Raw genomic sequence first — 112,349 nt, 5'->3', positions numbered from 1 at the left:
TTCTTTAAGGTAGTGGAAGGTCTTCCTTTTCCAACATTTTCAGGTATTAATTCATGGAAGTGCAACCCACGGCTTGCAGGGTGCCCATGGCAGGCTGTGACACCAGGGATGAAGGAGGACAATCTTAGCTTTGTTGCTGCTAAAGAGAGAGATTGTTTTTAATGTAAAAGTTATTGTCTTGGGCAGCCTTCATCTCACCAGTGCACAATTTCAGAATGCTTTAAATTAAGTCTGGAGGCTAGAAGTGTGTTAGTCATTGCCCATACATCTTAGGGGAAGCAGGGCTCTCTAAAGTTATTGTTAGTATCAGGCATCTGGTTTATGTTTATAATGATTTATTCAATGGTGGGAGACAGGTAAGGAACCATCATGGAAGACAAACTAGAAAAGATTGGGGTTTTCAAAGCTCTGAAGCCATTGTTATATCAAAGTTGTCTGACTTCAAAAGGAATATATAACTTGATTAGGTTCTTTAAACAATGTACAATGCACACAAAGTTGGCAGATATTATTAGAGGCAGAGTTGGTAGCACAGCCTGCTCTGGAGGTTGCTTGTCCCTTCTAAGTGCAAGATCCTGTCCTTATGTCATGACTCTGGCGTTTTCTTTCTTTTTGAGAAAATTTCAGCCAAGTACTTCACCTGTCTGGAAGAGCCAGGGCAGAGAAGAATACATTGTTTTTGCAGTGTTAGAATAATTCAGGAAATCCTTTCTTTGGAAAGATCTAATACTTCCATACTTCGAAACAGGGACTTGAAATCCAATGGGGAAGATACACTTTGTGCTAAAGATGGGCTTGTTGCCATTGCCATAAGGATCTGACCACGGTTGTTTCAGTTTTATGAGCCTCTGAAAAAGTCTAGTTTGTGTATGTGCAGCAGGGCTTTGCAAGAGCTTAGCTAAGATTAGGGAAGAGTCTCTGCTCATGTCTCTCATTGCCTGGCCCTCGCCAGCCCACGTGAGTGGTGAAATTGGTCTTTCCTGGTAAGGTCTAGCTCTTGCTAAGAGTGGGAATTTGGGAGGGAGAAGAGAAAGCCCATCTGCTGCAGCTCCCAACGTGCTGGAGCAGGGATGGGACCGTGCCTGGAAGCAGGAGCTGCTGGGATGGGGCAGGTTGGGAAGAGCAGGCTGAAGGGTGATGGGTCTGTGCCCGTTGGATCTCCTGTCCCCAGCCTGATGGGGTATTGCCTTCCTCTCCTGCCAGAAAACATCGGTGACACTCACAATAATCCTTGGTTCCGCTGGGTGCGAATGCAGGCAGAGGGTGACACACCACGTTTGCAGCCACCCCAGGTCCTGGGGTACCCACCTCTGCCTCCTGCTGAACCTGCTTTTGTTCATCCCACTTTTTTGGATAAGAGACATTGTCCTGGGTTGCAGCTGATGTCCTCAGCAGGTTCAATTCTCCACAGTGGCAATCCCAAGCTGTTGGGCAGGGGCTTCTCAATCTTCCTTCTGTAGCAAGGAGCAGATAAATCATTGTTAGTGCTCTGTCCTCTGCCTTGTTGCAGGGCAACCCACCCTCTCGCTGCAGAGACACAGTGAGGGACATGTGGGGCTGGGCAGCCAGAGGTGCCAGCAGCCAGAATGGGATGGAGATTCCAGCACCTACGCTTTTCCTGCAGGGTTAAAAATGAGTCTGCACAGCTGTAACTGCCTACAGCCACCTATTTACTTCTTGTTTGTTTTTTGTTTTGTTTTGCATTTTCCAAAGTACGCCCCAATCCAAGGGATGACCCAGCTGGGATTTACCAGCCTGCTGAGGAAGGAGTTAAAGGAACTGTTCTGGATTTGGGGGGAAAACACTGCTTGTGGAGAACTTTTCGGAGGTCTGCTATAAACTCGGCATGTCTGCGCCGCCAGGCTCAGCCAGCCACGGGTAGTGTCACCTCCTGCCATGCTGCTGAGGAGGCAGCAGCAATGTGCCCTCCTCACCATGGGGACAGATTTTTGGCGGTGACCAACATCTGACAGAGCTGCAGCCACCCCAAAATGAAAATAAATAACCCACATTTTGCATTGATGCCACTCACGTGGGGCAAACCCTATACGCACTGACTGCCCTGTTGCTCTTTGCCTTGGCCAAAGCACAATCTGACAAACGTCCCTGGGTTGAGGAAGGGCACGGAGCTGGGCCATGGCACACCCCAAACGGCTCCAAATGACATGCACACGGTGTCACACGTACGGTGTGAGGACCAAACCGATGCTCAGTGTGGGAAGTTTGTGGAGCTGTGGGAAGGAAGCCAGCAGCTCTTGTCTGCTCAAGTTAGAAAAACGTCCCAGCACTGGATCCACCCAACTCAGCTAGAGCTGGGCTGCTTGGCCAGACGACAGCCCTGGCTCCCTCTCCAAAGTGGACGAGTGCCAAACAGGGATTTTTAATTTCCAGATGCTTTTAAAATAAAAATAACGGCTCTGCTGTAAACTGACTTTGAATGGACGCCTCTCCTTCAGCCAAAGAGTTGACTGATATGGGCTAGATGACTGGGCAATAAAACCTTTCATTGCAATTTGGTGCATCGGGAGCACTGGCGAGCCCCACACTGCCCCAGGCAGCCCGGCCAGGGCTCCCTGCACAGCTTCTCCTCCCCACGGTGAGAGCCCTCTGTCTCCAAATAAAAATCTTTATGCACTTTCTGATTCCCTTTTTGTTCTTTTGGAGGTAGGGGGAAATGCTCTGGGAGAAGGTCGTTGGCAATAGCAGAACGGAAATTAAGAGATTTGGGAGGACTATTGTCCTGAACATGCTGCAAAGTGCTGCTGGGAGCTGGGCAGGGCCGGTGACACGGTGACATTGCAGGACCCCTCGCAGCGCACCTGGCTTTGGATCCAGCCACAGGCAAGTTTCTACGCCAGCCCTGATTGAATCCCTCTGCCAGCAACTTACACCTGGCAGCTGTCCATCAGCGTAACGAGAGTGGTGAATTAATTCCCGGTGTCTGCAGCGTTGTAGCTCCCCAGGGCAGCCACCCAGCTCTGCTCTGGGAGCTAGGGCAATTCCTCCGCAGCCCCACATAACCCACACTTTACCTGCACGCCGGGTGTTCCGGCATCCCAAGCCTGCAGAGGTGGCTGGTGGACAGAACTTCGTGCCTACAGAGCAGCTGCAGGATGCTCTGTGAATGCAAGCTGAGCTGGTTGCCATGGCTGTAGGAACTTCCCAAACCGAAGCTGACCCCCTCCCTTGCTGTCCCTTCCCCAGCAGCGCTGCCAGTTGCTTTATCAGCACAGATCTTGACTAATTCCTTAACCTTGCAGGCACGGTTGTCTTTTCTGGCTGTCTGGGTTTCTCTGCACCGTGTTTTATCCCGTTCCCGGCACCCAGCCGGCACGTGTGGGAGTCAGTGAGATGGGGGTAGCGGAGCCAGCACGGTGGGAGCACAGGGTGACGCAGGGTGACATGGCATCGGCCCCAGGGCTGGAGCCCGCATGCAAGCCCAGGAGCAGCTCCCCAGCAGGTGTTCTTGGAAAAAAAAGCCAGTTTGGGTTGTATCCGAACCTTGTGCCTGGCTGCAGGAGGTGGGGAGCAAGGACTGGCTCTTCATGGGGAACACCAGGGCTGTTTTGGCAGTGCTGGGGCTGACTGGGCTTGCTGGTGGCCATAAGAAAACAGAGCAAGCATGAACCTGCTCTGCTGTACTGGTGCTTGCTGTTACCAGCAGAAATGCTTGTGATGTTCAGCTTCACTAGACCATCTCACTCACCCGGAGGAGGAAACACGGCTATTGCTGGTGGCCTTCAGGGCACAGAGCCAGCTCAGTGACCCAGCAGGACCACTAAGGTCCAATCCCTCCTTCTGTCCCTCCTGTAGCTCTGTCTTTTCTTGCCAAACTACTTGAAGAGGCGGCTTTTGGAACCCGTTCTCTATCAGACTCTTTTTATTCTGTATTTCCTATGGTGATTTTGACCTAGAACTGAGGCAAGCTGCTCTGCCTGATACCTGTGCACACAGGGGTCTGTCCACACCTGGGACATATCATCTTGCCTCTCACCATCGCCATCCATGGGGCAGCCTGGGGTGACATGGCAGCCCCCAGCAGGGACCAGCCACATATTTACCCCCCTGGAGAGCAAGGAGACGTAAGGAGTCATTGCAGATACTTCTTCAGCAGCATTTTGGGCATGTCTGTGGTATCTCTGGTATTATCCTCCTGTGGGCCAAGGTGTTTGCTTGGTTCTGGTGTTACCCAGGACATGTGTCTACAGCCATGCAGCCCTGTGTGGAGCAGACACCAAGCCAGGAGCCACCCCTGAACACCCTCTCGCTTGGCAAAAGGTGATTTGACCCTCTCCCATGGGCTGGGGCTGCCAACTGAGCAAATCCGTGCAGCTTTGCCAGGAAGCCTTGTGTTTCAGAGATATCTTTTCACATGTGGGGAAGGCAGGGGTTGAAGGCAGCACACCTGGGGTGAAACATGCCCATGGAGAAGGTGATGCCGGAGTGTGCGTTGTCTCTGCCTCACAGCATCCTCTGTGGCTCCTCCACCCGGACATTGTGGGGCTGACACGGGGGGGTTTCTAACCCTCACTCATGTTTCGAATGTCATTCGATTCCTCGTAGCATCTCACAAAAGAGTGAATAGGCAGCAAGCATAAAGGCAAAATAATCCTTGCACTGGGAATGCCTTTGAACAGCCCTGACCTGGCTCCACAGGCATCTGCTGGTGCGGGGGATGCCAGGCAGCTCTTCTGGGTTTAATGTTTTGAGGGTGGCAGACAGGATCCTGCCTAAAATATTTGCATCTGGATTAGGCTCTCAAATGCCAGACTGTGCCTCTGTGTTCGTCCATGTTAGTCATTTCTTCCTGACTTGACATGCCTGGTCACTGGCTAAAAACCTCAACAAATTTGCTTCTCCCCTCCCCCTCTTGTTTAGATTATTAATTACACCTCCTGTTACACTACACTGTGGTCTGAATAGATTCAGTTGTGATTCTCCTGAAATATGCATACTGTAGGAACAGATAGCAGCATATAATCATTTAACATATGAATGCTGTCAAACAGTTTAATTAAATCTGAAATTGTTCGCCTTTGTGCCCTGCACTAACTCGTTTTGACTGCAGAAAGTGAGCCCGGCTCCCAGAGACAAAGAGCAATTGCAGCCCGGCTCTTTGTCTACTCTCTTTGCATAATTTCCTGAACCCTGCCCTGTTCCACCTGCTCACTAATGTTAAGCTTATTTATGAATAATTTATATGCAGCCCATTCTGCAAATGCACCCTGGCAAGGATACTTTTGGAGGAACTATGGGAACAAGCCACTCATCATGTATGTTCCCCTCCAGTCTGTAAGACCCAAAGTCCAAATACTTCATCAGGCCTTCCCGACCCTTCTCTGAAACACCAACATGCAAAAGCACAAGTGCCTGGTCCTCGCACCAGCACCCCCACCCTGGGCTGCTAGAAATTCGAGCACTCTTTTGGGGGGATGGCAGGTAAGTAATATTTTTTTTTTTAATTATTTTTGTTAGTGCAGACGCTGGCAGGATGGCTTGGCAGGATGCTCACTGCTCCGGGGTGTTTGCCACTCTGGGGTATTTCTGACGACCTTGGGGCTCTGGGAGGAAGCGCGCGGTTCCTGGAAAACATTGTTCCTGTGCTTGTTTGTTCCGTGGCCTCCCAGCAGCCGCCGAGAAGAAGCAGAATAAAGGGCAGCATATGGGATCCGGCTCCCGCAGAAGAGACCCGGAGCAAACAGGACAGCATGGCCCGGCCGAGCCCCTCCAGACCTTTCCAGCACAGCCTGCACGATCACTCCTATCCATAGAATCATAGAATAGTTTTTGTTGGAAGAGACCCTTAAGATGATAGAGTCCAACCATTGACCTAATACTGACACTAAACCATGTCATTAAGAACCTCATCTCTGAAGGTGACACACACAGACAGCTACACCAGGTGTGGACAGGGTTCCCACATGGAGCACTTCAGGTGCCGTGGGGTTTCCTACAAGGCAGAACACAACACAGGCCCCTCCACCCACTGGTATTTCCCACCAGTTCCCCAGGCTTGCTGTTGAAGAACCATTCGTTGTTTATCAATGATCTCTTCAGCCATTCCCCAAAAAGCTGTCTCAGTAACGTGCTTTGTACGTTGACCACCAATTACTTTTGCTCACAAGGTTTTATAGCCTAGCCAGGAGCCCTGCAAGCAGCAGCGCTGGTCCCTGCCAGCGGATGGACACCCCCCTGTGCCCCCCAGCCCCCCAGGCACCCCTCTTTGCCCAGGGGCTCCAGGGTGACAGCGGGTGGCTGGGACACGACCCTGGCACAGCTGTGCCGGTGCCTGCCTGAGCCAGGGAGTATCAGCACATCTTGGCGCGCGCAGCGATGCATTGTACCAAAAATAGGGCTCCCCCCGCATTGTATTGTTACGCAAACATGTTCTGGGAGTAAATCAAACTCCCTGGGATTTTCCAAGCCAACTGTCTGGGATTTCTCGAGGTCATTTCACCCCAGCTGCTGGCCACACTGAGATCCCAAAGCACAAAGCAGCCCTGGGAAAGGGTGTCCCGGAGGGGTTCTCCCCATTGCTGGCCTGCCCCAGTGGGCAGAGGTGATGCCGTGGGTCTCACTGATCTGCTGTCGAAGAAATTAAAGTTTCTGTTTCTGCCACCAGCAGGAGCAGAGCTGCCAGCCACTCCGAGCACACACACTTCCTCCTGGTCCCCCAGGTATCCCCACAACCACCCCTGGGGTTCCAGACTCTGCCGGTGCTGCAGCTCCTGGGACACTCGCTCCAGGCAGGCAGAGCCAAAAGGAAGAAAAAAAGCCTGTCTGCTGAGCAAAAGGTCCAGGAGGAGGAAAAATAAACACAGGAAAAGCCACAACATTCAAGAGGATTGCTGGATACTTAAATGATGCCAATGTCCTTAAAAGCTGCTTGTGCTTGCAAAAATGCTTCAGAAATGGCATAAATTTTTCATCAGATAAAATATTAGCAAACAAGATAGTGTCACAGACAGTTTCTGTCTCTGGCCCTCTTAACAGCACTGCTGATGTGGTGACCTTCAACCACAAAGCTCCCAGGTTCTCAAATGGCATGGTCATATCCTTTGAGAGATGGGGAAACTGAGGCATGAGTGTGCACCAGTTTTTCCCACTAAACCAGTAGTGGGTGGGAACTGCCCCTGGATGCTGGCCTGGCACCCCATCCTGCCCCTCCCAACCCATCCCCATCCCAACCCACTCCATCCCACCCCAACTCAACCCATTTCATTACAACCCATCCCACCCATCCCACTCAATCCTGTCCCATCTCATCATCTTATTTCATCATCATCTCATCTCATCTATCTCATCTCATCCCATCATCATCTTATCCCACTCCATTCCAACACATTCCAACCCATGCTATGGCTCTCCATCTCCTGGCCACAGTGGATGACAACCCACCGTGATGGAGACACTCAGGGACATCCTGCTCCCACTCCAGATGTTGCGCCAGTGCAAAGGGAGGGACTCACAGCAGCTTTTGTGTACTGGGGAGCTCTGTGAGGAAAGCCTGGGCATGACCCAATGTTGCACAGCTCCTGTTGATTGTGCACCCAAAACTTCTGTTTTCCAGTGCAAAAAGAGCTGTTTCATGTTACTTTTTGTGTGGAGTATGAATGGGAGTACAGAGATATTGGGAAGGACTCTTGTTCCCAGTAATTGCTGGTCTGACATGGACAAGCGACTCCTTAAAATATTGCCAAGGCTATTGGAAGCGTTGCTGATAAAAGGCAAGAAGCTGGGAAAACGGACTAGACCAGGCTATTTTTAGAAGCAGTGGCATCTGGACAGCATGAGAATTGCTTTTACAAACTTAGTACAGCTGATGTTTCAACAAAAAGTTTGCTGGCTAAGCTGAAATCACCCAGCACAGCCACCAGCACAAACCAGTGACACAAACACAGGCGAGAAAAAACCCACGGCCAACTTTTGCTCGGGGTCACCTAAAACAGAGACACAAGGCTCCTCCCCGGCAGCCAGTGCTCAGGGAGATTCAGGCTGAGGTTTTGTTGTGATGCTGCTGACAGTGGTAGGTGGGGACATCTCCTGTGTCCCTTGGCAGATGTGTCACACCACGGTGCCACCGCAGCTCTGCTTCAGGTGGATTGGGAAGGGAAGGCTGTGCGAAGCTTGCGGCCTAACAAGCAAACACCATTAGCATTTCAAGTAGCTAAACTATTTAAAAACCAAGTGCTGATGATTCCTGACCCCAGACATTTTTGCCTGCTGGTATTTCTGCAGCAGCCAAGCCTGGGAGTGAGAAGCCCATCAAGTGCAGTGCTGCACTGCCTGGTACGGGGACATACTGGTCTCCTGTCCAGAGAGCCATTTCAGTTGTCGAAGGAAACCAGACATTGCCCGGGATGTATTTTCTCTCCACCCATGCAAGGAATCTCTTTGCCAATACATCGCTCCTCTTTTTATATAGCAACGATTTGGATTTGAAATCAGCCTCTGACTGACTCCAGAGGTGACTGAAGGGGTGCTGGGCTGAACCAGCGATGTTTGAAGAACAAGTAACACATCTCCCCCATGCAGACTTGTCCTTGGGCAAAGCCCGGGGCAAGAAATGAGGAAGGTGGGGAGTCCCAGCTGGTGGATGGGCAGCTCCAGGGTCTGCAGCCCTCCCCGTCTGCAGGGCAGCAGGACGGCTGGTGCCGTTATCCCTGCAGCGTGTTGGACTGGGTGCTGTGAGTGCTGAGTGAGGCCTCGGACCCTTTAGCTGCCTACCCTAAACCCAGATACCTGCCTGGACGCCTGTGTGCCCTGAGAAGCGGGGTGGTGCCTGCATAATCCGTCAGCGAAGCCTTTCAATAGAGCTGTGTAGTCAGGGCTGATGCCGGGAGTCTAGGGAACAGCAGATTTTCTACCGTGGGTGCTCACGGGTGCTGAGCCCCAGCTTGATGCATACCCACTAGTTCCATTGCCTCCCTGCACCCCTCGGCTGGCCACAGGTCCTTTCAAAGGTTGTTGAAGGCAGCATGAGCTGTCTTGCCATGGCCAATGCTTCCCAAGGCTATGCTTAAGGGAAAAAGCTCTGTTTGATAACTAGACAGGGTGCTTGGACGTGGACAGGCCCCTCAGAGCCAGCACACCTGGTTTGCAGCCTCCCCACAGCAGAAGGAGCAGGCTCAGGGAGAGGGGGTCGGGAAGCGGGGAGGGGTCTGGGCACAAAATGTCCTTTGTGTGACCCAGACACATGGTGGCCACAGCATCCCCAAGAGACCTGATGAGTCTCTGTCCACTTGCTCGGTAAGGGAAAGGGGAGACAGAGCAAAGCTGGCACTCCCCTTCCCCACATTGTGTTTGCTGCGGTTCCTGTTATTCATTGTTTGTATTTGGACAACTGCTGGGTACTGGTGAAAACACTCGGAGCCCAGACTCACAGAGTCTCATATATTTCAACACCAATGACTATTCATCCAAAAAAACTCAGACCAGAATGTGGTATTCATTATTTGCTACTCTTCAGTCTCCTGTTTAAAATGTTCTCAGTCCAGGAGCAGGAACAACTGCCCTGTGCCCAGACGGGCACACAAACACCCGTGGCAGAGCTCACCGGCAGTGCCATGGCAGAAAGCACCCAGCTTTGCTCGGGAACACTTCTCTTCCCCAGAAGAGTCTCCATTTGCTATGGTTGTTACCTCTGTCTCCACTCATTAGAATAGGGGATTTATTCTTTATCTTCTTCTGTTTACGTTGGAGGACATGATTGTTTCCCAGGCTCAGCAGTGCACACGGGGACTTCATGAGCAGGAGTGATGTTGTCCCAAGGAGATGGTTCCAGTTGACGGGGAAAGCCCCTGAGGAGGAGCTGGGATGAGGGATGCTGGCCTGACTGGAAGGCAAACGTGGAGCTGTTTTTGGGGTCAGGGCTGCTCTGTTGACCAGGAGATCGAAGTATTTTCCTGAACTTCCCTGCCCGTACATGGGGGAGGAGCATGAAAAGAGTTGATGCAGAGCAATGATGCATTGCTTCGTAGACCTCTGCTTTTTCCTGTACACCCTTTGCAACGGCAGATCTGCCACAAAATGAGTGTGATATGAACTGACAGCACAAGGAGACGCAGATGAGAGCAGCTATGGCTCAGCTCCATGTTGTTCGTGGGCCTCCAGCATCCCTACACGCATGGCACAAAACTTCAGGAGCTCACTCCAGTCCTGCAGGTCCAGTATAAAGGACCTGCAGTTCCAGAGCTACACACAGCGCTGGTCACTAGACGGAGCCTGAACAGAGGAAGAAGGGCAGGAGATGCCCATCCTGGTGCTATAATTGAATTATCAGCCCAGACCCCACCAGAGGATGTCCTGAAGAGCCCTTTGCCAGTAAGATCTGCTATCAGATCAGTTGCCTGCCCTGATTTTGCATCCTTATTGATGCCCAGTGTGTGGGGAGGAGCTGTGCCACCCGCCCTCCTGGGGCCACTCGTGATGGCCACGCTCACTCAGTTCCTGAGAGCACATTTGGGCTCTGAGTGGAGGGAACAGTAACCCAGCCGAAATACCACACTAAAAACAGCCTGGTGTCTGGATGGAAGCACACTGTGGTTAGCTGGGGGTTTTGCATCCCTGAGAAAGCCTGCACTCCCATTTTTTATCCACTTTCCCCCTTTCCCTCTGGAGACAGCCTGGGGATTAACCAGCAAATAAATGGCTTGACATGGGACAGCGTTGGCTTCTGTGATCAGACTTCATGAAATGTGGTTCGGTAGCTCTTGCAAGAATCAAGCCAGCTGCCAATATGGCCCAGAATAAGAGAGATGCTGCGGCGAGGCTGCTGGGATGGACAGGTGAAATGCCTGGGCCAAAGAGGAGAAATGCCCAGGCCATTGTGGGGGCATCGCCGAAATGGGGGTGCCCAGGAGGGAGCCAGGGATGGGTGGCCCCAGGGAACTGCAGCGCTGCTCAGCTCTGAGGATGCTCCTAAGGAAGGAAAATCAAGAAAAGACAATTTTAGGAAAGTGTTAGTGTGCAGACAAAGAGAAAAGGAGCTCATCTCAGGGTGCTTAATTTTAGCAAAGAGTCAGGCTAGCAAGTTTGTGAGCGCTTGTTCAGGAGCAGCCATAACTTGCCCCAATTTAACTCGACTGATTTGGGTTTTCATGAAACTGCTTCCTGAGCTGGAAAAGCTGAACTCCAGATTAACCAGAGTCTGCTGCTGCAGTTGCTTATGTCAATTTACAGCACTTGAGCTCATGGCTGAAGTCTGTGCAGGACCTCACCCTTGTAGCTTCCCCATATGGAAAGCCCTGGTTTTTCACTGTCCAAAGGGAAAATAAAGATCAAGGTGGATGCAAAGCAGCACAGATTGCCTAATTTGTCATTTGGACAGCCTGAGTCTCTGCCTGTACCTGTCAGCCTCCATCCAGGACCCCTCCTGCCCCAGCGGTGCCCAATGTTGGACCAGTCCCATTGGTTTGTCTCTCCCATCAGCGTCCCTGGAGTTGCCTGCAAAGCCCTCCTCACCAAGCCTCATGCAATTAAAAATGAAGGAGCTGTATTAAGATTTCCCAAGCAGCAATTCAGGTGCTTCCTACCTTTCCAGAACCTGTCCTTGAAATCTTACCTGGTGTAAAGCAGGGGTTTCTGCACCCAACAGCATGCCTGCAGTTTCAGCATCTGTTGGATCAGAGACTACTGTTTCCTAGGGATGGTGCCTTGCTGTCACCAAATATTATTGCTGGTGGAAAAAGAAGTTTGTTGCTCGCTGAAGAAAAATAAATCCTTGACCCTTTACAAGACCTGTGCAGTAGTGGCGCCGTTGACTCCTTGTGAAAGTGTGTGGGTGGGAAAATAGTCTACACTGACTTTTCTGCTGGCTATGCGAGCTGTGCAAGATGTACAGCCTTTCAATAGATGCCTGATAACGCTCAGCTACTCCTCTACTCACAGTCTGCAAGCCCCTGAAGAAACACCAACTGCAGGCATGAAATTAGAGTCTCCCACTCATTATTTGCAAAGGACGTGCCTTTCACAGCCAAGTGGCCTCTATTTGCTTGGGGAGAAACATGTGCTTATCTCTTATTTATGTGATTTATTTCTTGAGATTAATGCATCAAATTGGCTTGCTCCCAAGCTCTCAGTAAAGTCTCAGTTTTCATGGGACTATCCTGAACCACACAAAGTTTCACTGCTTGTTTTCTGAAGCTAAGAGGAGGATTTTTATCTCAATCATAAAGCAGAATTTGGGGGTTTTGCAGATGTAAGGCAGCCAGCATTGTTTTGATCTGCAAGCAAATGATAGCCTTCTCCAAGTTCAAGGAGGGCTATTAAATCAGTCCTGTGGAGATAGAGCAAACAAAAACAGATGGAGCAAAGGAGTAAAAAGGGAATGTTTCTATGCATATAAGAAGGCACGAAAGCAAAGCAGGGGAGGCAAGTTAATGATTGGTTCATCCGAGGTGTTTACTTTTACATGCCACTGGGGTAAATAGAGCCATGTCGTCCCTCCAGTCTGCTCTTATTTATAAATATACAATAACATTTACAGCCGAGCTGGCTGGACTCCCCTGGGTGCAGGCTGGAGAAGCCAGACAGGTCTTGTCTTCCATCCCTGTGTTGGACAAACCCTTCTTCTAGAGCTCTGCTGCTGCAAATCCAAGTTCTAGCTCTGCGTTTGCAACGCCCTGTGCTGGGAAGGCACAAGCCCATCTTCCAGTGCAGCTCCCAGAGATGCCCCACTGGCGATGCCCCAGTGGAAATGCCCCATTGGAGGTGCTCTGGCAACATCCTTCCCAACCAATTCACGTGGATACTTGAAAACAGTCCTTTGCATCACTGGGCTTGGAGCTGCAGCAGGTCCCAGAGCCCTGTTGGTGCTTTACAACAGCCTGAGCACATACAAGGACCAACAGGCTCATCTTCCTGTCAGCCAGCCCACCACCCTGACAGCCAGAGCATGGATTTGAAGTCATTGGTGTTATTGACTGCAGTGTATAGTTATCCTTCAAAGAAATCACATTTCACATAAAAAAATTAAGTTCCTATAAACACTGTGTACATATATAAAATTCCTATAGATGCTATAAAGTTCCTGTGAATGATACTATTCAGTGAGAACCAACGGAAGAAGTAGAACAGCAAAAAAATACCAGGTGATTAATTCACTGCAGCCGACAACTTAGTGAATTATTTTGTCCTGGATTTATTGATCACCACAGCCAAATCGAGACTATCTCCCATTTTTTTCAAGCTTCTGCTCTGGCTCTTGGGGCTCACCTGGTTTGCAGTCAGCACAGCGTGCTGTGGGTTTGAACGTGACCCTCCACAAGGACACACCACGTAGGGTTTGCCTGCACACAAATTTGCACCAGCTTAAATACACAGATGCAACTTCCTGTACAGACACAACCATGGTGGTTTAAAGCAGACTTTTTTTGTGTGGCTTACTTAAAACCCAGGCTCAAACAATTTAAACTGGACATATTCTAGCGTAGAGTAAGACGTACTGATGCTCACATAGGTTTTTTCCCACCTTAAATGTTGTATCTGTACTTTAATCACTACCATTCCATGTGTGTCCTTAGAGTTATATCATGTGCAAAAAGATGCATTGAATCTTAATTACATTTCTATGAATAATCACTGATTTTTACTATTATTTTGTTATATAATTCTGTTGACATATTTTTGCCAGAAATTGCATAGAAGGCAAGAAGTTCTGGTTCTGTAAACGGTCAATGTAAATACCAAGGACTATTCATTCTCATTTTCATTACTAAAACCGTAATCCCATAATGATGGAAAGGAATACTGTGGGAGTAAATTGGTTTACATGGGAATATGTTTGCAGGAAGTTTTTGTTGACAGTGTGCACAGGGCTGACAAACATATCTTCCTATTTGCATCTGTCCCCAAGGGGGACCTGCAGAGCCCTTAGGAAAATTAAAAATAGTCAAATGGGCATGAGTTGCATGTTTCTGAGAGGCAAGCAGCTCTGGGATGCTTGGTGTTTCCTATAGAAAATAAATAATGCTCTGGTTGGCAAGGATGCTGGCTCTTGTCATCACACTGCTGGCATTTCAGGCTCATATCAAGATTAGCACAGGATAAATACTGGAAAAATGTAATCACTAATTATTATGCAATGAAAACCAAAATGCCAGACTCTGCACAGAACCTTATTCACAACAAATTATACAACCAGCTGTAATCAAGGTCATTTCAATCTGAGAGCATTTTCTATTGAAATCCACAACAATATTCAGGCCCCATTCATTGCCCAACACTGAGGAAGCCACAATTGCTCTTGTGTGTCTGGATGCCCTGGGGTGGGGGGGCCGGGCCCCACAAAGATGCACCCACCAAAGCCCCCTAGCCCGCCTGGGAGCCGCTGAGGAAACCAGCACAGCCTGCACATCTCAGCCTTTTTATCTTGAATGTCAGACCCAAGCATGACTCACACATTTCCAGAGCTGCCGTTCCCTCCCGCCGGCGTTAGCTCTGTCCCTTGCCTCTGCCGCAGCTTCGGGCGGACGCGCGCTTTGCTCTGCTGCTGGTGTTTTAAGTACAGGGGGCCTTGGGACCAAGGTCACTCTTACTTCATGGACCTCACATATGGTGTCACCTGTACCCACGCCCCAGGGTCCAACCCCTGGGGTTTGGAGCTGGATATCAGTGCTGGGGCTCAGCTGGTCTTGGGGAAATTCGTCTGGGGCTCAAGCTTTTGCAAGGGTGGTTTATCCTTGGTGTTGCTTAAGCTGCAGAGAGCAGCACGGTTTCTGCAGGGACACCCAGCAGCAAGCAGGGAAGGTTTAGGTTGGACGTTGGGAAGAGGTTCTTCACCCAGAGGGTGGTGGAGCACTGGAACAGGCTCCCCGAGGAGGTGTCACGGCCCCAAGCCTGACAGTGTTCAGGAAGCAGTTGTACAATTTCCTCAGACACATGATGTGAATTGTGGGGTTGTCCTGTGCAGGGACAGGAGTTGGACTCAGCGATCCCTGTGGGTCCCTTCCAACCCAGGATATTCTATGATTCCAAGCGTGGGAAAGCTGCTGGCAAAGAGTCATGAGCTGGGATGGGGATGCTCAGAAACCTGGTGCTCGGCACATGGAGGACTGCAGGAGATGGTTTTGTGTTTAAGGTTTGGGCTGAGGCCCCCAGGGACTTGAGCTCAGCCACCACCAGCCTCCAAGTGGAGCTCTGCACTTGCATTTCCCACCCGCACAGGGGGACAATTGCACTTCCTCGGCATCTGCCACAAGCAAGATGGTCCCCCACAGCAGCTGTGACAAAGACTCACTGCCCCACTATGAAAGGCAGCCAAAAATGTAAAAAATGTTGTCTGTGCTTTCCTAAATAAATGCTGAAGCTTTACTAGACAAGACCTAGCAGTTGTCCCCACAGTAGCACCATAAGTAACTGTGCAAACTCCTCAGTGCGATTTAATTCCTTTTCTGGAGTGCCTAACAACTCTGTTATTCCCATCTGACCACTGCAGACATCCTGCCATGCAATTGTGTTAAACTATGAGGCGTGAAAGATAACCAGGCCTAAACTTAAACCATCCAGCACATTTTTAATACTAGCACAGGAAAGGAGTGAACTCCTCCTGGGTGGAATTCACTCTTCTTGAGCAAGCAAGAAAAACCAGCCCTCAGTACTGTACTGACAGCAGTGATGTGCTGGAAATTGCTTGGTTTTTTACTTTGTGAGCCCCTGCGATAGCCTGTTTTGATTGCCTGGCCCAAGCAGAGCCTGTTGTGTGCAGGGACCTGTCCTGCTGCTGGGCACAGGGTGGTGAAGAGGGTCCTAACATGGGCATCGCATTGCAAATGCAGCTGGAGAGTTATTCAAAGGACAGGCAGGTTGCGGACACTAAATGGGAAGAACAGATAACCCTCTGTGTGAAAAACCTGGTGTAAACTGGAGCCTGGTGGTATCTTTGGCTGTGGGTGAAAAAGCATTGCAGCAAGGAGGGCTGCCCCAAGCCGCAGCAGGGATATCAGCGGGTCCTTTGGCTACAATTGGATGGCTGGTCTGTTTTCATTCAAATATAGCTTTCCATTAAAAAAAAATCATTCCCTGGACTTTGCCACAGTGTCTTTTTCAGAGAATGAACTCCAAAAGCAAGTCAGCCTCAGGCAAGTGGAAGTTTCTTTGCAGAGCCCAGAGGGCAGCTCAGTGTTTTGGGACACAGCACGTACCCGCTGCCTTGACCCCCCCGCCCCACTTGGGGCAAGAGGAGTTTGCTCGCTCTGGCAGCACGCACAGGAGAAGGACTCGGCTTCAAGGAACACAAAATCTGAACTGAAATGCGATCCGACAAGCCTGCAATGTCGCTGCAGAGTTCCAGCTGTGCTGTGCCTTGCAGGGACATGCAGAGTCCCCGCACAGGCTGCGTCCTGAGCATGGGACCCCTTATCTCCGCTGGCTCCCGACGGATATTGGCGCTGGGGGGCTGCTGATGGAGACCCCGAGTGATGGACACTGCCTGCGCTACTCGGTCACTCGGTGCTTTCCATGTAGGTCCCGCTGGCCTCGCTGACCCTGGGGAGCCCCACGGCTCTGGGATGGGTTGACAGGTGTCCCACCCACAGGGCAGAGCAGCCGTGGGGCCCAGAGTGGATCAGTGCACACCAGTGCACACCAGTGCACACCAGTATAGCAGGAGCCCTCGTCCCCCGAGCTCCCAGGTGGGATTTTTGCACTCTTGTGCTCCCTCTGCTGGTCCTCAGCCCAGCACCGCTCCGGCACGGCGCTGGCACTGCTCCGGTGACACCAAACCCTAGGGCCACCCCTGTTCTCCAGGGCCAGCAAAACCCGAAAACATGTCTCAGAGCCAGCCTGCAGTAAAGGGGAGGTCCCTGGTGCCAGCTGGGCAGTGGGGTGCTGAAGGGCAGAGCATCACAGGGTCCAGACAGGATCCACACACCCTGGGAAACGCGTAAAAACCTTCCCTCAAAATAGAAGCTTTAACAAATGCTATTGGGAGTGATACCACGACACATGGTTATGAAGAAGATCACACAAACCGGACTGGTACCGCTTGGATCACTTTATTAAAGTCACACATGGGCATGGAGAGAACATCATGGATTTGTCAACCCATTCTTTACAAACACACCATATGGCTTTTTGCACCAATACCTCCACAGCTTGCACTGTTTGTGTAACCTGTGCAACAGCCACCACCATCAGAGGTGACCTGCCTTGCTCTGGCATCGCAGGGGTACAGCTGGCCACCAACATGCCACCAACAGAGCAGGAGGACACCAGCGCAGAGCAAAGGCTGCAGCTTGGCTCAGCAGCCGCCGACCACTATCCTGCCAAAGGACGCAGGGAAGCACTGAATCAGACTGGGCCATCGCAGTGCAATGTCTGGTTTGCAGGCTGTGCTCAATGATTGCATGCAGTTCTCCTGCATTTTTGGTCTTGGCAAAACTTGCCAGCTTTATTAGAAAGCTGGTTGTTGCTTCAAGGCTGCTTTCTAGCGGTTATTGCCAACTAGGGAGAGAGGTGGGGGAGCTGCACTCTGCACGGCGTAAATGACAACTGCCAAGACACCTTCTCCAAGGCCTCGTAAAAGCCCGGTTATGCCTCAGGCTGCCATATCTCAGCCAGACATCTTGGAGGGTGACCTGGCACCGGAGAATGCTGCACAGACAGCCCTCCTGCTCAAAGCCTCGTGTCCCTGTCCCCATCCCTGTCCACGCAGCGATGTCCAGCTGCCGCACTCACTGCCATGGTTCACTTGTGCTCCTGGTGTTCCTGGGACTTGGAAAGGAACCACTGCTTAGCAAAGGAAGTGAAATATCTGCCTCAAGTGAGCTGAAGCCCTTGCTGTGCCCCAGGAGCAGCCCAGCACAATGAGGAGCTTCAAGGCAAGGGGAGAAGGAAGAGGATGTAAATTAAACAACAACAACAACAAAATAATGCTGTTATCCTTTCCGCACAGCCTCCTCCTTCCCAGCACCCCAGGAAGCCACAGTGACCCACTGTGCATTACCGACCGCAGAGGCTGTGCCGGGTACACGCTGCACCCTGGCCTCTGCCACCACCACCCCAAAACCTGGGCAGCTCCACGCAGGGTCCAAGTCCAGCCTTCGCTGGGGGACACGAGCAGGTCAGCAGCTCCTGACAGTGCACGCTGGTGTTCAGGGTCTGCAGCCTCGGCATTTTAGAGCTGCTTTCCAGAGCAAACAACAATCCTTTAAAACAAGTGTGGGGTTCCCTGAAAGTGGCTGAATTCAATGGCTGAGCCCTGCAACAAAGCCTCTTCCTGAGCGCAGTGGCTCCCTGCCCGTCGTCCTCCTCGGGGACGGCAGAGGCGGCAGAGAGGAGGTGAGCTCTGGCTCGAGTTTGTAAACGGCGGCTGCTGGAGAAAAGAAAACCTGCCCAGAAGTTTCAGTAGGCACCGATGCCTTCTCTGAGGTGGTTGGAGCCCAGAGGTGACCAGCACCATGAGCTGGTGCTTTTCGCCAGCCCCAAGGCACCCATCTCACTACGGGGCACCCCATCAAAGTCCCCTTGGGGGCAGCTGCCAGTGCTTCTGCCAACACCAGCTCCAAGTGCTGGGTGATGCCCCACAGACATTTCTTCTTGTGCAGAGCTCACTGTTGGCTTCTGCACATTGGGGGGCTGCTCCCACAGCCGGTGACCCACACCATGGGGCATTCTCCAAGTGAAGCCTCACCATCGACCCTTTCGATTTGCACAACTCAGTAGGGAAAACATTTTCCGGGGAGAAATCCTTCAGCTTTCAAAACTGATCTCTCTGCTTTCTGTGAGTATTTTTGCGGATGCAGATAAACGGTTAAACACATGTAGTAGTCTCTCGTGTTAACTTTCCTCAGTATCATCGACAGCTGCTTGCCTTTCAGCGCACGAAACCGCAAAGTTGAAGTCAGTGAAACTGTAGAAGATCCAGGGCTCGGATGGTGAAACCTTCCCAACCAGAGGCTGATAAAATGAAACAGTAAAAAGTTTTTCCATGGTTGAGAATAGCCCTGTTATCTCTCAGGGAGGCAGCAAACCTTCCTCTCTGATGAGCAGGTAAGCCAGCAGTGCCAGGCCAGGGAGTCCTGGCACGCATGTACTCAAGGAGAACGCTAAAATATATTGCCATATACCGAGAGACACAAATAAACTCCATTAATGCTGTTAATTCTTCAGTGAAATTAGTGTTCCAACTCTTCTTCAAACCAGATGTGAAAATATTCAGTTAACTCTGCAGTCCTCTAGCCCCAAGCCTGAGCAAAAGTGTTTTGAAGCAGATGAGAGGCAGGGGGAGGTGGAAACGGTGACTGGTTTCAGCGAAACTCATGGATTTCCCAATTCATGGTATCATTTACTGACATCATGAAACTAATTTGGGCTTTTTCTTCTGTCTCTTTACAGTTAGGTATTTTCCCCAAGAGGCTAAAAGTTTCTCTTTCTTTCAAAAAATATTGGATTTCTTTCCTGTAAGGAGTACAGAAATGCAGATCTTGTTCCCGGAGAAAGATTCAGAAATAATTATTTTTTAATAAAAATATTTAATTAGAAGTAGCCAGTGCAAAAGAATAAACTAAAAGGCAGCAGCTCCAATAGACTGTCTCATCGCCACCTCTCCTAAATCACATACCAGACTGGAAAACAAAAAGGAGGTCGCCTTGCTCCCCTCCTCAGCTTCACGCCGTGGGTTTCCATGTCTCCTGTCTCCTCGGCGTGCTCCCGTAAAGCCGCGGTGCTCAGGGCTGTGCCATGCCTCACCACTCTCACAACTGCCTGGAAGGAGGCTGGGGCACAGAGGGTGTTGGTCTCTTCTCCCATGCGACACGCGATAAGAGGAAAAGGCCTCAAGTTGCACCAGGGGAGGTTCAGATTGGACATGAGGAAAAATTTCTTCACAAAAAGGATTGTTGGGTATTGGAACAGACTGCCCAGGGAAGTGGTGGAGTCACCATCCCTGGAGGGGTTTAAAAGACATGTAGATGAGGTTCTCAGAGACATGGTTTAGTGCTAGAATTAGGTTATGGTTGGACCCAACGATCCTAAGGGTCTCTTCCAACGAAAATGATTCTGCAATTCTGTGATTCTGTGCACGTGTCTGCCCAGGGAACAGCCCGGCTGGGAAGGGCTGAGCAGCGCTGAGCCAGCCTGGCGTGAGGAGCTGGCTGCATCCGCACAATTTCCAGAGGGTACGAAGCTGTCCGGGAAGCAAATAGCCAAGCTGGCCATGAGAGGTGGTCACAGGTTGGGTGATGTGATGGAAGGTGAAATTCAGTGTGGGCGAGATGGGAGCTGCACTCACAGAAGGAGCAACCCCAGTGCATCTGCCCCTACCTGGGGCTCGGCATTTGCGCTGCAGGAGGGGGTGACGAGCACCCACCTCCATGACAAAGCAGCACATTTTGGGCTGCTCTGTGCATCCCCCACGGGTAGGGTCCAGCCAGGGCAGGGTGCCAAACTGCACCGTTCCCAACCGCGCAGGCGGAGAAGGTGCGTCAGTAGCCACCTCCCTGGAAGCTGATGCCTGCTGTTCTGCCATGGCTCTCCCACCGCCCTTGTGGGCTGCAACCCATGAGACACCCACCTTTGTGCCTTGCCCAGCACCCACATGGCCAACAGACACGCTTTGGGCTCAGAGACCTCCCTTCTGCAAACGACCGGGACAGCCGTTCTGCCAGCAACTGGGAGCATCGTCTTGCTCTTGGAGCACTTAGTCTTCCTTCCCCAAGCAGAGATCTCCCTGCCCCTCCCTCAAAAACCACTAATTGTTTCTCACATTTTTCAGCATCCATGAAATATGTAATAGTGGGCAAACTCAGACACTGTCTGCGCTTTTTAAATTGTGCAGCCCACATGGTGGATGGGGATCTGCGGTCCGCAGCAGCTTGGACACACGTGTGTGTTTCTGCAGGCAGCTCTGCTCTGTCCCGTCACACCCGGCGGTGTGTCCCCCAAAGGTACCATCTGCAAACAGACCCATTCCCAGCAGGACTGGCTCTGGGGCTGGCATGGGGCCCGATCCCGCACCCCATCCTAAGGGCAGCCCCGGGTTCCTGCCTGAACCTTCTCCTCGCTGCCTGCACACCCGTCTGCCACCCCCTGAGAGCAACGTCTTATTGCACCCATTTCACTTGACATTTCATGGAAGCACGGATGAGCACTGAGAGCAGACAGAAGCACTAATTTAGGAAAAGTACTAATTAAACATATTCTGGGTGGTCTCATTTTGGTGTTCTGCCTTTGGGGTTAGACTGGTTTTGCTGCTGCTTCCTTCTCTCCCACGTTTTCTCCTCTCTTGCCTTTCCCAGCGCATTTCTACCTACAGCCGTCCCCGCAGGGGATTTGCACAGCGGCTGTCCTGGTGTCTGGGGGGTCGCAAAGCCCCACTGGCTGCCCTTTGCAGGAGTTCATCTTCACGTCCCCGGGCTGAGTTGTACCTTTCCCCTGCACGCAGAGCCCTGCTCACCTGCAGCTTCACGCACAAGCCAGGGCTGGTGACAGGTACAGAGACATGGAGGCATCACAAGCTCCAGGAATGACTGCAGCTTTCAGAGACAGACGTCCGGTGATGATGCTAAGCAATTGTTTCCTTATATCACTTCTTTCTCTATGAACAATGCTACAGTTTGCAGTTTCGGTGGAAAGCATAAAGCTTTTATTAGATTTCACTGGAATTGGGCCAGATGTGGCAAGTAAGTGTCTGGTCCTCTGTCCCAAATGGCACTATTTTAAGTGCATTTGCAAGCTATGGGTAGTGCAGTCATTCTCTGCGCTGCATGCAGGTTTTGGCCTCCCACACATCCAACATTTCCTCTTTGCACCTAGGACAACAGGAGAAATATGATTTGAAGCCTGTTTTGCCACTGCTTCTGTGCTGTGCATTGCTGAATTAATTCCTGCTGCAGGCTTGCAGTTTCGCACAGAAAGCCAGCTGAAAATATCAGTTTTCCTGTTATATCAGCATAACAAAGACTTTTGCAAATGTCTGTTGTTAGGACAGGTTTGTATTGCAAATGTCCCTGTCTAATCTACAGCTTTCTATCATGACATTTTGCTTTGCCAGGAGAGCACAATATTTACATGTACATGCCCACAGTACTGCTTTTCTGACAGAATACTGTATTAATGACAAATTGCAAGCTTGGTAACACAAGTCAGAATAAGTTTTAAACGTGCTGGCTCTAGGGAAGTAAGAAGCTTGTTTAGACACAGAAAAACCACAACAGCAGACAAAGTCATTGAATGCCATCTGAATAAGTATTGATCTTCAAAACTGCTAACAGCTTTGCAATCAGAAGCCGGAGAGCTGCTATAATAGATAACTTCTCAGCGCTGTTTCAAACGCATGAAAGTAGCTTTGCTTTCAGGATGTGAGCAGCTCTTCACTTGCGGATCAGCCCATCTTCTGCCGGTGGCACTTGCTTAAGGACGAAGCCAGAAGACATCTCCACGGCCAACACGCTGGCGCTTACCCTATAGACAACCATGTTTCTGCTTCTCACAGCAAGAGGAAACAAAGCAGAAAGTGCTCCAGCCCTTTTTGGGGTGACCTTGATGTGCAATTCTCCTCCTGCACCTCCGAGAGCTGCTTTTTGTATCCTCCGCCTCCTCTCATGTGGCATCAAAACCTTCACAGCAGTTTTGGGTCGTGTCTCGCACAGCAGCATCTTCTGCTCTGCCCTCCTTTCTGTGCTTGCTGTATTTGATGCAACCATGGGGAGAGCTCACGCTCCGGCCAAGCACTCAAACCCAAAAGGGTTGGAAATATCCAGGGAAATGTGTCCAAGCTGACCCGGGGCTCTGCACAAGCCCCAGTCGCAGCAGCGATGCGAAGGGTTTGCCTGAGACAGGCTGGAGTATCTCACTCTTCCCAGTCCTGAATTTAGTTAGAATATTTTACAGGCAATTTTCTATCGAGATGTCAGCTGCACTATCAACCCACCCCCTCCCCTGCACATAATCAAAATATTTTGATAACCGAAAAATGTCAGGCAATAGAGCAAATTTTGCAGTAAATAAATAGAGCAAATAACTGTGAAGACAAGGAGGGGAGGAGTGGGGAGCTGGTGCCTCTGCAGAAGGTTTCCATCCCCGAACAACAAAAAGATCTTTTGAAATTACTGTTTTGACAAAAACAGTTATTTTCTACAAAAATACCCTCCCTCTAGTGGAAAAAGGAGGCGAGTGGTAGGGAAGCTCACGCTGCTGGTTCACACCTCTCTGCTTTGGAGGGCCAGCGCTCCCTCCGCGAGCTCGGCACAGCCCCACCAGACAGACCAAACCACCCTCTGTAGCAGAGAAGTAGTGAATAGATGAATCGCTTGGCAAACGAGCCCTCAGCCAGATACTAAACATATACCAAATATGTGTGACAAATTGCAATGACAAGGTTGCGCTGGCAGGCTGGATGGCGGGTAATGAAATCCCTGTCCAGACAGTGCTACACTCCGGGCACTCTTTGAGCCAAGAGAAGGCAAGAGATGCTGCCAAAAACCCGTTGGAGTGACCACCACACCCATTTTCCACACTGTGGTAAGCGGCCGAAGCTGCTACAAACACTGACAGTGCCCGAAAAGCCAGGGTTGGGACTGTCATGCTATGTGCAAAGCTGGGGAAAATTGCAAACTGCCAGGGCTGGTGCATGAGGTCAGATGAAGGAGATTCATTATTAAAAAAAAACAACCAAACAAAAAAAAAAAAACAAACCCACACAACAAAACAAACAAACAAAATCACAAACAAAACCCTCACAAAAACCCAAAACAAACACAAACCACAAACAAACATACAAACAAAAACAACCCTTGGGTCTGCCTGCAGTGGACTGAAACACCGGAGCAAAGGTCAGTGCAGAAGCTGGAGCTTAAGACGGTAGTTTACTGCACTGCATGGTGCAATGTAATAAATGAAAGTCATGGTTCCCTGTGCTGCACATGGGGGAACCATGAGCTGCTGTGCCCCCCGCCACCGCCCCGAGCTGCTCACCCACCCCACTGTGCCCTGCACAGCCCTGTAGGCACAGGGACCCTCATTCCATGCCAAACCCCAGTGCTGGGATGCAGTTTGGGGCTGGGATGCAGTTTGGGGCTGGGATGCAGTTCGGGGCTGGCCAGATGCTCACCCAGAAGGAGATGCAGTTTGTTAGCCCAGCTGCTGTGGCAGGTTTCCCAGTTGGGCAGTGGGGGGTGGCAGAAATCATAGAATAGAATCATGGAATAGTTTGGGTTGGAAGGGACCTTCGAAGCTCATCTTGCCCAACACCCCTGCCATGAGCAGGGACATCTTCACCAGCTCAGGTTGCTCAGAGCCCCCTCCAGCCTGGCCTGGGATGTCTCCAGGGATGGTTCATCCACCACCTCTCTGGGCAACCTGGGCCAGTGTTTCAGCACCCTCACACAAGGCTCTCACTACAACAGGAAAGCCAGGGCAGCGCAGGCAGCACAGCTCACAAACCCAGGGGTTACTTTTGAAGAGAAGCCCTTTTTCCCCTCTGATGTCCTTTGTCCCACCAAAGGGCACATCACCTCCAAGCTTTTTGCTTTATTCTCCTTCCACTTGCAGACAGCGAAGGTGAGCCTGGCGTTTGGGCTGCACTGGACAAACAGAATTGGGTCTCTTCAGAGGAATTTTCCTGCCTTTGCCGCAAACCTGCCGCACAGAAGTGGTGCCCACGGCTTGTGACTGCACAAGGAGCAGAAGCACTTCAGCGGGCTGTGTTTAATACGTGCGGTGCAGGGGCGTTTATTATTTTAACTGGTTCCATAGCTGCCACCTCTACAAAGGCATCGCTTTTTGACTATCTGACAAGCCCCAACCTGGCCAGGTGTCTGTACCCCGCGGGTGAGGGAAAACCAGCAGGTCTTGGCACCTTTTCCACTTTCTCTGGAGCAAATGGTGGATGCGGGGAGCCCCGAGGGGCAGTGCCCAGGCAGGGGCCCCGGCAGGTGAGCCCGTGGGAGGGCAGCGCGGGGAAAGGCAGCAAACAGCCCCACTGGAGTATTTTGGGCTTTCTGCTTCCAGCCCTAGTGATCTGCAGGGCACATCTCTGCTTGGAGAAGGTGGCCATAAAGCATCCATCTGCAAAAATATCCCAGCAAACACAGTCTCTCGCCCTCCCCCCCAGTTTCTGCGAGCAGCACTCATTCCTTGCTCTCGCTGTAGATCCGGCACGCCGAGTCCTTCCTCCCCAAGAGTATTCTCCCTTTACAAAGCAAGATCATAAAGCAGTGACATAATCCAAGCTTGGCAAACACTTTTGCTGATGTTAAGCCAGTGCCTTTCGTGGTTCTCACTGCTGCTTTTGAGTCCATGATATAGATGGCGCAACCGGCTGATTAAATGTGCAGGAGCCTCCCAAGATACCATTTCATTTGAAACGCTGACATTTATATTTGACATTCCAATAAGTGTGGGGCCTTTTTTTTTTTTTAATTAGTTCTCACAAGGGTGCGGGTCAGACACAGCTACACAATGAAGTTCTCCATAGAATAGGTACGAATCAAACAGACGACTCCCAGCCAGACTTCCCAACCCATCTACCTTGCAGCAGAGACTCGAAGCCAAATTAATTAGAGGCCACCCACAAGTAGACGTGAGAGGTGTAGGTGAATCTCTTCACCCGTTCATTCCCCACCACATCTGCTGAGATTTCGACATACACGCTAAGGGTGAGTGGGATGCCTTTGGTGCTAAATAAATGACTTGATTCCTTTCGTTTTGACACCACTCAGCAAGGCTGAGTAGTAAACAATAGTAGTAATGTGGAAAAAAAGAAAAAAAAGAAACAGACATGATGCCTCAATGAAGAGGTGTGATTGTTGGCAAAACATGTCCTGTTTGAATTTATGGGATGTACAGAGTCTTTTTATTAGGGATACTTTTTGCTATTAGCATAATAAAAAGAAAAAAAAAGACCAATTGTTTCTGCCATCTGCGAAAACTCTCGGTGGAACAGGCAGAAATCCAGGAATAATTAAGAAAATAATAGTGCACACCCAACAAGAAAAACATTATTTGTTTAAAGATGAAGTCCCTCCAGAATACTTGGTAGTGATTGTATTTCTTTCAAAAGGGGGAAAAACCCTTCTAAATGAAAAGCAGCAGCCAGCAGCTAGTTTCTAAGATCTCAAGTGGAAAAAAAGCACAGCGCCGTAATACCTTTCGGTGGTAAAGGCTTTTTCCATTTTCACCGCTCTTATCAGCTTTTGTAAGTTGCAAAACAATAGTGTTTTGCCCTTACATGTTTCCATCAGAGGATCAGCAGCACTCCACAAAGTGTAATTAATTGAGCTTCACTGCTCATCTGTGAGAACCGAGCAATTATATAGCAACAGGGTTTGGGGGTTTTTTTTGTTGTTGTTGTTTGGGGTGGGAGTAAAAGTAAAAACTGCAACGTGAAGATTACGAACCCACCAAGTCAATAGGAGACTTCACAGCTTTGCCCATTCCCAGTGATGGACACCACAAACCTGGAAGTACCCAACTTCCAGACCCGGGTTCTCCCTTGGGAAGGGTCTGCTCTGCCCCAGTGTCGCTTTTCCCCAGGCCTCAGCTTGCACAAATCACCATCCTCCCAAGCTCTGGCTCTTAAGATTCAAAAATCTTCAGAAAACCATGTCTCTAAACCACCTGTTTTCCTCGCAAGTGTCTCGTGGTACCAGTCTGCACCCAGGATGTGGGCCCCAAAATCCTGCTGCCCTCTCTGCTGTGTGGCTCTGGGCAGGTGATGAAGCTGTGCCCACCGTGCACGGGAGCATGGCAGGGAACATCTCCTGAGCCTGCGGGTGGGGGAACAGCTGCAGATCAGTGTTTGTGGAGAACTCAGGTCACAGTAGTGGGGAGGAAAAAGAAATCATAAACCTCAGTCTGGTATCGTGCACAGTGTGTGGACAGAAGCACACGCCAAATAACAAAAAAAAAAAAAAAAAAAAAAAATCATTTTTTTCACCCAAGTAGGACTGAAAAAGCATCATCCCTCCCCTGGACAGTTTACGTGAGGCCATAAACCACAGAGGGGAGAGGCAGTGGAAGGAGGCTGTTTGCACGAAGGGCAAAGCGGAGCTTCCCCATCAATCCTGCGCAGCTCTTGCAAGTTATTTATGTTTTCCCCCGGGGATGGTTTTGTCCTGCACGCAGCTTTGTGCCGCCGCGGAGCCCTGGCTCACCCCGCTCTCACGGTCCTGATGGCACCGCCGTGGCACCGGAGCCAGGGGCAGGTGAATCCACCTCCCCGGGGCCATCACCACCTCCCGCCTCCGCTTCCCCGGCCCCGGCGCGACCCGCGGGGCTGCGCTCCGAAAGGAGGCGGTGTCCGCACCCATCGGGATGCTCAACCCCAACCCAACCGCGGCCGGGACCGGGAGCCGCCCGCCCGGCTCCCCGCGGGAGCATCGCCCGGTCCGTCCCGTCCCGTCCCGCACGGAGCCCGGCGGCCGCCCCGCCCCGCCCCGTGCCCGGCCCCGTCCCGCCCCGGCGGGCGGTGCTGCCACCGCCCCCGCTCCCAGCAGCCTTTGCAACCGCCTACAATGAAATTTGCGAAGTTTTTTCGGTTTCGGCGCCATTTTCGAGTGGACTCGGAGGTGAGGAGGGAGGGCGGGCAGGGCGGCGGGGCCGGGGCGCCGCGGAGGGCCAACCGCCGCCCCCCCCTCTTCTCCTCTCCCCTCTGCGGGCGGGACGGCTCGGCTCGGCCCGGCCCGGCCCGGTCCGGCTCGGCTTGGCTCGACGGGGAGGGGGCGGCGGGACGGGGCGCGCTGCGCTGCCCGCCGGCCGGGACGCAGCGGGGGGAACACGGCGCGGTCCCTCCCGCCGCCTCCCCCGCGCCGCCGTGGGCGGGGTCGCACCGCTCCCCGTGGAGTGGGCACACACACACGGGCCCGGGAGAAACTTGGAGGAAAAAGAGGGGGGGAAAAAGCCGTAAAAAAACTTTTTGCGGCGGGCGCGGGGGGGGTGGGTGGGGAGAGCGGCGGCACCGCCAGCGCCCCCCGCCCGCCCGCGCGGCGACGCACAAAGGCGGCCCGGGGGGGTTTGTGGAGGTCGGCGGCCCCGGGGGGCGGCGGAGCGGCCGGTGACGCAGCGGGCGGTGACAGGGCGGGCGGGGCGGTGGTCCCGCCGCCGGACCGTTAGGGCGGGAGCGGCGCCTTTCCCCGCGCAACGCGCGTCCCGCGGGGGGAGGACGGTTCCCACGTGGGTGCGGGGCGCCGGCCACCCCCCGGACCCCTTTTCCTTATGAGTTTTTTGTTATTAGCAGTTTTTTCTCTCGTTGCGGGAGCCGCTCCCGCAGGTGTGGCTGCGGCTTGGCTTCCCCCCCCCCCCCCTTTTTTAAGTCGTTTTCCTCCTTTATTTTTTAAAGCAATCTGGGGCGGACTGCCGGCCCCACTGCGTCCTGGCGTGGGGCCTGAGCTCCCCCACATCCACCCGTGCTCATCCCCCACTCCTGCTGCCGAACGGACACACGTGAGAAAATAGTTTTATGCATTAAAAAAAACCCCAAACAACCAGTATAACAAAAAAAAAAAAAGCAGCGAAATAATTACTTTTTTTTTTTTTTAATTAAACAACACCTAACTTTTGCTATTTTATATATTTTTTCCCTCTTGCTGATTACTTGCTTTGTACAGGAAATTTGAATATCCTGGCAAAGGCCGACTTCCAAGTGCAGCTTTGCTGCGCTGGGTGAGCTGCGGTAGCGATGCGCCGTGCTGGGGGATTTTCCCTTTTTAATTGATCCTAAATGCAATATTTTTCCCCACACGTGCGTCACGTACATAAAGACAATTACTGTGCTGAGTTTTCCAAGGTTAAAACATTAATTACTCTCAAAAAAAAAAGGAAAAAAGAAATTGTGTGTTGTACGCCTGTGTACGTGTGTAGGTGAGGGACCATCTGCCAAGTTTCATCATCTTTTGCTCTGAAGAAATCCAAAGAACTGCGGTGCTCACCATCAACTGTGGAAGTCTGTGTTTAGTTAATCCACTTTGGTGGGATATGCAGTAAAACTGCAACTGCTAATGTAATAAATGAAGAATAAGAGGGAAGCTTTGGGTAAATGCTTCAGGCAAACTGACCCAAATATTAAAAAGAAAAATACTGTGCACTTGGTGCATTTTGAATTAATGCTCATCTGACAATTTATTTTTCTTCTGTTCTTAACGAATACACTTTATAGGAGTCAGGCTTCCAGACCCGTCTCTTGTGTTTTAAAACTGGATAAGATGACAATGCAAAAAAAATGGAAGTAATGAGAAGCATCGTACTTTTCTTCTCCTCAGCAGTGTTGAGAAAAAACTGTGGATCCTGGAATTTTACTCTGGATTTTACTGGTTTTCTGGAGTACTGTAAGTTGACATCTTACCCCGCAGGCCTTCGCGAGCACCAGTAGCTCTCCCTCGTGTTAACAGCCCCGTCTTGATAAATACGGTCGATCCCGCTCGTAACAATATCAGGGTCGAGTTTCGAATCGAGTAAAGTTAACGAATATTTCTTGCATTATTTGAATTTGCCCTTTGTAGCTGCGGTTTGGTTTCGGGTGTTCTGCCCCACCTAAGAGCACGTTAACGTCGTGCGGTTTAACGTGCGAGAGGTACGCCGTGCTAAAATTAAAATGTAGCTCAAGCATGCTGTTATTTATGTGAAATACGTGCCACTTCTCTGACCTTTTTTCTGGGTAAATCTGCGAGAAAAAAAAATAAATTTTTAATAATAAAGGGTGAGAAATTATCTGCTCTCATACAGCTTTGACATATGGGAGGAAAATAGATTATTTTGTCCCACCCAGGCTGAAGTCTCAGCTTGATGAAACGTGTAAGGTTGATTCCCTTCCTCGTGCTGTGTGTGCGGAGGAGATGGGCTGCAGGTCCCCCCGCGCACCCCAGCGCCGCGGCTCCGTGCGGTTCCCACGTCCTTTAATAGTCGTTTCTCTCCCGCAGCCCCGCGAGGCGAGTCCTGTCGAAACGTAATAGCTGGAACCATGTGGTGGTTGTCGATCAAGCGTTGGGGCTGATTCCAGCTATTAGCCACATCTGTAAATATTAATTACGTGAATTTTGTTTGAATTTCGTTACTCAAAGGAAGGCAGGAATGAAAGTGGTGTGATTTTTCTTTCCAGACCCGGGCAGATATGAAGTGTTTCAGTAGTGCTACTCACCCCCGTATTTTCATTTTGTTACCGTAATTGTGTCTCAGTAATTACTGTCTGAGACCTCCAGCTGTAACGAGATGATCTATTTTCGTCTTTTTGTAAAATAGTAAATGCCTTTTTTATTTTTTTTTTATTTTATTCTTCTTTCAGATGAGAACAGTGACTTCAGGATTTGTTTGTTCATGTCCCCTGAAAAACTGTTCGATAGCAGAGTTGGTTTTCTGTTTGTTTTGGTTTTTTGTTGTTTTCTGTGCTTTACATATATAGGAAATGCCTAATACTTGTCATTGAGTTTACCTAGCCCTGAAGTTAGTGAGTTGGTGAAGGTTCTGTATGCAAATCCGTCCTGTCATGGGCTCGTATATTTATTTCCTTTCCCTTGGTGCTCTTTCTCACTTTTGGTTTTTTATCTTCTTCCTTTTTTTCTTTTCTTTTTATCTGTGCAGTGTCAGGAGGGACTGGGTTGTGTTTTAAGGGAGCCCTGCATTTCAGGGTGAATTTTAGTTCTGTGTGTGTTTGGGCTTAGGGTGGCGGGGGGGATGGTTTTCACTGAATTGCCCAATATACCTTGGCAAGCAGCAGTTGCACTGTTTTGTGAACTACATTAATAGATTTCTGTGTATTCAAGTCCTCCAATTGTTTGGGGGAATTAATTAAACCTCTGTAGGTGTCTGGCTTATATAGATGGCGGGTAGAAGTCTCGATTTCCAGAAATAGCTGGTGTGTGGAGCCTGTGGCAGCAGAAGAGCTCTTGCATCAAGGTGGAACTTTTGGGGCAGTTCTGCTACTTGGGACCCCCAGTTCCCAGCTGTGCTGGGGTGCTGCTGTAAGGCTGGGGGTGCCCTGGGGAGCTGCCTCCCCCTCATGGAGAGGCTGAGCACCCAACAGTGCCACCAGAAAAAAAATCCAGCCTCCGAATAGCCTGTCTGCATCTTACATGTCAGGGTGGTTTATCACCAAAATCAGTGTAAATCAGATACTTCCTTTGCATCTGTTCTGTCCGGAGCAATGGGTTGCCCTTGCTGTGGCTGTTTTAAGCCTCTTGGGCCCCCAGAGCTCCTGCTGGTTTGGGCCTGCAGGGCCTGTGCAGCACCAGGGTTGTGATTTGGGGTTCCCCCTGCTCCTTGGGTACCGCTCCCGGCAGCAGCGGTGCTGGTGTCCCCGGCAGCTGGATTGGGGACGGGTGGGGCGCGATGTCTGTTCACGTGCTGCTTCGCAGTCTGCCCTATCCAAAAGTGGAAACTTGATTTATTTTAATAGATTTCTTTTTTCCCTCAAATTTTAAAAATATGTACAGCCATCTGTGCGTGCCCGGGGAGGTGACCCCTTCCCGAAGCACGGGGTGCCCCTGAGCACCTGGTAACCCCTTCTGTGTGTTGCTCCCTAGTTCCATTGAAACAGCGGTGGCCTGGTGCCCGGGGAGGGTGAGTGCAGAAGGAGCCGATGTGCCAGCGTTCCAGGTGAGCTAGGAAGGTGAGTTTGTGTGCCCAGCCCGCTCCGAAATACCTGCGGCATCTGTGTCCCTCGGGATAAACGCAGGTTCCTCCCAAATGCGTGTCCCTTCTTGGGCGCTGCAGATGATGCCTCGGAAAGACTGAGGTAGGTCATCCTGCTCAGCTGCCGTCCTCCTGATTAAATATTGAGAATACAAAGCACAAACTTAAGTCTGGAAGAAGCGAAAGCGTGAGATGGGGATGATTAAAACACAGAACTTTCTGTTGCTTAAAATAACAATGCTGTCATGTTAGAAGCACGGATATTTTCTCAGATACGTATTTCACTGCCTATCCCAAATTTCCACTTGCCCAATACTCGATGTGAATGTTGATCTCTCTGTGCTAGAGAATAAGCAGGTGGAGGTGTATTGAACCACGCTTTGGAAACACCTCCTTGCTGAAGAAAGCTCTTGCCCCCCTTGTTGGACGAGGCTAAATAGTGGTTTTTATATATATGTGTGCGTGTATATGTATATATAAAAACATTCATTAAAACCTGAACCTCAAACACAATCAAAATGGATTCTAGAGCTGAGTGTGTTTGCTGTTGTTTTGGGGTTTGAGTCACTTGAAGAGCTGATAGAAATAGGACTATACAGGCACGGTCAATCGAAACACTGTTACAGGAATAATTAATGGTAAAATTATGTGTTTTTTCATTTTAGCTTGTGCGGGTTTAACTTTCTCTGGGTACTTGCTGACTTCTTTGCAGTAAATAGCAATCACTCATTGGAGAGTTGGACCTGGTGCTGTCGGTACTGAGGACATTGAAGTGGCGAAAAAAAATACTGCTTTTTGGTTGGCAAATATTTGATTTAAAATTTGCAATAGTTTGGCATGGGTCACGAGAGCTTTTGAAATTCCTGTTTTTAAGTTTGCTAAACAGGCAGGGACCCGGAGGAGGACAAACTGACGCGTTCAGCGCGAGGGGACGGCACAAGCGTTTGAACTGACGGCGGCGGCGTTTCTGACATTGTTCAGGGGCTTTTTTTGTTGTTGTTGTTGTGGGGTTTTTTTTGTGATGCTGCTTTTTAAGAAAATGAATTGAAGGAAGTTGTCACATAACTGGGGGGCGAAAGAAAAGTGGAAAGGAAACACAAGAAATGTCAGGCTGTCTGCACGGCCCTGGGCTGGCGCGTCAGTGCCCCGGCTGCTGCCTGCGGGCAGGGGAGGCCAGGAACTTCCAGGGTGTCTTTAATTTCTGGTCACATAAGGTTTGTCCATTGAAATAGTAAGTAATCAAGCTTAAAAAAAAAAAAAAAAAAAAGGTGGTATTTTAGGTTTCTCAAAAGTCAAATAAAAAAATATTTTAAGGAGAACTTTAAAGGTTTGAACTGTTGGAATCTGGATTTAAATGTTAACATTGCGACTCTTGGAAAGTCCTTGATGTTCAGCAGCCCCTAAGAGGAAAAGGACAAGGTAACATTTCCCCAGAGACTGGAAGGGCCAGGAAGGTCTGTGGGATCTGCTGCGAAAGGGATTTGCTGAGACCTGGATTTTTTTTGGGGGGGACACACACAGTTTATTTCTGATTTTGTATCTGAAACTGGTTTGTTTGCACTGTGTAACTTCTTGTTCTCTTATAGTTACAGACTTTCTGACAGCGCCTGGGAAGGAAAAAATGTCTCGTGATGGTAATGCATGCATGTTAAATGTCTTCATTGTAGAGTGTTCTTCAGTACCTTATATCATGGTTAAAAAATATATATATCTATTCAAAATATCATTTGGAATGTCAACATTCAGTGGGCTTTGAGGAGATGTAGCAGCACATCATGGTTTGTAGGGACAAGGAGATACAGACCATTCTGGGCTGCCTCATTACCTCAAGGATAAGACAAGAAAATGAGCTTCTGGTTATCATAGATGTGGAAGCTAACGCATTCCCATGTATCTCTTTAGTTCAGTTGAACAGGTACGTGTAGATAAGTTTTCTTGGCGCTTTTCTCTGTGCACATCCTTCGCAGCGACAAATACATTCCCCATGAGTTTGTGTGTGTGTCTCAGCGGGGCTGGCCCTGCAGGTAGGAAGGACTCATAGCTCCTTTTGTTCTCCAACATGGGCATGGCCAGCGTTGGCTGGGGCACCGTGCCTTCAGCTGGCGCCTCGCCCCGCACCTCTTGCTCTCCCGTCCTTTCCCCAGCAAAGGATCAGCCAGGTACTTTGTTTCCCTGTGTTTGGGGTGAAAGGGGGGTCTGGAGGCAGTGACGAGGCACTGGGATGCAGAGCTGTCAGCAGTGCTCTAGCAGCACGTAAATACTGGAGTTTGGGATTGCCTGTTGCTCTCCAGTATTGCATTGCTGCTTTAGTGAGGCTGGAAATCGGTCCCTGCCCCAGGAGCCAGGGCTCTGGCTCTCGGGGTGCCCCCTCGGCACCCCACAGTACCTTCCACCCTCCTGCTTTGGGCTCTTGTCTCCCACACCAATAAACCACTGCGGAGGCAGCAACGAACGAGGGCTTGGTGTCGTTAATGGGGAGGGGGCTGCACCCTGACACCCCTGTGCTGGTGGGTACACGATGCCCTGTCCCAGGGATGAAGCAGGCAGGGAGCACTGCCAGGGCTGGGAAATGCTGCCAAGCCCTTCCCCAGCATCACCTGGGGGTGTGGGGGACATGGTGGGCGTGTGAGGACTGGTGGGGACATGGGGACCAGAGCTTCAGCTGGGTGGGAAGAAGGAGGGATGCTTTGTTCCTGGGTTGCTCCAGAGGGAACCATGTGAAGGAAACATCTTTCCCCAGCCACTGTTGGGGTACTCAGGTGGGACGTGGCCAGGGTGAGGGGCTGCCAGCGGACGATAGCCAACATTTGGCAGCACTTGGGAAGAGTTTGGTGGGTCTGCAGGTCCTGGAGAGCCTGGGGGCTTGACTGCAGACCCATCACCTCAGCAGTGAGCTCTGGAGTGAGCTGAACCCTCAGGTGAAAGGGTGTTTTCTCCAGTTCTGCCCTTGGGATATCGCCATCTCCAGCTTCTCAGCCCAGGTGGGAGCGAAGAATGGCCACAGGGGCCAGCATAGAATTGGGGATGCTCCTGGGAAGGGAAGGGATGGGATGGTGCTTTCCTTGTCAAGCATCTCTTCTCGCCATCCCGTGTCCTGCAGTGGTGCTGCAGCATTGACAGCCCCCATCTGCAGTCTCCTGTTGGGCGCTGCTGGCTGTGAATCCCCAAACATTTGTTTTTACTGCTATTTTTGGGAAATAATAAATCACAGTCAATAGCCGTGGGGTGGGGGAAATGTCCTCTTGTTGATTTACAGCTTAATCGCAGCTCCCGGTCTGTGGGGTGAGTACCAGTACCCCCAGGAGCTGGGCACATGGGACCCCCCAGCACACAATGTTTTCCTAGCCCAGGAGGTGCAAAAGGTGTGTGGAGCAGCTTTTTAGAGCCTCTGCCCACAAACGGGTCAAAATCACGATATTTGGACGCAAAACCAACCCATTTCAGATCAGACATTGGTATTTCACTTGTGCCTGTTAAACCGTTTATTCCTGTTTTCTACAAGTCAAGCCTGTAATCGCCATGTAAAATATTGCTTTCCTTCAGGAAAACAACTTAATAACTTGATTTATGGGGAAATTGGTCAGTAAAGTGATGAATTCTGTACTTCTATGCTGTTATTAATGTCACATGAGATTCTTTTTTTGCAAAAGTTTTCTGTTGGCATTTATAGGTGGAGTGTTAAGAGTTAAAAATCGGGTTTATTCCTCCTTTTTAGATCTCTTTGTTGCGATCAGTTTGATCTTAGCTAGAAAAGAGATTTCCACCTCTTTCACAAATAGACTCTTGCTAAAACCGCTTTCAGGCCTCAGTCTCCTGCCAGCAGCAAAACAACCAGACAGTAGCAGGGGAGTAAAAGCACCGCGCAGTTTTCAAAGCAGCGGGCAAGCAGATCAGTTAGAGGCTGAATCAAGCCAAGTGGGGAAAAAAAATGGTCCCAGGAGAGGCAGAAAAAGGCTGGGACAGCGGCACCGAGCCGTGGGACGGTCCCTGCCTGACCGCAGCTCCGGGGGATGGATGTGCCATGGTTGGGGATGTGGGACGGGGGCTGAGGGCATGGCATGAGGCTTCATATCCATCACAGCATCCCCTCTGCTGCTCCTGGGTGCCCTGTGAGCCTGTCTCTGCTCCGAATATTTCAGGATGTTGCCAGTTATTATACAGAAAGCCCTGGGGTGCAGGTGTCTAGCAGAGCTTTTCTGTCCAAGGAGCTGGGGGAGCTCCTGTCATTGCTTTTCGTTAAATGTAGAAGTTTGCCCTCAACGTGTCTGCAGGTTGACTTCACTACTGCATTTGAGCACAAACCACTGCAGGGGGGAACAAAAACCAGACCCACCACAATAGACATCGCTGGTCTGCCTGAGTCCCGGGGCCCCTGCTCGCGGGCGCTGTGCAGCCGTGCAAAGCAGATTGGGGGACTTCTGTTTGCGTAGGGTAAAGATGTATGTTTTGTTGTTTGAATGTGAAGTCTGCTGCATCGGGAACATGTGGCCACGGTGGAGGAAAGATCTTTGATCTTCCTCAGTAGTTTTTGGTGTGATTTTCTGAAGCTGGAAGGCAACAGTTCCCTGTGGCAGGTTCCCTGCAGCACATCCTTACACCACTGCGGGGCTGCTGTGTTGAGGAGATGACACTGGATGTGCTTGGGAATCACACACTTCTACACCAATCTTTTCAATTTCACTCATCCCGAAACCCTCCCACGTACTCAGAGCAGGGTTACGTACTCAGAGCGGGGTTACGTTACTCTGCTCACAGCACCAGGTGCCTCCGTTAGAGAGACGGTGCTGTGGGAGCCAAATGAGGTGTTGCAGATTCCTGTAAACACTAGAAAAGCAACCCCAAAAGCCACCTTATCTACCTTCAGTATTTTCCTGCTCGCCTCCTTTGATGCAAAAGGAATTTTTGGCAAAGGTTAGCAGCTCATTGTGGTATCCAGCATTATCTTGCTTTCCTTGCACTTCTTGCCCACCCACCTCAGCTGCTTTTCCTGCTCCGAGCCAGGATGGGTTTGGTAGGTGTTTGTGCTGTTCCTTGCACCACAGCAGCTCCCAGTGCTGGGTGTGAATACGTTCAGGTCCTGCTCTTTGCACTACGGAGGAGAAGAAACAATTTATATGTCTTGCTGTCTCTTAGCAAGGGTAATTTTGACTGACTCTGTGTACCCAGTTGTGCAGCTGGGAAGCAGCCAGTATCTTTGATGCAAAACCGCAAAAAAACGGCAAAATCTGCCTAGGTAGGTGTGCGATGACCAGAGCAAATGACGGTGCCGGCGTCCTGATGACTCAGTGGGTCTTGGCAACAAACTCACCAAAGGGAAGGAAAATTCAAGTCTTTATGTTTCTAAAGCAAAGTGTAAAACTTTGGTCTCAGCAATTTCTGACATAAATCGATTCTTGTGTGCTGTTCAATAACATAATATTGAAGGTGACTCAAAATAGGATTCAAGTAGAGCATATATTCATTTATAAACTGTCCAAAGTGAGTTCCCATGCCATATGTTCTGCGAGAGAAAATAGCTTTCCCCTCACGCTGCAAAGAAACGCTTTGGGTGTGCAGGGCTGCGAAGCACAGTCTGATGGGGGACGAGGTGGTGTGGAAGACACATCGAGACAAGAAGGGGATTTGTGGTTATTCTGTACTAGGAAGCACAAGATGGTTTTTAATTGCAAGCGTAAGGAGATATTTCTATTTGTAGAACAGATGTATTAGGATATCCCTACGTAGTATTTTGTATTCTCCAGTTGATGTTGGGCATTTTGTGAATGGAAGAGACAAAAAATTGTCAAGAAAGGAAACTGGGGAGAGAAGAGCTGATAAAGGCACTGCAATGCATATTTAAAAGCACACACACCCCCTCCCCGTCCCCTCCTCCCTGCCTGAGGGCGGCTTTGTCAGCCCCAGCCCCTCAGACAGGGAACAGGCAAGCGAAGCATCAACAACATCCCAGCGAAGCATCAACACCGGCATCGCTGCTCTGGCGCTTGCCGAGCCCCGCGGGTCACCCAGCGGGAAGCACAGGGAAGGCAGCGCATTTCCTCTGTCCCCAGAGAGAGTGTTCCCGGGGACAAGGATTTTATCCCTCTCCCAACTGCAGGACAGCGAAGCCAACAGCCCGTGCTGGTGACAAGTCCCATGGCAGGAGCAGCAAACCCGGCCCCAGGCAGCATCCGCACAACGTGCACGGCACCGGCACCTCCACCCTGCAAAACCCAGAGGAGACACAGCGCGGCAGCGGCAGGTGGGAACGGGTGGAATAAACACGGTTACTTCACTGCTGTGCATAGCAAAATATTGTAGGAGAACCCAGTTTTGTCTAAGTCTCTTCCAAAGGCAATCCTGTAGCATTTCCAGCGGTGTTCCTGAGGTTTCAGGGTTGTAAATAGGGCATGGACCAGGTACCCAGTGGTAAGAAGCCTAACAGACCTGGGGATGGAGTTGGAAGTAGATGGTTCCTTATTTAATAGCTGGTTCCTTATGTATACACACAGACACTATCTATTGGGGTATTTTCCTGACTACATTTATGAAGGGGAGTATAGGAGAGCACAGACTGTCTGGGATAAAACCCCACACCTGATGCCCAGGTTGCAGCTTCTACACACAGTGATTTGCTATGGGCAACCTGGAGAGGTGCAGAGACACGAGGTGCTTGGTTCCCTTTCTGGTTACAGTGGAGGAAAAAAATAAAGATGCCACTGATGACCAGTTGCTAGAGAAATACCAGCCTCTTGGTGGAGCAGGTTAATCTACCTGCTGCTTGACTTATCACAGACCTGCCCCTCCTGCCTGGCTATGAAAGGATTTCCACCTTTCGAGGTGTTCCAAGTCACCAGTTGTTTTAGGGGAGTAAAGCAGCCTGCAGGAAAGGCTGTACGCAGAAATATGTTTGCAGCCATCCAAATGTATCCACAACACACACCTTGCACATGCCTTTTATCACCTGGTAATTGCATGAGCCCTTTCTCAGCTTCCCTAGGGATGAAAATCCTCACTGGCAATTCTCACACCATCCCAAATCCTTGTGGTTTTCTGGCCCTTTGCCTCTGTGTCTGTAATGACGGTGACCTTATCAGCTTCTTCACAGAGCTAGGAAGCCATTCCCTCAGCAGAAGAGTCATCAGACTGTATCTGCTTGTGAAATCAAATCAGCTCCTTCACCACTACAAGAAGGAAAAAAGAAAAAAAAAGACAACGTTAATGTTCAATTTGTTTATAAAAGTGATTGTACTCATTTGAGATCTGATCTTGCAAGGTGCAACCTGAGTTAAAGGCAATCAGAGATGGCAGGAACAGCCCTTCAATGAACTGAGAGTAACCAGCTCCCCCAAGTCGTGTCAGATCCTTGCTGCTGGATCAGTGGGTGCTGAGCAGCATCGTCAGAGCACAGCAGGCAGTGCAACACCACCCCCATTTCACCAGTCAGGGTGTACAATCACAAGGCAACTTCAAGATCCACGTTTGTCTCGATTTTCAAAACCAGGATTCACAACTCCCGAGTGAACTTGCCAGCTCAGTCCTCAGAAAGACCTTTAACTGCAGCTCCCAGCTCTGTCTGGAGCGCTTTAGCTTCTCATCAGCGTGAATTCAAAGCAAGAAGAACAAACTCTCCAAACACGTGCGGTACCAAGCCAGGCAGGCGGGTCATCGCCGCGTGCAGAAACGCCAGATGTCACGGGGCGAGATGGTGCATTAAAGCCTAGATATTCAACATTATTTTCCCAGCATACGTTTGTGATTCATAAAATGTGGAGCTATAATGAATTTCAAATGCCACATAAATGTTCAAATACAGGATTTTTCTCTGTGCTTTCATAATCTTTTAACAGTACATGTCTGGGTTGCATAAAGTTGGCATTTAACTTTCAGAGGTGTGACCAAATACCCAGTCTTTCAACCAAAATTGCTGAATAAAACCTAATGATTGCATTTTCAGCTTTTTTCAAGTGAGACTTTACCTTCCTGTGGTGCACGCACAGGTGCTGTAAAAGGTTGCAATGTGTTGGAACTGTTTTAGCAAGGGCAAGGGAGCGGGTGACTTCTCTGAACAATTTTCACAGATTACCAAAAGCTTTTGAACGCGGAAGCCCCCTGGGGTGATAAACTCCACCTGTCAAGTGCCCGTGTGAAGGAAACGCAAGGAAAACATTTAAAAATGCCCATCCCCATTAGAAATGTGGGAATATACAGGAAGAGTTTTATATTAAGTATCAACCTTTTCCATCAGACGCAGGCGAGGTTTGTTGGCCAAGGGCAGCGTTGCTCCTGGGGTCGGTGCAGCTCGGGAGGATCTTCCCAACCTCTCCCGTGACTACACCACGTTCACGTGTTCGTGCAGTTCCAACTCCTACCCCCGGCAGACCAGGAATTCCCACAGCTCAGCTACGGTTCGGAAGATTAAACCCCCTGTTATGACTAAACCTCTCCTCCCCTTCCCAAATCACAGCATTTCAATAACCATCTTAACCAAGACAGGAAAACATTTCAGGATAAACTCATTTAAGGGTTTAGTCCTAAAAGATACTGAATATCGATTCTCAGTGTTTTCATGTGCAAATAGGTACTTCTAAGTCTCCCCTCCAGTGTGATCTTCAGGTGCCATTAATTTATTTAAAAACACACCACGAAGCAGGAAACACTAAGAAGGTTGGAAGAAACACTGCTTTTTAAGATTAGACCGCAAGTTCAAGCAGAACTAGAGAAAACTTGAACAGATGTAATAATTCTCCAGTGGGTTTCTGTTTTCCTATGTTGCTTTTGTGTTTCCTCTTCTTGGAGATGCATCATGTATTTTTGCAATAAGTCATCCCAGGGACAGCACAGGTTCTTGAAAAGGCTTATATGTAAATATTATTTAGGACATGGAGAAATACAATTAGTCGCCATAGCACATTTATAAAAGCTCTTTGGAACATTAATTATAACATTGCATAAGTACAGTATAATCACAACCAGTGTTCTAGTATTTGCTAATGAGAACTTTGATTTACATACAGATCTACACATTGTGGTCATTTGATCTAAATTCACTGTGTAAGCTATTTATGTTGTAGGTCTGCTACTAACTACTACAGTTGTAAGTGAACACACCGTGGATAGATAACAACACACAGTACTTGGACAGGTTCAGAAACACAACCCAAACTTCGAAACCACAGAAAAATCCGTCAAAACAGGCTGGCAAACACTTCATTGCGTATTTAGCACTGAGCAGCATCACATCTGAGCACACAGTGTCAGAAGTACAAGAACGTGTAAGGGAAGGGACTGAAACGCACGGCCCAAGGACGAGGTGTGAGACGGGCTGACTTGGTTAGAATTAAACTCGACACGAACAGAGGTGTTAGTGAAATAAACCCAAATGATTACTTACAAAATGGCTGTTTGTTTGGTTTTTTTTCATGTGTATATGTTTAATGAACATCTATAATCTCCACTCTTTGTTTTTGCCAAAACAGAACAAAGGACAGTGCGTTAACCATTGTCTCTGAAATCAGGTTTGGTTACAGAACATGCAAGTGTTTCAGTGTTTTCCCTCAGCACTTTATCATCTCTCCTGTAGACAGGATAATGTTAACCAAAAGCTCTATAAAGATAAAAAATGTAGAGTCTGTCTCCACTGTCAGAAACACTTACAAAAAATATTACTGAGGAGAAAACTTCAAAAGCATTTTAATATACAGAATGAGTGGCATAAATGTATGGGGCTTATTTTAAAGAGACAGCCTTTATTTAAAGTACTTTGTTTTGTAGATCTTATAAAGTAAACATTACAATACTTTTTCACAAATATATTAAAATTGTTTAAATTTAAAAGGCAATTCCACTGGCTGATGGATACTTTTAAAGAAAAAAAGATCTAACAGAAACAGGCAGCTTAACTAAAACTAGACTTGAAACATTCTGTTCTGTCGTTCACCTCCTTTAAAATACAAAGAAAAAAAGAGACATTTTTCACCCAGCCTTCCTTTAAAGCAATAAGGCAACTCCAGGAGATCTGAACGAGCTCTTTGGAGATTACAGATACTGTAACTGGCTGCTCCTCATGCTTTATAACACCCAAAGGTGCAACTATCCATTAATCACAATCACATTTGTGCATTAAAATATAAAACTTAAATTACAGATTTTAAAAATATTACTAATAGACTTCCCTATCATAAAATGTTTTACATTTACAGTACTTGAACTATTTCAGTTCTGGGTTGATGAGGTTTAAGCAATTTACCACTGCAAGAGTTAGACTCTGGAGCTCACAAACGGCACAACCCAACCAGGGGCAGCAACAGTCGGTAGAGTCGTAGTGCAAATCAAAATCAGGAGTGCAGAACCGCACTAGTTGTTTGCATTTCTAAAATATAAATGAACAAGATCTTATAGCGTACATGCAATAAATTATAGAAAGCGTATGACGATGGGGCTGGGGTGTTCTACAATTTTAGCTGGTGTACCAGAGTGAAGCCTGTGAAAGATAGGACTCGGTAAACAAAACATTTCAAAGCTCTGTTGTTGTAGCGCTTGGATTTGCTTTCATGCTTTGTACTTCTGCTTCCCCGTCTCGCTGATCACACAGATGTGCTGCAACAAAATGAAACAAGAAGCTCCTGCTAGAAAAGTAATGTAAGAGACCAATGGTTTACACATGTATTCAATAAAGCACTTCTGAAAAAGATACAAGCATGCTATACACGTTTCAGCACGGAAGAATCTTGTGATACTGTTTATGTAGCACAACTTAAGCCTTTTTTTTGTCTAAAATCTCAAAATTGCCTTTCTCCTCCCTCTAATTACCCCACCCAGTGTCTGGTGTAAGGTTGGTGAGACCCAGGTGAAGTAGTAAGGACTTAGAACAAAAAGTGAACCCTTTTTAACTTCCAAGGTCTCTCTTCTCCGATTCTTATTAGCAAATGCATTTACTTCTTTGCGGACATCTGGTAAGATAAGAAACTTCTCACAAACTCCACACTATTTCCACGTTGACAGGAGATGTGTAGCCTCCACTCTGCATTTTAGGTTCCTAAGAGCTCCAAAACACTGTTCTGCTGCTCTAGGGTTTGCTCTCATCTCTGCATCACCAGTGGAACAGATTTGCACGTGAGGCGTGATTTACGGGAGTGGGAGAGCGATGCTAGGAGATTTCCTTTCCTTCCTCCTCCCTAGCTTTAAATGGACAAAAACACATGGGGAAAAATTACTTACGTTCAAATCTCTAAAGTATTCATTGTAATCTAGGGCGTATCCCACGACAAATTTGTCTGGCACTTCAAATCCAACAACTGAAAAAGACCGCAAGTCACCAGTATGTTAGAAAATAACTTCACTAGACCTTTTCACAGAGACATTCTGAAACGTTATAGATATGCATGCAGCCTAACTCGCTCCATTTCTTCCACTCAAGTATTCTCAGATTAATATTGGAGCTGTTTTAAAATTTTAACTTACTTTGTTGATTTATTTCATCAACTCAAGCAAAACTAAATAGATGTATTTATTGGTTCCCAGGCAGCAGCATGGTGTTAACGTACAGTCTGCTAGAATGGAACGGAAGCACTTCAATCTACAGATTGGCTGTGTTATAATCAGAACGTAAAATTACTTGAAAATTTCCTGTAAATTTGTAAATACATACAAAAAGAGCCAATACTTCCCAGCACTTCCTGGACGCTCGATGTGTCAGCCCCACAGTATTGTTCAAAAGGTGGCATCTCAAGGAGCTGGACCTGCATGCCAGGTAATATAAAATTTCCAAATGGCTTTCTCCCCTTCTGCTAAAATGAAAGACTCCTGAGCACAGCAAAGCCGCACAGTTTTCCTCTCCCTGGCCACAATGAGTGGAAAATATGGAGATAAATCATACAAGTCAAAGGGAAGGCTGTGTGCACTTTGGGAAACGTTAAGGTGATGTTTAGTGTCTGCTTGGCCTCATGATACAGGAATAAAACGGAAGCCCCATCCTTACTGCCTTGGTGTCTCTCAGACCTCACGTGTCCTGCACAGAACAGGTTGTCTCTGCGGCCAGATGGCAAAACAAGTCATCTGTTGCAAAATGCTCAGATCATGAACCCAGCTAAGCCTCTAATGAGCTCTCGGGAACGAGGGGCGTCCCCGGCTGAGGGACACACCTCAATTAAGCTTTAAGGCATTGAAAAACTTCAGTTCCAGAATACTGTGTAAGCTTGGAAAGCAGGAGGAAGAGGATATGATTCTGCTGCTGAAGTCACTCTACTTTCAGAGTGAAAGTACATGGTCCAGACCAACAGGAATTTAGTCTCTGCTCTGCTGTTCCTTTCTTCGTGGTCTTGGGACAGACAGAAGAAGACAAGAAAGGAGTAATTCTGATGCATAAACATAACCGGTTTTGTGCCAATTTAGACATCCTGTCACTGCAAGCTTTTATCAGACCTGCCACCCCGTGTGGTCCTCCTGCATTCCCAGGACATCCAAACGGCATGAGGTGGCCGGGCTCAGGCACCTGAATCACTCCCAGGAGTGTCAAAAGTGAACCCAGCAGATTCTGCTGACCAGAGCATTTGACTACGTGTACGCTGAGAGAATTTGCACGTGAAAAGGGTGTAACCTGGACCAAAATATAAAAGTCTGCTTTTCATATAGTAAAATGTTACCAAAAGTTCAGGAAAAAAAAAAGGATCAGACAAATCCAGATTGACTCTGTCAAAATACATTCCAAATATTTAAATTCTTAAAATAAGTGCAAAAGCTATCAAGCATCATTAATAAAAAATTATTTGGAACATCCTTGGACCTTAACCAAAGGGTAAATAATACATTGACATAGCTTTAAAAATTAAGAACGGTCGTCAAAATGTCACTTACAGTCTGGCCGATATCCCACACTTCGAGGAGTTCTTTTCACCAACAAACTGTCAAATGAAACCAATGTAAAACTGAAACATGGAAAAGCAGCAGGTACAAATATATGAGACTGTTTTGATGACAGAGAAGCTGCATTTGCCCTAAATGTGCGTAACTACACATATTTAAAACTATTATTTTATTTGTAGGTGTAGCTGATCATAATGACAAAATCAAAACTTCCCAGAATCATTAGTGGTTCACATCATAAAGAACAACTAACAGGTCTGTAAGAAAGAGGAGATACTGATCTGGATGGATTTTCATTGTGAAAAGTGACTTAATAGGGCTATATGTGTGTTAGGAACTTCAGGCACAATTTACCTTACAGGTAAAGAAGCGACAGCTTGGGATCTGGCCAGACCAACTGAGCTCTTTTCCAAAGCTTTAGTATTAGGAAGCAAAAGTTCAGCTGCTTAAATGCAACCTCAGCTGGACTTGTGCAGCGGGTTCTCAACTGTTTTTCACTGGCAGTACCGATTACCCCCATTAAAAAAATGTAATTGGTTCTGATGATCAGGTGATACAAACCAGCTCCACTTTTCCAGAATTAATAGTCAGAGGTGTGCAAAGAATGGAATACTAAGTTGGAGGTACTGTAGCAGACAGAAATGCCCTGCTATTATAGTTTAAGTTGATTTGTTCATTATTAAGTTAAGCACTTCTACCTCTTAGAATAAGCCCACAAGCCTGATATTCGTTTGTCTTTGAGATACAGGGACTTTGGGAGGAAAGAAGAAAGGCAAGTGAGGTAACTAAGAACATGACACTTAAGACCATCTAGAATGATCATGTTAAGGCCTCTGGCAGACCCAAATTGCTGCAACAGGTTTAAACAATTGGAAACTGGACTTTGCTCACACTATGTAATGTTCATGATGTACACTGCAGTGTTAGGATGGGGATGAATACTTAAAATTTGGCACACTTAATCTGGCCAGGGAGAAATCCTCAAATGACCTCACCTCCAGCCGGTCACCTCCAGATTATCGGCGAGAAGCTGTTCTCGAACGCCTAACAACTGCTTCGACATCGTTATGGCAACACAACTGATTAGATATTACACACAGCTCTGCTTTATCCCTAATCCCCAGCAATCATTATGCTTTTATGGTAAAATACACAACCACAGCACAGCAGCGCAAAAGATGCAATTTAAAAAGTAGGAAGAACGTTGATATTGGCTAATAATATAATATAATACTAAACTTTTCTTGTTGGTTTTAAGTTATTTAATTGTAAAATGTTTTGAAACTAATTGATTAAAGATATAACTAAGTAGAAAAGCCTGGAATAGCATATGGCTGGGTGACTCTCACAGAATGACCTCTAAAGCTCAGCTGCACTATGCACACTACACAAACAATGTTGGTGTGCCAACTAATTCAATCCTACAACTAAAGAAGGCAAACTAAAAAGAGGTCTCCATTGCACAGGTACATCACTGCAGTGCACTGAAGTTGCGGATAGTGTGAGCAAGAAACAAATATGTTTGGATAGATAATTCATATATGTAGCTGACGAGCACTGATGTTTTTTTTATCGCCTTCTCTAGTAAAAGAAGTCTACATTTAAGGACTAAATTTGTAGGGAAAACACCTCTACCAACTTGAGAAGGTATTTTTTTTTTAAGTCTAAAAGATTTAAATTTTTCCATATATTTCTAAACCTAACTTGGACTTATGCTGGTAAAACCCCACAAATCTGATCATAATATGATAAGGCAAGACATGTACCAGGCACGTACAACCTATCCTCTTCTGAAGCACTGAAATTCCTCCAACGATAAGACTGGGAAGAACAGCGTTTCTGCCAGCTTTAACGAACATACATTCTCGTAACAAGCAGAAGTGCTTTTGGAGTTTAAACAATTACTCAGCTCGAACAGATCACATCATATCTGACTCCTGCAGAAATGTTCCCTCCCATTTCTCTTCCATGGAAATGTATTTTACACTTTCTTTTTTTTTTTCCCCCTCAATGTGCGTCATTCTTAAGGTGAAATACAGCACAAATAATCATCATTAAAAATTTACCTGGCTACTTTCACCATCTTTGGATTGTATTGCTTAAGTAGAGACAGCAACGTTTTCATTGTTTTACCAGTATCAATTATATCCTGAAAATAAAAAACTCATGTAAGAAGGAATATTAAACGTGTCAAAGTAGCATTTTTCAAGTGTCTACCACAGAAATTGCTCATCCGCAATAGCATGAAAATATGCCAAAACACTGTAATCAAATATAGGTGACATGTGACGCTGCGTTGTGCTTACATGACCTTGCTCAGTAAACTGATTGCACACATTAACAGTAGTTCTTAATTGTTGTGGATAACAATGACTTTGAAAGCAGTTGCTGAACAATGACCTTCCTGGCTCCTTTTAGAGATGTTATGGTTTGTGCTCCTTGCAACTATTAGATAAACAATGTTTAACTTGAATATGATAAGAGTAACGTTAGTCTCGCAGTAAAGCTCAGTTACAGACAGATGTATGCATGAGAAAATAGGCAGAACAACCCATTACTGCAATTAAGAAAAAGGAGTGTAATCTATATTACAGATGCAAGAAATTGCCCAAGAAACTGCACTGGGAATATCTGGGTGCAGTTCTAAAGTCTATACTCGAAACACGCTAAAATGAATTTTGACACAGCATTTTAATCCCATTCACTGCACACAGAAGCAGAAAAAAGAATATCTGGTTTACAACTGAAGCATCAGAAATGGGCTCCTCATTTGGACTGGAATAATCACACAGCCTTTAGAGAGACAGTCCTTACCCTCGCCTGAAATCAAGTCTATGAAGTGAAAGAGGTAGATAAGCAGCAGCAATGTCCTGCTCTCACCTTATTTCCCCACAACTCCCAGTTAAGATAAAAATCAACCAAAAAACTCAACAGACCACCTTTAACACTTAATGCTTTTAATAATGATTATAAACTCCAGGAAAGTTAAAGACATACAGATATATAGATAAACCCAAGAGCTGACAAACAGACAGAGATAGCTACTTCCATACTCTCAAAGAAAAATAGAACCTATTACTGATTCTGTATTGTGTGATGATCTGTTTATTGGAGGTGAATATCAATTTTGTTCAGACTTTTTTGGACATTAAAGGGATGCTGTATAGAAAAGCCTAGTGCTCCAGTGCACAAGATATTAAACCTACAATAAATGTGCATTTTTATTGTTTGACAGTCAAAACCATGACTGGTACAGGGTGTCATATTTGATAGTGTATAAGACAAGTCAGTGGACAGATGATTCACTGAACAAATGAGAAACTAACCTAATTCTCTGTCTGGGGCTTTGAAGACATACATTCATCTGAAATGGAACAGATACATAATTAAATGCATCTGCCTATGTGAAGCAAAATATACTTCAAAGGACAGCACTGGTCACACAGATGACTGCTGTATACACATTATTTTTGTACAAATTTTAGAACTGGATACGATTCCTGTGGAATAATACAACCTCCTCCAATTATAAGAAGGCAAAAACCCCCACACCACCACGTTTTATGACAGAGGAAACATCCTTCCCCTTGGCAGCTCAATCAGCTGTCAAAGCTGTTTCTTTGCTTACAAACAAAGCTGTTTCCATTATCTGCAGCCTTAAGCCATTATTAGATTGCATGTTCATTTTTCTTGCCTACTGCTGCTGCTTCCCAACCCTGGACCTGGCAATTTCCTCAAGAACAGTCTTGTCAGAGCAATACCTACTGACCATGAGCAACGCTGCCCATTAGAAAGAGCTATGAAAGCAAGAATTAAGGAACAGTACCTACTAGGAGATCAAACTGAGCTGTACTGTACCTGGTGCCACCCAAAAAACCACCAAAAGACAGAGGAACGGGAATTTAGCAACTGCAAAGTGCTAATTAGGAACTGGCCTTCTCTATGTCACTACGCTCTAAACAAATTATACACGAGGACACTGGGCTTACAACTGTTTTTCACATATTTTAAGATATTCTTACTAGGAACTTCTTTCTACCCCTGCAGTTTAATTTCCTAGATTGCTGTTTTAAACCCAGAACAATAATATGCTTTATATTGCTTTGTTCAGGCTACTTTTTAGAATTTAAAAATGAAATATAAAAAGAAAACAAAAACAAAAAAAAAATTTTGAATTGATAGAATCCTAGAAAACTGAAAGCAAATACAAGTAATTTTACATGGATATTTTCCTTGTTAAATTTGGCAGTTGAATGCAACTTGAGAATTCAAAACACAGGTCATTCCAAATTCAGAGCCCGCTTGCAAAATTCAGAAGCTGGAAACCTTGAAACCAAAACCTGTAGGTTTTCTGGCTTAAGAATCACTTCTACTACAACTCTTTGAACAGTCACACGTTAGAACTTCAAAGTGAAACATAATACTTACTTCTACGATCAAAACATTCTGGTGGGAAGAAGAAAAAAAAAAGAAAACGCATTAATATCTAAAGAATATGCCACTTCTTAGATATATATTACGCTCTGTAAGTTATTAATTTTCATTGCAGCTAAATATTTCTACTACCATTTATGTATGTTTACACATGTAACAGCAAATTCTATGCAGTTTACATTCCTGATGCTCTAATTACAATTAGCTGGCAACAAGATTCTCCTCAACATCTCATGCCGAGTACAAAGTGGCCTTTAAATTATTTAGACTGAGAATTCTGGATATATGCAAGAGAGAACAAAAACAGCACCTACATAATTTGTATTCTTCTAAAGCAAAGAGTGTCATATTATAGAGACATGTACAGTTCTGTCATATCTACATCCTTTACATTGAACGGTGACATACATGCCTTAGAGACTACATATGCGTAAGGAGAATCATAGAATCATTTCATTTGGAAGAGACCCTCAAGATCGTCGAGTCCAACCATAACCCAATCTAACTCTGGCACTAAACCATGTCCCTAAAAACCTCGTCTAAATGCCTTTTAAACCCGTCCAGGGATGGTGACTCCAGCACTTCCCTGGTTAGCCTGTTCCAATGCCTGACAGCCCTTTCCACGAAGAATTTTTTCCTAATATCCCAGTTGAACCTCCCCTGGCAAGAAGGGGACAGTGACATGTTGTGACAGAGCAGGAGGCACTGACGCTTTAACCCCAACGTCTGGCTCGGCCACCGGAGAACAGCAGATTCCCCGCTCACATTCTCCGGTTTCCTTCTCTCCTCCCTGCCTGTAACGGGAACCTCTGCTCCTGACCTCAACACCGTGAATAGGTTTATTTTTGTTAAGTTCAGACTAAACTGACGGCTTCGGTGGGGCTTATCCACTCTCCTAATATGCAATTGAAACTCTTCCATTTTCATTTTTTTTTAACTCTATAATCTTTACACACTAATAAAGCAGCCTTAAAACAAAGCAGGTATGTGGTTTCTTAAGTGGTTTTGTTTGGTTTTAGACATACGAAGAGCCCTACCTTTCCAGTCAAAGTTGAGAGATCATCTCCGCCAATGACTTTTATATCTCCAGTTGACTGATCATTCTAAAAAAGAGGGTGAGTGTTACCATTACCTGAATTAATATATTTTTTTCTTCCAGTAAATATAAAAATTGCAAAGTACATAACCAGTGAATGTTAATGCTTTCAGAAACACAGTGCCAACAGTGTCCCTCTATTAACTAAGAAATTACAAGAGATGAAATTCAAAATGGTATTTCAGATTAAAGATTGGTTAACTGCATAAACGCAGGCACCATCTCTTATTTGCGAACATTATATATACATATGTATCTAAAAAGATATGATTTGCTACGCATTCCCTACAGATATGGAAATAGGACAAAAAGCACTTCACTTTCCAGGCTGCTATACGGCTCACAATTTACATTTTAAACTTTAATGCTTTGAAAAAGCCTTACTCTTTGAGGAAGAATAAGCAATCATAACAATAACAAAATCAGCAAAGAACGCACAGATTAATATTTACAAATATAAGCTACAAAAATACCCAGAAAAGCTTATATTTGCCTAGTTTGCAACAAATATTGGTAATAAATCAAACTACTTGTAGTAATTGAACAGCTACATAGGTACACCATTCCTACAACACAGCATTTTGCTTCAGTAAAACCAAACTTTGATAAAACCATAAATGAACTGTTCTAAGCCAAAGTTACAAACAGCTTGCAGGGGTGAATTGTTGGCAAAAATTGTTATCACAAAAAGAGCAGAAACGTTATTTAGAGAGGCACACACCAAGCACAATGTAAGTAACACTGGGATGATAGTAAAGAGAAAATGTCTTATCCTCTGGCCAGTGGTGTTAATGGTTTAGGATAAAGAGGTGCTGACAGCTCTAGGCATGTAAAAGCAGACTAGACTAACATATACTTTTCTTTTAAGAATACTATGACACAAAAAACCCACCAAAAAAACAAAATCACAAAACGAACCCACACCAAACAAATTATTTTTAAAAAGCATCTTTTTAGTTTTACCCCATGTGTTCTAAAGAAAACATTAGTTTGAGTTACACCACTCAAATTACCCTGAAGTACCATGTTTCATTACTATAAGTAACATTCATTTTGGATAAATAGACAACTGTTTCAGTGCTTCCATAACAGTGCGAACAGTGAGTAAACTGAGCAGCAATATTGCTGTGCTGAAAAAGTAAAACAACCAAACAGACCTCCAAAACAATTTGGGCTTGTCCCAGCACATACACACACTGCTGCTGAACGCCTGTACCTCAGTTAAGCACCGTATCCATAAAGCTAAAGGACTTTTGCTGTGTTCACCCTATCTTAAAATTACCTGAAATGATAACTTCTTTAAGCTTTTCCTTGCTTGTGTTACAGGATTCTCTCTTACCTATTCCTGCGCTGAGAGAGATTTCATCCTCCTTCCATGGAAGGATGTAAAAAACCATCATTCCTTACAACATGATGATGGAGAAAGATGTTACAGGTACTTGTTCCATTAAAATTATGTGCACAGATGACAGACAGTCCTTGGTACATGCATAAGGTCGGGTTCCTGATGATCTGTTTGGCTACAAAGCATCACACTATATTCAGACAGGAATCCCACAAACCCACAGGTTACTGTAAACCTCGCATTATATTTATTAAAGTATGATGATCATTAGAGAGAGAAAAACAATCTAACATACAGAAACTTGCCTGCTCCTTCCCACTGAGAACCATACAAACTGCTACACTTTTTAATGCCAAACGTAAATCTTCATTGGCATATAAACCTGCATTCCTATGCAGGCACCAAGACCCTGAGCAATTAAAGGACAAGAAACAGTTAAACAATTTCCGGCACTGGTTGTAAGCAGGTTTCCATTGGAAAGAACTTTGCTTAATAATTAAGCGATGTTTTAATTATCTTCAGGAGCATTATTTCTGATTTCAGTACTGGTAAGACTTTAATGCTTTGTGGTTTAACACATAAGAGTTTTACTGTTTAGTTCTGTTTTCACTGCTTTCCCGTTGCTGCTGCTGGAAAACACTAATGCTTTACAAGATTGTAACTCCTGACTCAAGTGACTCCAAGATCACCTTTTAAAAAGGCATTTTAAATTCTTTACAGTATTTGCTATAAGGCTTGGTTAACAGAGATCTTTCAGAGTACTGCCTTGACCAGCCTAACCAGATTTTACCACGTACTCCACTGGAAATCCCCATTTTTCCCAACCAACAGCGCAACACATCCATTGTCTTGGCTGCCCTTCATGACTACATAAGCAATGTCTGCTCATTTCCAAGTTTAAATGCAGAAGACTGATGAAAAATCATTATTCTTGTACCATGAACAAAATTAATTGTTTGTGAAGAATATCGAGATTTGGGTCTATTCACAAACATCATCTTTCCATTTCTTAACAAGCTGACAGATCACTAAAATTCATCTGTAAGGACTCAGAAAGCTGGAGTTACAAACAAAGTTTAATCACAGCTTGATCATGTCAGTATTCTTAGAGAATTATTTTTGGATGCAGAACAGTACGAACTTTGCATTGAACACACACACACACACACACACACACATGCTTGTAAATATTAAATGATCAGTTTGAAAGAAGAATAGAACCTCAATAACATCAATTTCAGAATCACTACACGAGTTCAGCTGCTTTATTTACGCGACCAGGGTGTTTTTAACATCTTTCTACCCAGTCTGTAAAGGCAGTCAGCGTGATCTAGTAATCGCATCCAAAGACAGCGACAAGAGAGCGAGCTCGGCTTTCCAGTATCCATCACAGCTTGCGATGGTCTTCACATCACTAGCAATGCGGATCCCTTGGCCTAGGAAAGCACGGATGGAAACTGAAGAGCAGATTTAGCATTATGACACTATTCATGATGGAAGACCTAGTTTGTCTGTCACATACATGTTCATGTTAGGACAGTCTTACGTCCTTTAGATTGCATAGCTTGATAGACTGGGTAAGTCTGGATAATAATAACCACCTAAAAGAGTCCACAGCAATGAAATGCTCATAAATACTGCAGTGAAGGCATCAGGCTCCTCACTCATCCAGAACAAGAAAACATTCTTCTATAGCCTTGGCTGACAAAGCCAAAAAGCCTGAAGCCAACACCTCAAGGAAAACATTCTGCTTAGACAGCTTTGCATCTAAATTTCTCTGCTTTTCTCTTCATCTACTCAGTTTTACTACAAAAACAGGCTTTTAACTTCCATAAAACTTATTTTGCTACCCACTCTCCTATTAATATCAAGGCACTGTAGTTCTGGGGAGTAACACACAAAAGCAGCTGTAGCACCGGAATGAACCACGGCATGCTGAACACACCAGTATGAGCAAAGAAAATGTATATAAGGCAGCCTTGCTTTCTAACAGAGGGGTTTTTTCAGGTGTTTCAAACCATTCCTCCTATATTTTTTTCCAAGTTAGAAAGTGGAAAGAGTGGAAGGGTGTAGCCTTTCTACTGTTTTTTAAACAAGCTGAGTAAGATATTGGAACTGTTCCTTGAAGAAAGCAAAAGATACACAATTTCCTCACAAAACAAAGGTGGGAGTCATCATTTCCTATTCTTTACCGTATCATCCTGTAATAGAAACATTCAGCTTTCTGTTGTGGCTTTTACAGGCAGAATACATGGGCATGTGGTGGCTTCGTGGTTAAGTGGCCCAGCAGCAGGAGCCTGAAGCTTTTTGAGGGGAACAGAAGGAAAGGGTGCCAAGGAGCTCTCGCCCACTGATTTAAATACGGTGCACAAACCTTTCTGCCCAGCCTTGCCTTCTCGCTGGAGAGCGTGGCTAAACGAGTGCCCAGCGTTCAGCAAACGTGAAGGTGGTTTCCAGGTAACCCCTGCTGTGTGCGCCTTGGGCAGCCGCTGCTGCTCGTCCTGCAAACAGACCTGACCAAAGCCCCGCTCAGTCCTGGGCTTTGCTGTGAGATGTCAACAGATCACTCCACAGCAATCATGAATTTATGAAGACCTTCAACAGTCCAAACTAAGTCTGCAAGTAACTCCATCTCTGGCTTCACGGTTTAATGAAACAAAGGATGAAGCAGAGCTTCCAATTTAGTCATCGCTATTTTTTTCTACTGGAACAGGCACTCATCTACAACTGCGAAAAGTAGCTTATACTGCTGACTTGAATGTAAAATTGCTGAGACAGAACTAACAGCATAACCTCACAAGAAAAATTATTCAAACACCCAGAACTGAAACCAAAAAATTTAATTATTTCCATGCTACAGATGGTCTTATGGAACAAATCACAAATACCATCTTAAAAACACAAGACTAGGCCGTCAGGAAGGCAGAAAGGATACAGTACTAACATACAGCTGCTTCTTCCTTTGACCTGCACAACATAACCTCATGCTTCCTTCTATAAAACTTACCCATTATCTCATGTTACAGAATGTTCGATTTCCCTACGAAGTTAAATCCTTGTGTTCAGAATGAAAATAAATTATTTTCCAAAAATTTAAACCTAAGGCAACCTATGCTTAGTCTTGAAACGGTAGTGCCATATTCAGTAGTCACTAATCACGATTTTAGTTTTATGAATCTAGTTTTTCCCCAAGGTCAAATCCGATTCATTTTGTTCATTGTTTGCTTGAGCCCAACGAAAGCTGAGGTAGGGAACTCAGGTATAACCATTTTTGCAGCTTTCACATCTTCCTGTCTGATTAATGATGTCTAAGCCACATAAAAATTCCTATAATTAAATTTCTCTAACCACAGCTGCAGGAGAATCCTGTGTATTCTTCCAGAGCCACAGCTTTAGTGACAGGGTAGTGGGCACAGAGCAAATTGTTTAACAAGTGAAGACATGGAAAAGGTCTCTCTGCTCTGCACAAGGATTTTACTGGGCTGTGGAGATATCAAAGTGTAAAAGAAAATGTTATAAAATAAGGTAGAGAAAAAGTAAATTAGCTTGTAACTCTTAATTCCCTTAATTATTTGTTTAATATTAGCACATTCTGGCAGTAACAATATTAAACCACCTCTGTTAATAATTTGAAGTTAGTAAAATTTATATAAAAACTGCACAGCTTTGCAGAGATACTTACACAATAACTCTTCAACCTAATGAAGTCGACAGTCATGGGGATTGATTTGTCACTGTTTCTGTTCAGGGCTTTGATGTAGTCTAATAAATCAGCAAAGAATTTATAGCCACCCTTGAGTACACAGAGAGCGACAATGTGGTGTCCTCCCATGCCCTTCATAATCTCTCGTGCCAGCCTCTCCGTCCTGTACAAAACCAAGAAAGAGTTAGTTGTCATAACACACTGCATTTGCTTACTATAGCAGCAGCATTTTATACCAGTGACAACAGCAGCAAACACGAACAGCAAACTTGGCAACACATTTCGCTCAGAAATACATGCCTACCACTTCAGTCACTTTTATACGTTATTGGTCAACAAAGCTTTGGTTTTCAAGGTTATGCTAACAGTAGCACTACCAAACGCCTTTGTTTTCATACGTCACACTCAGCCAAAGCAAATCTTAACACCCTGAAGCTGTTTCACTGTCAGATATGCAATGCTAAGGTGCAATTTCTCCTTCCAAAGACAGGTTCAGCTTCCACGCATAGAGCAATGTAAGCGACCACAATCAAAAAGACAGTAGCCCTCACTATCTGAGGAGCAAGAAAATTCTCATATTGTAGACAAAATACCTTATGTTTATCTGCCAAGCTACAAGGCCAAAAATTTATCCTAACTGCAAAATAAAGTACCAACGAAACAGAGCAAGAGAAAACTGCGCCGTTTTTCTGCATTGTTTCTAATTTTATCTTGTAGTTTACTTCAGAAAGCATGCTATATATTTATTGTGTGCCAGTTGACAGCAGGTTCCTCAGAGAAAGCCTACCACTATAAAAGTTACGTCAGTTGCTTAACAACATGCACTTCATCCAATTTTTTCCTACATATGGACTTCCAGTGCAAAGTTTTCAAAATATTTAAAAAATATTCTATAGCAGAGTTTATTGTGTTCAATCAAACAGCACCACACAAAATCTAGATGCATTCCTGTTCATAAGATCTCCAGGAAGATCCACCCAGCACCACTCTTAAACGGTTGTGTGTCTCAAACAGCTCCTTTGCTGAATTTATTGTTCATTCTCTTAAAGGGAATTAGGCAACTATTAAACACAAAATAAACCAAAAATGCCTTATAGGCTTATGCATCTATTTCTGATCGCATGAGATAAAACTTCCACGGCATCACAGATTTCAGCAACCACAGAACCGACAGACTGCTGTTCACAGAGGCTGATGTGCTTCCCAGAAGGTAGCAGCAAGCTGGCTATTACTTATCTACCATACGAACATGAGAAAGTCTAAAACTATGTGATTAATAATTTACTTTTATTAATATCCTAAAGAAATTCAAGAGGCTATAATTGCTTTCAGACTGAACTGGTACAACAAATTATGTCTTCTAATTAGGCTTTAAGAAGGTGAAACATCAGAGAAACACTGGAAACAAAGTCACAGATGGCTGCGCACCACAAAATTCTGCCTGAGAATTACAACAAATTTCCAATCAATAGCGTAACGGCAAACGTGCAAACTCTTAGAAGCCAAACAAGAAAGAGTTAATTCGCACTTGTACTTCTTAGGCCCTAATTACATGTAATCTATTTAGACAGTCACCAGGCAGCAAAACTATCTCTACAACAGTGTTGATTTCAGAGTCATGGAATCAGCTGGAGCAGTCACTGTCCCAAGGCAAACAAACCTGTCCATGATGAGCCCATGAGGAATATAGACTTTTTCCAAATCGTCTGCGTAATGTTTAGGTATGCAGAACAAGTCCAGGTCGTAACCTTGTTCATCATCGCCGATCTGAAAAGGAAATAAGGTGAGATTTCTACAAAGCCATATAGAAAATCTGTGGTAAGAAACTGCAAGTCCTTTGCTTTATTGTGGGAGCTATCAAACCCATCACACTCACCGGGATCACCTTTACTCTCCCTCTCTATAAAAACATTATTCACACTGAACATAGCGTAAAGTGTAATCAAACGGAACCTACAGTTCACAAGAGTTGCCTGAAATATGACATGAGCTGTCGTGCAGTACAATGTGGGGAAGAAATCAAATCCCATCAACATTCTCCTGCATCAGAGGGCAGGAAAAAGAAACTACTACACCTCAATTAATCTCCTTATCCGCTAAAAAAATAATCAAGGAGCTTTTTTACACCTTTGATTTTCCCCATGTAATGCAAAACCTGCATTTGCAATTAAGCAAGCAGAGGTTTTCACATGGACATCTTCCAAATCTCTAGGACACGACAACAAAACACACAAGGTGGTTTCCAGAAGACAAGACAGCTCCGTGAGCACGACAAGTGACACTGCTGCGAATCGAGCGGTCTCAGACCACCATCTGCAAACCCTGGAGCTTCAAGATCTTTCAGAACCCGAAATGAAAGCCCTACTTCAGCAACCTGTTCTGCACAGGCAAATTCCTTGTATGAAACAGCCTGCTACATTAGCCAGTGTATATTAATTAGGACAAGGGATTAGTACATGTATATAATTGTACCAAACACTGCCGAGGTTCAGGGCATATTGTTGCAACGGCATCAAGAATAGCCTTCCCTGAATTCTGAAAACGACAGTTTCTTAATTACTTAATTCTCTGGTTATGCAGCCGAACACTAGGGCATGTAAAATGAAGGAATTTCAGAGGGAAAAATAAAGCTTCACCAACGCAGGCATTTTAAGTGTCCACTTTGGCTACTGCTGCCCTTGCAGGGCACAACCCTATTTCCATGCCCAAGGAAGCACTTACCTGGCCTGTGGAGAGCCAACTGTTTACATGTTTTTTGTCATTTAACCCCTAATGAGTATTTAACATGGGGAATTTGATTAGTATCTCACCCTCCCATCCAAAACAAACCTGTTATAACCTACCCAGGCACCATGTCCCTGATCAGGGTCCCTGCAATCCAGAGCAGGCTGTTATTTTAAGTCAGGTTCCTCACAAAACACATGGTATTTTCCCGTGGTTCAGACCCATCATTATATCTAGCATGCCTGCTAAACCTTCCTTCCTGCATTTGGTAGCGAATGGGCTCTTCCTACAGATTTTATCAGATTTTTGTTTTAATTGACTGCAGGGATTTACAGCCACAACCTCGTGGCCGCCACAGCCCTCAGCCATTAGACACCACATGTATTTCATGAGCATCCGGCAACGGCTTTAAATAAACAAATAAGAATGAATATGTAGGAGCCTGAGCAGATATAGCAGCGATGCAAAAAAAAAAAAATCCCCAGGATGCTCTTCCTCCAAAAATACACCCTAATTTAAAGATTTCAGCGCCTTGCAGCCCGCCGCGGGCTCTCACTAACAACCCGCTGCCTCCGCACGCTACGAAAAGCAACAGGAATAGGAAGTTGAGCCGCGCCGGGCTCTGCCGGTGGGAACTTATTTCACCTTCATCTCCGAGGCGGCAACTCCGGCTCGCCCGGGGTTAAGCCCCCGGGACCGCAGACCCACCCCCGCGCTGCCCGGCGGCCCCGGGGAAGGGAAAGCGCCGGGACCGGGGGGGGAGCACCCGGGCCCGGCGCCGGGAGGCCGGGGCTCCCCTCAAGGTGACTCCGCGGGGTGGCGGCTCCCGCCGCTGAGGGACCCCCCGCCCCGCTCCTTCGCGGATCAGCACATTTCCAGGGGCAGGCGGGACCCCCCACCCCTCAGCCGCTGGCGGCGGCAAAGGGGGAGACCCTCCCCACCCCTCAGGCGCCGGGCAGCCCCCGACCCGGCGCGGCGGCAGCGGGCGGGCTTGATCGCGGGGGGGAGGCCGCGGCGGCGCCGGGGGCCGCACTCACCACGATGCAGGGGCTGGGGGTCGCCATGGAGCGGGGCGGCCCGCCGGCGGCGGCTGCTGCGGGCGGCGCGGAGGAGCGGCGGCGGCAGCGAGGAGCGGGGAGGCGCCGCACCCCGCAGCGGCCCCGGCGCCGCCTCCGCGCCCTCCGCGCTCCCCGCCCTCAACATGGCCGCGGCGCCGCCGCCCTCTCAGGCTGCTGGAGGCCTGGAGGGGCTGGGGACAGGGAGGGAGACGAGGATGGAGCGCCCGCGGCGGCTGCCGCCTCCCCGGGGGCGCGGAGAGCCGCCCTCTGCCCCGCGGTACCGCTGCCCGGGAGGTGCGGGGCGGGGGACAGCTCCGGGTCATCACGGGGCCCTTCCCTCGCTGGGGCCGTCCCCATCGCAGCTGGGGTGCGGGTGTCCCCCGGGCTGTCCCCTGTCCCCATCGCAGCTGGGGTGCGGGTGTCCCCCGGGCTGTCCCCTGTCCCCATCCCTGGCTCTTCAAGGTTGATCTCCCGCTCCCCAAGGCGGTGTGGGGTGTCCCCTGTTGTAAGGAGCCATTGAAGGAGGAATGTTGTTTTTACAACTGATCTGGCACCTGACCCCAGCGAGGGGGGAAGGGCTGAGAGACATCAGACTATAAATCCTTCATGTAAAACAAGGTCTCTTCGAACTAATCCCGAAATGCATACTGATACCTGTATTTGCAAAAGTTAATATAGGGGCAAGGGTAGCCAAAGAGGCAGGAACTCATGTTTTAAATAAATTGATAAGGGGAAGGGGATTGTTAGAATTAGATGAACGAGATAGGTAAACTGAGGCAGACACTGGGTTGTCTGTAAACCCTGCAGTACCAACCCATGGGGAACAGGGGAAGGAATTTGCGGCTGGGATTTCGGGGGATATAAGCAGGGGCTTTTTGCCCTATTTATTCCGTGTGCCTACCTTTACATAGAACACCCGGTCTTGCAAAATCGTTAATAAAATATACTTTGCTGAGAGATCCTGCCTGTACCTATTATATTGGAAAGGTAATAGTTTCCTACACTGTCCCCTAAAGCTCCCTGTGGAGATCATTCTTGTCCCTAGAAAGAACCATGGTATGTATTGTAATTCTTGTCATCCCAAAACCAAGGGTGAGGGATGCTCTGCCCATGGGGGTTCACATCCTTGGAGGGGCTCTGCAGATGGACCCCCCAGGCCTGGCGGGGACACCCCTCTCCTGGCGGGTGCTGCCCTGGCTCCTCGGTCCCCAGGACAGACCTGTCCTCCAGCGTGGCCTTGTGCACCTCGGAGGAAAGAAAAGGGACTTGTCTGCCTCACTTCGGGTCTTCTTGTGAATCACGGGATTTGGTGGAGCCTCTTTCTCCTTGAGCACGGGAAATCCAGACCCCAACACAGGCAGCTGAAGGCGCGGGGGAAATACACCAAAATACCCCTCAGACCAGCACAAGTGGGCACTGGGGTGTTGGGAACCACCGGTCCTCAGGGTGTCCTGCCTTGACCTCGTCACGCTAACGGTGCTGGCAGCTTGGTGTCGGGACAATTGTGATAACCCCATCTCACACTTCAGGGCTCCAGCTGATTGCTTGCAGGGCTCCAGTCCCTGGGTGCACAACTGCCTGAATATTGTAGGATTTTTCTCTTCCACTTTTCCTTTGCAGCCTCAGTGTGGGCACAGCCATCACTCTTGGCATGCCACGGGGAACCTTGCGCAGATGCTGCTCCACTTCTGACAGAGCAGGGAGCTGATATGCTTCAAAAGTAGCACTGAATCAGTAATGACTGTGCCTTTTCTCTAAGCAAAGAGTGAGAGGTGCCAGTTGCCCACGCACAAGGGATCCCCTGCACGCCTGTCCCTTCCCCGCTTGGGGTTGACACTTCATAAGTGCGTTTATTTAGCGCATCTCCATTTGCTGGAAGATGAGGGTGTACTGTGCCTCCAGATGCTGTCCCTACGCGTCTTTAATTGCCTGAAAGGAAAATTTGATCTTGAGGTAAAATAATAAAAAAGCATGGAAATGCCTGGATAGCTCCAGAGGTCTCAAATGAGAAAGAAAGGGAAGGAGGGAGGGAGGAAAAGAAAGAAGGAAGGAAGAAAGGAAAAGGAAGGAAAGGAAGGAAACGGAGTCAACTCTTCCTGTGGGTCTGGAGTTAAGGACAATAAACAGTACAAATGGAAGTTCACATTTTCTTCTATTCTAGCATAAACAATTGTGTGTCAGCTGAACACTTTCCCTTTCTTTCTCTAAGGGGTGGAGACCAAGTTTTATTTTATGCTGCATAAATACTTGGTGTCAAGAAAAGGATAATGGTTCTTAAAAATAACTTGATTCATAAAGAGCTGTAGCAATCAACTCCTGATACACATATAGCATTATTACTGTCGGTTCAGAAAACACAACCAAGTCCATTTAAATGTTCCTTTATATGAACCAGCCAATTGAAGCAATTGCACTAAGCAAACAGGCACAATGCCTGGTGAATGCGGTACTGTGGCAGCTAGGTGTTCACCTAGAGTTTGGGTGGGTTGACTGTGGAGTGGGAGGATGGAGCCTTTATCAAATTGCCAAGAGCAGCAGAATGAAATACGCCCTGCAGCTTGCGAATATCGGGAACACATTAGAGCTGGCCTGTTTCCAGAGGGCTGGGAAGAACAGCAGCTGCCCTGTGGCATGCAGGGAGAGCCCAGCTTCACTGGGCAGGGGGCAGGATCTGTTGGGGGACCATTCAACCACACAAGCATTTCAGGATCTGCTTTTCTTTTAGTTACTTACTCAATGACTGATATCAATGTCTGCTATTAAAAGTAGCATCCAATGGCACCTTCCTGATCGCATGCAATAGTTGTTGGCTCGACTTGCATGCGATTTCTCCCAGCAGACAAAAGCATTAGTCCTGTTTTGCCCTTCTGGGTGAGCAATTTCTTTGTTCCTCATGCCAATGAGCATATTTCTAGGTCCAAAGCATTCCTGGTCCCTCTGGCACCCCATTACGGAGGGAAGAACAGATTTACAAAAGCAGAAATATTTGCTGATATTACAGGAGGTTGGTTAGCTGAGATCAGCTACTGATTTAGTAGATGCCCAGTTTTGTTCTTGCTGGTGCGGGAGCCACCGAGCTTTGCAGGGCAGGGTGGAGGGAGGAGGTCAGAGGGGTCAGGGAGCCGCACATTTTCTAGATAGATGATGCATAAAGTGGGAGAGCCGATGTTCTGATCGCCCTGGTATGCACACCATTTTAGAAGGGAAAATGATTTAATAGACATGTTTTGTCTCTGAGTAGATTCCTGATTTTGTTGCCTGTCAGGCACATGTCAGTGCTCAGGCCCAGTGAACCACGACCTGTGTGAGAGCCGGCTGTATGTCACTTTATTAACAAACTTTTAAAAACCTTGCTTGGTAACCACGTGCCTGCAGCAGCAGGATACCTGGAGGTAATATAATAATTGAGTATTTGTCATTTGGAAACACTTGAAACAGTGTGCTCTGAGTCAGATCTTCAGGTCACTGCCCGTTCACCAATCCCTCTCTTCCCCACTTTTTTCCTCCCAGCGTTGCCATTGCTGCTGAGCAACTCACAGGGAATCAGCAACATTTTTCCGCTGTTTTTTTTTCACAAGACAAGCCTCCTAAAACAGCAAAGAGCACAATGATTTTTCAGCAGATTAACAACCGAGACCAGCAGGACTCCCTTGTGACCAGAAATTAGTCTGTGCAAACAGAATGGGAAATAAACGGAGAATTCAAGGCATATTAAACCAGTCCTGATACGAGCACCAACATTTTTAATCAGGAAAATCAAAAAGGAATATCTCATTAGATGGTACATAAAGCATCCACCAAAATATGAATTTAGCGTGGAAGCATCCCATCTTCATCATGAATACAGAAAAATCCCTCCACTCTGACTAGTAATTCGAACAGCTAAAAATTATTTTTCAAGTCTAATGTTTCAAATGGGAGAGGAAGCCAGATGTACCAAAACATTTAAAAAGAGCCACATCCTTCCGAAGAAACAGGGAATAGATGTTGTTTGTTGCAAAATTTATTTTAAAAGAATGTTATTTCTATTCTCCGTCTTGTTGACTTTTGAAGAAATCAGTCGTCAAAGTGATTCTCGGTGGTGAGTCTCCATGGATTTTGGAAAGCGGTGTCTATCTACCTCTTTCAAGACTGGGACTTCCTGGATGATGAGAGTTTACCAAGATTCCTCTCCCTACTCAGCTAATAAATGACAATTTACTTATCAAAATGAAAATAAGCAAAAGCTCTGACCCAATGCGCTCCTTCCCTGGAGCTGTCATAACTTCCTTTTTCATGTACGTCTTTGCTTCTGTCGACCTTCGTTGGAGAAATGCTTTCACACTCTAGGCAGAGGGTTGGAGGAATTACAGCCATTTTGCCCTTTATTCAGTAGTGCAAGGAATGGTTGCTATCACAAGAATTACACAATTACTACAAAACACCCCGTGTTGGTTTATCACAAAATAAACCATCAACCATCCTCAGAAACGCCGACTTGGATTGCTGCAGGCACCACCGCACTTTGGGCTGGTATTTATGGCATTTATTGGCTTTTGTTTGCAAACATCCGTTAAGAATTACCGTGGTGGTGCTGGTTCAGTGCTCTGGTGTGGGACGACACGTGACGGCGTCTGTCACAACACGGCCGGCGCTTGGCACCACACACGCCTAAAGACACCAAAGTCCTGCCCGGCGGGATTTACTGATACCTGCGTGCTGCCAAGGTCCAGCGAGCCTGAGGGCCCGCAGAAATTTAAACAAGGATTATCTTAACGTGGCAGAAAACAAGCAAAGACACAACCCCATCTGTGGGGAGCACCTGTGGAGGCTCCCAAGGCTCTGAGCGGCCCAGGCCCTGCTGCTGTGACCGAGCATGTGCGGCACCCCCTTCCCCCAACAGCTCCAAGGTCTGGGCTGGACCCTCTTCCCACTCCCCAGGGAACGGGAGAGCTGTGAGGAGTGGCGTGGGTGGGCAGGAAGGCACACCTGAAATCCTGAGACCCACCCAAAGGACACCGGTTTTGTTGGAGCCTGCCCTGACACAAAGGTTGAAGCCTGAGCAGTGTAACTACCAGAAAGGTATTTGTCTTTTTTGTTTGAAACAGCAGTTTTTCAAGCCCAACTTGACTCACACAACAATGTGGCATGAGGGAGTTGCTGACTTTTCACACAGCAAAACCAAGAAGTTTGTTTTAACATGACGATAACTCCATGCTTGCTGCACAGCAGCCTTCAGAGCTGCTACATTAACCATTTCCTGCACGTGCAGCATCGCTGCTGCCACACGACGGGAGCCACCAGCGTTTATTAGAGATGTCACACGGCACCCAAAGCCCTGTGTGCAAGGACACCACAAAGCCCAGGCTGACCTGCTTTTACTCCTGCCACCCATCTCCTTTGACTGCAAACATTGCTCTCCTCACACTGAAGCAGTCACCTCACGTTCCCAGCAATGCCTTGCAAAAGCAAAGCAGAACAAAGAGCAGAGCCAAGATCAGTTACAAAAATCAGATTCTTTCCTTCACTGTGCAACAAACATTAGCGAGAGGTACATTTTCTCCGTGCCAGTAGCAAGGAAAAGTCTGCTGGTGCCCCCATTCAGCAAGATGGGTGACCCAGAAGCTTCTATGTGACACATTTCAGTGCAAACCCCACCAAAATTAATGTGACTGATGGCAGCCTCCTTACTCTGCTGGCTTACTCTAAATTAAATGGTCTCCAGGAGCACAGGAGCGGACAGATGCCCACACTGCAACATGCACATAGCAGACTCCTAGTGTTGTCCCAAACCGTGGGATCATAACCTGGCGTGGGGATACCGGTTCACACCCAGGGTCGAGGTATTTGCTTTATTTGCAGTTCTGCGCAGAAAGGGCGCTATAAGCGATCTTTGGCAAAGCTAGCACACCAGAAACAGGATGAGTTATGTATTTATACATTTCAACTTTTAACCACTTCTAACATCTTATACATACTTGTGCCTACTTGAAGCTTGTTAGTCTAAACTTTTCTCGCCTTGGTTTAAAAGGTACAGTAAACACAAAATCTTGTATGCATGCTCAGTGGGTAGGGGTCTTTGGGCGGCGGGTAGCCATCAATGAGGAGGTGTGGTTTTGTATTAAAATGAGCGTATAATGAGCATAGCTCACCAAAGTTCACAATATACCACTAGTCCTTGCCTGATTTTATGGTTTGTTACTATGTGCATAGTTTTCAAGTTTATCACCACGTTTGTCCTTCAAGTTCCTCTCATAAGTAACCAATTCCTGTTCTGTTTGAATCATATTCTTTGTTTTATGGTCTGCTTTGACCTTCTGTAAACTTCACTTAGCAGAGACATCACGAGGACTTACACAGGCGTAAAAGGACTTCTGGGAGACAGGCTGTGCATGGGAAGCGCTCTCGCTAAAGTCAAGCAGTTTAGTCAATGACTTGGTTAACGTGTTCCAGTTTTTCATCAATATTTAGATAAAAGCGCGCTACCAAGAAACCAAAGGAACCCTGCAGCAGGACTTCAGCTCAGCATATCTGCACTGGAAGCTTGTTTGTACCGTTCCTTCACCATCACCTGAGGGAAGGATGGGTGGCTCCACGTGCAGGCGGTTGGTGGCGGTGGGAGGATTTCCCACCAGGGAAGGGGAACGAGGGAGAGACGTGGGGTTTCCCCCGTTGCTCAGTTGCTTTCTGAGGATTAAACAGGTTAATAATCTGCTTTTAGCAGGCACCTGAGTGCAGGACCTGCCTGCAAACCACAGGAGTGGTGGTGAAACGCTGGCCCAGGTTGCCCAGAGAGGTGGTGGATGCGCCATCCCTGGAGACATCCCAGGCCAGGCTGGATGGGGCTCTGAGCAACCTGAGCTGGTGAAGATGTCCCAGTTCATGGCAGGGGTGGCACTGGATGAGCTTTGAAGGTCCCTTCCAACCCAAATTGTTCTATGATCCTGTGATTCTAAGCCTCTCTAAAAAGCTGCAGAACATCAGCTGTGTTGTACGTCTCAGAAGCAGCGTCTGTACAGCTACACCCAGGTGAGCCAGATGCAAGGACTGTTTAAAAAACAAAACAGTCTGGAACCTGTTGATACCAGCAGGGACGAAGGGGCCAACAGGCTGTTGTGCAAGGACAGAAACTCAAGAAAAGGCAAGAGGAGGTGGCAATGCTGCTTCAGCGAGAGGGGAGAAGAATGAGGAAGACCAGCGAGAGGCCACAGGGCAGCAGCCCCATCAGATAAGTGGCTGACAGAGGCTGTGCCCGCCAGGGCTTGCAGATCCAGCTGGCGCCGTCCCAGTGCAGAGCAGGCATCAGGTGGCAGAGCTCGCACGCCAAGGGCCCTGCCTCCCCTGCACAGCGTGGCAGCCGTTCAAGTATCTCAGAAATCTTCTCTGGGCAGATGACAAGGGAAGTGGAGACGAGGAGCACACACCAGGCTGGGAGGGAACTGCGCTTCGGGACTCTCCTTTGCAAGACCTCTTGAGTTGTATGGTACAAACTGGTAAAATTGTCACAGAGATCCTCAATATTAAACACTGTTCTAGGAGTAACGCCAGCCCCTGATCTGGATTTGGGTTAAGGGTACAAGGCTGGACGAGATGCTGGTGAGGACAGAGAGAGTTCAGAGTTTACACTCCAAAGGCGAAATAAGTGAGTTTACAGGGTCCCAAGATATACGACCAGGCAGCAGGGAGCTAGAATTCCTGCATACCATCTGTGACCCACCCAGAATCCTGCCTGACCCACCGGAAAGCACCTTCAGAGATCTGTCCTCAAAAAACCCCACAAGACGGGGATGGGAAGGGGAAGAACTGGTTGCAAAACGACTGCCAGGGCCCATAGCAAGGCGGAGAACAACCTTTCTTCTGGGACAGCGGAAACAGGACCTCATCTGAACCCTCTCTCCAAACAACTACAAAGCTGAAGGTCACAGAAAAAGAAATAAACTTGATGCTTTTCAAACCTATCTGGCTCCAGACAATACCCCTGTTTAGCAATCAGTATGTTCAGTTAATTGCAGAACAGAGCACCTGTACCTATAATTGCAGAAATATAAGATATCATAAAGTGCTCAGCAGAGATAATAATAGGAGAATTCTGCTTCAAATAACTTTTTTTTTTTTTTTGCCAAACCTCTGCTCTTAATTTTATCTTCTAACTGAAATTACTCCTCAAATTGTAAATCTGTGATTATCTGATGGGCTAATACGAGTTTTACACAGTGGTAGCAACAAGAGTTTTTAAATTCACCAAGGCTTATTTAAGTCTCAGGTTGCTCAGTTTCCTCAGAGTCTGGAAACGTTTTCCCAAACTCAGCTCCCTGCTGCTGTCAATAGTGCGGGGCAGCACCAGCAAAGCTTTCCATGGGGGAGCAAGACAGGCCAGAGCTCCTGTCTCTTTGAACCCTCGCCAGGCACATCTTAAATTACAAACTTCCAGACTAGTGTGGTCCTGCTATTGATGGGAGCTTAAAAAGAATGTGAAGCACAATGACACTGATCTTCTGTTTAACTGCTGCACAAATCGGATAATTGGATACAGAGGATTCAAATAAAAGTGGAGTATTTGACAAGAACAAATCGGGAGGGGGAAGAACAGCTATGCAAACTTAGTGATTCCTGTGAAATAGCTGAAAATGATCCATAGATTTAATTACTGTCTTGGAATATACTCTTGTCACAATTGGAAAATCGTAATAAAGGAAAATGTGAATCTTATTATGTCTAAACAATCAACAGCGATTGAAAAAGAACAAGGAAGCTTGATACTTGAATTGAAACATTGGCCTTCATAGTCAAAATGTACAGAAGAATGTGACATGATTTATTTTAGGGCAAAATGCTGGCACTGTAACTAGGTAAAAATCACTGGAAAATACGGCAAAGCCAAATAACTCACAGTCTTCAAGGCCTGAATGAATCACTCCTGTCATTCGGTCTGCCTGGAGAGGCTTGTGTTTATTCTCTTTAAACTCATTTAAATAACTCACTTTCCAATTTCACATCGTCACATCAGGATTTAAGGATGTTTAGTTAACAGCAATTTGGAGAGTTTAAAACCTTTTTGCAGCCCAGCTACTGCAGCTCTGACTCTGCAGGAAAGCGCTTTTTGGACGTGTCACCCGAGTATTGCAGTTTTAGATTAAAGGCCTCCTCCCAGCTTTGAACTTTGCGGACGTCGGGCATTGCCAGCGCCGGTCTCAACCACGGTTTAAATTAAAACGAAAATTGAACTTAGATCCCAAGTAAGCTACCTGCACTCTGGAAGAAGCTAAAATTGATACGACACAGCAGGGAGCAATAAGATTAAAAGCGTTGCTGACTGCGTTTAACTTCAGTGACTTGTTTTGGAGAGGTATGTAGGCTTAAAACTAGAAAGCAGCTGTGTGGCTGTGTGCCAGAAGGAAGTTCACAGCAAAGCTGTTTGCACAGCGTCAGCCTATTTTTAGTGTATGGGAGGGAGTCTCTTCCTCCCCCTGCCCCGAGCCTCTGGAATGCCCTCCGCTGGCAGCAGGAGCTTGGTGGGTCTTCAAACAGGAATACGGAATTGTTTTGGCCAGTGGTATGAAACAGGGTATCATCGCGCGTGTGCCAAGCGACCTGCACGTCTACCCAGGGAATGAAGAGCAGGGCAGCACCAGCCCTGGTTTCTCTCTCTTCTCGTCTGGAATGTTGTTTTAGGAAAAAATAAAAGCAGAGAACTCGGTCCAAACAAAGTAAGAGAGCACCTCTGGCAGAAATTCAGATAAAGGTTTAAGATTCCTGCCACAATAATTCCATAAAGATTGGGTAAGAGATCGGTCACTCCAAACTCTGGATCATCCCAGTGCACGTGCGCACACCGTTAAGCAGCAGCAAATTGTGTGCGTAATCCCACATGTGTGTTAGTACCGAGTACTGATGTCACTTCGCTTATTCTTACACAATCAAAATGTACATTCAAGGTGTGGGGCACATTCACTCAAAAAGCTGGAGTGCTGAAGCACTCCTAAAAATTTGAAATGGAAGAGCAGAGACTGCCTTATGGTGGGGGGGTGTTGGGAATTCCGGACTAACTCTGCAGGTGCAGGGTGCCCACCTGCCAGCCTTCCCATGGATGTTATTAGTGCCACAAGTGCTATTTTAAAAGAAAAGATGAAAAAGGCAACGCATGGCTGCGAGCCCTGGGGTCAGGCTCAGCAGCTCTGCCAGTGCAGTTTCTCCAAGTCCCTTCGTGTGAAAACGTGAGACGGCAGCATAAGAAATAGCAGCTGGGAGCCACTTCAGTTGGCCTTATCCCCGGCACCTCCAGCCTTCATTTGCACCACTCCACTAATTTTTCCTTTAAAATCTCAAATTCCAACAATGCCACAGCCTGCTCAGGAAAGGTATTTTGGAGCTTAACTCTTCCTGCTGCCAAGGCCAATGGCCCATTCTGATGCTGAACTAAATGTCTCCTGCTGCAGCGTGATCAGTTTTTCTTGTCCTACCTGCAGCAGTGAGGGAAAGTCTTTATTTCCCCCTCCTTTGCAGGTCGTACTGATTTGAAAACATCTCTCCCATCATCTTGAAACAAGGCCAACCTTCCATCCCTCTCACTGCTTTTCTCTGCCTGTCCCCAGCTGCTCCACATTTTCCATGAAGCGTTTTGCCTACAGCTGGATAGCATGTTCCAGAAAGACATTCTCCTACCACATGAAGAAGGACCACATCACGTATCTCACAGGCTACATTCCTGTTCATATAGTCCAAAACAACGGTTGTTTTTTTTCAGGAACAGGATGCTGTTGAATCATGTTCAGCTGGTGACTGCCTATAACCCCAAGAGAATTATTCTGTACAACTGCTGCCCCAGCAGCCTGTCCTGTCCCAGCACGTATTTGTTCAGCTGATCGCTGCTTCTGCTGAAGTGTACAAATAAGCATTTGCCAAATCCATTGCTGGATTTACTGAATCCCATTCTAACTCTTTTGAACATATCAAATTAATTTTGAATTGTAATTGTCTTCTAGTCAGTCAGTATTTCACTCAAGTCTGATGCTCGCTACAACTGAAACAGCATTTGCTATCCAAATTGTTAACGAAAATACCAAATAACATCAGATAAGAGCAGAACTGTAGAGAACCCCACTCAATATATCCTTGCACTCTGAGTGATTAATAATTACTCCGAGTAGAGTTTTCCAAGCAGGTTTTTATAACCTCACTTTCAAATGGGTGTCAGGCCAAATTCCCCTAAGTTCTTACAGAAAGTCAGTAGTCACTTAAAGCTGTGCCCACTGCTTCTCAGTTCAAGCTGCTTGTTGCCTTGCTGCAGAACCACCAACACTAGTTTGTCACAATTTGATCTTTCTTTCAGAAGCTTACCAATAAGTTTCCCTTTTCCATTAAATTTCCAGTTGAAACTACTGAGCCCGAGATCTGACCAGAAAGCTGGAAGCAGAGAGATGAGCTGAGCCTTCAGAGCCCACAGCATCCCTGTCTCTTAATGACTGAAAGTAATCGACGCTGTGGAGTATCCGTTCTAGGCACACGGATAACGGCTGCTGTCGTGCTCCTGCTGCGATCTCTTACATGTAGCAGAATATGTAAAGTTTGTCTAAGTGAGGACACGAGAGCCCTTGAAATATTCACTGCTCTTCCCTAAGGTTACACAACACAAGTCTTTTGCTCCTGTGTCTACAGGTTCCTCCTCCATTATTCCAAGATTTCAGTGACCAGCTATTCCAGTGAGAAGTCACATCCACGAAACAGAGAAGGCTCCTCTAACAATATCCTGTACTTCCTTCAGAGATCCCAGCTGAGTTAAAACACAAAAACCACACAGCAAACAAAATAAACATGCATCCAGTAATTATTTCCATGGCATCAAAAGCCACGTGGTAAAACTCCTCCCAGCATCAACTCTGATAATAGTACTCTTTAATCTCTTCAGAAAACCTTTACAAAGATGGATGTAGAATCGCAGTATCAAAAATTACACTTCACCAACAAGACCTGACCATTTGGCAGCTCCTGTTTGAAGAGAATGCATGACAATGTTTTCCTGACACCCAAGTCTGTGCTGACGGGCAATATGATTTCTCAGGGCAGAGTAAATACCTGCTATGCTCATTATATCGACTCCTTGTTTAAGGTGGTGACATGAGAGCATACAGTTGTTTTTAGAAGTAAAAAAATCTTCATCGATAGGTCAACAGTAGCCTTCCTCCCATGGAGTTTTTCCATCACAATTATTGATATTTTAAAAACACTGCAGGGTATTGCTGTCACACTCCAGGCAGTTATGTATTTGGATGAATCCAGCATTTTCCAAGAGATCTGTTGTTTTGTTCATCTCTAACACTACATTTATATGGTTCTAAAGTACATCCTGGGTGTAGCTGCTCTTCTGCAATGTAACTATATCACACTCCGCATTCCCTCGGTATCTTAGTCTAAATTAATATCCTCTTGAAAAAGTACAAAAAAAGGAAAAAATTCTTGAAAGGTGAGAATGGGAACCTTCAGTGAGTCAGTCACTTCACGTTATTAACTAGTGGTAAATGCAAAGCAGCTTACCCACTGCACCAAGTCAAGAAGAATACACAGATATGCAGAGTTACCACTGAGTAAGTGGCATACTCTACGTACGCATTCTCACTTCTCTCCTGGTAAAACATTCATGGGCCTGTAACTTCATAGGAAATACTGCATTCATGGATTAAAACAACAGTTTTGAAGTTATACTTTCAGAAAAAGGACAGATATGCAAATATGAAATTCATAACTCATTTATTGAATATATATATGCAAGGATACCAATGAAAAGAAACTAATACTGCAAACTACAACTTTGGAAGTAAAGCCAATATAACAGGAACAAAATATACATAACATTGTAGATAGGAATGCATTTACCCTCTTTCATACATTCCTTGTCTTTACACCTAATGTAAATGTATGCTAGAGCAAAAGCTGCAGACATTATTAGCCTAACCTGAGTGCTTTTTGACAAGCAACAGTTCTCCAGGATCCTTTAAGGGTTGAGATGTCACTGCTGACTAATGAATGTGCGTACATATGCATATATAGAAACTGCTTCAACAGTATATAAATCAAGAGCTGTTTTTCAATCTCCATCACTAATACAGTGGAATCTTTTTCTGGTGACATGTAAGAAGAGTTACTATTTGCTATAATGTACCTTCAGTTCTCTTAAGATTAATTTCATCTAATGAGGATTAATTTTCTTGTCAATCTGATTCAGCTTATTAGTATCTTTGGAATGCAACGATTATCACCTGCCAGATAAGGCTGATACTTCAAATAGATTATCACCTCTTCATCTTTCATTCTGGTTTAGCATGAAGTTATTTTTCACATAGGCAGCAGTGAGAAGCAAGCTCTCTTCCTTTATATCACATTTTAGGGCCAGATTCTGTGCACTCATACCATTCTAGACCAGCACAGCTCTTTGTACCAAAAGATCGGACTTTGTGGAGTGTAGGTGATGGACTTATTGCTGCCCTCCAGGAGTTAAGCTGGTGTCACTCCTACTAGCGCCTTATCACAGAACCTCCTGTGGATCAACACCTGCTGAACGAGTAGATCTTTTGCTCACCTAATCTACTACATCCCAGCTACCTGCACTGGTGTGAGATTGAATTGGCCTTTCGCCCTTCCTTGGAATGGAGCCATAGCACAGCTATAGTGTTTGATCACACCTCGAGACTCGGGCGTTACACCAGCTGCATCCTCAAGTTATTTGAACAATATCCTTCTGATGCCTGTCCTCCCTTGGTACATTCCCTTCCTGGTATAGCACAATTGCAGATCTGTTAATACAGAGATACAGTGAGCTGGGGAGATCAGTTAATATAGAGATACAACGAATTGGGGAGAAACCTCCCGTCACAGAGGGTTCCAGGTGTCCTTAAACAGCACACGCTGCTCTTGTGATCAAAATAAATGCCCAAAGGCCAAAAAAAGAAAAAAAAAAAAAAAGAGAATAAATAAAGTGAAACCAGTTTCATAAGACAAGTTTTGTTAAATTCATGAGTTCTCTGATTGTGAGATGAAAGCAGAAGGTGCCTATTAGAAAAAAAATCTCAGTAACAAACGGACTGCATTAATTTAACTAGCTAATTTAAACATACCTATTTCACCTATAGAGCACTTTCATTACTTCTAACATTTCTGGGAAAGCAGTAGATGCTCCAGAATAATCTTCAATATATGCTTGCAAAGATTACATTGCTTTACCAAAAAAAAAAAAAAAAAAAAAAAGAAAAAAAATCAGACTGTCTGAAATTCCAAGCTAAAATACACATAAAAAGACAGTAATGGCAGTATTTTGTCTTTAAAAAATGATGTAAATGTTGTATACTATCATACATTGTCATGCTTTTTAAAACTACAATTAAGGACATAAGAGATGTACAGTAAATACACTGCTGAGGTACATTTCTTCTAAATATTAACACCACGACATAATTACTCCCCAGCAGGTGATGCTACTTGGGAACATATAAATACAATTTTTACATTGTAAGGCACTTTTACCCAGCATACATGAGTTGAAGTCAGTTATGACAAATTTGAGGCTCGTAAGAGAAAAGATTTTTGCTTTTGCCTTTGTTTCCATGAATTAAAGACGGTTTAGTCAGGCCATCGCAGCACGAAGAGGTAACAGTTAAACCAGCCACTTTCCTGCTACCTGAAGGTAAAATGCTGTTCTGGTTCTTCAAGGCGTGGAATGGGGTCATTTATTTCACAACACATGAATTATTGGACTGAATATTATACTAAGCAACTGACACACTATGAATTAGAGCTCAGTCTCAAATACAATCAGTATGCTGGCAGATCTACCCCATGCAACCTCAGTTAAAATACAGTAGCTGCAAACAAAGTGCCTTTTTCCATGGGAGGGCCATGTCTGAGGCACAAATCTACAAGTCACTTAAACATTGAACGATGTTATTTTTGCATTCTAAAACTGTTCTGAGTGGCTGAAAAATGTTCATATTCCAGGTGAACCAAAACACCTTGATAGACAATTTCAACAATCGATCTGTCATTGCAATTCAAGTCACGCTTTTAATTTTGAAAATTACAAATACAAAATAAAAATGATCAATGGCATCATGTTTAGAGCAGTATCTGAGTATTTTCTGTATACAGCAATATTTTTTTCTAAAACTGAGTTATTCTCCAGGAAAGCAAACAGAACTGATTGAATTCTAACAGGTAAAAATGTTAGAAACTCCAACAACAGTAATTGAGTCCCTCAAGACATTAAGGGAATGCATAAGAAGACAAATGACACACATTAAATCTTTTAAAAATACAAGTAAAAAATGCTACAGAAACTCATGTTACAAATGAACTGGTTTTGCAATACCAATCACAGAAGAACTGCAGCGGTTTATAGTCAAATCAGTGTATGTTGCTTGTTTCCTTCCTTCAAATCCAGAAGTTTTGTTGGGAGTTCAGAGTGAAACAAGTCAAAACCCTAAACAAACAGCAAGGTGATGCGATAGCAACAGACAAACATGCGGACTAGATTCAGCTTTTTGGTTTTATTTAAGTAAGTCTGAGAATGTGCTTTAATAGACCAACTGAAGAAGCTCGTAGCCATCAGAAATGACAAGGTGTTTGAAAGCAGAGGACCGATCTGTTAGGTTTGGTATAGCCTAGATCTGATTATTCCCTAAAGGAACATCAAATTCTAGCAAGTCGAATTCCATGATGTGATTGTTGACTTGAGAGAAAGAGAAAAATTAAGCACTAAAATAAGGATGATAAGCAAAGTTTCTCATATAGTGGTCATAAGATTAAAAAATAAATACCAATCTAGCAAAAAAGGTTGTTTCCTCATCCTTCTTACAGAACATGGGACCTTTATGCATACTCTGGACAAAACATGAAGTGTTCCACACGAGACAGAACACTTGAGGTATGGACGTCAGATATGGTGGCTAAACTCCATAGCGAGTTAAGAGTTGTAACTCTCTGAAGTAAAAGAGATTGGGCTGCAGAGTCCAAACATTTGTATAGTAAGGTTTTAATCACACTTAGTGAAGTGTTCTTTGTAAATCAGGGACACAGAAAGAGGTGGGTCGTTGGGGAAAGAATGAACCACAGCCCTTTGGCATGAGTTCTAAAGCTCACAGCTCAGAACCAACAGCTGCTCAAGTAAATCTCCCGCGAACAATGCTGGGTGGAATGAGCAATCACAACAGGAACAACCTGAAATGTTCAAGCGTGCTTCGGTGTACACCGAGTCCTTGTCTACTGTGTGCTTTGCAAGCAAAAACAGAGAGCGGCTTTCCCATGTATAGCCTCCGCAACTTGTGTATGAAGAAAACGCAAAAGTCACAACGTACCAGCTTGCTGCCACCACGAACTTGTCCATGTTGTTAGCTAAACTAGCTTAGACCTTCTCTCATTGCATGAATCCACTAAACAACTTACACATTCCAAATCTTGAGGTTTTTATTCAGTCCAGAAATATAGATCTCACTTCATTTCAATGTCTGCCTTAACTTTTGACACTGTACATATTACATATCATTTATATAGTGTTTCATTTTTTCCAGACACTGCAGACTACAAACTACATAATATTGACATGTAAAACTCTGCCACTTACTGAAGGCTCACACACATGAACGTTTCAGGCAGTTCAATGAAATTTCTAACAGAGTTGGGTAGTAGAAGTTACTAACCCTTTTCTGATTTTAGAAAACAATTTAAGAGAATTAGTAGTAATGATGTCTTAGCCATTCCCAGTTCTATAACTCTGTCCCTTGAACCTGTTTAAAAAATGATGAAAACAACAGTAAATTTAAAATCATAAAGAAAAGCATTTAGCAGCTCTGACATTACATCTATATTTAGCGACAGAAATGAGGGCCTCCCTTCTTAAACTGTTACAAAGTCAGCGCTGGATTTAAAAAACAACAAATCCTCCCCATTCTTCTACAGTATGCCAACAAAAAGTACTTATCTGCATACACTAGATTTACATACTTCACTGCAATAAACTACATTAAATGTATATTGCGATTCAGTCTCGGTAACAGATCTGTCAGGGGTGACTTCCATACCTAGTTTCCATTGAGCTGCTGCTGAGGAATGTCATTATGGTCAGTGCCTGATTTGCCACGGCTTTTGCTTTCTCTTTCTTCATCCTCTTCATCTCTTTCATCATTTCCACTATGGTTTTTACAATAGAGTCTAGCACAGTGAAAGAAACAGTAAGGACTTTTACTGAAAGTATCTATCAAAACCAGACTTTCCTCTCAATTAGTTTTGAGATGTGCTACAAGCCCCTTGCTACCTCTTTTAACTCATTCATGGTTTTCAGTCAAGCATCAGTTAAACCAAGGAAGAAAATAAGCCTGAAGCCCAGCCAACAGAACTTGGATCAATTCTAGTTCTCAAGAACTGAATGCCCTCTTGTGGGCACAGCCACCCTGGCAACTCCACCACAGCCAACTCACCAACGGCAGCAGTTCGGAAAATTACGGGGTCCAAAAAAAGAAAGAAGCTACAAAATATATTGATACGGAGGAATTGTGACAGAAATTATCCAGGGTTTCCTCGATATAAATTACAGATTAACTGAGGAGGACAATATGTCAATTAATTTTCTAATTTCTTATATTACAACACTACAACAGAAATTTTAAGTTAGCAGAGTACACAAATTACTTTGCAAATCAACAATTACTTTAAAATGCCATTTTTAATGAAATATATTTATTCTCAAATAAAATACTTAGCTAACCAAGTTAGGCTTAGAAAGTGTCATGAAATATCTTCACTTGCATTATAGAGTCAAGAATTATATAGATCCTTACTTATAAATTCCTCGTGACATATTCTCAATGTATTTAGCTTTGTCTTCTACTCCACAGTGGTAATGGTATGTTTTTATGCAGGCTTTAATTTCACACCCAATAGTAGCACCAGGCTGGCTGCAAAGTGTGCATTTCTGTGCAAAGGAAAGAGGAGAACGACACTGGTCAGCCTTTCAGTCTCTGGTCTCTTTGCATCCACCTTAGTGTTCCTCATATTCATGGCTACTATTTTGGAATACAATAAGATATTGTAAACCAGAAACTATATAACCTTTTAAAAGATGAACACTAGGATTTACCTGTCTATTGCACTGAAAATTACTACATGATTGCACATATCGCATATTTGAGATCATTTTTTGCCACTGAAGTTAATATGTTAATGTATGAAGAATCTTAAGTGATTTTTTTTTTCCAAGGAACAATATTGTTAGAAGTCTTGTTTTCTTCCCTGCCCTCCCCCCCCCCAGTTTCTCACCACTTCAAAAACATTCTGAATTTTAATACAATACAATGTGACATTTTACCAACATCCCCATCTCTGAGGCCTTAATACGTTTTCATATTAAAACATCAAAACAGTTGGAAACAAGCCACTGCAAGAACATCCTCTCCAAGTTTAACAGTAGTTTTACACAGTGTGCTTTTAGTAACACAGGATCCAAAGCTGTTACTCTCTTACAGGAAGGGTAATAATAATTTACCATGTGCGTTGTCATGAAGAACTCTAAATACCACATGCCAAACCACCACTAATTTTTAAGGTGATTCCAATCTGGCTACCTGCCTCAAAAGTAACGATACATTTAAATTTTGTGTTAAGAAACAGATGGAAAAGATGGTTTCAGAAAATTAAGGAGGCACAGCTATATACACCTTACAGGAACATGTTCATCACGCTCTGCAGATACATACCATTCTTTTTCCTCTCTTGATTTCTTGAAGTACAGTTTTGATATCAAAATCACCAAACTCTGCCCTTGAAGTTGTTGTTAGCTGGACAGTGCCAGAAGAGAATAACTGTAAAACAAAGCAAGGCCAAAATAATTCCAGGTCACCAACATGATTAGAAATGTATTTATGTGCAGGAATCACCAAGTATTGCACATCCCCTTCTGTGATCTCAAACAGCACGTTTTTTACCAATGAACTAGGGAAAAAAACCATGTTGAGTCATTAGTGTGATGAGTATTCCTTCTGATACCCACCTGACTGCTTTAATTACATCTGTTGTCTCGGAGAAATGTATTTTAAAAGCCAAAGGAGCAGACAAGCAGCAATGACATGATGAAAACACAGAGTAATAAATGGGCAATATTATCAATTACACCACTGAACTTTTTAGAAATATTCCATTTCGTTCCCTGTGATTCATATACAATTCAGCTTCATGGCACAGCTGATGCCAACATACCTGAAAAGCCCTGAGGGGTGACAATGAAGCACAAAAGTACCATCCCTACTGTCATCATCCCAGTATATTCAGTTTAAACTGTCTTAAAAATGAAGTTCGGGTACACAAAGTAGCCAATACTCTAAGACTCAAGGCTGCTGGCACACACCAGCAATCTGTTAGACAAGCGGTTCTAGAAAAACAATTAATACTCCACAGGTTGTCTGGACTATTTGTTCATTTTGAAGCACAACAGGACCCACTAAGGTTCGTTCCTCAAAGCCCTACCTCATTCACAGAACAAGTTATGATACATGAGAGCACTGCCTGCTCATGTTCACTGAAATGAGCAGATTCTTTTCAGGTTGACAATTCTAGAAGTGCGATCACCCAAAGGCAAGGGTTGTTTGGAACTTCCATGTCACACTCTACTTGAGTTACAAGAGCTGAATGCGCTTGTCAGAAAATTAATGAAGTTCCTGGATTCTTCCTGGATTTTGTCTGAAAGCCTGTGGAGTAAGGGTATTTTTGGAACAGATTATTTTAGTTAAAACCGTTTCCTGTTTTCCTTTTAAAACATTGTATATGCATTTAGACGCTAAGGGAGCATTTTTAATAAAGAGTCTCCCTGAGCTAATTCCATCTCCTAGCATGTAGCCAACTTTGATCCATATTGCCCGCAGTGGAAATAAATGAATTGCTCACTTTGCAACACTTCAGCTTGTGAAGAGATCATCAGCACACAGGCAATAGTCATGCATAATTACATATAAGGGTACTGTATTAAAATCTAAAATAGCAATTCAGACAAAATTCACTAACAGGCTGGTTAACAACAATATTGTTACTCACCATGCACTTATAGTGTGCTGCAGCCTTTTTGGCATTAAATATATGAAGCTTTCCTCTAGCTTCATTTTCTTCTTCACCTGCATGACAGAATCCACATTTAGGTTTTGTATCACTGGGGCTGCTTCTGTGGGGAGACCTGTCTCTCTGAAAGAAAAACATTCTACTAAAATATACTGCTGGGTTACAAATAAGGTTGTAATTTTAAAAGCCTGTGGCCACCAACTGGAGGCTCAGACAAATGCAAGTTTTATTAAAAATTATATTTGCAAAGAAGAAATATGCAATTCTGCCTTCTAAGAAGTTTAGCATATTTACTGCTTACATAGGAACTGCTTTCTATTTCATCTGTGCCATGTGAGGACGTAGATCTAGTGTCTTCTGATTGCCCTTTTAAATTTGTTTTTCTTGGCTTTCCCTTACGACCCCTCCTCTTTCCTTTGGGAGGTGAAGGCTCCAACTCGTGTTCATTGATACTTTCTTCTAAATCTGCTTTAGAAGTCAGAAAACATCATCAAATACCATTCTCAAAAACTTTACACAAAGCAAAGCAGCCAAAAATAAAAACAAACAAGAAAAAACATAACCTATATTTGTTGTATTTGGATCAGAAATAAAAAGAGCAACTCTTTCCCGTTTATTACAAACATGCACTTGTAGATCCTGAAAGCATTATTTACTTATTTATACATATCACACAGCTTTGCATCTTTATAACATATGAAGAAGGTTTAGCATTTCTTACAACTTCTACTTTCGGATCTAAAAATCTGTCCTCAGATACACATATTCACCTCCACTGAAAAGAACTCATTTATACTACACTGAAACCAGTAAATGTTTTCAAGCATGAAATAAGCTTTTAATTTATTTGTTTAAGATTCATAACTCCAATGTAAATTGCACCTGGTATTATGCCAGTGTTTCTGAAGAACACCTCTCTCCTTGCTACACTAATTGATGCCTTGACTCAAAAAAAATATCGCCCATTTTGGCTAAAACATTAACATCAAATTTTAAAACTGAAATGTATTTTGCCTCCATGAAACAAACCTAAAATTTCATTTTAGTTACAGGATATTTTTACACCTACAGCTAAAAGCAGCCACCGGCTTATAGAAAATCACCCATACTGACAATATCCCAGACTAAATATTTATAACCATTAGGAATATAAGAATGTATATTTTTAATACAGACACAGGAAAGACGTCTGACAGGCTCCTTGAAAACGTCAGCTCAGCTGCTGAATGCTGGATAGAACTGCAGTGCAGAGCTCTGGCAGACTGTCCTTTTGACTGCTCAAAGCTCTACAGTTAACACACATCAATTCTGCAAACTTAAGATTGTTTCCAATATGATCTTGTTAAGTTACATCTGATATTGAATCACCAGCTCTATTCAGTCCCAAACAACCTTCCTGATCATCAGCTGCTCACGGGAGCATGTTTGTTGTGTGGCTTTTTAAAATACATAACACCCACCCCAGCTCAAACTGCAGATATTTTGGCAGACTTGTTAAAAGAAACGTGCACACACACGGCTGAAGAACTTGCTTCTCAAAGTCCAAACCACAAACATCAGTATGAGCCCCCAAATGGAAGAAAATCCTAATCAGAAGATGCGGAACATCCACTTTACACATTAATGGGCTGCTTGACTGTGGCGGTATTATTATTATTTAAGCATTGCTACGGCACTTATCACCATTATATCTTGGTCTCAGAATGCAGATAGGACATCTTATTCTGAGACTAAATGCTGCTTTGCTAGAACTTGTCTTTGGTGTCTATTATCACAAATCAAATCACATTTCTATTTCCTGATTAACAGTGACTCAACTGCACAAAAGTTTGAAGTCAAAGACTCAAATACATTCCACAGGCACCAAGCTGGAGCAGAAGATGACCCTGCCACTGGCTCCAGCCCCTGCACACAAGTGTGTCCTGTCAAACCCAGTCGATTGTGTGTGTCACTAACCCCTGAGATTAATGAAGGACAGAAAACTAAACAAAATGCATGACAACAGGTTACCAAAATATAATTCCCCCAGGGCTTTACTCTGTCGTATGGTTAGAATGAGGCAAAGATTTGAGAATATATTAACACAAATCTGCAAATTATTTTGGCTTAAATTGACAGATTACTTAGCTATAAACAGATATTCCCAAAATGCTTTTAAAATACATCAGTCTATCTATGGCAACATTCCTGTGCTTTAATATATATACTCTTTCCTAATTAGATGACAAATGCACCATTTACTCTGAAAAAATCAAATACATGATGAGATGAATTATCCAATGAAGGAATACATTTTACATTTTCTTCTCTGAATTTACTATCTAACTGTATTTTTCATTTATCGTTACTTGCTAAGTTCCCCAACCAAGACTGTGCAATTTAGATACTGTATCTCTCAGACTGCATATAGCAAATTTTACTGCAACCTAAAAACCTCTTTCAAAGAAAACAGTTCTATTTTATCTTGTCCCTCATCATATGAACTCTCCACCAACATACATAAAAATATTGTGAATCTTTGTCTCCACTTTTACATTTACAGAAACCATAAATGGCTACTCTGGAAAAACAGTCTTACAAAAATGTGATTTATTGAATTCATGACCCTTTAAATAACATCAGTGAGAAGTTAAAAAATACCCCTTCTAAAATCACTCCACAGATTTCCTGGCTGTATTTGATGAAGCAAAATGGAGCGCATTCACCAACTTGTCTTATTTCTTCCAAAGATCCTTATCAATCCTGTCAACCATAATGCTTTCCACCTCTTAGTCCAACCTTATTTTCTAAATAGCATTAACGCATACCCTGAACTCTCTACAGTCACACTTTCAAAACCAAAGTGAATCATAATTGCTAAAAACGAATCACATTATGAAAACCTACTTTTTATGAGAAACGTCACAGAACAAGTTCTTAAGTGCTATTTTGCAGTCTACCATTATTAGAATATTTAAGATTTGAAAAGTAAAAAAGCTTTATCTTTTAAAAGATGGTTTCAGTGTAAGATAAAAAAGCATCAAGACTGCACAGCTTTCTTCAAAGCAGAACCCATTTTCTGTGCTCAAAACTAGCACTTCCAAAAAGGTTCAGAGTTCACTGAAATCCAGATGTGTCATGACCCCTTAGAATAAAATTCCTTGTAGATTTAGGTCTCCCCGTGCAAGTGACAAGGACCTACAGATCACCACCACCAGAGATGTGAGGACCTGCTCTACCACATCTGTCTACAAGACTGATACCTCAAAACATTCACGTTTCTCCCATTTTGAACAGCACTATGAACCAGCGCAACAGTCCAGGAAGAACGAGCTGGTAACCAGCTTTCAAATGCATCTGCCTGGAATGGTCTTTACTGTTTAATGCCCGGTTTGGTTTGTGCTCTGTCCCTCCCCTCGAGCCCACTGGCAGCTTACCCTGTGTCCCTGGCATCTGATGGTTGGGTGTTTCCAACTTCTCATGTCAGCTTGAACTAAGGAAAACACAAAAAGTTGTTCAACTCCTCCCTGACCAGATGATGTTTTATCACGGATTTCATCCACACTCTGAACCCACTGAGATTCCCTAGATACTCTTCAACTGCCCCCCATCCCATATCCCGTTACTGCACTGATTTTTAAAATCATGACAGTAGTCTCCACACAACCTTATCTAACGTGTCCAAATGAGGTATCTTATGAGATACTTCCTTCAGAAGTCCCTAAATGCTATATCTGAAAAAAACCAAACTTAATGCACAACACAGTCTGAGAAGGAGGGGTGGGGGCAGAAATCAAGAGGAAACATTCTACGTTTCCAAAAGCACCTAAAACCAAGATATTGTAAATTCAGACGAGCAGGAAGATGAGCAACAACAAGCCCCAAATTTGCATTTTAGAAACCCATAAGCAGTACAAAGTACCACAAAAAGAAGATGAGCAAAATGCTGTACCACATAAACTGTTAACAGGGAGACTCGGCTTCAGAGAGAAATCAAAAACTTCTCCTTTGATCATGACTAGAAGGAAAAGGATCAAGATGTTTGTCTTGGCAGAGAAGAGGCTGAGATCTCACTGCCCTGTTCTATAGTGTGCCAGCTTGAAGTATATATGGAATCACCCATTTTCAAAAGCTAGGTTAAAGCAAAGTAATAAAAGAATTAAGTGATTTAAAGGTTGTAAAGGAACAAATAAAAAGAGGACGTGTGCAATAATGGCTCATACTGCTCTCTGTATCCACCTCTGACAGTGCCTTAAACAATGGATCAAGTGAGCCAGAAGAAAAGGGGTCTAAGTGTGTGAGGAAGATAATAAACAAAACTGACTGGCAAAATATATTTGCAAGTAGGACTGTACAAAAAAAGAAGCCAAAATGTAGAATGTGGAAGTGGCTCAGACATTCTGTCATGTAAATCTGAAATCACACATATGCATTTAAAGCTTTACCGTGTATTTGGGGCAAAAGAGAAACTCTAAAAATTACAAAGAACAACATTAACTTTACCAGATTTTTAGAAGAGAAACAAAATATAACAGAGAAAGAAAAAGGTAGTTTAGCATGTTAAAGATGTCCTTAAAATATGGCTGAAACCCAATGAACTGTGTGTGGCAACATTATTTTAAATGGAAATGTCAAAAAACCCTCAAAATTTTATTGTCCCAGTGGTCAATAATAAAAACATGAATGCATCTAGAAGTATTAGTAAGAACTAGAGATTTGCATAAAAACCCTTGCAAGCAAATACAGAATCAGGTAAGCCAATCATTAAATAATAGTACCTTTTATCAGCAAATGATGTGAAATTAATGATCGAAATGCTGAATGTGATTTTTAGTGGGGTTTTTTTGTTGTTGTTTGTTTCTTAATGGAAAAAGACTAAGTTACATGAAACATATCTAAACTGGCCAAAGTAAGAGTGGAGATGAAAAAAATTAAACTACCCCTTAGGTCCCATCACTGATATGTTTTCCAAAAGTACCAGATACCTCAAGGAACTGATGATGTGTGTCCAAAAGCTATTTTTGACTTAATAGTATCTGTGTTATGAAGTACTTGAGATTATTTATTTAATTCAATATATTTACCATCCTTCATAACTATAAAATCTAAATGCTTTTTCAAGCAAACAATCATTGGCAAAGACTGGAGACAGACAATACACTTATCTGCATAATCAGAAAGCTTACAGCAACTGGTATGGTAAACCTTTTAAACGTGAGTTATGTGACCAAGTTCCTATTTGTCGAACATACTGCCTAGAAAGGAAGAACTAGAACATAAACACCACAGGCTGGCTCCTCAGCAAACCATTCCCCACATGACTCTTACATTCTTTCCTTTCCATTAGCTGTGCCTTTTTCCATAAGAAAAAACTATTGTGATGCATATGCAAAACACCTTAGGCTGTAATGGGCTGCAGAAAAGATTGCTGACTTACTGCCTGGGCCAACTCTTCTTGTTGTAACACTATATATACATTACACTACGTATACATTACACTATGTATACATTCGATGCCACATTCAGAGCAGCATCCATCAGTAACCATCCACCAGGAGAACTGACACCAATGTTACAGAAACTTTCACACCTGCCTGCTTTAACACATGCAAGGATAGGGAAGCTTGTGCTACGAACAGAGTCACAGAAAATCCAACGATGAGCAAACGCTGATGAAAGAATCCAAAGATGCATCAGGATGTTACTTAACTATAATGCCAAGAAGTTTCATATCTTTTTCCTGCCAGTCCCTGGTTTACATGGTGCTTTGGAAAAGTACTTGGTTTGATGTAGGTTGCAGCATCTCTAAATAAGTCTCAGAGTAATAATATCCTCACTGAACTTACTGAGCAGTTTGAGAAGCATAGATTTCATGCTTGATCTTCAGAATAAGATGAAAAGGATGCTGAGACAGGGAATGTCCTTATTTCCATTGTGGAAACGTAATTCCCTGAGGCTTTGAATACAGCTACAATAGGAATTACAGACACTGTATTTTCTGACCTCACAGTTCCCAAGCACCTGTTTCAAACATTACCAACAGACAGTCACATGGCTGCCTTCATTATTCTTTGTTTTATTACTATGTGACAGTATGAAATTATATTATTCTCTTAGTTTATATTAAACTATTCCTGATCAGCTGAATTTGTTTTAAATTCAACACGGGGGCCAGGGCAGCCCCACCTGCAGGGAACTGAAAGATACCAGACATAAAATTTTTCAACAATTACTTCCAGTACATTGGAATAAATTCCAACAACCAGTTTCAAAACCTTAGTTTGACAACACTCTCCTCTTCAAAAAGTACAATTATATTGAAGTGAACAGTAATTCAACTAACAGCTGTGACAGTTTGAAAGCACTGGCACCATTTCCTATAATCTATTAAATACGAAAAACTTAGCTTGCCTAAATTATGGATTCAACTGTTACCTGAAGTTCAGGTCAGATTATTTTGTTAGATTTGCAATGCAGCAAGACAAAAATCTAGACACGAAGCTTCCAGTAACTTGTTCTGCTGCTCTGAGCAGGTGCCTTCAAACCTGTGGACTCACAGGTACCTCACTGGACCACAGCCCAGTACCCAGCGTGAGCGCAGCCGCTTTTCCTGCCCGTTTTCCACTTAGTGGGAACACTGCACAGGAGAATCACTCTGAAATATATATATATATATATATATATATACACACACACACACCAGAAATGCAATTCTCCAATTCCATTTCACCTGCAGGCTGGGCCATACAGATAAATTAGACAAACCCAAGAGTCTGTTGAAACACATAATGAATTTAAGAACACAATACTTTGCTGCCATGTTTTGTATTTTTACATTCAAAGAAAACAGAAGGTAGCTCAGCACCTCCTGACAATTAAAAGAAAACAAACTCCCATTGCTCATTAATTTTGCCTTGATGAGTAGGGAGATCCTTAGTCTGATGAATTCTCGCTCCACTTGAACTTCATGACAGCAATAAATAACATCTAAGAGGTCCTTTTCATTAGGTTTTAACTGGGTAACTTTAATTCCAACGTAGGTCCTTCAACCACATTTCCACACAGCCTCAAGGAATTTTCCTTAACTGTTATTAACAGTTAACAAATATTATTTTAAACTAGAACGTCTAACAAAAGGTACATTAGCCAGATCTCAGACTGGAACAAGTATGCTGCACACCCCACATCCATATTCTAGGGAAGAGAAGGAAAAATCTCTTACGCAGCAGTACTGCCTACAGAAAATAAACTGTTCAGGAAACCAAACACTCTTAAAAACTCTTCCAACACCCACTAACAGAAGTGACATAATATAAATATTTGGACTGCAACAATTAAATCAATAAAGAGAATAAAAGATAAAACACCCAGATGTTGTACACTGCCTAAGAAAAAAATCAAAGCAAACCAGCATCCATGAGCAGGAGCAATAAGCTTCTGTTTAAAAGGACTGACAATTCCAGTGCCTCTGTTCACCTACATTGAGTGACATAACCACAGATGGGCTTTAACTATTCTGTTATGAAAACACCGCTGAGAGCAATGATTCAGGAAATTAAATGAAAAAAACAAGAGAAAACAACAATGCTGTGTTAGCATCTAGCATCCCCAGCTACTCTATCCACAAGTCTTGTCTGGTTTCACACACCACCATTCTTCTGTATTTAAACTCCACTTTGACATTCACATTTTTCTCAGGAAATAAACCTATATATATATATACACACACACACAGACACATATACAAAGTTTAATTTCACCATCCCACAACTTTCAGTCACCATTCGACCGACCAAACGTCAGCATTCAAATATTAAGAAACAAACCCTCCAAAGTCCCTTCTTAGACTCTGAAAACCACCCTATATATTTCTGTCTTCTACAGGTAATTAGTTTTCAACGTACCAAAATACCACTGCTATACAGTGCTGTAAGTCATCTCCATAAGACAGGTACAGTATGTATTTTCACTCTCGTTGATTTAAAGGAGGTCTATCACAAAAGAGCCCCAGCTTCTGGCATTAGCAAATCCATCATTGTAAGTAATAATAGCCTATGGGTATAGTTCCCTAAACTGTATGGACTAAAAGGAGAATATATTCTTTGGGAAAGAGCACTGGGTAAAATCTCGGTCAAATATCAAACAAAACCCAAAAATGTGAAGTACAGCTACCCATATTTCTAAAAGTGTAAAGCATATCAGAAGTAAGTATTTTAAACATAAAAAAATGAGTGCAAAGTTAAAACTAAATGAGATACTATTGGGGTCTTTGGCCTCCGTTTTTTTTTTAATGATATTTATTCCTCCTTCTCCTACCCTCAATCTAAGAGTCTCTTGGGTAAGTTGAGTTTAATGTTTTAATAAACTGCCATCATCCTTTAAGAAAAAAGCCACTAGGCCTCTGTAGCAATTTTTCCCATGTACTCTCAGATAAATACATTCATATATAATTTAAAAGTCTTTGCTGTCAGATAATGACATTGTAGAATTGGAGATTATGGTTTCTGAAAACTCTTAAAGAAAAGTGCACGTTCAGATCCTGCAAGGAATTCCAAGCAGAAAACGTCATTCATTGGCACTGGGCTCCATGCAGAACTGGGGGCATTTTTCAATAGATGTCAGACACTGAGCTATTTGTGAAAAAGTATAAAAGATTATGTTTAACTATCAGTTAAAAAGATTAATCCCTTTGCAGACTCAAATGTCTTTCATACTCTCCTTCTGCTAACAAACCAACCCCAAAATAAAGAAACAAACTGCCAAACTACAAGATAATGTGGCCCTGTCTCTTTAGAGAGCTAATATAACATGCACATTGCTTTTCTTGTTTAAATCTGGTAATAGCAAAATCAGAGAGTGTTTTATATAAAGCACATGACAATAATTATTTAAAATAGGCTTTAAAAAAAATCAGTTTTCATTTCGGCTTTTCTACTGCCTTCAATATCTTTCGGAACACTGAATTAACATCCAAACCTGACCGCTGAAACATCTACTGTCCGTAGCATAAAAACCAGTACATTGCCTTAAAAGTACATTTAGCAGAAAGAGACTGTTCTCTTACCCAAATTCAGATACAGCAGGAAAAAGCATAAATACATACAGACCACATGATTTATCTATGTTTGTGGCACAGCAGCCCCTCACACATTTCACTACTCTCCTCTGCTAAATATACACCTTTTATGAACGGATCCATTCAGCTTTTTTAATCAAAATTACTCAGAAATACATTTGTAAGTGATCTGACGACAAACCTTTTCATTACTATTGGAAGAGTTAAACTCTATTTAATAGTTCAAAAAAATAGTGAATATTTAGGAACATTAGAAATAGCAAAAATCAGCTGTTATCTGGCAAAATGTTTTAGATGTTAATACTGTGAATATCTAACTACAAATATAAGGCAGCTCCTTCCCAGAAGGGAATGCGGTACTTCTACCCAAACTTTGTTTTGACAGAACGTCAAATCTTTCGAACTTCCTAAAATTTGTTTTGGGTTTTTCTCCACCTCAACCAATAATTTTTAGAGAAAATACAGAAATAAGATGGGTTTCCAAACTCATTTTTTCTCAAAAAGATGTAGTTCTAATTGTTACTGAAAACATTTATATTCTCAAAAAAAAAATTAACCAAAGTATCTTTCTACAATGGGAAAAATTTATATTGAATAATTTTACCTTCAGAGTTATGCGTAGTTTTCTTGTGTTTTCGACATAAAATCCTATAAACAAAGTAGTTGAAAACTGTCAAGTCAGTCATGATTCACAGATTATTTACTCATCTTTTAAATTTAAATTCCAGTACATTTTTCTCCCACTTTAAGACTCACCGATATACAAATCTCGCAGTGAAAATACACTTTTCCAGCATATCACTATTTTGAATGCCACAATCATAACTAGAATTTTTCTCTATGTTTTGTTTAGATTCCAAAAATGGCGGGTTTGTTTTGCTTTGTTGTTGTCGTGGGGTTTTTATTTTCTCTTTTATTTTAACAATGAATGTGAAATATAAAGAAAAAAATAGACATAGCAAATAAATAATAGTTACATGTAAATGCCTTGTGAGGGTTTCTCTCTTATCTGAGCTTTATCATGCAAAGCACAGTAGTAGTGATACGTCTTGTGACATGTTTTCACATCACAGCCAATGGTCGCTCCAGGACAGTGGCATAAAGAGCACATCTGTAAAGAAAAGGAAAGTACAATTCATGTTACCGTTGGCTTAGTATTTCTGAGTTTAAAAATAGAGTTCCCACTCCTGATGACAAAATAAATGGAGTTATGCACTTAGCATTACTCCTCCTGTTCTCAGGTATTTTTCATAACTTACTTTAAAATAAAGGAGAAATTTGTTGCAAATATGCAACAATACAATAACCATAATATATTATTAATTCAATGAAGAAAACAAGTAATTTACTTCCACGGGATATCACGTGATTGATGAAAGTCACACAGCTATTCACCTAAACATCCCACTCGATAGTCTGTTTATACCAACACTTTCAGAAAAGTTAAAATTGTGAATTGTACCTGTCCAATTCTGAATGATATTACGAAAGCAGGAGACAAAAAGACACCCATTTGGCAATGAATCTTGCAGAGTCAGAAATGATGATCTGCAAATGTTCCTTAGCCTTAGCGGCTGACTTGACCTCTTTTTTCTATATAGTTATTTCCTTAAGTGATTTCCAAAACACTGAATTTAGTGAAAGATTTGTTAAATACAATGAATTTATTTCAATTATATTAAATTTTGCTCTTTATACCTATATTGCACAAAAGATTAAATGGGAGTCTGTTGCTTTACTCCTCTTTCCCAAAAACAAATTCTTCTCATCTAAGACTCATCATTGCTTAGGACACACCAACTCTCATACTTTTAAATTGTTCAGTGCCCTTCTCATCCTCTGCCCCTCTTATCTTTCTCTATATTATTTTCTAATGATACAATATTGCCCCAAAATCTCAGAATTTCCCAATAAACTCCCCTCAGAAGCCAACCAGAGCTTTTTGTTTGTATCCAGCATGTTGCCCACACCCGCAAAAGATTAATTCCAAATCCATGAGCAGAAGCATGCGATGTAGGATACCGCTTGCACAGATCTGTGTGAAATACACTTTCTGCCCACACTAGCTCAGTCAAGTTCTTGTTAGTCTCTAATAAACCAAATACATACATCACCAAAGTTATGTATCACCATCCTGTTTTTCAATTTTAACAAAGTTAACTGAACACTAAAAATGTCAAAGCCTTGGATCATCTCCATTTACTCCTCTGCAAGCTCTGAAATGGTATAGTTATATATACTGTTCCCTAGTTGTTATCTAATTTGTATGTGTATGTTATCTCATAAATGTGTTATACGTTATGGTTTAATATAAAATAATGGCCGATCGTAGTCCTTTATAAAAGCCTAGGTTGAAATGATACCCATCCCATCAGTTTTAGTTACTACTTCAGGATTTTTAAAGCCAGAAATGTCTAAAATAAAGCCTTCTTTTTATGAACACCATTACGTATCTGTATGGACAAAACAGACCACAGGAATTTTTACACTGACTTATTGATCTATGTTTCCTCACAGTAATAAAATATTTATTCCACTGGTACAAGTCTTGCTGTCCAAATGGTCACCCTCAACAGACTGATTAATTCCCAACTTATGTCACGTATATGTGAAGTGTGACAAAACAAATAAGCTCTTTAAAAGAAATTCTCCCATACACAGCTAATAGAAGCAATAATGATATCAGGGCCATGTACTTCCAAATGTTTAAACTTCACAAGTTTTTACGGCTGGCCCATTAAGGCTTGAACCTACAAAATTTTCTTAGACAGAAATATATTATCATCAGAAAGGCTCTACAAATCAGTCATTATCACTTCAGCAATGAACAGGTCCCAGTTCCTACCTGGTCAGTGGCAGCATCTCCCCTGGGAGAGCAGCTACGTCAAATCTGCCAGCACACAAATTTAGTCCAAGCTACCGATATAATTACTTAACTCAGTGCAGCACACTGGGATATTTTTGCTCTGTGTGTTCCCACATGAAAGAACAGGCTAGAACAGAAAGCAGAGCTTCAAGGTGGTATTTGGGCTGACTGGAAATTACACCGGTCAAGGGAAAAAGATTCATCCAGAGAGGGATTCAGAGCTGCAGTTTTCTGACAGCTACAGAGATAAGGCAGCAAAGTTAAGATGTAAAATTATCTTGTATATTCTCTCCAAAAAGGAAACATCTCAGGACCATGAATCTAAGTTAACCAGATCCAGGTTTTCTGCAAAAAGCTGAACAAAGTGCCTGATACGTACAGCTAGTGAGCTCCAAGAATATATGCAGCTGTTGCACCAGTGAAGGAACATAATGCGATTTAGAAGCAGAAAGACAGACACCACCAATGACATAAGAAGAAACTTTCAAAAAGCATTGAAGAGACCTAGGAATCAAAAAGTTCCTTTGCAGTCTGTATTTTCATTTCCTACCATGTTCTTTGGAAATGAAATCAAATCACATCCTGAATTACTTGTGAATAGTTATTTCTTTGTGCTTCAGCTAATCAGAGCAAATAAAGTTCCCTGCATTGGAAAAGATTCAAATGAAACACTGGATGAAATTTTAGACTATTATTATGTCATTGTAGTTCTACAATACTTTGTTAGACTAGTAAATACATAAGAGTGCTTTAAATAACTAAGCTGAAAATTTTTCATGTGAGGAGTGAATAGATAATTTGTCAAGAATATTTTTAAAAGCCTCACTCATTTGCCCAAATGGAAAACAACTAGTTCTAAAAAAAAAAAAAAAATTAAAAATTAACAAGTCATTGTTGCTCAATTCTCATTAATTTGGTAGAGCTGTAATCACTATGGTACCCATGTACCTTATAATATGTCTATATTCACACAATCACCTATTAAGTCAATATAAAAGGAAGCAATAAAAGTACCTTTAGTAGTTAAAACCAGATTTTGGTAGCAAACCTAAATATTGGTAAAAGTACAAAACTACCCTTGCCAGGTCCCTAGAATGTGGGCTTCATTCTGAAATCCGGCAGAAAATATTAAATAGAAATGACTGGATTATAAACATAGATTTAGGGTTGGTTACCTGACATTCAAATTTCATTTCAATATAAGTATAATCATATCTACTGAGGTTTTCTTTTCATAAATCTGAGACCAATTTTACTTCACCATCTTATATCTTATAATTATTTTATGATTGTTATCTTCTGTATGCGTTTCCACAGGAAAAAATTTCAGGAGTGGGACTCGATGATCCTTGTGGGTCCCTTCCAACTCAGTACATTCTGTGATTCTATGATCTTCTGTAAGTTGTCCATTACCTTAGAGCTCACACAACAATAGTGCTCAAAGAAAACCAAACCAAACCAAAAAACCCACAAACCCAAACACCACCAACCAAAACCAACCAAACCAAACACAAAAAAAACCACCAAAAAACCACATATAAATAATACACTGAACAACATCATGGTAAAACTTACAGAAGAAAACATTTGTGTAATTTTCAAGGGCCAGAAATAGAGACTTACCAGTTTAGTGCCTCTCTTGATTTCTTTCTGAATATCTTCAATAGAGAATCCACCAAGACTCTCATTATCAGTGTGTGAAGACACCAGTGCAGATGAGAACAGCTAAAATTATTAAAAAAAAAAAAAGCAACAACTTTTTTTTGTTTTAAGGCTATAAGTTATATAGGACATTTATATATATGAAACCCATAACATTTTCAAATTAGACTGATTAAACATTTGTTCCAATGCCACAGCTGGTTGAATTTTTCATTTGTAGTCATTTACTAGCTCCCTGCATTCCTCTCCCTTTTACTATGAGTTACTTACCATACACTTGTGATGTGCTGCCACCTTCTGGTTTTCTGACATCAATAATTGTCCACATTCATTATCTTTATTAGATCTACAAAAACCACACTTCCTTTGTCTTGAAGAGACTTTTTTCTGTCCAACTGAGCTTGTCATGATTTTAAATGACCTTAGAATGCCACTTCAATCCTCTCAATGCTACAGGGAAAAAAAAAGGTGCAATCAGCATGTTAACATCAACAAAAAGCATTATAACTTACAGTTTCATAAATGTAATATTGGTTGCTAAAAAATGATCCGTCTCTTTTTACTCTTCCCTTTACACTGCTACAATATACCCAAATAAACATGTACCCAGCAAGAGGCAGTGTTTCCTAACTTTTTCTGGAATTGTATCAACAAGCAGAATTAGTTCTTTAGGGAAAAAAGCGTGAACGTTAACATAACACTTTGGACACGAACATAAAACTTACGGGGAAAAGAAGAAATAAAATACAACAAGTACAGCAATCATTAGGGGAAAAAGCTACTGCAACTCTTTCATCCCATTCTTATAGTTATTTATTACAGCAAAGGAATTTGTAGAAAATGCACTACCTGTGCCCACAATAAAATTCTGGCTACTGAGCCTCTTCAGAAACAGAAGCAAAGGAAAACCTGAGAAGTCCAGCACAGCATCCAGAACAGGTTTTGAGTGTAAAAGCTCACAAAGTAGCTCAGAGATGAGTAACTACTCTTAGATGAGGGTAGAGATGAGAAGATAAACCGTTACCATTTTAGGTATTACACAGATGCGCTGTGGTGAGTGAAACAGCCTTGGAAACAAAATTTTAGGAGGATCTATGACTAAGGTGCCACAAGAGAAACCTTCTCTAGACCCACAGCTAATTTAGCAGTACCGTACGAGTTTTCACTAAGCATACGAGCACTGCTATTCTCATCTAAGAAAAGTAGTGTAAAATTAAACTCGACATGAATCACAAACTTTTCATTCTAAAATATAACATTGAGGTCCCACTCAAGCAGAAACTGCAAGTTCAAAAGTGAAAATACCTCACAAGTGTATATACTTCTTGGCCCAATATTAGGTAGTTTGTATTCATTTGTTACTACATTTTTCAAGAAAGAAAATATTTTTCTCTTCAAATAGACATGCTTAGAGCTTTTTACTTTGGAGATCTGAGCCTTGCTGCCAGAATTGGCCACGACTGCAACAAAAGCATCCTCCTCAGCCTTTGTCTACATTAGACTCATCTAAATAAGAAAAGCCACCATCTAGTTTGATATTCCTGTTGGGGGAAAAAAAAAGGCAGCCATAAAACCAGCAGAGTTGCAATACATCGGGACTGCACGACCACGGCCATCTGCATGAAAATGCACGGGTTTTTTGGCCATTTGCATGGGCAAACCTGCCCGCTGCTCCGCGCTGTCAGCCTCCCATAATACTAATATCACTCACTATTTTTCTCACGGAAAGCAGAGGAATGCCGTTAAGTTTCTGTCGGCACATACTACAGCTAAAACACAGTCCTTTTGGATTCTCACTCTTCCGTTTCGACAGATTTTCGCATCCTGAGTTTTAACTGTTTGTCCTGCAACGTTTACTACAAAACCGCAGCAAAAGGTGTCCGTCCTGGATCTATCGCCTTTGCTTTACCAACAGCTTCATTTGCTTTCTTTTCTAACTGGAAAGCAGTTTAGTGGCTGGTGACGCATACTCATAGGAAGAATGCATAGATTTCAGATCTTGCTGATTTGCACAAAAAATGTGCCAATCTGGATAAACGAGTCACACCCTTTTGCAGTGGCAATAGAGAGTCCTTAAGTGTTAAACACAAAAGAATTACTATACTGTATTCTTCTAAAGAAAAACCAAAACAAGACCATTCTGTAATCCCTTCTGAGTTGAAAGGACAAATGGTTTCTGAAGGAAAGATACACAAATCTTCAAATTTTATTTTTCAAGAAATATTTTTTTAAACTGGAAAAATATATATTTTTGGGAACACAAAAAAGGCCTACAAAAGACAAGCAGGAAATAATATCACAAAGATTTCTTGTTTTCAGGTCACATTCAATGGCTCAATATAAATCACAGAGCGATGGGTCAGAAATATATTAAGAAAATAATTTTAAATGCAAGAAGTTCTGCTTTGGTATAAATAATTTGATACACACACATTCATTGGGGTTTACCCGTTCAATTTTATATTCAGATTATATTATTGCTATTTTGACAGCAGTGGTAGTAGTTCTTAAAAGGAAGATCAGGGATTTCCTTGAACACATGCACAGGTCCTACTGACTTACAGGAATAAGAATCACTACTATAAAAATAGCCATCCCTCAATTTAACAAGCAAATTCATATTTTAGAAAATGCAAATAATTTATAGAACAGATAAAAAATTATTAAGTGGCTCTCATCTTTAATTTATAAGAATAGTAACTTTCCTAGAAACAAGATTATAAAGAACGTTCTCACAGCTCTGCAGTCAACTGCACTAACAGGCACGCAAAGGCACTTCATTCCAGCAATACTAAACCCTGACATAACCAAACTTCTTGAGGTACTTTAGCATAATTACGTTTTTAAGGCTTACATGGAAGTGAAAAATAATGCAAATATTTACCTGATGATGCATGGATGTTGATGTTATAACAAAAAAAAAAAAGGGCAAATATTACATTTTGGAATACTTCTTTAATTATAAATTATTTAACACTTGAAAAATTATTCAGAACTCAAGCAGAACAAAAAGCACCAGGGTATGCCAGAAAGGAAACTCACATTCTTTTCACTATCAGATTAAATTACTCTGAAAGCATTTTATGATGATATCTAAAAGTTTTCTTTCCAATCCGGCGTTCTTTGCATTTGTGTTTTCTGTACCACTGAGTATTAACATTCTTTATACATTTCTAAAGACTGCTGAAAAAAATCTCAGTATGAGAACTATTTCAGAAGCATTTCATCTGTAGACCTCTCCCAAAATTATGTTTGCTTTCTCATAAATGTGAGAAAACACTACACTGGGATCCCTTTTTTTTTTTGTGCCAAAATGCACTTCTTATCCTGTCCTTTTAAAAAAATATTCATTTTCTGAAAAAGGTGAACCAAGTTATGCAGACCCAGAATTCTGAACGTAAACACTCAAAAAATCTCTTTTTATCTCTCAAGTTAAATCACTCAAAAGCAATCAGTCCAGTTTGCCAAGTATCAAGCTACATTTCATAGGAACAAGAAAAATAACACAACTTAAAGCCCGCTGAAAATTTCAGTTTTCCGTGTTTAAAAAGCTAACAAACTAAAAAGCCTTATAGAAGAGCATTTAAAAATACTGCTGACAGAAATCTTGCTTGTCAGCTTTATCACAGCAAGTCTCAAAAGCTGGATCACAGGTGACAGACTATGGAATCACTGACTAGGACATTATGCACTACCTCTACCAAAATGGAACACATGTACTACAAAACGTAGATTACTACGTATTTTGGCACAGACTTGGTCTAAAAAATGAAAGGTTACACCCTAAAATCACAAAAGAAGAAACTCTTGGTGATGCTTCACTTAAAAATTCTGGTTCATTTGCATTCATGTTTCTTAATGTCCACCAAGGTATTCAACATGGTGCTTCCCCTAATAGCACCTTTATTTTATCTTCAAAGCAGCATGTTTTACAAACTCATATGGCTTGCATGCTGTTTTGCTCAGCTGTTCTAGATGACATATTTCCAAACACAAAAGGAAAGTGCAAGTTCAATGACTCTCGGGCAAAGAAGGATGCTCTCGGTGTAGGAGATGTTGTTCAGCACTGAAGAACAGAGAGTAACCTGGATTCTAATTTCTATTTATTGCCCAAATATGTTTCAAGAGCTGCTGCCTGTTTGTAGGAGTTCAGGCCTCATGTGTATTTACAACAAAGGACAGTGACCTAGATGCTATACTTTCTCAGATAAAGTTTGTTTTGTTGTGCGGCCTGTATGATTTCAAAACTACATTTTTAAAAAAATTACGATTTATATTTGTCCATTAAGAAAATTTCAGATACATGAGGAAAACCTGCAAGAGAAGTATACAAGCTTTGTAAAATTTCATTAAACACAGTGAAGTGGTTTGGACTCTCGTGAAAAGCTACAGAAAATACTCGTGTCGGATTTTTCAAGATGCTCAGTAGAGATACCAGAATCTCTGTTTAAGAACCTTTCAAGTGCTTACTAGTTTCTAGGGTCAACCATCCATTATTGGGGGTATTATTTTGGAGAAGGGGGGGTGAAGCTGCGGACAAGGCAGGTATCCTGTGGGTGTCTGTAGGTGAGAACCTGAAGTCACAAGTCCCATGGAAATGTTTTATCCAAGAGTTATGCCCACACAACATCCTACAGCCACTATAAAGAGTAGAACAGGAGCTTATCCACGCAACTTTTGTAAAAAAAAAAACCCAAACAAAACAACAAAAAAACTAAAGGTAGAGGCAAAGGTGGGGGGAGAAGGCCCAGCCCTCGAAAGTCTAAACAATTAGAGCAGGTAACTAAAAATTACACAAGAGCCTGCACTGAGGGAGACCTGGCAGACAGCACGGGCCGATCTTCAGGAAAGTTTACACACCCCCGCGGGGAGCGGCAGATGACCCGATACCGGCACCCCGGCCGCCCCGGGGGTTCGGTGAGGCCCGACACGGCTCTGCCGGGGTCCCGCTCACACGCACCGGCAAGGCCGGGCCTGGCCTGGCCCCGGCCCTGGGCCGACCAAGGGGGCTCGGCGGGACGCGGGGCTCCCGGCGAGGGCGTTTCCAGCCCCGCTCCTCACCAAATTTTGGGGGAAACAGGACTCGCAGACAAGGGGGGGCGGATCCTCCGGGGAAGGAGGGAGCGGGCCGAGGCGGGCGGAGCGAGCGGCTGCCGGCGGCTCGGGGCGGGGGAAGGGGAGGCGGGTAACGGCACCGGGGGCGCTCCTGGAAGCGGCAGCGCTGGGTGCCCGGACCCTCCCGGGGGTGGGCGACTCGTTGAGGCCCATGGACCGGCGGCGGCCGGCGGTGAGGCACCGGGAGGGCAGGGCGGACTCGCCGGGCCAGGGGCTACGAGCAGGCGGGCTGGGGGCGCCGTGCCTGCCCCGGGAGCGCGGCAAAGCGGCGGCTGGGCGGGCAAAGAGGCGGTTGGGCACTCGGTCGGTCACTCAGTCACTCACCCGTGTGGCGGGTGGGGCGCCGGGGAGAGGAGCAGCTCGGGCACACCCCCACCCCCCCGTCACCGCCGGTCGCTCACGGCCGCTCGCTCGCCGGGACCGTCCCTTTCATTCGGGGCAGGGGACGCTGCGCCGCCGCCGCCGCCGAGCGCAAGCACGCACGCACGGCACGCAGGAGCGGACGCACGCACGCACGGCGCGCTCGGACCGCGACGGCGCGACGCTGCGGGGCGGTGCCCGATTGGCGGCGCGGCGGGAGCACGCCGGGCCCGCGCGGCCTTCTGCGCACGCGCACCACCGCGCGCCTTCCCCTCCTCTTCTCCGCGAGAGCCGGAGGCGGGGGAGCCGGGAAACGGAAAGGGGCGGGGCCGGGAGCTCTGCGCCTGCGCAGTTCTCACCCCCAGCCGTTGGAGGTGGGGCGGGCGAGTGCCGGGATCGCGCAGACGCAGTTGCTCTCAGGCGCGCGGCGCGGCCTAAGCGCATGCGCAGAGCGCCTCGATGTGGGCGGTAGCGCTCAGGGAGCGCGTGCGCGCGGCGGCGTCGAGCCGTGGCGCGAGCGCGGGTCCTTAGGGCGGAGCCGCTCGGGGCCGGCCCGGCCCTCGCGTTCGAGGGGACGCGGCACCGGGTGACACCCGCGGGGAGTGGGCTCTGCTGCCCTGGCTGTGCTGGCTCAGCGAGTGCATGTGTAGAGTCATAGAATCATTCCTGTTGGAAAACACCCTCAAGATCGTCGAGTCTGGCTGTTAACACTGGCACTAACCCGCGTCCCTAAGAACCACATCTACACGGCTTTTAAACCCCTCCAGGGATGGTGCCTCCACCACTGCCCTGGGCACCCTGTTCCAGTGCCTGACAACCCTTCTGGGAAGAATTTTTTCCCAATATCCAATGTAAACGTTCCTTGGCACAGCTTGAGGCCATTTCCTCTCATCCTATCACTTGCTACTTGGCAGAAGAGACCAACACCCCCCGTGCTCCAAGCTCCTTTCAGGCAGTTGTAGACAGTGATAAGGTCTCCCCTCAGCTCCTGTTCTCCAGCTGTACCCCCCAGGTCCCTCAGCCGCTCCCATCACATTTGTGCTCCAGCCCCTCTCCGGCTCTGTTCCCTTCTCTGAACTCGCTCCAGCGCCTCAAGGTCTTTCTTATAGTGAGGACCCCAGAACTGCGGTGGCTCGTGGCCGTGTGACAAGCTGTCTGGGAGGAAGCAAGTGGAGTCACGGTTCCCTGCGCTGCCAGTTCACTCTGTCCTCAGGGTTACTGGGAGGGGAAGAGAAACCAGGGCTTTAGCCACAGCTCCTTGGGCACAGCCGTAAAAGCAGGAATTTGGACCACCAAAATAAACTCCAGTTATGCTAAATGTGCTGAGGCAGCAGAACATGGCCTCAACCAGAGGGATTATGTCAAGAAGGGAAAGGGTATAAGTCACAGAAGACACCCACAGCCCAGCAGTCTTCCCAGGTATTTGTGTTTGGGAAGGGGTGAGGGAACAATGGCTAAATTAGAGATAGGACTGAACTGAAGGGAAATAAACTGAGCGAGACAACAGGTGGTAGGAGAGGCAAGTGTGGAAAGAAGCTGAGGTAAAGAGGTGATAAGGACAAGAAATTGCTGGAACCAACAGTGTTCAGTACAAATCCCTGCTGGACACCAGGCACACAAAACACAGCCTAAGGTAAAAGGCATAATTGTTGTTGCATGGCAAATTGTCAGTGCGGTGGTTGTTTCCACAGTGGCTCTAATCTTCTGCTTTCTTCTTGCCTTTTACTAATACCATATGGCACAGATACAGAGAGCTATGATTTTGATACTAGTTCATCCAGCTGGGTTCATGTCTACAAAGATCTTGCTCCCAGAGGATGCTTGGGAGGAATGGACTGAGAGGTTTGTGGGTATGTCTCTCCATTCACGGTCAGATGAACTCTCAATATTTTTTTTTTATAGCCACTGCAGCAAAATAATTCAAAATACTTACAGAAAATGGGTTGTCACTTTTAAATGATATGACGAAAATGTCAACAGTAATTAAAAGTGATCTGAGTTGTAAGCGTATGCTGCAGCTTAACAGCTACACAGAGTGTACATGTACATACACACTATGTCACAATGTGCTTCAGCACAGGGAAGCACAGTTCATGACAGGAGTAACTTCTATGTTGAGAAAAAGTATATTGTAGGTAGCTGTAGCAGCAAAACTGCTTTCTCTGACATGATCTGTTGTATTTGCAGAGCAGTGATGATTTAAAACACTGATACATGCTCCGTATTGGGAGAAAAGTTGCAGCTGAGTATCCTGCAGGTGTAAGAATAAATAAAACTGATGAAGCACTTTTCCTGTGGCTAAAATATTTTAAAACATTTGGTTTGAAAGAAAGCTATTAGCTATAATTGCCATCATAACTGAATAGAAGAATGTGAGGCAAGAATCAAATTCTAGGAGATTGCCTATTTTTCCAAAACACCATAAGCAACAAAAATTATGCTTTTTTTCCACAAAGTTGTCATTGTATTGAATACGTTGACCCAATCTGCATTACGTTATAATGAGAAACTCAAATGCTGACACACATTCAAATATTCAAGCTGCTGCGAGTTTACATCATTACACACAGATGATTTACACTCCCATCCCTACAGAAATTGTTCTGCTATCTTGTTACTTTGTTCTTTTTATTTTGCACTTTTTTATTAATAAAAAGCCATCTCTTCATTTAGTTCCAGAAAACACTTCATGTATTGAGGAAAACCTCTCCTCTTTGGTTTTCTTTGGTTTTTTAATTTTCAGTCAATGTTTATTGAATATTAGCTATTGGGAAGGGAGTGGGTGGAAAGAAGCCACAAAAACTATTGCTTTGTTTTTTCCTTGAAAAAACTTTTCCAGTGATTGTGCTTATTTCCCAAGACAATTATTTTTGTTTCACTCTGCTAATATTTTTGTCCTCCTTTGGCACAAGGAGCTTTAGCGGGTAACATTTAAAAACATACACAACAGTAGAGATAATTGTGGTCGTTGTTTGGCTTGGCTCCTGTTGCAGTGTGTGCCGTGCAGCGTGTGGCTGTACAGCCCCCGCACCCACAGGGCCAGGCAGAAAAAGCTTTCTGTGAGGGACCCTACTGATTCCATGCTGTAGTAAAAGGCTGAGAACCAAAGGTGTGGAGTGTGTGAGGGAAGAAGCAATATTTTGTATGTATTATCAGATAGTGGTATTTAGTCCTATGTTATTTCTGATTTTCTAAGCACAAGTGTATTTTCCTTTCTTTCTAAAGAAACTTACAGTTAAGATAGCCAATAGCCTTATTCTATTGTAGCACAGTGTTTAAAAACACTCTAGGGATTCTGCACCTCACATGAATATAAAATTCCTACGTACTTAGTTTCACTGAGAGGCTCAACAAGGCAGAAGAATTAATGAGTTTTAGAAACAGCATATCCAGCTGACTTCAGGTTTTATGGTTGTGATGTTGTACAGCCAGAGATCCCATGAACAATGGTGACATGCAGCAGGTTTTCTTTTAGTTCCTAATGCTGGGTAATGGCTCGCCAACTGATTCCAGTGGGCAAATGACAGCACAAGGAGATTCTAACTTTATGCTAAAATATTTTGACCGTGTTTGCAAGGAGCCCAGGAGGCATCAACCACTACAGGAGCTTGCAGAACTTCTCAGTGCCTCGTGTTTGGCAAGCTCATCACCCATAAACTCAATTATTTACTTTCTTCCATTTCAAGAGAACAAGAAATGTCATAATCAAGAATCTAAAGAGACTGAAATTACAAAACAGAGCTTGTAATTTGTTCACAGATACAGCATTAATCCAGTTTCTTTATAGACCTCAGACTTACATAGAAACCATTCATCTTTCATCAAAGACATGATCAGTTTTCTTGATTTCAGCTGTAGTGCAGCACATTGCACAGTGACTTCAGTGTGCACAGCGAATTTTTTTAGTTAAAATGATGGGAAATAAAACCCCACTTACTTCCCACGAAGCACTGCCTGATTAAAACAAAACCCAGACATTATATAAGCTCTGTAAGAATGTACCAGGGGGAGCTATTTAAGAAAAGTCATTTTAGAAACAGGTTGAATCCTCTTAAAAAAAAATCTCGTTAGCTGCTGTATTTCTGCTACATGATTTAAATGACAATCAAACAAGGACAGTCAGTCAAATCTTACCCTATCTGCAGTCTGGTCTTAGGTACAAGATGCAACTGAAATAAAACAACATGAAACTCATACCAGCTCCTGAGTGCTGGCAGTTTCCAAGAGCACAGCCAAACAGCTCAACCAAACCTTCATATTCTTTATTTGGAGAGTGCTTTAAACCTTCTGAACAAAAGCGATGTGTTTACAGGATAAGATGTCAAGACAAGCACTGCCAACTTTGGTTTAAGGAGATCCACAAAAAGCTGGTTGCAAGGATTCAGGAGAGAAATCAAAATAGCGAAAACTGATAATCAATGGAAAATGTCCCAGGAAAAGAGAATACTGAATTGCTTAACTATCCTGCAGATACTCCCATTTTTAGCTTATCAGGAGAAGAAAAAAAAAAAAAAAAAGGAAAGGGAAGAGAAGAGAGTTCATAATTTTATTAATGGCCACTCAAATGTAATTTTAAAATGATAACAAGTAATGTTGACCATGTGTCCTAGTTGATAGTCAAATACGGACATCAAAGCCCTGTGCCAAGGGAACTTGTGTTGAATAAGCTTTGAGCTCTACCCCAAAACACCACAGGCAAACAAGTCTCTGCTTCACTGAGAACAGTTTTCAGCTCTAGAATAATTCTCATCCAATGTGTATTAGATACTTAATTGCATTTGCTTGTTTTTCTACAAGATTGTTGATCATATATTCTTTCATTCTGAAAGCAGCCACAAAAGGTCCAGACTTTAAACATGAAGTGAAACGAAACAAGCCCCCATAAATCCCCTTCAAAAGAACAAATGTTGCCAATAGTGACTGAAACCTTAATTATTTTACCACTGATTGTTTTAGCATAAAGATATGTATAAGGCACAGTGTTCACAATCATGAACTAGCTCTTTCATCTTCCAGGATTACAAAATACAGGGGTTCCTTGCTCATTTAATCAATATTAATTGTGTTAAAACCACGCTGCTTTTGACAATGCTCCTGTACAGCCGTGTGTTAGCTCTACAAGGTATTGCAGTGTGCACTATGGTATGTATCTGTAAGGACACTGGTTTAGTGGTCAGTCAGCTCAATGTATGTATTTTCTATGTGCCAATTTCGTACTCGTCTCCTGTTAGTCTGGGACAAAGCAATGGCAAATGCTCCATTAATACGTTAACAGGTGTTTTCCACTGACCTAAGTCCAGGTTTGGTTTTTTTGTGGTGTCTGAAAAAAAAACTTCTATATCTTGAGGTTTCACATGGTATGTGTTGTACCCATAATTAGGATCTCATGCTACAAGTCCCTGCCAAAGCTCACTTCAAGAAGAATGTCACTTCATGTCACTTCATCTCGCTGCAAAGGCTTACGAGCCCGAGCTGTTCCTTTCTATGGGCTTATACAGCAGCTAGCATAAGAGCATCCTGAGACTTTTTAGGGCCTCTACATGCTATGTTATGCAAGTATTTAAGATATGACATTTTCAGATGTATGGACAGAAATCTATGTCTCAATTACTATGTTTCTTGCGTGTATTATGGTGTCGTGTGGAGTTAAGGTTTATGCAAACAACTAAGTAGGTCCTGCTCCCATAGTATTCACAACCTGATTCTTAAAAGGAGATGTGCATTGCAAATCAGTTATGTTACAATTACAAAGGTAAAATGCCAACAAGAATTAACGATTTTATATCGTTTATGAGGTGTGAAATGATACATAATTGTTCAGATTCTTTTTGAAAAAAAGAGAACTGCATTAGACATAATACATAACATATACATATACATAGACATAAACATCTACATATGGCTTTACCAGGTGGACTTCACTGCTAATATCAAGAACATTGGATTTTGTATTATTTTATTTCCAAAAGCAATAGAACAAGTTCAAAAAAATCTGAAGAGGATTAATACAAATCATACTTGTTTTGATTTATGGTGTAGTTAATTCAGACTGCACTCTTGTTTTAAATACACAACAGATGTTTGTGGTTACAATCAGTAACTGGAACATTCAAGCCGTTGAGGGTAGAGGTAAGATAAATTTAAAGATCAGTGAAGGATATTAGAACCATTTGGGTTCTAGTATTTTAACAATAGTTTTTGGTCTAAAAAAATCTAGCATAGAAATAGCTAATGCTACTGTCATTTAAATAACCATCTTTAAGTTTCGGAATTAAACCAGTCAAAAGCATGGGATGGTTTTTGGAGCTATTGTCAGAGCTATTGTTTGAAGCCATCTGCAGATTATGGAAAACATCTTCTCCTCATTTGTATTCAACATATTGTTAAAACCATCAGCACTTCCTTAAAAATAAACAAACAAGTCTCAGATTGTAGACCTCAGTTTTCCATCTAGAACAGGATTTTGCAGCTACATATTTAAGACACCCTTGTGGTTTTTGAAGTGCTGGAACTATCCAGAATATGCTCTTTGCGGTCAGTCAATAGAAATAGCTCAGACCAGCAGTTCCTAAACTGTCTGCATGAACAAATACTGTTCAGCTGATAATATGTGAGGAATCGCTGTCAAATGTACTGCAAACAGTGCCTTGTGAGGGCCGGCAGTGGCTTTGTAGACTGGCCTCTGGGAATACCCGCACTGGGCAAGTAAAACTGCAAAATTTATGTAAAACATGAGCGTTAGAAGGACATTCAGAGTTAATACATTCATAGAACAGTGCACAGGCTTGGTTGAGCTCCCTCAAAAGAGGTAGATATTCTGTGTATATGATTTGGGACTTTTTTGCGTATGCGTAGTTTATGTCCTTTACCATGAAGAATTTAGACCCTTCTGCCTCCCAGAAGAGGTGCAGTTGTGTGATCATCTGTATCTTTATTAACTGGGAAGTGGGTGGTGGTGGGAGTTTTTAGTTTTCAACCAGATCAGCAACCTGATCTGTCTGATTTCCCTAAGCCAGGGACCGACAAACGTGTGGTCAGGCAGGGAGGGAACTCTCTTACACTGGCCATCCTGTCCTAGTTGGGATTGCCACAACTGTGGGAACGCATTTTTTTCAGCTCTTTTTTAAAGTACAAGGAGACAATTTTCGTTCACCACCCAGGACAATCTGTTGCTTGGAAACCCACCTGGCCGCACAAGGTAGCCTTTTGAGACCCCTAAGCTCTCCCCATGGAAAGGTGAGAGGCCAGAAAATATCAGTGCTCAACACACCAATATCTCTCACACAGCAATGGGACACAACAGACTTGTGCCAGATCTTGTCCCAGATGCTGCTGGCTTCGAGTTTAGCTGATACAAGTCACCCTGTGTGGCTGTCGGTTACTTTACACTCCAGCAGCATTGTGTGGTTGAACGGCGTGTAAAGGCTGGACAGAAAAGCTGTAAACAAAACACATGCCCTTCCATTGTGCCTTATTGCGACATCTGTGGTTTTCTGAACCAAAATCGTGGGCTTTCCAACAGATTACATGACTACTAATGTTTTTTTTGGTCACCATAAATACTTGGCCAACAGCACAGAAACACTGAGTGTTGCCCAAAGTGCTTTCCCGTTTTAAGTACTTGAGAAGAGTTGCAAAACAGTACCGTGTGTTGCCTGCATACTCTTGTATCATCTTAGAGAGGATAAAATTTAGTTATCACATTAAGTACTGCCTGGCAGGAAACCAGCCCTCTGACAGAAGTACAGCAAGGGCTTAGAACCCTGAGAGTATCTGGGGGGGGGGGGCTAAAGCTCAGCAGGATTTTACAGTTGGCATCAAACGGGTTTTGCCAATTTTCAGCTCATCACTTGTAGGAATGCTACACTGTAGTTATTAGCAAGATTCAAGTTTAAAAACTGAAAAGCAATTCTCAGTGCAAATAAACTATGAAGGATATTTGAAAAGCAATGTAACAATTGCAAATTACATTTTATGAGCTTTCTTCTAGAAATAACTATCATACTAACAATACAACATTTGGGAGACTAGGAACATTTAAGCTTGATAGACTAGCCTAAGGACTGCAATGAGCTTTAATAAGATGATAAAGTCACTATCCTGAGTACCATTTAACATAGTTTCACTTGACACAAGTCAGAGATGGACAGTATTTTAAAGACCCATGGATCAGATTCTCTGCTAGTGTACACTGCCCTGCTTCCTTGGGCTGAACCTGAGCATGAATTCTCATAAATGCCCTGTCAGATTAAGTGCAATGTTGGACATTTCAGTGTAAAATAGTAAGCCTTACCTTATACACTGGAAAAATCTAGCAACTGTGATAGTGCCAAATTTGTGTTTCTCTCACCTTTCTCTAAGCTAATTTGGTGACATCCTCTACACAACAAAATCGCTGGGAATAAAGCCAGAAAAACATTGAAACAACCCAGGAAATCCCCCAAACCAATCCCTCCAAAGAGGTTTTAAATTAAATTAGGTTATACTCTTTCGGGTTTCTCCTTCCAGAACAGGCATGATGAAAGAAGGTGTAACACTGGGCAACATTCTGCATGTGCTAGCAAGGACCCCAAGGACTGAAATCCAGAAATGCTGAGTGAGGGAGTTTCACTGGAGCGGGGGGGTGAATTAAGCAGGGTTCAGCGCAGGAGTCAGGCAGGAGATTAGTTTTCATTTGGTTTAGCTTCAAGTCAAACGTGCTTCTAAATTGTCAACAGAGACAGGAATGCAGTTGTGACGATGGGTTAGGGAGGCAGAGGGTGATGGAGAAGATCGGCAGCAAGGATGCCCTTGGCCACAAGCGCAGTTTTGCTTTACAAAAGAGATGAATGCTGAGCGGTGCAGGGCTCAGCTCTATGCAGAGTGGCCTGGGGAAGACAAGCCTCAAACACAGAACAGGGCAAAGGCCAAAGAAAGCTGCTTCAGCCTCTGAACTGGGTGCTTCTGCTTAAAATACCCCAAACCATTCAGCAGTCTCTCCTTCTGCCTCCACTTATGCAGCTCCAGACTCAGCTGTAGTAGAGCTGTAAAAAACAAAAAAAAAGTTGGAATCTGTGCAATTCATTTTACTTTCTTGCACCTGCTCAATTTGCCTCTTCCCAGTTGCTTTGCCAGTTTGAACATCCCATCCCCCTGCCCCCCTACCCTAAAATACAGCCTCTACTTATAGAGTAGTTTGGTCCTATAGCTTCTTATAACTTGATTTTTTTTTAAGCTAGCTATTGTTTAATTACTACTTTGAAGTCAATTTAGCAGAAAAAAAATCTCTAGTTTAAGGTGGCTTTTTGCATCCCCACCAAGCTATTCAGCAGGGTATTCATCCAGGATACAAAACTGGGCTGAAGCTTTAGGCGTTGAATGGATCACTCCAGTAGAGATTTAATTTCCATGAAATTCCTCCATGAAAATCCACTCACTCCTCTTAGATCTGACAGACAGGCAAAGACCAGCCACTACCTTTGAACTGAGTAATTTTTAAATGCACCCCACCCCTCTTTGCCCCCCATGTAAATATGAATTGCTGAGGCTCAGAGCACCCTGGCAGACTTTAAACTACTCATCTCTTCACAGGCTGCAAGGAGGGAGGGAAAAGCAAAGTCAAGCACACGACTCCGTGATGACTAAACTTGGGGTGGTTAGATGAATTAGCCCAAAAGCGATCTGCTGCCAGGTCCGTCCAGCTGTGGGTAACCCCACAGAGCTGTCCTTGCAGGGACAGAGGCTATGGCAGGGACACAAGTTTGCAGAAACCTGCAGAAGGGCACTGCCTTGGTCAGGGAAGGTACCCAGCAGCTCTGGACACCTCACCTTGTCGCTTTGTAAAAGCTCTGGTCACCTTTGTAACAGCAGCGGGAGGTGCACTGTCCACCAGATGCGGCATTTCACTTCCCGAGGTGTTTGCAGTTAGAAACTAAGCTTTTAGCCCAGCATGAGAGCCGTGAGTGTGTTTCTTGCCATGTTATTACCAGCAAAGCTCGCTCCTGGAGTGGACTTGGTGTGCAACCCCAGTGCATTCCATAGAATCATCTTGGTTGGAAGAGACCCTCAAGATCATAGAATCAAACCATTAACCTAACTCTGGCACTAAACCATGTCCCTAAGAACCTCATCTATGTGTCTTTTGAACCCCTCCAGGAGGGTGACTCCACCACTTCCCCGGGCAGCCTGTTCCAATGCCTGACAACCCTGTCTGGGAATAATTTTTTTCTAATATCAAATCTGAACCTTCTCTGGTGCAACTGGAGGCAATTTCTTCCTGTTCTATCACTTGCTATGTGGGAGAAGAGACCAACACCCCCCATGCTACAACCTTACAACCTCCTTTCAGGCAGTTGTAGACAGTGATAAGGTCTCCCCTCAGCTCCTGGTCTCCAGGCTGAACCCCCCCAGGTCCCTCAGCTGCTCCCATCACTCTTGTGCTCCAGCCCCTCACCAGTTCCATTCCCTTCTCTGAACTCGCTCCAGCACCTCAATCTCTTGTGAGGGGCTCAGAAGGGACACAAAGTACTTTTCAGACATGCCTTTTTTTTGTTGTTTTAAAAGCATTTTTACAACCCCTTTACACAGAAGCATGAACACTGGCTGGCCCGCTTCCCCAGGCCATGGGGAGCCCGGCCGGGGCAGCTCTCGGGGCGGTGCCGGGGGCGCGGCGCCGGGTGCACAGCACCCCCTGCCGGACGGCTGCGGCACCGCCCCGCTGCTGGGGGCCGCGCCTCCGGTACGAGCGGGGCTGCCGGGTGGCGGGTGTCGGTGCAGGCGGGTCTGGCAGCCGGGGACCGGGAGCTCGTCTCCGGGCTCGGCAGAGGCCCGCGGGCCGCCCCTCCTCGGCGGTGCCGCCGCGCCCGGGCCCGGGGAAACTGAGAGCGTCTCCCCAGACCCGAAAGGCTCCGGGCCGGACGGAGCGAAGACCAGCGCCTGGCACGCCTGCGGGCCTTCTTTTGTATCTTTTTTTCTCTTTCCTCCCCCCCTTTTTCTTTCTCCTGCAACCAACAGGGATTTATTGCATTGTGTTTACTAGACATGTACCCCGAAGTCATCAAGTGCATCCCTTACTGTTTTGACCCAAACATGTATTTTAAGTTTTTTTAAAGTTTCAATATTCCAGGCATGCAAGACCTTTTCAACACTTAGCTCACTTTTAACAGCTTACAATTTGCTCCTTATTTTCCCGAGTATTGATACATTTCCACCTTCCCTGTGCAAGCCTTATTTCCGAGCCAAGGCTGCTGCTTTAACTTTACTCCAACTCTTATTGTAAATCTTTGCTGTTTAAGAGCTGCTTCTTGTGCCTGGAGCAAATATTCATTTAATCTTAAGTTTGCTGATATTTCACCTAAGCCTTGTTTTAAACCATCAAGCTCAAGGTCTTTCACAAATCTTGCCCTTTGACTCTGCTGTTAACTGGGGAGTTTCACAGTCAACATTTACAATTTATTTTATTTAATTTTTATGGGTTTTCTTTTTCCTTTCCTTTCCTTTCCTTTCCTTTCCTTTCCTTTCCTTTCCTTTCCTTTCCTTTCCTTTCCTTTCCTTTCCTTTCCTTTCCTTTCCTTCCCTTCCCTTCCCTTCCCTTCCCTTCCCTTCCCTTCCCTTCCCTTCCCTTCCCTTCCCTTCCCTTCCCTTCCCTTCCCTTCCCTTCCCTTCCCTTCCCTTCCCTTCCCTTCCCTTCCCTTCCCTTCCCTTCCCTTTCTTTCCCTTCCCTTTCTTTTCCCTTCCCTTTCTTTTCCCTTCCCTTTCTTTTCCCTTCCCTTTCCCCACAGTTTGCAGTTCCTGCCCAGCACTCTCAAGCTCTGTCTCTGGGTTTCCACTCGTGGTTTGGAGCTCCCGGCAGCTCCTGTGCTTTTCTCTTCTCAAAGCTGCGGATGCCTTTGCGTTCCAGGCACAAAGACTCTTGTTTGTTCCCTCCGAGCTTCCTTCAACCCCGACATCTCCATCCTCAGCCCCGCTGCAGGCAGAACCCCCGCCTTTTTCCTCCTTTGAAATGTTTATCTTTGCACCTACTCACTGAGATTCATGTGCTTGAACAAGTTTGGGAACTCATTCTTTTCCTTTCGAACCCTTCTTCCTCTAGAATTTTTGTAATTGCTGTATTGTAGGAGTATTTCTGCTCTCTTTGCTCTCTCTAAAGGCAGATTTTTGAACATCAGTGATTCAGATTGATTTGCTCGACTAAAAAAGTCCTGTGCACTGAAATTAGGAGAAAGTAACTCCTCCCAGTGTTTTCTCTCCATTCCTGAGGTTTGTTTCCTATCAATCACAGGGGGAAAAACCAAACCAAACCAAACCAAACCAAAACAAAACAAAACAAAACAAAACAAAACAAACAAACATACTTTCACTTTGATATGAATGCTGATTATTTTTACTGTAGAAAAACTGAAAACTTCAAATACCTTTTCTTAGCGGTTCTAATATAAGGCTGCAGTAGGAAACTCACGCAGCAACATGGTTTTATTCAGTGTAAGGGTCTTAGCATTGTTACAACACACTAATTAAACTATACATGAGCTCAGCTGTATTTTAGCTGCTGTTGTGATATTAAAGCTGTTGGTATGATGTGAGTTTGTTGGAGGAAACATTTTAGAACTATATTTTTAAAAAACAAATGTATATAGTTCATGCACTAAGCAAAACTTATTTTTTAAATTTAAGTTTTATAGGACCTGTGTTTGAAGCGTTTACATTTATGGACTGAGGATTACAAACTTTATGTATTGTGAACTCACTTCTTCATTTAGTCGCATCACCACTCAAACTCTTCAAAGGTACTTACTTTGTTTCAACATTTGCACTGGGATTGAGTATATGAAATGCTGCTGTGATTTGGGTGCCAAGTGTTATTAAAGAGCCGTGGAGGTGTCAGACCTTATTATACTGAATTACTAGAAAGCTGTACATAGTATGGACAGGCAATGTATGCTGCTTCTGGTAACCCTGACAATTGCCCTTTAGTCTGCACTTATGGGATTCTTGATATTCCAGTCATAGTCCATTCTTTGTGTACAAACCAAGCAGAGACACGATTATACAGAATCAGGGAAGTTTTGCTAAGGAAATAAACTTCTGTAGGTACTTCAAGGGTATCTCCAAATCCCTACCAATAAAAACTAAATCAGGACACGAATCAAAACTTCCAGGAGTGAAAAATTTAGAGTTCCTCATTATGCTATTTACTCAGAGTTATGCCTTCAGGTACGCTTCATTGCACCGTAATCGCTGCACTGAGAAGATGAAATCCAGTTTACTTGCTGTTAAAAATATAAAAGTAGGACATTTTTTCCTGGATTTACATTAAAAGCCCATAAGAAGAACTCCACGAGGTGAAATACATTGACAAAGGATTATGGTGAATGTTTACCTGTTGCCAGAATTGGATAATCTAAATATAATTTAAAATTTTACAACTATTGTAAGTAGTATAAACTAGATAAGAACAAAATTTTTTCATGCTTTATATTTGTGGATGAGGAAAGGTAATAACTAAATAACAGCAGTGATGTTTCACTTAACCAAAATCAAACAATTGGACAGTAATGAGTCAGAGATTCTTTTTTATATGTTGAAGTCCTTGCATACAGTACAAATACATTGAAATACAAACGCTGCAGAAAAGATGTCTTCTACCTTGGTTTCCACATCAAGTTCTCACTGACGTTCGCGGAGGATCAATGTAATGTCCTCAATTTCTGTCTGGGCTGACTGAGGATTAATAATTATGAAATCTGTCCTCCTCCTCTAAATCCTGTGGGATTTAGATCTTCCCGATCTAGCAGGTGTTGGTGCAGTTGTTTCATCTTTGAGGTACCTTCATCTTTGAGGTCAGCACTACATTGGAGTCAACAATTAAATTAATCTGGAAAGGAGTGTGAAGTACAGGGAAGGATCCTATTAATTAGAAGAGAATGGCAACTTCACCCAAAGTTGTCCTAGAACAAGTCTGACGTGCACTGAGTGTGCATAGAACAGAAATGCGCAGGCTGTTCCAGAGTGAGGAACTGTTCAGGGCTATGAAAAGGCAAACTGCAAGAGTCACTGTACATTCGTGTGACAGGGTAGAAACAAAAATGCAGTTGCATAAAGAAAAAAGGGAAAAGGAAGAAAAGCAAGATAGGGTGAAAGAGAAAAAAGGAAGGCAGGAAGGAAAAAGAAAATGTAAATACTGTTATTTATCCATTATAATGTTAAGCTTTGAATCATTCCAACTATGTGTGCTAAAATTCAGCTCCAAACTTTGTAAATGTAGGATTTCTGACCACGTAACCAATGAATACAATTAGCCACGGCATACTTGCTTTGCAATAAAGGCATCCTGAGTCCCAATGCAGCAAATACACAAACTAAACCCAAACAACAAGTTTGCATTTAATTAAATCCTGATGGGTTGAATTTTCAAACAGGCTAAGGATGCAGTATCATGTCAGCAAAAGGAGCACTTCCGATTTCCTCCCACCATCCTCACCTGAACTTT

General features: G+C 44.3%; 2 protein-coding genes and 1 long non-coding RNA gene across 11 annotated transcripts; 1 reads left to right on the top strand and 2 right to left on the bottom strand.

Moving 5' to 3' along the window:
- The first annotated feature begins 27,451 nt into the window (after positions 1-27,451).
- LOC139828851 (uncharacterized) lies at positions 27,452-39,853 on the top strand. Of its 5 annotated transcripts, none has more exons than XR_011740899.1 (4): positions 27,452-27,506; positions 29,093-33,194; positions 37,655-37,798; positions 38,634-38,794. It is a non-coding gene; the product is annotated as an uncharacterized lncRNA (long non-coding RNA). The 5 variants fall into 5 exon arrangements; XR_011740896.1 differs by lacking the exon at positions 27,452-27,506 and adding an exon at positions 39,730-39,853 and having other exon boundaries at positions 27,520-33,194; positions 38,634-39,682; XR_011740900.1 differs by lacking the exon at positions 27,452-27,506 and adding an exon at positions 27,865-28,380.
- On the bottom strand, positions 38,755-58,897 carry HPRT1 (hypoxanthine phosphoribosyltransferase 1). Of its 3 annotated transcripts, none has more exons than XM_071813561.1 (9): positions 58,740-58,897; positions 56,639-56,745; positions 54,958-55,141; positions 49,872-49,937; positions 48,829-48,846; positions 46,467-46,549; positions 44,392-44,438; positions 42,757-42,833; positions 38,755-42,164 (listed from the first exon to the last, which is right to left on the bottom strand). In XM_071813561.1, the coding sequence occupies exons 1-9, from the start codon at positions 58,764-58,766 to the stop codon at positions 42,123-42,125; spliced, it is 651 nt and encodes a 216-aa protein (XP_071669662.1). In that variant the 5' UTR covers positions 58,767-58,897; the 3' UTR covers positions 38,755-42,122. The 3 variants fall into 3 exon arrangements, with proteins under 3 accessions (XP_071669662.1, XP_071669663.1, XP_065703008.1); XM_071813562.1 differs by having other exon boundaries at positions 38,755-42,161; XM_065846936.2 differs by having other exon boundaries at positions 38,755-42,135.
- A 12,569-nt stretch (positions 58,898-71,466) lies between these two features.
- Positions 71,467-98,032, bottom strand: PHF6 (PHD finger protein 6). 3 transcript variants are annotated; one of them, XM_065846533.2, is made up of 11 exons: positions 97,847-98,030; positions 92,678-92,857; positions 92,369-92,470; positions 88,857-88,990; positions 88,484-88,527; positions 79,126-79,292; positions 78,804-78,947; positions 77,474-77,578; positions 76,559-76,692; positions 75,803-75,932; positions 71,467-75,508 (listed from the first exon to the last, which is right to left on the bottom strand). In XM_065846533.2, the coding sequence occupies exons 2-10, from the start codon at positions 92,813-92,815 to the stop codon at positions 75,803-75,805; spliced, it is 1,098 nt and encodes a 365-aa protein (XP_065702605.1). In that variant the 5' UTR covers positions 92,816-92,857; positions 97,847-98,030; the 3' UTR covers positions 71,467-75,508. The 3 variants fall into 3 exon arrangements, with proteins under 3 accessions (XP_065702605.1, XP_065702607.1, XP_065702606.1); XM_065846535.2 differs by having other exon boundaries at positions 79,126-79,289; positions 97,847-98,028; XM_065846534.2 differs by having other exon boundaries at positions 71,467-75,932; positions 97,847-98,032.
- Between the last annotated feature and the right edge of the window lie 14,317 nt (positions 98,033-112,349).

The sequence above is a fragment of the Patagioenas fasciata genome, chromosome 11, assembly GCF_037038585.1.
Source record: "Patagioenas fasciata isolate bPatFas1 chromosome 11, bPatFas1.hap1, whole genome shotgun sequence".
Lineage (NCBI taxonomy): Eukaryota > Metazoa > Chordata > Aves > Columbiformes > Columbidae > Patagioenas > Patagioenas fasciata.
Note: the sequence above shows the minus strand (reverse complement) of the source record. Positions and strands in the feature narration are given on the sequence as shown.

Coding starts and splice junctions, on each gene's coding strand:
- PHF6 (XM_065846534.2), bottom strand. CDS start 92,815: ATGACAAGCTCAGTTGGACAGAAAAAAGTCTCTTCAAGACAAAGGAAG. Junction 88,528..88,856: donor CCCTCACAAGGCATTTACAT/GTAACTATTATT, acceptor CTTTGTTTATAG/GATTTTATGTCGAAAACACA. Junction 76,693..77,473: donor TCAAGAGAGGAAAAAGAATG/GTATGTATCTGC, acceptor TCCTTTGCACAG/AAATGCACACTTTGCAGCCA.
- HPRT1 (XM_065846936.2), bottom strand. CDS start 58,766: ATGGCGACCCCCAGCCCCTGCATCGTG. Junction 44,439..46,466: donor AAGATGGTGAAAGTAGCCAG/GTAAATTTTTAA, acceptor TTCATTTGACAG/TTTGTTGGTGAAAAGAACTC. Junction 42,136..42,756: donor AATACTTTAGAGATTTGAAC/GTAAGTAATTTT, acceptor ATTTTGTTGCAG/CACATCTGTGTGATCAGCGA.